Source organism: Vidua macroura, chromosome 4 (genome assembly GCF_024509145.1).
Source record: "Vidua macroura isolate BioBank_ID:100142 chromosome 4, ASM2450914v1, whole genome shotgun sequence".
NCBI classification, from domain to species: Eukaryota; Metazoa; Chordata; class Aves; order Passeriformes; family Viduidae; genus Vidua; species Vidua macroura.
The window spans coordinates 4,613,741-4,757,919 of NC_071574.1; the positions used below are offsets into that span (position 1 = coordinate 4,613,741).

Sequence of the window (144,179 nt, forward strand, 5' to 3'; positions counted from 1 at the left end):
TGAAAGGCAAACTGTAAATTCAGAGAATTCTCATTGGATAGTTGGCCAGTGCTTCACAGAACTAGGATTTGATTTTTAGTGAGACTTTAGAAAGGCTCTGAATTACAATTAAGAAAAAAAGTATTTGTCAACACCCTTAATTTACAGTCTTTTTCTGAATATAAAATTAAAAAAAAAAAAAAAAGGACAGGTAGATTCTGAACATACAGCACCCTGAAAATAGTGATTCCACTATTCTGTCTTCAGTCAAGGCCATTTTACATTTTCAAATTAATTGCAAGAAAAAACATTGTGTTCCAGGACTACAAACAAAAGATATTCTTAAAGATATTCTTAAAGTAAGTTGTCTGAGGTGAATTTTTAATTTGTATGTTCAAACTATGTCCAGCATTCTTTAAGAAGCAAAACAAGATGACTAAAGTGGGGTTTTCTTTGAACTTGATTTCCTTACTCCTGTCTTCTACCACAGAACATCTGACACTCACTTATATACCTTCACTTTTTCACATTACCTAATTGGTTTTGATGAAGCTGTTTCACGTAAATAAAATCACATTCCTAAGTATTTGAAGATTGCATTTTAAAATTGCTGCTTCCAGGTCTGTCCATTGCATTTTCATGGACTGTAAGCAACATTTCTTGAACACTAAGTTACCTTTGCTCTTTCCTCTATCAAATACCCCTCCAAGAAAATCCTTGTGCAGCCCTAGAGAAAATAAAGGACAATGATAACAAAAAGCCAGCCAGGATGGATACAATTCTGTTATAGAAAGAACTTGTAATAGCAGCGTTTGTTCAGCATTTGTTTGTCTCACAAAGCAGTGAGAAGTCAGAAACCTTCCAGCTGAACGATTTCCGCAAAAGAGCTCAAGGTTCAGAGGAGAGGCACACAGAGCAAGGCGTGTGCAGCTGCCAATAACACCTGTGCTGGACTCATTAAAGATTTAACCAGAGAAGTCACATGCGCACTTAAAAATGGCTGACAACTGCCATGCTTAACACACATCTCAAAAACTTTGGGAAAAGGCAGAAAAATGGAGTTGCCCTTGGACGAGGAGGACGGCACGTTCACCAGCATTTCTTTGGCAGACGATTCAGGTAAGAGACTGCAGTATTCTACTGATACAATGCAAATTCCACAGGCTGGATAACAGCACTGTGGGAGCAGGCAAGTTTGTCCTGATTACCAGGTACAAGGTATTTTTAGCAAATTCACTCAAGCGAAATTTTTTTTAGTTGAGTGGTTTGAATAAGCCTTGTGATGAGCTAAGAATAGAGGGTTTGGGGGTTTTGGAGGCTACCACAGTTTTCATATATTAGCACATGGTAATATACACTCATCATCTGAGCACACAGAGCCTTTCACTGTTTAGAGAGACACTGTTACAGAAATATTTACTCTGTAGTTACTACAATCAAATAAAATACAGATTATGATGTATGCATAATAATAAACCTCTGACATACTCCAGTGAAAACTCACAAGAAGTGATGCAAGTTAATTGGTAAGGGAAATAAGGTGATATTTTAAATCCCCACTATTAAGCATTTAATTGTTTTGAAAGAAACTGCAAAAGCAACGACTGCCTACCCCTCCACCCTCCCCCTCTCCACTTACAGAATAAAAATTACTTGGAAGGGGAAGTAGGAGAGTCCTACAGAGTGGAAAAATGAAGTGAGTTAATATGAATTAATAATAAATTATTTAGAAAGGTCTGGCTAGAGTATCAACTTGATTATGTCAGCATGGCTGCCAAAGAGCTGTGCTAATTCACACTACTAGGGATCTGGAGGGTTTCTCTTTGAACAATACAAGCTGCATTTCCTTCCCCCCCTTTTTTTTTTCCTTTTTTTTTATTTTATAAACTATGTTAGTACATGCTGTATTTACCTCCTGTATTAAAAAAAAAAAAAAAAAAAAGAACAAACAAAAAAATTCCACAAAGGTAATCTTATTTTTAGAACATAATTTTCTATTAGCAATTCCATAGTAGTATGATGGGGCTGAGCTGGATGTTTGAATGCACTTTGTTTGTACATCATACAGGGCTACTGACACCAAGATGTGGTTGGCCCAAACTGTTCTCAAGAAGACAATTTGTCAGAGCTTGGTCCAAGCTGTACAATAATGAAGGGTTCTCCTTCATTGAATCTCACTCTTTTCCTGTAGCAGGGAGTAGGAGAGTAGAAAAAAGGTATCTTCTAGGACACAGTTTTGTGACCTGCTGCACAGCTGGTAACATACCAAGAACAGATGGGGGGCAGCATTCAGTGGCATATTCGTCTTGTCTTTGCACAGCATCCAGAAGAAGCTGAGTTAGGGATGACTCCATAATACTGGATGGGTTTCAATCTGCTCTGTCTCTCGGGGGGTGTTTTTACCATATGGTTTTCTTAGTCTTTCATGAGATGTCAAGTCTCTTTCTTCAGAAGGCAAATACCCACCAACCTCCTTTCCTGCTCTAACCTCAACACCCTGCAGCTTGGAAAACATTAATACCCACAAGAAGATAGAGCAAGGTTAAAAACCCTCTTATCCAAGCACCAACTGCCGGTGGGTTTTCTAGTCAATTTTGGTATTTGAAGCTTGATATGCAAAGCTAAGCCCTGACAGATGTCACTGCTATAAAAGAGATCTCCTCAGCAACAGAGCAAAGAGGACTGTACTGCACCTCAGAAACTGAGCACTTCAAACCTGCTGGACTCTTGACTGAAGCAGTACAGCCAGGGTCAGAGAAAGCTCATGTTCACAATACAGAGGCTTCTTTAATAAAAAGATCTGCTACCAGTATTACAGTGTTTCCCCAGTAGTGAAGAAGTGGAGACTGCCAGTCCAAAAGTAGAAGTAAAATCAGAATAACTGAAAATAAGTGACATTTTCAGGCAAGCTTATAGCTTGAAGGCACAGAGGGTAAATATAGTAAGATTCATAGTGAACATGATAACCCTGATCCATTTCTTCTGGCAACACTTGGAGGTTAGAAAGTGTAAGAAAACTCCTAAGCTATAACAGGAGGAGACTATGATATACTTTGTAGGAAACAGTCTTTAACTCTCCCAGCAGAATTTAAGACTAATTACAGTAACTCTGGGGCATTCAAGCTAACAAAGACAGTGAGCCTTATGGCTCTAACAGAAAAGACTGGAGAATAACATCAATTCCAGTAGAGCAGGGAACCTAAAAGTCTATACAGCAAGAGAGAGAAAAAGATTCCTTAGGATGGACAAGACCAAGTTTGAGCAAGGAGTAAGGAAACTAGGCTTGCAATATGTAGACCCTAAGTGGACTTTGTCTGAGAATGACAATGTTTTACACGCAAGTGTTCCTTAATTAATGTCTTGGTTTGAAAAGACATGTGTTTGCTAAGGAAGGCAGGAGCCTCCCTTGAAATGGAAAATGTCAGGTTCTGTGGCAGCATCCATAGTCTGTGGGGCTGTGTCAGGTTTGGGGGGCAGCATCCCTGTTCTCTGGGGTAGGTGTCAGGGTGGTTATCCAAGTCAATCTCCCCTGATCTCTGAATGATAAATAGAACAGGCATATCAGCAACACCAACCACTGTATGATATAATTTGCATTCAGAGAAGGTTTGAACCCTTTGAAAACTGGTGGGGCAGACCCAAAGATTTGTGTGAAGGGTTGGGAGAAGATTTCCCCTGGGGTCATTTCCTCACAGGAGGTACCATTAGGAAAGTAACCCCAAAACCACACAGTTAGTGTATGATAGCCCTGAATCCATGTGCCTGCCATCCAGAGGAAGTTAAAAATCCATTAATTCCTCACCTTATTAACTCATAAAGCAAACTGGATAACAGCCACAGCAGCCTTGGTTAGAGGAACCATATTTAGATAAGGGCCTGCAAATGGGAGAAATTTAGCCACAGTCATGTGCCACCCAAACCAGGGTAACTTAGACCACATGGTGACACCTAGCAAGGCTTCTATATCCAGCACACAAAACAATGAGGTTACTCAAGAACTGTTATTCCTTTTTTCACCCTTTTCTTTCTATGCCCTTGGGCCCCATATCGGGCACTAAAATCTGTCTTGGTTTGAAAAGACAGATGTCTGCTAAGAAAAGCAGGAGCCCCCCTGGAAATGGAAAATGTAAATCCCCTCCCTCCAAATTGTCATAATTTTGAAATTAAGGGGCTCTCAGGCAAAGATATGGGAATAGGAATAACAGTTCCTTACTAGGAAAATTAAAATACAGATGCAAGAAAACCACTGACAGAGTCAGAATACGACCTGACACCCTGTGGGTTGGGGTGGTGATGGCAGTCCAACTGAAGTGGTGGCTGCAGTCCTCCTGCAGTGACAGATGTGGTTCTGTTGGAGCAGGGATCCTGTAGAAGGGTGGAGTTTTCCTCTGAAAGTCCAGTGGTGTTGTAGATGGGCCTGGTCTTCCTCTGGGAATGCAGTGGAGAAGAAAGCTCCTCCTCTGGGAATCCAGTGGGAAAAGGCTGCCTGTGGTGTTCCAAATCTCTGATTATATCCAGTTGGGAATGCTTGGCTCCTCCCCTGGGTGGAGCATCTCCCAGTGGGATGATGTAATTGTATCAGCCATGCAGTGACACTCACTGGCCCAGTAACAGAAGATATTTCCCAGAGGGAGGATTGGTTGTGGAAGAGATAAAGCAAACTGCCCCACCTGGTTCTAACAGGTGGCCCAATGAATAGAAGGTAACTGCCCCACCTCTAACAGATGGCAATAGCATACACATCTTGCATTTGCACCCTAAGACAAAATTAAAATATTAAAAATACATAATTTAAATATTAAAATATTTTAAAGGCTCACAAAGGCGCACTGGTTTTAGTGAACTTAAGCACATTTGTTACTGCATAAGGTTTTTCCCCCATTTCTTAAAACATACTGGAAAGATACTAAACAGGCAAAGTAGAACAACATGCTATATATGTACAATCTGAACTATAATCAGAATACAGCCTTCATATCAAAGTTTCCATGGTACAGTGAAAAGCCATTGTGTCAAAGCAACAGGGGTTACTGAGCCTTCTCAACCAAGCACAAGCCATGAATATTTAATAGCTATTGCTCTTTCAAAAAAGCAGTGTCTTTCTATTTGTTAACTATGCAGGTATTAAAAATAAAACACTTCCATTTAAATTAAGACAAACACAAAATGGTAGCAAGATAGAAACTTTCCTCTGGAAAGTATTTTAATAGCAATATTATCAGCACATGAAATCAAGCAACACATATGAAATTATTTTCAGCTTTAATGAAAGAAATATCTTTCAATTTAGAAACTCAAAGCACTAGATGAAGTTCCCTCAAAAAATGACCAACCCAAACAAAAGCACAGAGGAAATAAAACCAAAAGTAAAAGAAAGCAGTGAAATGTTGTCCAACATCTGCAAAAATTTCCTTGTACTTCCAATCAACGTTGAATAAGCAGATCAAGGCCCTCTTTACTAACTGAAGAGTACCTAGAAATTATCTTGCTCTTTTTTTCAAATAGGCTTTACAGAAAGCCAGCATTAGTGACTACATTTCTCATGTAAACCCATCCTTTTAAAAGCAGATACAAACCCTTAACTTACAGAAAAGACAAAGCAGTTTTTCATCTAATTAAGTTACCAGTAAAGCTTTATGGAACCTTGCTAAATATCCTTCCACAAAACCTGGTGGCAAGCCTATAGCTGATGATTACAAGGAGGATCAAACAGTAAAGAGGATAATGTTATGTAATATATGTTGGTATTCACAGCTCAAAGCTGCAAAGAGCTCAGTTCCTCAGTCTATTTAAAAATGCATTTTTGTGGAGTCAGTAGAAATGAGAACTTTTGCACTCATGCTCAGTCTTGCAAAGGATAGGATGCAGCTATATGTTGGCTATATAACTCTATGTAGCTATATGAAGGCAGGCTTCTTCAGGGATAAAAAGGAATTACGACTTCCTGAGGCTTGCTTTTTGTAGACTTTCTGAAAAGACTGCATTTTTTTCATTCCAACTGTATGCTCACAGGTTACATCATCTGATGTAACCATTCTCACTCAGACCTAAGGCAAAACCAAGACATACACAATAAGTAAGGACACGGATGAGTTAGAACAATATAAGCCAAAGTATTTGCTCGTTTTGTATAAATTGATTTAGTTGGAAAAGGCACAATCTAAGAAGTAATCAAATTCTGCATTTAGCAGAAGACCCCAGTTGTAAATTTGCTCAAGAATATGCACTAGGTTACAACAGCTTTTTGAGGTTACTCTGAAAGAGTAATAAGAATTGCAGAGAATTTGATGTAAAGCAACATACATGAAAAAACACCCAGACTCCTCAGAGCCTGTTATTTCTGCAAAGAAACAAAAGAATGAAGATTTGATGTAAAAGGCCTTGAGAGTTAGCAATGCAAGGAAAAAGACTTAAGCCACTTGTGTTCCTTTCTTTTTCTCTGTGGCAGTAATTAGTCAGAGGAGCAAACAGTATAGTTCAAATAGCAAAGTCATCTCAGCAACAGGTACAATGCCTTCCTCTGTTAGTGAGGAAAAGGATACATTTCTATTGTAGTGTCTGTCATCAGTCAGCTTGTGCAGGCGCCTCTGCTGCCTGGAACGTCGCCAAAAGGGAAGTCAGAGGCTTGCTGGTTTGCACTGTGTGCCATGGGAAAAAAACAGGACGTAAAACAGAGTTTTAGAAATAAAATGTCTGAAAATGTTTGTCATTAGCAGCAATGACTGAGTGAGTGCAGAGCAATAAAATCCTCTCCTCTCAGTTTGTAACTTTACCTGTATATGAATTCAGGTAAACTAGTAATGACGCATTTTATCCTAGGGAGGTTGTTTTATTTCAAGCAAAAATTGCTCTTTCAGTGAAACTGAATAAATTGATTCCTTTTGCCAGTGACATCAGCTACTTTTAGAAACTTTAACTAGAAGTTAGGATACAAGTAAGTATAGTTAGCTGCATTTCCAAACTGAAAGTTGTTCCTATAAATTTAATATAATGGCAATATCATGAATGATTTAACTAAATGCCTTAGAAAATAGTCTGTAGTACTGCCTGGGGTTTTTGTGACCCAAGTGCAGGACCTGTCAGCCCAACACTCCCACCCAGCTTGGTGTCATAATATGCATAGGTGCATGTTAGGCATCCTGGGACACATTCTGTGTTATAAAAGGAATCTGATTGTTGGGGATACTTCCTAAGTCCCTAAAGCTTTACATTTAAAGTGCACGAAAATTTTAATTTGTAACATATTACACAATGCAAGACAGGTGAGGTATAGAATTTTAAAAGGCAGTAGATAAATCATGTGGTACGTTAAGCTTCTGGTTTCTTGGTTGATTTCTCATACAAGAATACTTTGGGCTGTGGACCTTTATTCCGTGATATATTTGATTTGGGCATTTTCGCATTTGTGTTTTGAGTGTGTGCATGTTTTTTGTTTGTTTAAAAGTAGTGGTGTACTGGATATTTAGAATTCTGGAGTTGCCTTCTTTGCACTGGAAAACAAAGGAAGTGTTAGGAATGCAAGTCTTTTTAAGGGAACACAGGATGATCTAGGCATTCTCTCTGTGGTATTTGCACCCAGCAGTATCAATCCAAACCTTTTGGTCCCTGGACCGTTCAATGCTAACCTCATAACACACAGCACTCCGTAGATCAGAAATGTCACCTGCTTTCTGCTGATAACCCCTCTGCAATGCCAACAGTGGAAGCTCAGAACAGCAGCTTTCTCTAGAGGAGAACCAAAAAAACCTCTCATAGAGGTTGACTTCTGAAAAGGTGTTCATCCTGGTGCTCATGCTCAGAGCTCAGAATCAAAAGAAACCACAGCCAGGCAAAGCAGAATGAACCCCAACGGTACAATACTGAAAAGGAAACAGCAGGTAAACCAGCAGCTCTTGAAATAACTACTATCTTAGCTACAACAGCACAGGAGCCAATATGTCTGGTTTCCATTCTGTCCTGTAATTTAACATCAAGGATTTCCCCCTTTTGCTCATTTTGGGACAGTTTTGACAGTAATCTCCAACTGTAAGGCAGCAAGAAAAGTGGAATTTCTGCAGCAGAGAGGTGTGTTTCCTCAAGATCAGCCCACAATAATTTCCCCCCCTCTTACAGTATAAAAACACAGCATGTTCTTCACCAGATAAGCAAGCTCTCCATCCATTTGTACACACCTGGAGAATCTGGCAGTATTTTTTTCCCCTGTTAATGCAAGTGCTGGAGATTGTCTCATTAGAAAGAATTAGGAGAACCTGCTGATTGCCAGGTTTGCCAGTGCAGCAAGCAAGATCAAAACAGTGCAAGCATCTGGCATTTAAAAAAGAGCGATCAAGGAAACTTTCCAACAAGCTCCTAAAGCCCAGCCACCACCTGAGAGGACTGCTTGAAAGAAATAAGGAGGATTGCTGTGTTGAAAATGCCCTTTGTATAGATGTTTGAGTAAACCAGCTAATGGAACTAGAGACAAGCTCATTTTCCAGTACAGATGGATAGCAAGGCTCTAATTGCAGTACATTTTCAGACTTTGAATAGCATTCAGTCTAATCTGAACTTACCTGATTGTAAGGTTAAAAAAAGTAATTGACACAATAATAATAGTGTGGAGGCAGCCAGAGGATGATGTTAGAAATATACATTTTCTGAAGTGTACTTAAAAATACAGTAGAGGGCTCACTTCCCAAATGCCTTTATCTTCCTGAGTGTCTGCACAGCACTGAATTATTTATTTACAATTAGATACATTACAGCAGTTTACAGATACAATATGAATATATTTCACTGCAACATATGGTTCAAACCACACAGTAGTACAAGTTACGCAGCGCAGTCACTTCAGTGAAGCCGCCAAAATTAGCTCAGGTCACGAATGTTGTTCATTCCTTTGCTGTGGCTCGTAGGCTGCGCTATGGCATCAAAGCGAGGACCCTGCGCAGCGCGCTCTGCAAGGGTTATTCCCTCCAGAGCGCCAACAGTGACACAGGAGCGTTGTTTTGGAGCTACCGAGCCATCCGATGAGAGAAACACCGCGAAGTTATTGAGCTTCTTGTGTGATGCGAGCTCAGCGCGGTGAGGCCCAGAGGCACGGGGCTAAAGCACAAGTTTCTTACTCCGGCCGCTGCGGTGAAAAAGGGCAGCGGGGCCAGGCGTACGCGGCACTCAACTGCGGCAGGGAACACCCGCAGGACTCCGGCTGGGAGGCTCCTTTCTCCCAGAGCTCCACGTAAAGCAGCTGGCAGTTAACAGCAGCCACACACACGCTGTTTTCTCGCACCTCCCTCAGGCTCTACCTAACTCTGAAGGGGTTCCACACCAGGGAAGAAATGCCTTTGCTTAATCTCTTCCGAACACTATGCAGAGCGACCGGCCGCTGCTTTGAATGAACGCTGACGGATTGACGAGAAGCACCACCTTACTCGCCGTTCAGCGGCGTGCGGCGGGAGGCGCCCGCGGCAGCCCGTGAGGGGGCACAGCGGCGCCGGGGGCGGGAAGGGGCGATGGCGCTCCCGCCCCGCCCCGCGCGCGGCGCAGGCGCGTTGGCAGCACGGAGCGGGCCGGGCCGGGCCGGGCCGGGCAGAGCCCGCGGGAGGCGGCGGCAGCGGGGCAGGTGCGGGGCAGGAGCGGCGGGAGGGAAGGAAGGAAGGAAGGAAGGGAGGTGCGCGGGGCCGACCCGGGTCGGCAGTGCATGGTGGGGTGTGCGGGCAGGGCCGGGCGCTGCCGTGACCGCACCCGCCCCGTTCCGCAGTTCGAGGCGGGGATGGGAACGGGCGGGGTCCGGGGGATGCGAGGGCCCGAGGCGGACGCCCCCGTCCCGCAGGCCCGTGCACTGGCCAGGGGTGGCGGGGGGACAATGCAGAGCCATTCGGCTTCGGCCTTCAGGAATAGCCATTTCTAGAATAACCCATTTCTAGAAAAACCCATTTCTAGAATAACCCATTCCAGAACGGTCACAGCTGAGAAGGCGGCGATTACATCATCGGAACGGTGATGTTTCATGCTTTGCAGTAATCTAGATCAGTTATTTTTGTAAACAGAGGCATAGTTACTCAACGAACCATAGGTATATACGGCATGAGGCCATATATAAAAATATATAGGAAAAATATGTTAAATTCTCCTAAATATATAGGAAAAATAATTAAAGAATGGTGAAGAAGGTTGCTCTGCCTTAGGCTAAAGCACTGACCCTTCAGAATTAGAAAAATACATCTAAAATTCAAATATAATGGAAGTTCCAATAATTGCTGCCTTCGTTTTTTTTTTTTTTTTTCTTTAAGCAGAGTACCGCTCAAGAAAACTCTCCTCAAAAGTGGAAAGAGCTCCTACCACAATGATGAACGCCGATATGGATGGTATAAATTCTTAATGTTCTCGTTCTTCATTGTTATTCTATTTAGTATAATTTCTAACTGTTAACAGAGGTTGTGTTAAAACTCTCGTGTTTTATTGCAGCTGTTGAGGCTGAGAATCAGGTGGAATTAGAAGAGAAAACACGGCTTATTAATCAAGTTTTGGAACTGCAGCACACACTTGAAGGTTAGCAGCTTGACATATCAGATTTTTTACGAGTACACGGTAATAAGCAAAAGAAGAGAACCTGACTGTTCTGCCCTTAGTCACAGTGTCCAGAAGCATGTCACTTAATGCAGCTGAAGGTACGAAATCAGGGTCTTGGAAATAGTTTTTTTTCCTTCCTGTTTATGCAACGTTACGCTTGCTTGACCTTAGTAATACACAGCAAGTAGAACGGGTGGTACAGCTAGCATGTCTGTGCTTATTAGAAGACACACATCTGAGGCTGCTCATCACTGAACTCTTTGTTTCCAAGAAATTTAGCTTGCAATAGCTTAGTTCAAAATGTCGAGGAAGTAATAAACTTACAGACCAGCAGTAAGTTTAACAAGTTGGTCAAAATACTGTACTACAAAATAATAGAGGAAAAATGGCCTTTAGGTAAAACATGAGTAGGAGAATGCTTTATAACATAATACCCCCTATGGTAATGTTTTCTGGATTAAAGGTGTGACTAGTCTGATGTAGGCCCCTAGAACGTATTCATTATTGTATGCAACAGTATCTAATATTTTTCTTAAAATATCACCTTCACAGATCTCTCAGCACGAGTAGATGCTGTTAAGGAAGAAAACTTGAAACTGAAATCAGAAAACCAAGTTCTTGGACAGTATATAGAAAATCTGATGTCAGCATCTAGTGTTTTCCAAACAACTGACACAAAAAGCAAAAGGAAGTAAGAGTTGATTCACAGATTATGTCATTGTATTGCTGCTGGGGGGTTTTTTGTTCCGTTTTAACTGGCATAGGCTACATAAGCTAAAATACTTTAGTTTGTGGCTTACTGGATTCTCAAACATTATAGACTTTGGTAATAAACTGAATTAAGAGCATTATCATGAACGGGAGACAGAAGATTGTGTATTAAGATTGAGCAATGTGCAAATGTAGTGTAGATAATTACAAAATTTTTGTATTTGTTTTAAAAATGACCATATCTTGTTAAAAAGAAGATTAGATTGTCAGGTTAAACAAAGGTCTCTTGGTACTCTGAGGTCTTAGGGTAGATTTCTTGACTATATTGTGTTACAATATTGTGTTGAAACCCCATTTGATAAAAATATGCCAAGTCACTTTTTTGCACCTGAGATGTGTTTACTGCGTAGGACTCTTCATAGTTCTGCGAAACAGAACAAAAACCTATAAACCAGTTAAGCATTTCTGTGAAGTAGGAACAGCATGACATTGTTTGCAGGGCTTACTTACAGAAAAACACCTCAGATGTTTTTGGGAAGGGGGAAGGTAAGAGGAGCATCAAGGGTAAGCAACTTATCAGGGAAATAGCAAACTGATGCAGTATCAGATGTAAAATGTACACTTGAAACTATTGCTACTCTCCCATTTCCCTGAAGAATGCCCATGCACATCACCACAATGCATGATCTTCCTGAAGTTCTTCAGTTGTGTGATGAAAAGTTAAGTAAGAACCAGAGTGATAAACTTTGCAGAAGGAGGTCAGCAATGCTCCTCACGCTCGTGAGCAGCCTGCAGTGAGGAACTGAGAACAAGTCTTTTCCTTCCCGCCTTTTACTTTCCTCCTGCAGTGCCAAACTTGTCTTTGCTTCAGGCCTCAGAGCAGCTGTTTTCCTGCCTCACAGCATACACTTGTGGTGTGCTTCTTGAGGCACTGCATAGAAACATCTAAGGCAGAAGGATGCAGTGGGACAAAGGTGGATTTTGCCTCTCAAAACTGTGCTGCTCTGAGCAATGCCTGTTGTCAAGGTGCTGTTTTTTCCTGTCTTGGATGTTAGGTTTTGTAGGGGAGCTCAGCCCAGATTATGGGTCTGAGCACTTCCCACGGAGGCAGCATGTCCAGCATAATCAGTATTAAGGGAGAGGAGAAGCTGAAATACAAACAAGTGTGTAAATTTTAGCAGTACTTAATTGCATCTGTTTCATCTTGCCCTACAGCAGCACTGCAGACTTTACTTATGGGTGTTGGCTAGGACTGAGTTGTCACTTCAGCAATGAAGCCATTTTACTTGACCTTTTAAAAAGAAACCACTACTTCAAGGATCTCTCTCAAGCATGGTGTGAATGAGTCAGTGTAACAGAATAATAAATCCCTCTCAAATCCCAGGTTTCTTAGCAGCTAGGTATTGCTGTGTCTCAAGTGTAAGTTGACATTGTGAGGTTCCCCCCTCCCAAAGGTGAGGTTTCCCATTTCTCCCCATTTAAAATGGTTGTACAATGCTCAGTGGAATCAGCAAAGTCAAAAGACTGCAAACAAAGCACTAATAGTACAGTCTTGAGGGGTGTTTACAAATCTGGGTCAAGAAACCCAATGATGAAAAATGGATGATACCATTTGTGTCATGAGGTCCTTGTCAACACCTAAAATGAATTCTAATCTTCTGTAGAATACTTTCTCACATTACTGGAACTCTAATCCAAGAATTGCTAGCAGGTAGAATAGATCACATGGCTAGTCCAGAGTTTGAGCATTAAAGGAAGAAAAATCACCGCAAGCACTTGACTGCTAAAGATTGCATTGCATTACAGCCATCGTAGCTTTAAAGCCATGTCACTGCTGTCTCCATCTGCACTGTAGATCACCTGGTACCACAGCATGCGCTTGATAGACTTCAGCAATTCCCAATATAAGGTAATTTTAAAATCATAGGTTTGTACTGTAGATTGGATAGTGGTATTTTATCCATCAGTATGTATACAGCAGTTATTTCATCTCCATGCCATTTTGCATCCCACTACTGTGGCCTTCATTTAACTTATGAGCATTTTAAAGATGTTGTATTTCTGACTTTACACCAAATAAAAACTTTTCATTTGTCTCAATTAGTTTGGTTCAACATTTGTAAACCCTAAAACTTCTCATAACTATCTGTAGTCAAAAGGTGAAAAAGCAGTAGGGTTACTAATCATCTTAAAGGTTTCAACAGAGCTGAATTGTCTGAAAAAACAGATGTAATTGAGATTAAACCTGAGGTAATGAATCTGGTCTTAACAAAGTGTCAGTTCCTGACTCGCTACTTTCAGCCATCAATTTTAAATTTCTGTGTACTTCTCTGTTCTTGCTAAAGTAAAAGGATTGGTAGATTTCATCCACTGTTGTAAAAAAGCTAAAACTTGCACTTTTCCATGTGGGAGACCGCTAAGTCAAGTTAGAAATGTTTCTTTTCCCTACACTTTTAGTGAGCTTTACATGAGACAGAACCCAGAATTATTACTTCATCAGGCCTTCATGAATGCAGATGCCAACTGAAGAGTAGCTTCAATTGTAACTAAATAAAAGGGCCTCAGTACTACTTGGCCTTCCCTGCATATAGTGTTCAGTCTGGAATCTGGCATCCTCAGTAAGAACTCTTTTACCAAGCCACAACATTGTCAGAGGGGGAGTGCAGGCTGCAGAGGTCTTGTTACTTACAGAGTTCCAAAGGTGACTGACAGTTTTAATAACAAGACGTGCTAAAACTGAAAATTATTATTTTGTTAATTTTAAAGCTCTTTCAAGCAACCATGATAGCAAGATGAAGTATGTTTACTGAAATACCTGTTCAGATAAAAAAACTCACTGTTGCATTGTATCAATGAAGAGGGGCTGCCCTTTTGCCTGGCTTTCTACCTCTAGAGCCTTAAATCCTCAACATCTCTGGTATTTCTGCTCTAATTACCAGCATAAATCTAGATCCGAGTAAGTTGATGTGCAGAAGGATGTATGCTATCTTTAGGTTCTAGGTGATCAAAGCTGATGGGGCATCAATCAATACTTTATGGGAACTTCAGGTTCAAAACCCTAAGAGAAGATGAGCATCCCCCATGGGGTGACCAATCCCTGGAGTAAGTAAATCACATCAAAGAAACTATAGTAACTAGAGCAGCTATCACGTACCAGAGGGAAAAAAAACCTCCAAACCCCCTAGGCAAACAAACAAACAAGACTCCCAGGACACCCAAATCCTCTTAACAATTCCAAAGGACTTCTATCAGACTCACACATAATTCATTTAAAAGGTGAGCTAAAATAATATAATTCATTTAAAAGGTGAGCTCTGACAGCTCACGGTAACTGTTGTCAGCAGGATATTATACTGGTAAAAGATTCTATCTATTGCTGAGGAGTAATCTGGAGTCTTCACTTCTTACCTTTTGCATGGAGGCTCTAAATAAAGAGGTGGGAACTTGCAGTTAACTTTAAAAAAAGGCACAAAAAGCCTCAAATAAAACAAAAACCTCGAGACATTTCCATGTAATTCACACCAAATAGAAGTCAAATATAAGTAACTTGAACACTTCAAAACAAGCACTTGAGGACACTGGCTTCTTCATTAGGGTTAAGCATTCATTTCTTAAGAGACTTCCATGGAATCTGCTGTGAAAATACTTCTTTTTAAAGTGGACAAAGTTTATGACAGGCACAAGAAAATCTGTTAGATTCCTTATGAATTAATGTGTTTCTACTGTAATATAGAATTGAGCATTTACACATTCTACTACTACTATAGGCAGCTGGCAAGCAGCAAGAGGTTTCTGGTGACTGAAATTTTATTGTTTAATATACAGCTGAACTTCAATAAAACAATGTTTCTTTACAATAAGCAGTTTATTTAAACTATGAGAATACCCAAGTTACTCACATCGTAAAAAACTTAATCCATCAAAAATTCTTATCTATATTAATAAATTTCATATTAAGCAAGAATTAATAAATATTTTTAGGTGACAATATATACTTAGCAAGTATTCTAGAAACAGGTTGTACCACTCTGGTTTGGAACATGAGAACTATAAAAGTTTGAAAAAATTATCTGTATATGACCTGCAGATTTGATACCTGCATTCAAGAGTAAAACAAATCACAGCAATTACCACTTGTATTCTATTTTAAAATATATCTTGAAAATAAATTACTGCAACCAATGCCTAAAGTGAACAGGTGACCCATGTAACAAGATCAGCTAAAATAAATAATTTACAATAAAAATTGTTGCTAGCACAAAATCATCATACAAAAACAATTATTGCATTTAGCTCTGCACAGAAAATAATACCTTTTCTCATAGCAATGTGAACTGCTGTAGATGCTACATCTATACTACCATCTTCTTTAAGCTGAAAACTGTAAACAGCTTATTTTGTGCTAGAGCTACAAAAGTATTATAATGCATTTATTTAAAAAAATATTTAGAGTAAGTTTATCTCCAACTAATACTAATTTCTAAGAAACTTCAAATCTTAAGAATCTTCACCTAAAAATCAGCTGGTCAACTTGTAATTTCCCTTTTATTTCGCATTTGAAATACCAGCTAACTCTTCACAGATAGCATTTATCCTTAAAAAAAGGGAACTGAGGAAGTTTGGGATGGTTAAAGAGGCCAGATAATTAAAATAGGAGGTTAAAGAGCAATGAGCCCCTCCTTTTCCCATCAAAGCTCAGGAATTTGCCAGGCCCACGGAAGTGACGCACCCAAAGTTACCGTCACTGTCTCTAGACCTGCAAACACCAGCTGGAAATAACTCAGTCCTTTCGTACTCTTCTTTTGCGCACTGATTTCAGTGGATGATCTCCCATTCCTTCATCAGCTTCTTTCTTCTGGAAAAAAAATAAATTCAGCATTAACATTTTAAGCTTATTTTAATTATTGAAACTGGCACCTATGTTATTCCTCTTCCTGATTTCCCCAGTCATTTTATCACTAAATGCAGCACTTAAGTGATGGGACATTTTTTCCACACTACTAATCTAATGATTAATAAAGTGGATAGAAGACTTTTCATTTCTATATTCAGAAAGAAGAGAATAGTATGTTTAAACTGATGTCAGAAATTTGTTTTTGCCCATGTCTTTGCTGGTTTAAAAGCAGTGGCTTTTAAATTGATTTACCAGCTTCCTTAAACTTCACCTTTTGCTGATTTTATTTCCACTTCTGAAGTAAGATGTATTTAAAACATTTTAACTGTTCCCTTTGGAGAGCTACAAATAGAGCAAACTGTCCCTAAATCAGATGTGGTGTTCCCAGTTTAAAAGCAACGGGCTTACAGAGGCACAGGAAAAGCCTTTCCAATGTGAAATCCGTTCTCATACCATGCATTACTTCCTCACTTCCCTGAATCACCTAATGGCAGGCACCTCCTTTAGAAGGAACAGCTGACAGAATGTGGCCCAGCCTGAGTGAGGACATGGGGTACATTATGTGTTCCAGACAACTCACAACAGGAACACCTACACGCTGAAAATACTCAGAGAAAAGCAAGCTGTGCCCTCACTGTGTAATGTCACAGACACATTGAGAGCTTGCTATTCACAAAGAGTCATGTGAATCTTAGTAGATACTGTATTCCTGGGTAAATGTACAAGGAAAAGAAAACTTCTTACAGGAACAAGAGAAAGTACAGAATAAGGGGTAATTAGCAAAGACTTTCAGTGCTGAAACAACGCAACCTCATGCCAGGTACAGTTTCCTAGAAAAGTTTTACATGAAAAGGAGTTAACATTACATAAAACAACTCCCTTAACCTGGAAAGTGACTCATTTAGGGAGTGACAAGCACAAGATGATCAATGGGTGGATCTAAAGTGTTTCAGACACTACCAGTTTCTAAATGAAGGAATAATGAGTAGCTGACAAACAAGAAGAGCACAAATTCCATTCCACAATGATATTTTATGAAAATAATTTTGTAGAATATCTGGCAGACTGGATTAATCTGCACAAGAAAAGTGAAACTGCAGATGCTGTGTTCAAAAACAGTATTGTCGTTTTGCTTAACACCTTATTTTGGAATAAAAAACCCCAAAATGTAACTGAAAAACTTAAGGTTTTTCTAGATCTCAAGAAAAGGCTATTCAGTTGGAAGCACTTGTTCTATCAGTTGAGAATCACAATGAAAACTGACCAATTTGCTGCAGCATCCAAACTTTCAGGACTTGAAATTCATTTAATAATCTGTTAAAAACTATACTCCTGTAAAAACATTTCATGTTTAGGGAGCTGCCCAATCACTTCTATACTATACCTGTATTTATGCAGAGCATTTGAGGTGTCAAATTCAAAGGAAAGCATATTTCTACCTCATGATTTGTTTTATGGCTCAATAGAAGAAAAGTAACTGAGCTTAGTTAGAAGTATGATGTCAGACAATGGCAAGGAGAAAGTAGGAAAAAATGCAAACTTACCTCATCTTCTGAATCAGATTTATTTGACCTATCACCTTCTTGACTTCCATATGGAACTTCATTTTCTTCTTCATCTGGAACTTCATTTTCTTCTTCATCATCATAAATATCTTCACTACCTTCACCGTCAGCTTCTGCAGAAGAAGTTGATTTTACTTCATAAACAGAACCATATTACAAATACACTACATCCAGACATGGTACTAAGGAAAATAAGCCAATTTCAGTCCTAGAATGAACTGCTTGTTTAGAATAACCCAGAAAAACATCTCTTTGATACAGAGAGTAGAATTCTCATGAATTACAGGAAAGTCATAACTGCCAGATTTAACAACCAATTTTAACAGCTCCAACTTTGCCTCTTTTCATAATAGCCCATACTGTCTTCAGACTTGTTACTGACTTAAAGGACTTGATTTCTTTTACTTTAAAACTAGCTATTCTATTGGACAGCTTTGAGAGCAGAGTCTAAAATAGGACAACTGACAAAATTTTGATGTAGATGGGGAAGTAAGATATTGCAGTTATCAGTTATCCAGCATGGGAGACACTTACATCCTAAGGGTACTTCCCCTTTTCAGCAGGGAATTCTTCTGACATACTGTTTTGTTTGAGAGATAAGCAGCTTTTTATTTCCACCCTTCTTGTGCATTTTTGCAATGCAGAAACTAGTCAGAAAAGCACTGTACTCCCCTTAGGTCACTCAAAGCATGTCCAGCTTGCATTACTACTGCACTACCAGTACTCTTTATGATACTTTCTATCAAGAGTAAACAGATCTTAAATCTGACACAAAGAATATTCATCGGCATTTTGCAACTTAGCAGTCTGCCAGTGGCTTAGTTAAAAACAGCAGTGAAGTAGTGCTCAATTCTCTCCTTGTCAGGTCACACCTACATCTCATATGCACTGCTTAGGTGTGAAAAAAATAGGGAAAAAACCCCAAAATGAATACCAAAATCTGTACCCATGCCGAATTCTTACTGTTGCAGCCAAGTTAAACTGAAACAAAAGTATCCATACAAATTAAGAATGTAGTCACATAGCAGACGGGACTCTCCTGATTGAAAATCTAGAAATACCTAATTTGTTAAAATATTTGAGACTTCTGTCTCAAATTGAGGAAGTCAAATCTTTGTACTGTAAAAGTACCAAGAACTTTGGCTGTAATATAGCTATATATTGAGCCAAACAGAGCTTTATTAATTGCTATGAACTAAGAAGTTAGTTTTGCCTTATGGCAATATACCTGATTCATGCCTACCGTGTCTCTATTTCTGTTATCAAAAGGAGAAATATGACCAAATAATGAAGATCATGATTTAAGAAAGATGTAGACAAAGATCTCTGTCCTAAAAGTAAGCCCTTAATAGAAGAGCTTGGCAGAAATTCACAAAGCCTTTGGTCATATTCTAATAAAGAGACTGGAAATTATAAATGGTGCAAATTCAGCTCCTCCCATAAGTACGAATTTCAATAGAGAGGAAAAAACCCCAAATCAAAAATACTTCAGACATCAGAAGCTGTAGAACCCAGAACTGGAAAACAATATCATTTAAAATTATTATTTTAAATTTAATCATATAGTAATTTAAACATTATTTCATATAAATAAATGTAGAACTTGACAAATAAGATTCAGACTGTGGCCCTGAAATTCCATTTTGTCCCAACATTCTTTTACGTCCTGCAATATCTTTCTACAGGTCAAGGAAAGCAAGGAGACAAAGCAGACAAATAGACAATGCCACAAAAATTAACATAGAACAAAAAAAAACCAGTAAATCCCATGGACAATGCCATTCAAGAAATACTCTGTCAGCAACTCATAGTCGCTGGTGTTAAAGAAATCACCAAACGTTTCTGAAATTTGCTGTTGTGCCACACTTCCTTTTTCTTTCTTTTTTAAATGGCCCCATGATACAATGTGGATTTCAAGTCACTCAGTATTCCACAGCTCAAAACTCCGTTGCCTTCAACTCCAAAAAAACCAAAGGAGGAGGTAATGACTATGAAGGAACCGTAAAAATCATAAGGTGACAAAATGCTAGTAGAAAATCTTTATGACTACAGATAGCATAGAGAGAAATCTCAGAGGAAACTTGCATCTGCACTGATGGAAGCTGGCATCCACCAGCTTGAAGTTCTACCATCAAAAAGGAAGCAGAGGGAAGAAAACAGGAGACCCACTTGCAAGTCCTGGCCCAAATTGCTTCCCTTTCCCAGTACCTGAAACAGGAGCCTCCCTTCCCATCTTCTTTGTATTATCCTTTTTAAGTTCTCTTTTTGTCTCCTCCATTTCTCTTCTCTCTGTAGCAAAAAGAATGAGGAAAGGGAGGCAGAAGACAAATTCTCTAATGCTTTCAGACACAAAGAGGCAAAAGAGCAATAGAAAAAAAAGGGAAGATTTCAACCTGCAAGTATAAAAGGTGGCAGGAAGCTGAGGGAAGCTAAGCAATTCTTAAAGCAAGAAACAATGAAGTAATATGACAGCAAAGTGTAATCCTTCCCTCTGAAGCCTAGAATTTATTTGAAAACCCTGGATTAGTCCTAAAAAAGCAAGCTAGGTTAGTTTCACTCTGTGTTCTGTTTAGTAACTAAAAGCAATGGTCTAAAATAGAACCTACCTTTGCAACACCATGAACAGCTGTTCCAAGTACAATTTAAGAAAGCTGTAGGAGCTGAACAGTGTTCCTCTGCAATTGCCCGGGCCTTATTTCTAACATTGAAACACACATTTTAAGGTATTATTTATTAAGTGATGTGTTGTAATTAAATAAATTTACTGAATATTGGAATTGAGGAATGGCAGCCTTGCAACAGCAGCATATTAGGTACAAACTATGATCTGCATCAAGACTGGGTAGAATAAAAGAGAGTCTGTAATTCAGGAGCAAAGAAGAGGTCGAGTAGAGTAAGATCAAAAGGAAAGTGTAGGAAGATACAACACTGAAATCATGTACCTACAATTTAAGCTAAAGTAAAGAATGTAGCACAACCAGAATTATTAAGTGCCTTGGTAAGGCTCTCCAATAGCAAGGCAAATGGACTAAGTTTGGTGTGGCAAGCACTGTGCCAAATTTGTACTCAATTTTCTCAGTAATGGCATGAGTGAACTTTCAAGTAGTACAGACAGAAGCCATCAACACTCATAGAACATGGTGCAAAGACAGACAAAACCCACCAAGTTTCAGTCAGTAATACAAAGTGATGTCAGTACCAAGACAAAAACCCCAACAAAACATGAATGTCTGCTAAGTCTCTAATTATCCATGCCAGTCCCTTGTCACTTTCTTTGTTCTCACCAAGGAAGAGTGAAATAAGAAGCAGAATCTTACAGAGTTCTGAAGCTAAAAATTTTCTCATCAAAGTCAAGATAGTGCATTGTAAGTTAGGTGCTTTGGTTTTTATTTATGATATAGACACAGGGAAATGCTAATAGCACCTCAAGGCTATAGCTGAGTAGTACCCAGTAATGCTTCATACAGTAACATGGGATGATTTTATCCTTGGAGTACAGCTTAAGCTACTGAGTCATTAATTTCTCCCCTGGGCAGTAGGACACACCTCTGCAGGCATGCAATAGGTTGCTAAAAAGCAACATAAAGGAAGCTGCAGACTTCAGTATTTCAAGTATTTTCAAGTTTTAACAAGAAAAACTCAAATCAGTGACCAACAGAATAGTATAACCCTCCCAGAGAGGTATAAGCAGATTTATGCTAGAGACTTAAAGCTATTCCAGACACATTTTAAAGAATAAATTGAGTTTAACTGCTTCTGAAAAATTAAACTGAAAAATTTAAATGTGTTTAATATATGAAATATTTAGAAGGGACAACATATGTGTCACTGTCCACAAACATAAAAAACAGTGTTGGAAGCATGTTCATTTCTTGAAAGTGAAGAAATGCTGAGTAGAGCCTTACTTTCTGCTTATATTTATCAGAGCTATTAGCCATGAGATGCCATTCACTGGAAGTTATCAAAGATGAAAAAAGGCTCAGAGCAAGGCACATTTCACATAGTGTAAGAAAACAGGTTGTAATTACTGGCAATGCAATCCATGAATTCATGTCTTTAACCAAACTGCAAGCTGACACACTCTTACTCATCTTACCATCTTCATCAGTATCTTCATTTTCTTTTTCCTCTTCTAGTTCATCATCTTCGAGCTCCTCTGTCTCTTCTTTTAGTTCTTCCTTTGTGATTTGCTTAGATACATCATGTTTTTTGAAGTCAATATCTTCATCTGATTTCTACAAAACATTAAAAATCTATTTATATTTCAACTCCAATTAAGAATTAAACAGGCATTGTAAGCTAAGTAATACCAATGGCATATTAAAAGGACACATTGTTGCAGAGATGCTCAAGAGTTTCCAAATAAAGTATTAAGAATAAAACCAAATAGAAATATAGTGAATTTCACTAACCTTTCCTGGCCAGCAGAACAACACACTTAGACCAACAGGGAGAGCTAAAGTCAAGATGTAAAGAACCCAGAGCCATGGGTGTTCTTCTGCAGCAGTCACCAATTGACTAAACATACCAGGCTGTATTTAAAAAAAAAAAAATTAGAAGAATTGCATTTATGTGCCTCTCTTCAATTAAATAAGTTTACAAAGTGTACTGTATACATTTATATTGTCCAAAGCCCTTCTTTACCTTTGCTTTTTAATGACTAAAGCAATATTGCATTTCAATACTAGTAAAGCAACAAATTGCAAGTAAGTGGCAGGTGTTGAGAGTAAGAAGGAACAGGTGTAGAACTCCAAACACACCAGACCAGCCACAGCTCAACTTTGTAAAGCAATACCTGCACACTGCACCAACTCAGCTGAAAGCTCCCAAAGCATCAAGAGCCTGAGGGCAGCAGTTCCTGAGGAAGAATGCTAGCTCCACTTATACTACCACCTCCTCTCCTTCGACAGCCAATTATTCAGGGAGTAAATCGTCCTCCCAGTACAGCTCTGACTTACAGAGCAGAGACACTAAAGCAAGTGCCTGGTGCATCTCTGTAAGAGGTACATCAGGAGCTAAGGAAGCTTGAGAGGCACAAGGGGACTCAAAGGAATTTTTTTGCTGTTGTGTGTACAGGTACAGATACAGGTTCAGACATAAACCCAAACATTTTGGAAAACGGCAAGGTTGTGTGAAGAGACAGCTTTCCTGCTTGCATGGACAAATATGCTGTTGCTACTTGCTCACTCTGTGACAAACAGCAGCTGTAAGGAATTGGCCACATTTGCCACCAACCCATCGTTTCTCCCCCAGAACAGTAGCCTGCTGTTGCCATTTAATCCAAGAGAACAGAGGACTATTAAATAGGAACAGGAGTGCAGGCAGGGCCCATGATCCTGTATGGCAGGGCAGATCCATCCCACAACATAGGAAAGGAGAGAGGAAGGCTGTCAAAGTGCAATACACAAACAAAATGTGGATGCCCACACAGAAACAGAACAGATGCAGCTCTATAAACATACATGCAATATTTTCAGAGCTGCATAACACACACCTAAGCAGAAAAAGGCCTAAAATTATTAAACAGAAACAAACACTAGACTATTCATTCCTCATGGGAGGGAAGCATCAAAAGAATATATATCATGGATATAATCCTAAGGGAAAATAAGGGGTGAGGGGTGGGAGGGGAAGTCTTTGAATGTAAGTAACTCAGCCATCATTTTTTCACTTGCTGTCAGGTACTGAATTTCTAATATCAATGTGAACAGCAGAAGGCTTCACAGGAAGTCAATTTCTCACCAGGTGTTTAAGTAAAATGCAGTACCCTTTTAACCTCAAGAAAATACTCATCTGGGAAAGGTAAAAAGCCAAACTACAAGACAGAAAACCTATCAGAGTTACTCAGCAAAATTACTAATTGCAGACAAATTCTTCCAACACCACAGCTTCCTCACTACTGTCAAGAACATAGTAAAGTTTATACCTCATTAGCACTTGCTACCAATTTCTTCAAGCCCCAGCTGTCTGCTGCCCAGCGATCTGCTACTTCTTTTTCTGAACATATGATGAAGTTATCAAAGTAGATATCAGATGTCATAGACCAGAGTTCTAAACCAATAGCACTGATAGCAGTCATCTTGAATGGGTGAAGATCTTCAAAATAGTCTGGGTTTGGTATTTTCCGGGGGCTCCAGATTCCCTGTTAATGGAAACAAATGTAATCACATTACCTATAGCTCACCAAAAGAACAACTTCTGAAAGAGATTTCAAAATAATAAGAACTTTTATTTAAAAAGACAAGCAGTAGAGTTTAACCTATCTAAAACAGAACTGGAAATAGCCTCTAGGAATTTGGCAGATGGGTCTCAATTTTATTGCTTAGGGCAGACCTCCTAAGTAATTTTTTTCTTTTTTTACTGTAGATGTTACAGTAATAACTGACTCTTACCAGAAGTGTTAGAGAAAATTTTAGAGAAGGAAAATTCAGCCTTATGATACCTGTGCAAATTAGAACCATATTTTTTTTGCAGACCTGCTTAGGATCTTACCCTCCGAGTCATCAGATTCAAGTACTCCCATAACTAATATAAAGTAACTCTCTTTAATATCCAGCTGATTAACTCTTATATTTGGAGGGGAGGAAGGGAATTTAATTTTCTAAAATTGATGCTTCCTCTAAAATAGAACTAGTAAGGCAATCTGCTTACTGAAAGGCTTCATTTGTTAATATCAAAAAAAGACTAATTCAAAATACTCCCATTTAAAACTCTAATGTAATTCAGAACACAATTCTGAAGACCATACTAAATAAATGGTACCAATGAAAATTGTACAAAAGGCAACTTTAAACTGGTAAGTTGTTTTAATACAAGAAGCATTATTGTTTCCCAGTATACTTCAAGGAAAAAAAAAAGGCAAATTAAAAGGAAAAAAATCTCAAATTAGTGAGGGTATTCAGACTCATTCTAAAATATAAATATACTGCAAAAAAGCCTAAGTAAATATACTGCTTTGTCTTGCTTGCTCTGCTGATCTCTGTATCTTTTAGCAATGACCAACAATTTGGCTATTACCTGATAGTTAGGATTATCTATCATAGGTGCTCTCCATTTTCCTTTATACTTTGGGTTATTCTTCATGGGACGCACCCACTCTCCACAACCAGGTGCAGCCTCACATTTTGCATTACGGATCTGAGGGGCTTCCCACTCCCCATCCATTTCTTCATCCCTAGAGAGAAAAAAAAATTACAAACAACTGCTTCAAGATCAACCAGGTGTCAAACACTGGCAGTCTGAAGTTAGAGTCTATGTGTATTGTTGTAACAGCCTCAGAACTCTGACAGAACTTTATCCAACAGTATAAACACTTTTTTTAAGGAGTGTTACACGTTTTTACATGTTCACAACTACCACAGCATGACTGACTTCAGTTACATTCCTGCCTTTGCAGACAGTTTGAAAGACTTCTACCCAGGATGCTTAGAGATCCCTTTGAGACTTACATTATGATTACAACCTGTAGCAAATTCTTTCAAAGGGGACCTTCATACTTTGTTTTTACTTATGTATCTTCAGGAAAAAAAAAAAAGGCAAGGACATGTTCATGTTTTTATAGAAGCAGTCCCTCACACCAACAAATATTTGGCCATACCTTACACATTCCAACTTACTATCTCAAAAGACAAGGAGATTTGGACTGACTTCCACAACTAATAACCTGCCACAGAGAACAGTCTTATCGACAAAACACATTACCAATCTGCACTTACCAGTCCTTTGGTTTTTTTGCATTAGGGTCTGGAACATACTGTGGTTCATCATCAAGCCACCCCTCAGGCTTAACAGCATCAGGATCTTCTATTCTGGCAGGTTCATCTTCATCCCTTCAATTACAGACTTATGTTAGAAAATACAGCAGCCTGACTTTGGACCAATGTTCAAAAACACAACAGAATTAGACTCACTTATCAAGAGCATTATGCATATAATTATCTGTTCATAAATATCTGAACTTTATTTATATTGTTTCATAGTGCTATTTAGTCCAGAAATTGCTGGTATCAAGTGGCAGGTGTCAGTTAGGTCTTCCCATTGAGGTTTCCCTACTCTTCCTCAGTCACAGTAAGAACAGTAGTTCACACAGAAGTAGAAATTCACTGTAAATTCAAACTATATGATAGAAAAAACTTCTTATTCATGTGTAGCAACCTTAGTTACTACTTGCAACTATGCAGGGCACAAAATTAGCAAATAATAATTTTGTCTCCTTATGCCCACCTCAAGTATGTTTTCAAATTTCAGTGCTTTTAGTGAAATGTATTCAAATTGTCATTAGCAAACCCCAAAATAAAACCAGTCATATCTTTCAAGTAAATAACCTGTATATAAAAGACATTGTAAAAATTAAAATGTTCTCCTTACCAGTCATCTGGTTTGACAGCATTTGGATCAGGTATTTTTGGTCTCTCATCCCAATCATCAGGCTTCTTATCAGTAGGATCCTCTATTTCTTTGGAAGGATTTACTGGAGGAATCATATTCTCAAGAAGACTTCCTTTACTGACAACTGTTTGGTCGATTAATATTTCAAATGTATCATCTGGCTTTAGCACTAAATTGAAGAAATAAGGGAGCCATTTAATTTTACAGATATATTTAACCAAAACTATAGAATAAGCATAGACTTAGTCAAATAACAGCAAACAGGACCCTCACTAGCAGAGGAGACAGACTCCTCACTCAGGCACTAGATCTGGACACAAAACATTGCCCTTGAGGGGATGTATGACCAGCATCAGGCCCCCAAAGATGAAAGTTTGAAAGAAGAAAATTCAATTGCTGAAACACATCCAAACACATACTAAGAGATTTTTCAAAAACCCACCAACTTGGCCAAAATGTTGTGGTTTTACTTCAAAAGCACAGGCATTGAAAAAAGAATCTCTGTCCCAAAAGGCATCTCTGGTACTAAATTACAGTCTCACACTTGAAAGCATGGGAACACAAGAACTGTACCAGTAACACAGCAGAAGGATCCAAGCAGCATTTTCTATCATGATCTAACCTCTACCAGCCATTTTCCTCAAATGCTTCACTGTAAATGCTTACATATTTGAAGAGAATTTCCTGGATGTTTGCAAGAGTGAGTAACTGAGAAGCCAAGGTCACAGAACTGAGTAGTGTCAGACTCAGTATCCAGATGTATCTAAATCTATTTCTAATAAGCACTTATAAATGTGCTCACTGTTTAAACAGCAGAGTCAACTGTCCATTTAACATAATGAAGATTAATAAGTAATTACTATTCCACTCTTATGACAGTTTTCTAAAAACAGGTTAAGAAAACCACAGTAACAGCCTTGTAATAGTTCGATAATATCTGATGATGGCCTTCAAGCCTGAAATTTTCAACAGCATTAAAATATCCATAAATGCAAAAATGAAACCCCCATATCACCTTTAGATAAAGCACAAAGAACTAATTTTTAAACTCCTGTTATCAATCACATAAATGAACTGGAATCACATAGCTCTATGGAGTCTGTTTGAACAACTGTAACACAATAAATGCAATCCAAGTTTAAGTACCTTGATTCATAATTTCTAACAAACAGTCCAAATACAGGAATGCATGCATTCTTTTATTATTATGAGATTACCATTATCTAAAAGTGTAAGTTTGATATGGCATACTACAGCAATCTATTTTAGAAACTACTAAATTTTCCCATGGCACAGCACTTGAACATGCCTTCTATTATTATTATTCAGTGGAAGTTCACAAGTGCAGTCAATGTGGCTGGATTTGCAGCATGCCACAGATTAGCCATTCTCTGACTGCTATTCTTCCTCAGAAGTCAGAAAAAGGGGATAAAAATTAACTTTTATTTCTCTGTACAGTTCACTGGTACAAGAAGAGCTGTCACATGAATTAAAACCATTCACTTCAGAGTCTGTGCTGACCTGTTCATGCACACTGCTTCAGATGCAGGTGTTGGTGAGAACTCAACATGTGGAAAAGATTGTGGCATGGTACAGATTTAACTGAATTCCTCTGACACCTTCCCAGAATATTGGGCAGTTGTATATTTTAATATCTTTCCCAGTAAAAACAGTTTTATTATAATAATTACTGATGGCATTTATTAGTGAAGGCTAGTCAGGGCTGATACGTTTTTTCCTGTAACTGAATATTAAGCAGTAGCATCTGAAAGCTACTTTTATGCCCTGCAGGGAAGCCCTGTCATTAACCCTTTTAATCCAAATCATTAAGCAACCACCACTCAGAATTAACAAGCTATTACAAACAAACACAGACTCAATTACAAAGCTTCAGTAGACAAAACCACATTTTTAATCTCTCCTTTCCAATACAAGAATTGGAATTCCATTTTTAAGAATTGAACAATACCAAGAGTATATAGATGTGTCTTCTTGTCCAAATAGAATTTTTTTAGGTCTACATCAGGACGTTCAGCATGTTTTTCATCATATTCTCCAGTTTTAGGATTCTTATGTCTGAAGATAAAGTGTAGTTTGTAATCTTCTCCACATTTATCTGGTCCAAACATAATAGTGTAAGGTGTTCTGTCAAAAAAGTATTCCTGTAGAAGCAAGAAAGCTGAGTATGTGTTATACTGGACATTTGATTATGTCACTTTTGGTACTTCTTTTTCTTGGCATAGAGCATAGTTACTTATTTCTAAAAGGGAAATGAAAAGTGGTAGGGTAAATCATGAAAGGAATTCAACAGTCCTCTGGAGTTGCTGGATTCAACAGTCCTCTGGAGTTCCCTGTTTTCAGGGAATGGACTAACTCTCAGTCCCCTCAAAGAGGATGAATACATTTATATATTTAGACTTTATGTTAAGTAGGAATGCCTGTTACAAATCAAAACACCCAAGTATCTCTCTCCCTCTACACTAAAAGATGGAAGGGAACTAGTTACTGTTCTTCATAACAATTTTATTTTCCAATAAAGATAAACCCCAGAATATTAACATCCAGTATTTTATAACTACCTTTTTCTCTCCACATTAAGTAACAGCAACAAACAACCCTGAAAATATCAGGTATAGTTATTCTCCTTCAGAGTATGTTGCATTACACAGTTATGTCAGTATCTTTTGGTATTTATGCTTTCTGTATTTGGAATACACAGTATCATGCATGTGCTGATCAGTAAAACTGTTTTACAAGTTATGAGTTAAGATCTTCTGGCTTCTATTAATACAGGAAGTCATACTGAACGTACACAAAAGTCCTCTGTCCTGGGTATCAGACACCACCCATGGAGAACCAAGCTGTTCCTCAAATGAACAACTGATAGCAAATATTAAGCAAGAGGACATACCAGATTCAAGTCATTGCTACTGGATAGAAGTTTAATATATGCACCACCACAGTCAATGCCTTTCTGAAAATTCACTTCGTATCTGGGCAAAGAGAAAGTGACAAAAACATTCTGAGTATCAGAAAAATATGAATTAACTGCTAATCTGTGGTTCTAATTATGAATATATTAAGACTGCATATTAGTACCCACTGTCAAAACACTTATATGTAAGCAAAATGTTTTAACTTACTAATACACATCAAGTAAAAAATCTGAAGGATTACTTACTGAACAATCAAAGGTTTGTCATCAAAAACAAATGCTTTTGTTAGCATTGCTGATATTGCATGATACTTTGCCACTGATTTTAACACTAATCCTCTGTCTCCAGGCACTGCATTTTCTTTCAGCTCTTCTACTTCCCATCTTCCTAAAACACACATGCATAAAGTCTTTGAAAAAATGCAGTCTGAAGTAAAGAAATCACAGCCTTATTGAAAGCAGAGAGCAACAAATAAAGACTAGTTGCCAAAGTAGGGCAGAAATGTTGGCATCTGATGTCAAAGATGTTATTTCTTGTTCTCAAATCTACAAAAATCTGTAAGTAAACTTTATTGCTGTAGATTTGTATCTTTAGGTTGTGGTATCCTACAATGGCTAGAGGAACAAAATATTTCTCCAGATTTTAGATTTACTTCTACCATCATCACATAAAAAATATAAGTCACAAAGCATTGTGTAAAGCTAAAGACCTGCATCATTACTTTTTTCTGCTTACATAAAATTAGAATCTCTTGAGTGAAATCTAATCACAGGATAGATGAAGTTCCCTCCTCCTCCCCAAAGTCTTTCCAGGAATTATCAGATTTGGTCCAAAACAAGCCTACAGCTTTGAAAATAGAAGATTTTATATTTATACATTCTCCAAGTTTGGAATAAATACAGTTGAGTACACACTTGCCCAATATCCAAAGAACAAGATTTCTTCTAAAAGGGCAGTTACATTTTCTCAGAGATTAACAGGACAAGATTCACTAGTTTTTTTTCCAGGAAAGAGCACAGCACAAAACACCCTACTTCTACAATCCACTGTAATTTTGAAGAATGCCCGTGTCAATGTAAAAAAGAAGAAAACATCAAGAGTTCCTCAGTGTGTAATTTAGATAAGATTCATAAATTGTGATGTGCAAATGAAACAGTGATTTACTTTTATTCAGCTGAAGTGTGATTAGTAAAAGTTGTTAAGGAAGGGCAGATATGCAAGTCAATAACAAATTCCTAATTTCTTCTAGCCTCATAGACAGGAAGGAGAAGAATTCTATCCTTTTCAAAAGTGCTCCTTCCTGGAAACTAAGGCCAAACAATAATGCAAGGCAAAACAACAAGACTAGAAAAAAGAATTGGAAAGTAGTTCAAAAATGTGTCTTTATCACAGACTTTATTAAATGCTGAATTAAATGTTGACTTCAAGCAAGTATGACTGTTCTGACGTTAAAGACGATTTTTTATCTAATATGAAGCCAGGTAATCAGAGACCTCATTTCTCATAAGCATCTCATCTGTGTGGCTATCTCCTCTGCAACTTCTTAATTTTACTAACTATTTTTGGTAACCACTAAATTTAGAATCATCAGTTCTACTCTGTTCTCCAAGTTATGCTTGCTTACCACTTTTTATTAACATAATTGATTTCATCTGAGGTAAGAACAGTAGCACATACTTCTCTGTTGCAATAGAAACTTTTTCTCTTCTCCCTACTCCCTCTTGAATGAAATAAAACTCAGGTTGCAAAATTATTGCTGCAGATCATGCATCTGCCAGAATTTTAAGCAGCCAATTCTCGACTAGGAAATCACAAGTGCAAACTGCAATGATTAAACCATCAGAACAATGTTTCATTATTGCTTTTCAAATTTCTTTTTGGTTACCCTAAGACTAAACTATACAAGAACCACTGAAGAGCCCTACATTCAAGTACAGGCAATCTGAAAAAGTATTTTAAAAAAATACCATGCAGTTTTAACTTTCTTGTTTCAAAGGCTATACCAAGAGACCAATCCATGAATCAGAAGTAGGACAGATGGAGGAAAATGGAACACAATGCTTTAGAAAACTGTTTAACAACTGAAATTGAAGTGGTAAATCTCTCTCACAGGATTTCAGAGAAGACAGTTCTAAAGAAACAACACTCATAAACAAAGAGTATTAAATATTCAGTTGCCAAAGGGTATTCTGGTACCATTCATGGCAATACATTGTTGGAATGACAAAAAAAAGCTATCTTCACACTAAATAACCCAATGAGCAACATTTCACATCTCAGTTTCAGGATAACAGTCATTATACAAACTAGTATTTTTGACCTATGCCATCTAGACATTCAAAGATAAGTTCTGTGTTATTTCTCAAATAAATAGTAGTTATTTCTCAAAAAGCAATAGAACATCACAAAATACATAGTGGAGGTAACCATTAAAGCTGCTTACCATCATATTTAGCAACGTTATCATCCATGTCTTCTTTCAGAGTTACAGATAACACCCACCTAAAAAAAAAGTGTACTGGTCATTAATCTATCTAAGCAAAGCTGTATTATTTAACAAAGGAAAAAAGCTTTTGCTTCTAGACTGTGAAGCTGTAATACTGATTTTGAGTTAGCATCATGGGAACTGCATGTAGTTCAAACAACATGCAAAGAAAAAATAAAGGACAGTAGTCTAATGAAGCATTTCAAAATATTCCTAAAAATGTAAATGAATAGACAATTAAAAGTCTAAAGTAATTAAATTCCTGAATTATTTAATTCTGAATAAACCTCAGTTTTATATACAAGTTCAATTTGGCAGAATGTAATATGCATTTAATGTAAAAATGCACAGAAAATAGCAAGTTTCAATAGAGGAAGCAATACCTTTCAATAGAAAGAAAAAGAAATCAGCCAAAGGAATCTTAACTTGATCTGACAGTAACAGTACACATGCATAGCAGAGGACAAAAAGGAATGGCAAGTGACAAATGCAAGATTCCAATTTTACTGCACACAGGAGATCCAACAGGGCTGATGGCCTCGATTCTATGAGCAAAGCAAACTTGGCTATCTCATTAAGGTTATCACAAGATATGCACAATCTCCAAACAAAGTGCTCCTCTGGAAAGGAAAAAAAAAAGAAAAGGGCAGTCCACCCTCATCTGGACATACAGCAGTTCTATCTGGAGCCATGCACAGGAATAACTTAAGCCAACAGCACTGATGAACTCTTTATTGTATCAACCACAAGAACACATTCTAATAATTTATTCTGGAAAGAACTGCTTTCATTCATTCTGAACTATCCTCTGCATGGCGTAATTCAGGGATGAATACTTTCTCTTTTCTGCTTGAATTGCAGTCACATTTGTCCACTGTTAACAGAGATGCTGGAAAAGCTTCACAGTATAAATAGCAAACCAGATCCTTGGCCTACCAGGAGAGAGATCAGTGAGGACATAAAACATCTCTACAAGTCATGTGAAAAATTTTCAAGGCTTATTCTCAAAAAAGTTACTGTATTCCTATCTAGCCTATTTATATATACTCTTTTCCACACTTCAGGGAAGAAAGGCAGCATGCTGCTTACTTTCTTGTAAATCTTTCTTCCATACTCCTTAGTCTTATGTAAATTATGCAAAGCTAGACCAAAAAATCCCAAGCACTGTAGCTAAAACTTTGAACCTTAGATTTAGTAGGAAGACAAACTAATCTTTGAACAGCTCTCAAAAAAGCTAGAAGCTTGGATGAACGATATCATTCAAGTACCCCAGCTAAATATTTGCATCTGTTAATCAAGGTTTTCAGTGGTTTATTTGTTTGGTTATTTAACAACCATTATCACCTCTTCTACCTAGTAATTTTTTCTGTCATCATAGGTACTGCTTTTACACTTAACATTTAGAACTGACAAATACCTAAGATCACGTGAAGAGTTTGCTACTGAAATGTAATGGCACTTCATCTCTCAGCTAGTTAAACCCAACTGGCTAAATATTTTTATTATTTTTCTTAATGTCCATAAATCCAGAGTTTATTAAAAGCTTCCTTAAAACACAGAGAAAAGTAATATATCTGACATGTTAAGTGTCCAGTTTAACATTATGAGGTATTTGGATCAAGCATTAATAGTCTTCCCAATTCTCATCCCCATAAAAATAATTTTTATAAACATAGTAGCAGAAAAATGAATACAAAATAAGTCCTGCCACTGAAAGTTAAACTGCTGAAAGTACAAGTTTATCATTTTAAGACATAAGCTTACCCCGACAATCCTTCATCAAAGGTTTCTGTAAAATATACTTCCCCAGTTGGCTTTGGAGTCTGGTACACAACCTAAGAGATACGTACAGATTCACGTCCCAACATAAATTACAATTTTTCATTTGAAATACACCCTCATATCTCCAGAAGTAATCCACCCAGGCAGACCAACAGATTTTGTTCATTAGAAATACCTAGCAGCATAAAACCACTTCTCCCCCACCCACATTTCAATAGTTAGTGTGCATCCCTCCAACAGTGAGCAATTTCACATCTCTGAATTTTAGAAGTTGCTTCTTCTGTCCAAAGCTCATAACTAAAGCTTTGTTACATCTTCTGTGAAATAAAACCCCAAAAATTTTTCTGAACTTGCACCAAATCTGCTTCCTCCCTGTTTCTTTCTTTATATGTTTTCCATTCTTCTGTTTTCCCATCTATTGCCTACATCTATTTTGAAGAATAGCATTTTCTGGCAATTAAGACAGTGTCAAAAGGCAGCTGTGACTGATGAAGTCAAGAAACTGGTCTAAAGTCAAAGTCTCAGTGAGACCAAGGTGCTTTCCATTGACTTCTTTAGAAGCAGCACATTACGACTTGCAACAAAAGGTTCTGTGTCTAGATTGAAGAAAAACCTTTTTCATGACTATCAGCCACAGGCAGGAGATTTTACACTTGGGCATATGAGATTTATTCATTAAGTTTGCCCTGCATGTCACATATAGCAAGGGGAAAACTCACACTGCCATATTTGAGACCCACTCAGTTGTCAAATGCAGAGATTAACTTGCTCTAGTTATAACTATGCATCTTGTATTTAACCAGCTTGAACTAAAGACTTCTGTAATCTTACCTCTAGAGAAGATTTATCTCTGTCAACATCAGCTTCTTGGGACTGCTTGTCAAAATTCTCCACTTCAACATCTGCATCCAGATTTTCTTCGTTTTCCATTCCTGCAGTCACTGAGCTAATTATCAGGACACCCAAGCACAGCCAGTCCCACTGGAAGTGCATCTTGGTTATCTGAAGAATTGAAAGTTTTAGAATTTAAAGATAATTTCAAGGATATTATCAATACTATTTCAATTTTACCCCAGACTTTTTCTAAAAGAGGAAAAACTCCCATTAAAACAATGAGAAATAACTATCAAAAAGGGTTGTCGCTATAATATTATCTTAATTTGCTTTTAATTTTTTTTTTATTAATGGGCCCTGACTCAGACTCTCTTTTCCCTATGGAAGTGCCTGTAGCCTGTTCCTTTACCGTGCCAAATCTAGCAAGAATCTGACTGCAATATGTATGCTTTTTAAGAACTAAGCAAGACTGCTTTTATTTTTCTCATTCATAAACAACCTGAAGAAGTAATTAAATTGAACCAGTCTCTACAATGCAGCAATAAGTACCATTCTTTTCATTAGGAAAAATTAAATTACATATTTAGAATGCATTATTATCCACTGCCAGAATTGCACTTGTATTTGCCCCTACTTCCAATGGCTACGTTTAGATGAGTGCAGTGTATACTGGCTCCAGTCATAAGTGCCAAAAGAAAGTATAAGATGGTTTCAGAAAGAATTTTCTGTTTAAAATTATTATCCAGTAATTTTCAAGTTTAAGTTAGGTAGAGCAAGAGTTTAAGCTTAAATGCAAATAATTTCCTAATTTCAGGGAAACCTGAAAATCTTTAATCTGTGATTGCCAATAGCAGACAATTGCCCCAGCCTCTCAATCTAAACTGCTGTGAAATGATTGTTGCCAAGTATTTCTTGCTCCACATCTGGAAGATGTACAAATCCAATTTCATCTTAAGAGTATCCAGTGGTTTGAGGAAGTGCAGTGTCAAAAATGCCTATGCAAGTTTCCTCAGAGGTCTTGCAAAAAAATGTGGTTTTTTGAAATTATTTTTGTCTGAATTTGGAAACAGAATGAAGACAGATTCTAGACACCTGTGCATAGGTATTTATCACTTGTTTCTTACTAATTCATATTCACAGTAAGCCTAAATAAATGCTGGTATTTATTTTGCTATTGCAAGACATTTCCAAGCCTTGCATTACTTGTAACCACTACTAGTTATATTAAAAGCTCTGGTGCTGAGGTACCTTTTGCACCTGAGAAAGTAGCCACCCTCTCAGTTACATCATCACTCCTTAGAGATTCAATTGTTTACCACTACAACTCTAAACATCCCAGCAATTATAGATACTATCTTATATTGAAAGTGTGATTCTCTTTCTTTCTTCCTGGCTTTATCAAATTTGGTAAGCAATTCAAACATTGTAACTGCACCAATAATTATTTCATCATTCATTTTTTAACACCTGCAGGTTTTATCAAGCAACACATAAAGAGATCAAACAGTATCAGAGCTTTATTTCTTTTAAGAGCTATTATTTTAATAATAACTGCACTGATTATATAAAGAGCCAGGATCTATATAAAATACAGGATTATCATAAAGAAGTGTTTCACACAGCAGTACTATGTCAATACTAGGATATAATCAAAGCCTCTTTTTTTGAGACTGACACCTATTTTCCACAAAACGACATTAATCATATTACTATTCTTATTTTCTCCCCCACTACTATCCACAATTCCTGCCATTCTTTATGGGACTTTACAACCTTGCTTGAAGATAGCGAGTCTGTGGTTCGCTCTTTTTTTCAGGTGATACATTTCAACAGTTATCTGCAAATTTTACTAGTGTTTTGTATTTCACTTTTTTTTTTTAGGCTAAAACTAGAGATACTGTTAATTCATAGATCTCCTTAGCAGTTCTAGCACTTAAAATAATCTTGCCCTGAAGATTTAAAGTAACTGAGTTTATCACAGGTGAACATTTAATCTTAAGGTACATTTTTGAACACCTTTGTCTGAGTAGTATCAGTTTTATCAACCCCATTTTCCTGTTCCTTAACCATTGTTATTAGGACAAGCAGTCAAAGAATTCCATATCAGTACCTTTTGGACTCCTTAGCTCCTAGCTGAAATGTCAAATATGAACCAAATATCACACTTGCATTTTTAGCATATAGCTTGCCTACCTTACCTTCGATAGTTTGTCATGCACGTGGTTTCTGCTTCTCCTAAAGCAGAACAAGAGGTACAACTTTCTCTTCCAGTACATTTCAGGCGTGTTTGTGTATGATTCAAAATGCTTTTCACTTACATAGCTGAAATTTTACTGTAATTAGCCCCATTCACTTTTGTTCCATACGCAGACTGACACAGGCATCCAAGAAGACACACAAGTACTCACCTTTCCAAACAGCTCCATTCCAAAATTTCTGATGCTTTCACTTTGTTCCCACTGAATCTTATCACTACTCCCTGATCCTACCTAGGACTACCCTAATTTCCTTCAGCTTTCAATTATATCTCTTACTTCTTCCTTCAAGAAGAGAAGGTGCATTTTAACTTTTGACCTTTTGATATACTTTTAAAATAATCCCAGAAATGCTGAAATATGTTATCAAGACCAATTACAGTTATCACTGGTTTTAACTAACCCGTGACATCTTTCACTTTTGTGAACTCCGCCACACTACAGTCTTAGAATATAAAATAAATCTTTCAACTAAACCAATGAGTTTCTGGTCTCAAAACAGAACTTCACGCTACACATTTAATTATCTTTAAAACCTACTGAACTTTCCTAAATAACACATGAAGACCTGTGAGAAACTTTTCTTACTCTGTTTTCAAGGTGGCAATGAAAATAAGCCAAAAGGATTCCCACTGTTACAATTTCCTCAGCAGAACAAAGTAAATTAGAAGAGTCTCTGGCTCTCACGAAACACTAAACATATCTACTAGCAGTCTTGTCAATGTATCTAAGTTCAGACCTGTAATTTTAAGCACACATTTTGCATAGCTTGGTCACTTTTTACCATGGGTAACCACAGCACAGCTACACATCAGCAGGAGATTTAAGCCAGCAGTACTATTGCAAAGCATGCTCCAGGGACCAACAACAGTGCTGCAACATCAGCAGAGTATTGCACCTGAAGTAACACGCTGCTTTTTCTGACATAGACTAGTGTTTATAAAAGACAACGGCATAAGCTGTAAACATAGTCTGAGTGGATATTAGGATTTTTTTCCCCACGAGGACAGTACAGGCTGCCTAGTCTCAGTCCTTAGGGGTTTCCAAGACAGTCCAGAAAAAATCTCTAAGCAAGCTGGACCAGCCTCAGGGCTACCAGCCAGTCAGGAGAGACCTCCTGGTGTCCCTTCCCACCTGATTTGATTTGTGCTGCATGGTGCAAATGTGTCAACCTTTGCACCTCTGTACCACGGTGTACTGTATACGTGCCATTAAGTTAGCAGCATCATTATTCCATTCGCTGCAGAACTAAGTAAGAGGTCAGGATCTTTTAGATTACTAACTTTTTCTTGGACACTGAAAACGGTCATGCCTTTTCCATGTAACTCTCAGAGTTCTGGATTCTCTAGCAGAAAGGGAGTAAGACGGCTCTTCTCACTCTGAAGTCCAAAGCTCCTGCATCCAGTATCAACACATTGGCTTTCCATAGGGCCAAATGCCAATTTCATCCAGGGCCACGAAAAGTGGAGGATACTTCACACACCCTTTCTTCCATCTGTAACCATGAGCTGCTTTATTCCCCCCCCCCTTCCCATTCTGCTACATTGGCATCAACCTGACATAAGACAACATCCAGCTGTAACTGCTCCACGAAATGCATGCAAGAATTCTTACTCAACTTTAATTTTTTTCCTTTATTGGGGGTGAAAACTGTACCTCCCTCCCTTCACCTGAAACGTTAAGCACTTTGTGCTGGAATGGATGCCGAACGTGAAGTTCAGCAGTCACTCCAGCCACAGTGCTGCACTCCCGCAGGTGCCTCGAGATTATTTTGCCGCTACAGCGAGCTCGACTAGAACCTTCAAGAAGACCTTATTTCCCAATTAAAAAATATAGACCTTAGGGTCAAACGGCCACCCGGCGCTCTGCCAGCACCCAACACGAACCCGCTTTTTGGGATACCTCGAAGGGAGAACGAAGGCCGCAGGAGCTGCGCCCGCCGCTCACCCGCGCTTCTCCTGCCCGGCCTCGGGTGAAGAAAGGGCCGAGCTCCCGACCCCCGCCCTGCGGCGCCTCCACCCAGCGGCCCCCATCCCTCCCTCGGGACCGGCCGCTGTCGTGAGGCAAGGGCGAGCCGGGGGCGCCACCGCCCACCGGGCACTGAGGAGAGCGGGGCGCAGGAGGGCAGCGCCCGCCATCACCCCCTCCCCTCGCCACACGGCATCCACACGCACCTGGCTGTGGATGGGCTGGGCGGCCGCCGCTTCTCCCGGCCTGGTTACCAAGCACCGCGACGCCGCTCCTCCCGCGGCGGGCGGTTACCGGCGGCGGGAGCCGGAGCCGGAGCCGGAGCCGGGCCCGGCCGCGCAGGCGCACGGCGCCCCCGCCGCTGCCGGGGATGCGGGAGCAGGTGCCGCGGCTCGTGCCGCGCCGCGCCGGCCAATCAGAGCGGAGCGCGCGCGGAGGCGGGAGATGGGCAGCGAGCTGCGCCAATGGGAGGCGCCCGAGCTGAGGCGAGAGCCAATGAGCGGCGCGGTCGCGGCTGGCGGCCCGCCCTGCGCGGGGCGCCTCAGCCAATCGCCCGCCGACTTTTTGGTATGCATTATTTGGGTATATTCGATGTTTTCGCCGGTTTAAATGATTGCTCTGGAATTTCCTCCTTGGTGACACTGCCCTGTAAGAAGTGAATGTAAGGCAGACACTACTCCCAGCAGCGAATCTGTTGCCGTGAAAGCAGTGGCAAAATAAGGTTTTATGTTTTCACTGTAAGTGCTGAGGAACAAAGGTGTGGATTACTGCAGCAATTCTTCCCTGGCATTAAACTCCTAACCTAACGAAAGCTTCAATATTTGTTCCAGTATATGTATGTACATATATCAACACGCAGACGTGTATAGCACCACAGTATATAAACAATCCTGTACATAAAAATCAAAATAAATAAAATAAATAAACCTCTAAGCAATATTATCAAAATATTACTAGAGGTCGTCTTTGGAAAAAAACCACTCTTCCGAACTGTTTTAATGTAAAAAAATTAATTCCGTCTCATTGTAAATGAAAAACCCTGCAGCGTTAGGAATACAACTCTGCATGAACGTAACCCATTCAACACAAATCCACATATTGCAGTTTATTTCCTGCTGTCAGGATGCAATGCCTGTGCAGGGGAATGAGGGTGCAGTCGTGCTTCATGTGCTAAGGAAGCGACTCCAGAATTCTGACCATTAACAGGTAGATGTCCAAGGTAGATGGTCATTTCCCAAAAACTTTTCAAATGAGACTACTGTGGTTTACTCTTTATTTTCAAATGTATGTTGAATTTGAACTTGTGACAAGGATTGAAGTATCAGTACACACTGATTATCTAATAACAGGATCCAAAATTTTATTTAAATAGATTTTCTTTTTACAAAAATATAGTTACACATAATACCCTTATTTCCTGTAATTAATTCAATGCACAATTCACTGAGAAGTTATACAATCTTCAAAAAAAATACCTGTTTAAATTTCAAGTTATTCAAATGATAATTTGTAGACAATTTTCATTAAAAAAAAATATTTAACATAACTTATGCTACATTAAGGCTGAAACACATTGATATTAACTTTGAGATCAATTTTCATAACATTAAGTTGTTCCTGTGAACTACTTTAAATACTTGCAATTAATATTGACAACTTTTCCTTCAGTTCTAATTTCCCTACAAAATTGACTAGTGTTTTTAATGGAGTTGAATGCCATGTCCTTAATATATTTCAAAAATGTCTGTATTTTTATTTCTGGTGAAACTTTTTATACATTTATGCTTTAGTCCCTGAGGCAGGTTGTTAACACCTTATCAATTGTTTATAATAATATGTATTTAATGTTGCCAAACTAAGGTGATATTTTTATATATGACATATTACTCAAGAACATTTTACAGAAATTACTAGCATTCTTTTCATATACCTTGTCATATAAAGGCCTAAGATTTATCTCAACTATTTCCTAATAGAGGGTATTAAAAACTAAATGGGTATGGAATTGATATTTTGACCCAATCATTTGTTTGTTTGTTTGGCTTTTTTCGTTGCCTACAAGTCAGCCTTGTATTCAAGAAATACATAACAAGTGACACATCAAAAATGTATTTTTTTCAGTTTTCAGATGTCTTGATAAGTACCTAGAAAAAAAACAGAATATATATTATTTTCTAAAATCTGCAGGAGTTTTGCCTACAGCGTTAGTTTTTTCCCTTCTTCCAGCTATGGCTAGGGTTTAAGGCTGGAGTAATTCTCTTCAGTGACTTCTGCTGAGAATTTCTATTTATAGACTTACTGACATTTAAACACTTGGGAAAAACTTGGAAGAATTAAAAAAATCACAGGCTCATCTGAAAATGCTGATGTAATATAATTAATATCCAAGATGGTGACTGAAAAGAGCTTTGTTTGTCCGAACCCAAGCCCTAGCAACTACAGTTACAGCACTGCAAAACTGGAGGATCATCCCATACGAGCATTTCCAGCACTTTCAATGAAGTACGTTTAATTTCTCTCCTGAAAAAATAATTAACATAATTCCTCACTTGTGCTTTTCCACACAAAATTCTATTCAAAATGAAATAAGATGAATGATTACCAATAGTATCCAACTGGAAGAAGCAAAATTCATTTAATAATGAATAATAAAAGACAATAATGAATAATAAAAATGCTTTTATTGACATGCTTACCTCACTCAGTATTGCCCAGACTGGAGAATCAGAAGTGACTGATAAACGAATAGCCTCTATTCTTCCTATTGACTGACTGATGCTGCCTTCTGCAGTGCCATTTTCAAAAGCCCCTTAAGAAACCCACAAGACCCATACAAAGATTTATTAGAATGAAATACACTTCCAAGCCAACTTTGTGAAAAAGCTCTAAATTACAAACTAGAAATTAAATCCAGGAATACATTAGGGGAAAAAAAAAATGTTTTGGAAAAGACTTGTGGGTTGAAATAAGGACAAGGAGAGATCAGTCAGTCATGGGCAAGCCAGACTTGATTGGGGAAAAAAAAAAAATTCATATCAGAGTAAGGTATTGAGAAATAAAACCAAATCAAATAAAATAAACCCAAATAAAACCAGAGCTTTTCTGGCACCCTTTTTAAAATATGTTATCCCACCATGCACTACTCCTGTCACTGATGGATGCAGCCTTGGGCAGTTGTAGGTCTGTCCTGGAGCTGGCTGCCACTGGCTCCACTGGACAAAAGGGAAGCTCCTGGCAGCTTTTCACTGTGGTTTCCCCCCAGTCCTCTGGCCCAGCTACCAAACTTTGCCATGCAGAGCCTTTACAGGGGCTGTAATTAGTTCTCCTTCTAATTAGATGTCTTGGCTTTTGCCACTAGTCATATTTAAATCAAAATAGGGGAGTCATTGGCCAAGCACCATACACTACAACATGCAGTTTTCCTTACTAGTTCACCTCAGAATGTTGACTTTATCGAAGAGTTAGTGAAATCCTTAAGAGCAGAAACATTTTGTATGTATGTACATTTTATATGTATATGTATACAATTTCTAATTTTGAAGTGACAATAAATAATTTACCTATTTTTAAATATCCGTCTTTGGTTGCTGGGTAGTTGAATTTACTTCCCTTATCAACCAATTCTTTTCTTAGCGTTTCCTATGAAAAATAAAACAGTAACATTTCAAGAAGTATTTTTTAGGGTATGATATTTTATGCTGAATATCATTCTGAAAATGAAATGTGGTTCCAAATGAGGGACTTACATCAGCTGGCAACACTTCCACAGTAGTGTTAAACAGTTTATCACCAGGGTGCTCCATGTTTCCACTTCTGAACAAGTACCTGATGATAAAGGTGTATTATTTCCAGGTATTTTATATTTAGGAAAGTTCTAGGGAAGTAATTCTTTCCAGTTTTGAAGCAAAGTTTCAGATACATTTTCTTTATATATTTTGGACTATAGAGAACAGAAATAGGCCTTGAAACTATAAAAAAAAACATGATACAGTATTTTTATTTTAAACAGAACAAATACTTAAACCATCTTTCTCTGGGACCACAAAGGCAAGTGTTTCCCCTTTTCAGTGCTTCTGTTCCAAATAAATTAACTTCCCACGTTCAAATGGCTAAGGAAGATCTGCCTGCTGATCTGTTCCTATAATTGTAAGGCTGAAGTTGAATGGGCTTCTGGAAGGTGAGTGGCAGCAAAAATTTCTGTTTCTACTATGCCACATGCTACATGCCAGGAGAATTCCCCTTTTTTATCAATACTGGTCAACTCAGGTGCTTCTAAACAATTTCCTTTATAGCTATTAAGCAAGAGCATTGACCAAACAACAATCCAAGCGAAAACATCTAAGAATAAAAATCCCTGTTTGGTTTTAAATTTCTGGCATTAAGAGCTCTTAGGGTTTTAGATCCAAAAAAGAACTAAGAGAATTTAAACTATCAAACTCTCTCCTCTGATATCAAATCGTCAAGGCTTAAACCCACCAAATATTATAGGATTTACCATACATTTTCACAGGCTAGCAATGTAATGGGGCTGGGACTGATGCCTTAAGTTTTAGCTTTCCTATTTTCCAGGTTCTGTACTGCATTAGTGTATAACTGAATTGCATATAAAGTGTTCTCCTCACAGTTCAGTCAGACAAAACAATCCTTTTCCAGCCCGAGAACCAAGCACACCTTTGCAGTTTCAGGCCCAAAAAGTGCAAACAACAGCAAATTGAGGGGAGCAATCTGGGAGGATGGGACTTCATAGCACGAAGCTGTAATTGGACAATTAACCCCAATATGGAAATGGACCAAAACTTATAAAAGTGTGAAAACTCGTAACATGGTGTCCATCTTGAGTGTTGCCTCAGCCAGCCTCTTGTACTGCCCAAGGTGTATCCTTTGAAGGGCTTTTAATAAATACCTACTTTATTCCTTTAACACTGTCTAGCATCTGTCCAGGGAGCCTCTCAAGGCATCAGGACCAGCCATTAGGCAATACCATATGTAAGTTAGCTTCATCCAATGCAGCTTTCAATAACAGGAGCATGCAAACCCACAGCCTAGCCAAGTTTCATAAAGCATGAACCAGTTAATTAATGCAGAACAGAACACCAGTGTTTATTGCAACAGCTGTCATTCACTACAGCTCACTAGGTGGGGATACAGACTTGACATCGTGCAAACAGCCTGTTGGCAGCCACGTGAATAAAGCTGGCACTGACACCACTGATGAAATTCATCAGTTAAAAACAAATTCCTTTGAGAATTGTCAAGTAAAATATTTACCTGAAGAAATAAAAGGTAAAAAAAAAAAAAAATTAAGAAGCTCTCTAACTACCAATGAAGACATGTATTTCATGAAGGGAGTTCAAGGAGAGCAGATAAATAGCAAATCATGGGGTTTTTTGTCAGTAACAAAGTTTATGCAAACAGTTGAGCACCGATAACTACAAACAAACTCAAGCATTTCCAAACTGGATATATGTAGGCTTCCCTGTTCCATATCATGTAATACTTACTTTTCTACTTCTAGTGGATTTAAAAATGTGAACTTGATGTAGTCACCTGCCACTGGAGCTAAAGCCCAAAAACAATCTTGTCCTTTATAAACTTTTTCCAAGGTGTATTGCTGGTATATTCTTAGGCTTGTGTCCACTTTGGCAGGTGGATTATTATGTGCTTTATGTAGCAGTTTTTTTCCGAAATCTTTATCCTGTTGATATAAAGAAATGTAATTTCACTCATACAATGGGAAAAAAGTGCATTGATATCTGTAATTACTACAGGAAACTATTCCAGAAAATAATCACCTCAGTGTCAAAAACTATACAATCTAATTATAATAGATACAGAATATTAATTTCAGTGTAAAGATGAGAAATTCAAAGGTGTCTGTGCAGGAGCAGTACTCCGCATGCAACTTAGATGCCAGACAAAATTCTCCACCAAATCTGTAGAACAGCATTGGAAATAACAATAGATTTTGTAGAACAAAATTGGATATGAAAATGCCATATAACGCCAAAGATGTGGTCCTTGAAATTAATTTGAGAAATAAGTCAGAACACAAGCATATAATGTAAAAATATGGCATTAATTTCTTATTCTTACTTTCAAATTCTGTATCTTCCCAGCCAATGATGAATAAATTCCCATATGCTGAAAGAGAGATGGCTTAGCACGGATACGTAACTTTGACTTTTCCTTTTCACAGTGTGTCTGGAAAGAAAGTAAGAGGGAGTGAAGGATTATTTAACCAAGGAGAGACAAACTATGTTACATAAGATAATTTCATTATGTAGTTAAAGGTATGGGTCCAGATTTTTTTATCCTTATTTAAATGAGTAATTCTTAAATTAACAGTCACCTTCTGTCACATTGTTTCTAGACCAAAACTCATAAACTCATCCTATTACTTAGATTTGAAGGCTCAACCACCAGTAATTCAGGGATTTCTGCACAGTATGTGATGAATCACTCTCAGGGTGACAAAAATGGACTCAAATCTGAAACTGATTTATTTCTTAGCTTTTTCTGGCAAACTTTATTTCAACTCCTAGCCTGGCTGTATCATTCTGATTAAACTATTTTGACCAAAACTGACCTTCTGAAGATGGATTCTGGTTACATTTCAATCTTCATAATTTTGCCTCTTTCTGTTGTGTTTGGGAGGCTTTAATGTATTATAAGTCATGGATCTTTTATCACATAATTACATAAGCCTTTAAATACTGTTTCAACCACAATTTTCTGGTTTACTACACCTGGGACATGACATATATCAAGGAATTAAATAACTGTAATTGGTACTAATTTTGGAGTTTCTTCATCTTTGAATGATAGCAAACTACTTCTTCAAATGTATTTTTTTCTTTGGATATATAGAGCATTGTAGTTTGATACAATGACACAAACATGCTACAGTAATTAATATGACAATGAAGCATAAGGCAAGGAACAAAGCAAAGAGCCAAAATGAGACTCCCTGCTGCCACAGAATAATTATGAGCATTTGGAAGATCATTTAACTTTTCTGTATGCCAGGTCTCAGACCTTAAAATTTGAGAGGATAATGTGCTTACCTTTTCCATCAAGTGCTTTCAGTTCTATAAAATAAAAATGTTATATTAACTATATCAATGCCTTCTAAAGCCAGAAGTGATTAAGTCTTCACTCATCTGCCTTAAAACCATCAAAACTCATGAGGGATTTATGGTTTCCAGTGGAGTGCTAATTAAAAGTTCAAAATGACCTGGAAAGCTGTTAAAAAAGCTAAGGGTTTTTTTGGGTTTTTTTGGGTTTTTTTGGGGTTTTTTTTTGTCCACAGCAGATATTCACCAAAACAATGTAAAACCACAATACATTGTGTGCAAATTGATTTACTGGCAACTGTTTCTCTGAAAGCCACACTAGACTTCACTAAAGAAGAAATAACATTAAGAAAATGAATTTGTGACCTTTCTACTGACAGGGTTTGCAATTCTTCCCCTGCAATAATGCAGGCTCTACAATGTCTGGTTTTATGCTATAGCAGCACTACCAAAAGAGCTCATCATAACAGATAAAAAGACTTTTTCCCTTTTTCCTACAAGCTCCCTTTAGATACTGGAAGGTGCTGTGTGGTCTCCCCTGAAGCCTTCTCTTCTTCAAGCTGAAGAGCTCTGACTCTTTCAGCCTGTCTCCAGCTCTCTGACCATTTCTGTGGCCTCTCTACCTGCTCCAACAGGTCCATGGGTTTTTTTTTTTTTGTACTGGGGACCCCAGCACAGAATGATGGTTCATAGGAGGCAAGCATGACAAAGTTTCTGAACCATGCAGAGATGTGATAGCTCTGATCATCACCAACTGTCTTTTCTTGGTGAGCAGATGTAGCTGAACCTTGATATGTTAATAGTTAGTCCAGGCTGAAAATTAGGACAAGGTTGAGAGATGGGCCCATGGGAATATCACGAGGTTTAACAAGACCAAGTGCAAGGTGCTGCACCTGAGTTGGAGCAACCTCCAGGAGATCAGCAGATGGAGAGCAGCCCTGCCCAGAAGGACTTGGGGGGTGCTGGTGGAGGTGAGGCTGGACATGACCCAGCAAAGTGCACTCAACTCAGAGAGCCAAATGTGTCCTGGGCCCATCCAAAGCACCGTGAGCAGCAGGGGAGGGAGGGAGGGAGGGGATTCTGTCCCTCTGCTCTGCTCTGGTGAGAGCCCACCTGCAGTGCTGCATCCAGCTCTGGGCTCCCAGCACAGGAAGGGCATGGACCTGTCCTGTTGGATCCAGAGGAGTCCACCAAGGTGATCAGAGGGCCAGAGCACCCCTCCTATGAGGAAAGGCTGAAAGCATTGAGATTGTTCAGCTTGCAGAAAAGAAGGCTTTGGGAATTGAAGCCTTCCAGTACCTGAAGGGATCCTGCAAGGAACACACAGAGAGGCTTTTTACAAGAGCCTGGAGTGACAGGACAGGAAGGAATGAATTCCAGCTAAAAGAGACTAGGTTTGGATTAGCTATTAGGAAGAAGTTCTTTCCTGTGGGGATGGTGAGACTGTCCAGGGATGCCCCACGTCTGGAGATGTTCAAGGCCAGGCTGGATGGGGCTCTGAGCAATCTGATCTAGTGGAAGGTGTCCCTGCCCATGGCAGGGGGTTGGAACAAAATGATCTTTAAGGTATTTTCCAACCCAAACAATTCTATGATTCTTCATAAACACATGCCAAACATCCATCACCACAGGATGGCACATAGAGACCACAAACAAGAACTCTGCTGACCCTCCTGGGTAGCACAGTGTGTGATCACTTTGTGACACTCTTGGTTGGAAAGGAGAAAGTGTGAGCAGCTGTCAGCTTGCCTTCTCTGGTGCCTATAGGAAAGTCCACTGCTTTAACCTGTCAAACAGAGAAGGTACCACAGCTGGGATCCCCAGCCTTCTCCCAGTCTCCTTTTTCTGCATTCTCATGAATAGTCCCAGCAGGTCATGCCACTGGTCATTCCCACCCAAGGGCCATGTGAGACTGATTTGTCTCAGTAGGTTTTTGCTACCCACAGCTACTGAAATTGCAAATGCAGAAGTGAAACTTGGGGACACCACTCTGTTTTGGCTTGGTCAGAGCAGACTTCCACGAGCTGCCTGCCTGCCTTTTGGGAACACAGCTTCATTTTAGGGTAGCAATCAGGTCTCAGAAGATGGATAAGCCATAAATAAAATATTTCATCTATTGGATGGAAGTTGGCGCATGTTAGATCTGGAATAGGTGATGTCAACATAACAGCATCTGGTTTTTAATCTGTTTTCACAGGCAGGCAAGAACTGAAATTAGTTTCTTGAGGCTCACTCTAACTTCTGTGAGCTGGCCTAACCCACAGAGCAGGATTTAAAAGATTGCTCCTATCTATATGAAACAGGTCTGGAGACTCTGCAGTGCATTACTAAGTCTACAACCAGGGACCTTCTGCTATCCCCAGATGTCACTTAAAACTTGAAGTTTGCTTGTTCTGTTCCCCTTAATCTCCTGCTCTGCACAACTCCTGTTTGTTTCTTCTTGCTTCTTTATCAACACCAAAGTAACACGTGCAAATCCTGGAGCAGGAACTGGCTGCACCAGTTAAAACTCCTGAACCCTAAAACCCAAGGAGCAGAAACTCTGGTCAGTCCAAAGTAAGTCCAGTTTGAGAGATTTATATTCCAAAATTCATTTTTGAAAATGAATTTTGTCACTGAGAGTGTTTGAATGTTATTTATCTTCACAAATTCACAGTTATACTTACTGCATCCTTTTCTGGATTGCACACTTTAACCCAGAGCAGGTGGTCTATAAGCCAGTCTATAGGCTTATCCTTATAGAACATGAGAAAAAAATCCACTACGAGTGGTAAGTCTTCTGATTTAAACAATTTTCCTGAAAGCAAGACAAGAAGTTATATTTTTATTGCTATGCAAGAATTGCCAGCTTTATGTTTAAATGCAATTTATTTAAATAAACGTTTAAGTATCACACCAGCCTTGCACACATGAATGTAGTTATGATATTTAATGAAAAACCTCACATAGAATTTGGCTTTAAAGAGCTGCTGATCATCCAGCCCTATGATATGGGATGCATATTCTCCTCCACAAAAAAAAGGAAGTTTTGGGGGTTTTTTAATAGGTCGTTCAAATTCTGTTCTTGAAAAGAGAACTACATATTACAGGGGCACATAGTTCCCTGGGGTGGAATAATTTCCTCCTTATGGGAACTCAATTATAGATTCTATGCTGAAGAGACTCTGTATTAAAAAGACAGTTTTAAAAGGAACAAAAAGTGAACTACTTTCAGTGGGATGTTTCCTGAAGCACCAAGGAAGTTTTGATGTGCAAATCCTTCCCATGCTTTGAGATATGATCCTGACTGAGACTTTTTTGATTTACACAGCTCCAAATCCACTTGATCCTGCTGAGGTCTTAACACTTACCAATAAATCCAAGTTGTGAGAACTCGAGAACCATCCAATCTTGGGACTGTTGAGCAGCAAAGCTTTTTATACTTTCAATAAAATCGGGTTTGGCTATAATATCATCTTCCAGCTGGGGGAGAAAATGCGACAGAAAAAGAGAAGGCAAGCAGTGATTTTATTGTTTGCAGAGGGGGTGGTGACATTGCCACAAGCAGGTGAAAACTGTGCTGTGTTTAACTGCTGTACCACATGTACTGAAGCCGTGCCAAACCACAGTGGATTGGTATTTAGTTTCTACATATATCTCTGGTTTAGTATCAGTCATTAAGTAATTATCTACAGGAGTGATCATAACACATGGGTGCTTCTCCCTTTTTTGATGAAGGAGGACTCCCTGCCTTAAAGAGTTCTCACTTAAAAGAAAAAGATTAAGCAAAAAGACAAGAGGTTAAGGAAGACAACAATAAGAAGTTTGTTCTTAGGTTATATAAGCATTGATAAGCGAGAGGAGCAAACTGTCTAAGAGGAAAGGTGTCTTAAAAACTCCAGCAGCCTGGGCAGATTTTGTCCTTAGAACAAGGTGACTGAGAAGGACTGTGGATGATTACTGAGATGCCTGTAGAAACCAAGTTGTCCCAGGGGATACTGGAAAGGCAAGGGTGTGCTCTGTGAACCACACTGAAGGACAGGGATACACAGAGCTTCCAGCAGAGCCAGCTAAAGGGTACTTGGAAGAGGAGACTGACATCGATCAAGGAAATGGGAAAGGCATTGGCTTCATTTCTGCCTGGCTTTAAGACAAGAACTGGGCATCTGAAAAGCCAGAAGCTATTCCCACGACTAAAGGTGAATCCAGACAAGGAGGTTGGAGGTAATGACATAAAGGAAAAAAATGTATTCCAGAAATAATTAAGGAGCGAGTAATTCATGGTTTGAATTCAATATGGGTGTGAAAACACAGGAAGAGGAGACTAAGACTTCAGGAAAATATTGCTGGGGTGTAGTGTAATCATACAGTAATTTATTCTAACTGCTGTACTTCACTGGCCCTGCTGCATGTCTGGTTGTGCTGGAACTGGCTTCAGAAAGCTAAACAGCTAGAAAATTAATCCTTTGAGGAAAAAAACAAACAACCAACATGATTTCCTGCTGGTTTTGTGTCTTCAACTGATGCAGCAGAGTCATCATCAAGAGCTTGAGAGATCAGGTCCACAGGTTTTAGCTGAATTTCTCCATCACTACAAGTGTAGGGCTGGCTGACAAGAAATGTGTTGGCAACAGTGAGCCCAGGAGTAAGTAAAATGAAGTTAGAAAAATTAGATTAAGAGATTTGTTTTCACCCTGTCAGCTTTTGCTGATGGTAAGATAAAAAATAGAGATAGAAACAAACTGATCAAGATGAATGCTTCTTAACAGATTCTGAGATCTGGGGATTGGTTGAGTTGGCAGTTAGACAGAAGAGAACAAGGAAAAAAAAAACCTCCCAAACATCAGTTCACAAGAAATCTGGCATAAAATTAAATGAGCTTAAAGCATTAGCCAGGAGCAAGCTGTAAAGTGAGAAGAGCAAAGAATCAAAGAACATTTTAGAGAATCCTTAAAGAGAAATTGAGAGGGACCAAAAAAGGATGAAAAGCAGACTGGAATATCTCAAAAACCTAGGGAGGCCACCATATTGAGAAACACCATAGAAAAGTGCGCAAAACCAGTGAAGATTAAAAGCACAAAGTGAAGATTAAAAGCTCAAAGAGGCTGTGATGCAAAGTGACTGTGAATGTGGTTATGAACAGAAAGTAATTTTGAAGTCTGAGAGGTCTTTCCTGAAGCTGACAGTGACTATTAGAGGATGTAGTTTGATATTCTATATAGCACAAGCCATTATTTATTTAACCCTGTAATTTATGTTCAACTAAAGCACCTCTTGGAGAGCCTCCCTCATTGCTTAGAGATTCCAGTATCAGTTTTTTCAGTATGTTATACAACATTTTATTATCCTGAATATTTATTGCTTTGTACCCAAATTCTAATTTGATTTTTTTTTTCTGCCTGCAGCTTACAGCCACTTGTTTTCTCATATGCTCTTATCTACCAAAGGAGGTTGTGCAGCTGCACACAGCAGGATCAGGGAATTTAAGATATGAACTGCCTAGTCCACTTGCCCCATTTGCCATGGAAAGGCCAGCAAAACACATAATCACAGCTAATTTCCCTTCACTCATCAGTGCTTTTGAATGAAAAAATAAACATCCACTACAGCAAGACTACGAAAATTTCCTACATGATAGCTAACAAATGGGTATCCATTCATTTTTTTAATGCAGGTTGTCTGTCTAAGAGAACTAAAAATGGAGTAGTAACAAAAAGGTGGAAGTATACAATGAAAGTTTAGGTATCAGACAGGAAGGTTCTTCCTTTCTGAATTTTCTTAGAGTATTTTTACATTCTGTCTCACTGACAATGAATTGTGAGAACTGTGGAGCTCCTTCTAGGAGCTCCACCAAATAGCAGGCCTAACCTAGAGTCTAGTGAGGGGAAGAGGAAAAAAAAAAAAGTCCATATAAAGAGTCCTAATGAATTCACTGAGATATTGCTCAGGCTTTAAATCCATTAGAGAAGTGCTGCTGGCAATGTATATTACTAGTGTGTGTACACATATATATATATAATATATAAATACACAAAGCTTTCCCAGCCTCCATATGAGGTAATAAAAAAAAAATCAGAGCAGTAGTTCAGGAAACTGCTACGAGTTAGAACTTGATAAGAGATTTTATCTGAAGAAGCTAAGATTTATTTAATGGTTTATTTTTGTTTCATCTCAGTGCTGATAGAAAACACTTAAAAACTGCTGTATCTGTGTTTATTTCAGATTTGAAATATTTGATTCCTTCAGTGAACTAAGTCTACATAGACAGAAATAATAAATGCATGTCCTCACTATTAGGCTGGGATTGGATTGCCTGCTTTTTATGTCATGTTGACCTTATCTCAAGTATCACTCTACTGGTATTTCCCTGTCTGAAATATTTCACTTCATTGTCATCTGGGCTATAACCTGGACCTATCACTACTGTTTTCCCTGGCTGCAGTAAGTAAAAATATACTAAACTCTGACTTTCTTAACCTAATCAAATTAGGGTTTCATGCTTTGGTTACCTTGCTCTTCAACCTCACAAATGCCAGGAAAGTAGAGATGGTTTTAATCAAATAGTACCTGTCTGCAAGATGCATATAAATACAGAAATATGTGGATGCTTGTAAGGAGCATAGGCAAAATACACAGAAAATGACAACAGATTGCTGATTTTGTTGAGGCCTTTGAAACTAAAATTGCCAAAATTAATCATCAGTACAGAAGTATTGCTGCTACTTAATGATAATATGGACATACCTGTAAATAAAATGTTCCCTTAGGTTGAGCATATAGCATTAAAAAGCTATAATCCAAATTCTGTTTAGTTCTCCACCTAAATATAAGCAGCAAATTCCGATAAGATTTTGAGGGGGTTGCAAGACTTATTTCTATAGTAAGAGAACTTCTAATGCTCTGCATTTTTTGTTCCTACAATAAAATTGTAAGGTGGTATATTCTAACCCATTGTTAAGTGCAAAAGCATTCATCTACAATCAATGCAAACATTTGTAAATAATTTCATTTTCCTATAAAAGTTAACATTAAATAAACAAAAAAATTTGATCTCTGTCAATGGAACTTGAAACAAAATGTCTAAAAGTTATTCATGTCAAATGACTTAAAAGATTTTACTCATTATGAAGAGTAGAAATACACATGGATTATTTAAAGATTAAAAAGTAAATGGTTTTACATATGAACAGCACAAAAGCAGGTTGATAACCATAATTTTCAGGTTTAAATATAAACACGTATTTTGTACAGTCTCTCATTTTATCAGAGGATGACAACGATGTTTGATAATCAACACTACGGAGACTACAGAGTAATTTAGCAGTATTTAATTAACGTAAAAGTATAGCTGATCCAAATCTAATCACATCTAAAACTAAATTATAAGTAGGTAAACTTGTTTATGGTCTATGGTATGAAGACATAAGGTTTATTTATAAAGCAAATACACACACACATATGTATGTATATGTATATGTATATATGTGTATTCTAGCTGATTTCCTCCAGCCTAAACTCTTAGCACTGCAACTCTCCTGCTGCATTGTTGCAATGGCTTCTAATAAATTAGTTATTGTTGATGAAGAAAATTACTTTCCTCCAATAAATATTTTTTTTTTTTAGGTTATAATCTCTGTCTTCCTGAATTTGGGCCATGTGAGTGAATGAAATCACCATTAAGAGTGTAGTAACAGTAGATAAAAACTCAGTGATCACCAAAAGTTAGGTCATTTGTTGTCAGTAGTTAGCTAGAGGGCCACACAGGCTTTCCTCTGAGTATTCACAGAGACTCTCCCTCATCAGTTACATTAAAGATTTTTCTATTTTTTCCTTTATGGCAGATCATATAGCCTATTACTTGTTGGCATTATCCATCTGGTTTAAAACCCGTCGGATGCCTAAAGTCAAGACTTAAAGGAGATGCCTTGGCTCTCACCCTGAAGCTGATGTGCAGCATAGCTTTTCTCAAGATCCCCTTGCAAATTTTTTTTTTTTACAAGTAAAAATGAGGACCTTTAGCTCTGAAAGACAAAAACATTATCAGCTCAAACAATGCTGACTTTTCCTGAATTTTCCATTTCACACTCTTAGCAAAAGTTCTTAGGTTTTATATAGCAATCTTACCTTACTCGGTCCTCAGAATCTCCAAATGTTTTCTTCAGGTTGGAAAGATCTGGGTAATAGGAAGCAGGAGGAGAAATAACCTCTAGGACTCCAGACTGGACTTCTCTGGGGAAGCTGGGAAGAGAATCCTAGTGAGACCCCGTTCCTCAAAAAGACTTTTGAGGGCAACCACAGAGAGCAGCTTCCCCAAAGTTAGGTCTGATCCTCCAGAAGTGGAATTCACAACTCTATCAAAGAAATTGACTGCAAATTTGGATCCAAGAAGGGGTCTTTAACAACTATCAGAACAGACAGGTCAGGAACTCATCCAAGTCTCAGAAAACACTGGTGAGAAGCGTGTCTCAGAAATCCTGCCCCTCCTGCATCTGTAGATGCTTACTAACAATCCAGAGATAATTGCCAAAATGCAGCAGTAGTTCACAACCAAACCCACTATCTAGAACAACTCGCAACTGTTCCCCCTTGCATGAGAGCTCCCGGTTTCCTTGCCACTGCTCCAACTCTAATTCTATTTCCTAAGCAAAATTATACTGTCCCACAGCAGGAATTTAAAATTGAGAGTCTGGGTCTAGTCTCCACTCCAAGAATTAAATTTTCCATTTAAAGAGACATTGAAGAAATGTATAACCTACTTTGGGAGCCAAACCTGGAAGTCAAATCTCCCCTTTCCTCCAAAAACCACAAAACAACCAATCAAAAAATCTAAACAAAAAACCACCAGCCAAACAAACAAAAAAAAAAAAAAAAAAACCCAACAAAAACAAACAATCAGGCCTCAGGTACATAAATTGCATCATTTTAAAACCCCAACACAAAACAGGTAGAATAGAGGTTTCAAAACTGAGTTTCTCATTTCCTACGATTCGTAAACAAAAGATAGCATTAAAAATTAAACATATCAGAGGACCAGCATTATGGGAAAAAATATCAATCTTATTGTGTAACCCTGACAAAGCAAATACTCTGCGGTCATTTTCTTCAAAAGCCATAAAGCAGTAATCTCTGAGTGTTTAAATTGCTGTAGGTATTGTACCTTGGCAGTGCCAAGAAGGAATGCCTCTTCCCTTTGTCCTTGTCCCCTTGTACTCCCCAGCTGAGCTAAACCCTCTGAAGGCAGGAAATGATGAACATTACTTAGCTAACAGCCTCAGTATGAGGAATCTTCTGGGGGGAACCCACGCACAAAGCACAGTCTGGGAAACCCTTGAGTGAAGGAGGATGTGCAGAAACCCTCAAATGAGGATGAAAAGGTCAACTCCCCCAGGGATCTTGCTCAGGAAAGATAAGAGCAAGCAGAACTGCAGTGGGAACCAAGCTTCCATTTGATACCTCTAAGGTTAATTTGGCAGGGCAAAGACTACCCATCTCATGTAGCCCATCATGTAGTAGCATTTAACATTATAAATGTAATCCCATTGCTGTCCCAAGCCCATTGCCTTCCTGAAAAATAGTTTAAAAAAGGAAACAAAGAGGCCTGGGAAAACATGGATGTGTTGTGGCACTAGGGGACCTAGCTTAGTGGTGGCAGTGCTGGGCTAATGGTTGAACTCCATGGATCTTACAGGTCTTTTCCAGCCTAAGGAATTCTGTGATTCTATGACAAATGCCAGATTACACTGCAGGGTTGTGTAGTCAGTGGGGACCTCATACATGCAACCTCATAAATTGCATCATTAATTTGATGTGGGGAAAAGACTTAGGCTCGAGTAAATATTTATCAGACATTTAAGCTGAGACCTTGACTGGTTAGTTAAAGCCTATTTATCAAATAAGAAATGAAAAATAAATTGATATACATACTTCTATTCTCAATTTCACAGTGTGCTATGTGAAACCACTTACCTGGTTTTAACACTTTCTGCAACACTCTTAACATACTCTGCATCCACCTGAAAAAAAAAAAAGAAGGGAGGGTTTCATTAAAAGTCACCCATTTTTGTATTAAACATCACTTTGTAGGGAATATATATATGCAAACACTTAAATTTTTTCCTTCCAAACAAATGTGGTACGTTACAGCAGCATTTCTACTGAGGAACAGTATGGGCTTTTCAAGCCAACCAAACTTCCAATGTAGCTCACTTTTGCTTCCAGCTATCTCCAGCTGCCATTTCTGGCACTTTGTTTTTCACTGCTTTTGCAGAAGACCAGGCTATTTTCTGGCCAAAATTCTGTTCAGCTCTGCCAGTAAAGCACAGCCATGTAATTATCAGTAAAAAGAGCTGGTTTGGGTTAATAATCCAAAAATCACAAAAGAGGCCTAAGGCTTATGAGAAAAATCACCTAAGCAAAATATCCTAAAGCCAGCAATACTTAAAATTTTTATTTAATTTCTTCCTAATATAACAAACTTACGGCTCTTTGTTTGAAAATTTTGAGGACATTCATTACTGCTGTTGTATAAAAGTAACAATGTTAGCGTGCCAAACGTATCTGTTAACTACATTAAGAGTGCAAAGTTTTATTCCTAAAGCAACACAAGAACTGTCTTAGGAGTTCAGATTTTTCTTTAAATAAACAAATTGTTTTATATATAATTGTTATCAATTATATATTAAATTTGTGATAAGTAAAAAAAAAAAAAAAAGTGAAATAAAGAACTGTGGTAAGGAAAAAAATACCCAGAACTTAAAACTCACTCTTCGTCAATAAGTTACTCAAGCTTAACCCATGATGTAAACATTCACCTTGATCTTTTAAAACTTTGTGGGGAAAAAGGAAGGTGTGGATTCATGACCAGTGAACCCACCTGCCCTCCTCTCATAATAAAATGTTCTTATCACCTCTCAGATCAGCATGGTTATCTGCTGCAATTTACTGCATGGCTGAAAAAAATGGAAGCTGTGAGAACATGACTTTTGGGTTGGGAGAAAAGGGACAGTAGGTCTTACAAAGGCAGTTTAATCCTAAATTGGCTGATATGGGCTTTTACTACAACCACAGCTTGTGTTCAAAGTGTCACATTAGGACTCTCCACAGTGGGAAACCATTCAAATGTCAACCCTTAAAAACTCACAGAATCCTCTGAAGTCCTGTAATAAGAAGTTTACCTGAATGGCAGCCAGGCAGAGTTCATCACTACCAGGGCTCTTCCTTGTGAAATACCAACTGCAAAGTAAGTTCAGCTCCTAAAAACTGTGCTGAAGAGGAACTACAGCCAATAAAATTGGTCCTCTGTGCTCATCATTGTGACCCAAACAGAAAAGTGGAAGTCATGGCCAAAATTAAAGTGAACTATACTGTTTGACACTTTTACCTGCAAAAGTGATGACTAAATAATAATAAAAAAAAAAAAATAGCAAACTGTAACTGTTGATGAATACATGCATGAATTTAATGCTGTCTATGGAAGGACACAGAAATATGAAGAATAAATATGAAGCCTGAATAATTGCACAGTCATTTTACCTACTAAAAGCTATTACTGGCTAATTCCTTTTTGCAGCTTTTTTTTTTTTTTCTGATGTAATCAAGATATTTTTGAGTGAGGGGAAAAAAAAAGCATTTATCCTTAATATCTTACCTTAAGCACTGTTTACTCTCCCAAACATGTTCAAGGCTCTGAACAGTTTTCTTTTGCATGGGAAATGCCAAAACACATGCAGAAGACTCCAATATGTCAAGATACTTTGCAAGATAGATGTTATCAAACCAGCAGATAAATAATTTGAACATTTGTTAGACTAAGTTTACTTTCTTCAGGTTCTATGGCACTTTTCTGTGGGGGACTTACATTTCATTCTGGAAGCAGAAAACCTTACTTTCAGAGATAAATAATGAGTTCATATGGTTTTGATGGAAAATCTGATCCAAGGACTGTGTTGGTAAATATAATATGACTTTTTACCCTTTGATCACCTACATTACAGGTTTCTTTTCCCACATATGAACACTGAGGCACTAACTGCTCACCATCTCCTCCAGCCCTGAAGAAATCCCTCCCAAAGGCCAAGCTAACAGTATTTTGCACTATTACATTTAGACATAAATCTCCATATTTTCTATCAGCATCCCGCACCTTTCCATGCAAACTTACCTCTGCTATAAAGATGATTATTATGCAGTCCTTCTTTTGCTCTTCAGATAGTTGGTACAGTAGGGAATGCAATGTATCAATCAGGTAATTTTGTTTTTCCCTTTTCACTGTAGGAATACCCATCACCAGGGAGACTGCAAAGAGAAAATGTCTCAAGCCATGTAACTTTAAGGGAAACTGAAATCACATTTTAATTCTGATTTGATGTGACTGTGAAACTTGGCAACAGTTAATATTTCCTTAGCACTGTGACAGCATTTGCTCTACTACCTGGAAGGAGAGATACCTCCAGCTATGTTTAGTTTAGAGACACCTGTGTCTGTGTTATAAACACCAGGTCTACACTTGGGAACTTGGAGATACCACTCCCTCTGGCAAAGACGTAGGTGTTTGCTACTGAGACTCAAAAGTGAGTATTGCACTACCCTAGTGAGCAAGTTCTCATAGGAAGTGAATGCTGTGTATTTCAGAAAGGAATCCAACTCAAAAATCCTTCTGAGCAGTTTAATTGATATGCATCAATGGTTTTCATAGCATCAATAACAATAAAAGAACTAAGATGTTACTGTTATTAAAAATAAAGGAACTGAAATTGTCTCTGGCAAAGACTCCACTAGTAGCAAACCTGTGCTGTATTACATCATCAGTCCATAAGCAGGATGTCTCTTTTTTCATTAGTGTGGGCATTACTTAAATCAGCACCCAAGCATAGCTCGCTAAACCTGTGGAATCTTAGTCCTTGCAGGTGGTTTCTATTCACCAAAATCCAAGAAGGCAGGTGAGGAAGCAACAGTTTGAAATAAACCAGTATTTAAAATAAAATAAAAATAAACCAGTAGGTGCAATTAGTGACTTGCTTCTAACTTTAACTTCCATGCCAGTGTCAGCTCAAAAACCAAAGTGCCAATGTTCCTTCCCGTTAAACCACTGGGGTTCGTTTCATTTCATACATTGAAGGTCAACCTGTACTTACTAAACTGCAGTCTTGCTACTGTGATTTTCCTGTACAAATAAAAGAAGGTTAAACATATTCTTTTATTAGTGACACTGATCTTTGGGCACTCCATTGAGAACTCCAACACTGGATCACATTGCTATAACTACACTTACTAATAAGTAGTCTGTAGAAAATTATCCATTGTCATGAGTATGGCCCAGGGTTTGGGGATGTTTTAGTTAAATCAGAAACACTGCCAATGTTTCTTCATACAAAATCACTCCAGAGAAAAGTAAAAATTTCAACAAAATACAAAACTCAGCAAAGTGGTTGACTAGTTTCTTCTTTGCTTACTATTTTTGCATGTTCCTTTTACCTATCACATGACACTTCGGACAACGCATTTAAAATTTGTATTATAGTTCCCTGTAATTCATTATGATTTCTACAGGTGCCACCTCATTCCTCATGTGGATGAAAAAGCTACACTGAAGTTATATTAATATCCTTTAAATGATCACATCACCTTTCCCTTTGCTTTTCACATTGGCAAACTGAATGCATTGTAAATTCGCCTTGGCTTCCTCATTCATAGTGATTTTGTGGGGAAAAAATGTCAGCTACTGCATCTTAGCCATATGAATATATGATTAAAACAAAAAAATCTTATTTTCCAATTAGGATTATTGCTATTTCAAAAGGTTTTCAGAATACCTTGAGATAAAGACTTGAAATAAGGGTGGGCATTTTAAAAGCACTTTTGCTACTGCCATTAAAATTCATTCAGCTTGGCAACATTAGAAAGTTAAGGGAGAAAATCCATTCCAAACTTTTGAGTATGCTTCATTTCTAGAAATTAATAAAAAATATAAACATATAGCAAATAGAAGCCAAACTTTATTTCCTACCTCCAGTTCTCTGTTGTCCAAAAATAACATTTGGGAAAATTGCATCTTCATACTCTCGAAGGTGAGGGAGATAGTAGTAAATATTTGTAAGAGTCATGGGGTGTTTTCTGGGGAGGTTTAACTCTTTCCACTTTAAATCACCTTAAAGACACAAAAACCACAGAGATCCACATAAAATAAAAAGCAAGCAGAGAAGCCTATTTCTTCACCTGTTTTGCTCAACTGAACACCGGCCGATTACCACACACCAGGTTTTTCAATCAGAACTATTCCTCAGAAATTATTATATGTCATATATATTACATTATATCAAATTGAGAATTTCCCAGTACAACTCCTTCCCACTCAGGTGGTGGTGCAGAGCTCCAAGCTTGGACATCCTGGGATATCATCTGTATTTCCCTATGCCTGCACACGTGCAGGATTGAGTCATCTTAAAACACAGTAAGTAGTTTATTTTAAAGGCAGCAGTAAAAAAACGGTTTGGTATTGTTTTTTTTGTTTTTTTTACATGGTTGGCAAACAATTTTTAAATGAAAAGAAACACAGATTCTGATTAATAACCTTCTTAACTATTTCATAAACTTAAATGCTTTCCCCAAAAAGTAACACAAGGTGGTTTTCACAGCTCAAGCAAAAGTTCTCAGTTTATAAAAAGTCCAATGGTAAAAAGAATGACCACATACAGGCTTTTAAAAATTATTCAAGAAACAAAAGACTACAGTTAAGGGAAAAGTAGGGATTTTATTTTTCTTTACTACTTTAACATAAAGATGAAAGCAAAAGAACATTTATTGACTGGGATGGAAAGTTATTTTTCCCAAGAAATGCATCTAAAATAACTCCCAAAATTTACCACCCTTCAAAGTTAAATACAAGTATCATAAAAACCATAATCAACTTTATTCACTTAGCTTAGCATAATAAAGGCAGAGGCTTATTGAATGGGCAATAATTTAAGCATTTCAACTTCCAAAAGATACTCCCACTGGAAATTTGGTCTAAAAAGAGATTTCCTATCTTACAGAAAATACTAAAAAAAAACCCCAAGCAACCATATAGATCTGCCCAGACATTTGTGTATGAGAGAGAGACCCACAAGTCCTTCCACACTGTTAAACCATTAAATATACTGGAATTTTGCTGCATAGAAACCACCTTCACAACTTTTAAAGGACTTTCCTCCTTTATTTGGAAGTGGTACCTATCAAATACTGGGCAAGGGAGTTTAGTTCCATGGACTACAATAAACCTTTCAATTTTGGTTGTATAATAAAACATGGCTGGAATGGGAAGCAGAAGGGTAAGTAAAAATAAAAGGAAAAATATTCAGCAATTTTAAGAAATATCTGCCTTAAATCCTGTGAACTGACAGATTGAATACTTTCTGAAATTTAGCTGGCTCCAATAAGAACCAAAAGCAGGGGGAAGGGGAAGCTGCACTCTCCTTTACTGCTCTTTTGTGCATTAGGCAGTAACTCTTTGCCCACAATATGTGGGGTTACTGGAGGCTGACAACTATTCTAAAGCTCCTAAGGCCACCACCCTGCCAATGCTCAGCCCTTTGTTTACACACTTCTGAACAGTCAATCAGTATCAGATAAACAGACAAAAACTGCAGGGGAGAACAGGAGAAAAAACAACTCTGACTATACAAAGAAGAAATGCACCTCGTTCTTTCTTCTCCTGTAACAGTCCTCGTTAATTCCCCATTTTAGTCTGATTATCAGCCTCCTGCACTGAATGAAAATAAGGATTGTTAAATGGTAGTTTTCAGTCACACCCAGACGCTTTCTGAAGTTGGGGGATACTGTGAAATGCCTCCAGCACAGAGATGCCTCTTCTAGTTTCCCTCCTCTCCCCAGGGAAGAAGCTCTGCCAGTCTCAACAGGGAGGAAAACAGATCCTGCACAACGACGTAATTTATTTTGGGTTACAAAATCAAACTGCCAATCTATTGCATGTAACTACAATGTGCAGACAGACAGAGATGTACAACAGTCTGTAAGGCAAGGTAACAAAAAAGTTCAATTAAACAATGGAAAGAAGCCAGATTACTAAATTTTACATGTTGGTGTCCTAAAAAAAAAAAAAAAACAAAACCACCACTAACAAAACAAAAACCAGAGAAAACCCCTACACACCTGTGTGATTTTTTGTCATGTTCATTCTTCTTGCAAATATATGTTTAATTTCATCTAGGGCACTGCTCAGTTCGTGTGATCTTTTTTTATTTTCCTTGTCAGCATACAACAGTCTTTGCTGAAGTTCCAGCAAGTGGTGTTGGTACATATCCAAGTCATTTCCTGCAATAAGAACATAATTTATTTTCTAAAAGGTGATTTATGATGGAATGAAGTTAAAGAATAGGAGATGGTCCAGAAGATCACATCAACTAAGTGCATAAACAATAATAAAGTTTATTCAGGAGAAGAAGTAGTCTGGAAGAGTATTAAGAAGGTAGAGTTTAGGGAGCACAGCTGGGTAAAGGTAAGTTGGAGACAAAACCAAGAATACGAAATCCATAATAAGGAAAAGGTCTGTGAAAGACTGTGAGTTGCAGGGGAAGGTGCTACATTCTTCACCAAATAAAAAATTGTGATGACCCTTTTCACAGTGAAAAGTATAATTATGTAGCGGCTTGTTGGTGTTTCAAACACTACTAAGAATAAAACAGAGATATTAAAAGCGTTCAGTCTTCATCTCTGAGTTACAAGGTGTCTGGAGTACACTAAGAACTATTAATAAAGATTGTTAATATAAAGCAATACTTCAATAACATCACCCCTTTGCAACAGAGTAAAGGAAGTAGAAGAGGACTTCTGCCTCATTTTAAAATGTTTTACAATGCTGCCTCTTTTACTGGTTTTGTTGTGGTTTAGTTGGTTGGGTTTGGGTTTTCTTCCAGTTAAATGCCATTACTTAGATGACATATTATCCCATGCTATTTGTGGGCTGTGCTAAGTTTTATCTGTGGCAGCTCTCATTTTCTAGGACCCACCATTGTCTCTCTGGAAAAGTGAATTCCCAGGGATTCTAACCTGTAAAAGACACGGCGAGCAAAATGCAGATGTAGCGCAAACTTGTGAGGATTTGCAGAGGTGTTTCAAACTGGAATTGGTTTGCACTTTGGATAAACAGGGGTTTCTCTGCATTAAACACAAGTCCTTAATTTAATCATCAAATGTGTGATTGGAAGACTGAAGTTTAAAACATCTAGGAAGAAAGTGGTTAGAAAAAAAAAAGTAAACATGTGATGTGTATTATCATTATTTACCTCATTAAAATTTTAAAGGATGTTTAATAAAATCCCATAAAATGAATGCTTCCTAAAGTTTTTGACACTCTTAAAAATGTTTTGACTTGCAAGAAAGGCATTCATATCTATGAGCATGTTATACTATGGAGCTATGAACATAAATTTAGCATTGCTGAAGGGAGGGGAAATCTGGATTATTTCAGCTTCATGCAACAAGACACTTCTATTTGATTGAAGTAGGATTCCCTAAGAAAATTGGAGAATAAATTAAAAAAAAAAAAAAAAAAAAAAAAAAAGGAAGGTCAAAACAGATGAGTCTCTCTTTAAACAATATAAAATTGATAAAATAGATTAAAATAGATATCAAATTAAAAATCTGTCACAAGGCGTCAGGCTTCAGAGCTATGACCCCAAACAAGCTAAATTTTTTGGCATACCTAAGAAGATCCCTTTCATCAGCTACCATGTAGGAATACACTTTCTTGTTTATGCTATTCTTTTGTAGCTGTATTTCCAATGCCATAATCCAATCTTTAGGTTTTTTTTTTTTTTCCTTTAGAATGTATATGAATAAAATGAAAACAAAATGTTTAAGCTGATTTAGGTGGCTGACAGATAATCATCACACCATTTTCATAGCAAGAAAGGGATTCCAGATAGAAAACCAGTACACGTAAACGTGGTGGAGATTTACCTCGACAAATTCAGAACTATAAGCTAAAGATACAATAATGGATGTTTCTCTTTAAATTCCAATTTATAGAAGGAATTAGTAAAGAAACGGCAGACGAATTATAACATCATAGTCCTTCTCTTCATAATTCTCTCAGCGAGTCAGTGTGACTCAAAATGACCAGTGTCACCACTGGGCTGACATTTTGGCAAGCACCAAGTAATGGCAGCTGTATTTGCTTACTTACAGGTGAGCCTACCAAAATGTCACAGGTGTCTCTTGGAAAGAAAATGTCAACACTCAACTATCATTGAATGCACCCAAAGAAGCTGGCATTTGTAATCAGCCTTATCTATTCCTTCAGGCCAGAAGAGGGAAACTACATTTTTAAGTCTTTCAGAATTGAACCCTCTGTTCAGTCAGCAGAACATGATTCTTAGTAATCACTTATCTCATTTGTTTTTGATGGCTCAGGAAGCAAGGGTTTGACACAAGGAACATGATCTTCACTCACCCTTGGTGAAGAATGAATTTATTATAAAAAGATAAAGTTTAAAATAAACATTAAATGTTCTAAATTTCACTAGAGCACATGGGAATAACATTAACTATTACTAAACCTTTGGCAAAAAAGTGTGTTTAGAAAGCATTATGAAGCTAAACACCCTAAATATTTCAACAGCCACTGAGTTTAAATGGACTTGTGTGTGTGAGCGTGTGTGTGTGTGTGTGTGTGTGTAAAATGCACTTTCAGCATCTAATGATCCACAGAGAACTAAAACAGCTGCTTGCAATAGACTTCTTAGAAAGACACAGGGCATTTTTACAAATACAGTGCTTTCTGACAAGGAGGGTCAGGGAGATGGAGCTTTGGGTACAGCATGAAAAACTCTCTATGTCAGGCAACAGCCTGACCTGACTTGGCAGTGCCTTGTCTAACAATGGTTCCATCAGCAGCAAGGAGTGTCAGAATAAAACCAGAAAAGAGCAAGATGAGGACCTATGGCAAAACTACAAAAAGCAAATGAAGGTAAAGAAGGCCCTGCAGAGAGAACCCAACAAATGAGAGCTGAGTAATCAGCAGTTGTCGGAAGTTCAACAAGTGCCAGTGGCAGATTCTGCACGTGGGATGGGGCAGCCCTGGATGTACTGGGGGACAGAGTGGGCAATGAGAGGCTGGAGAGCAGCGCTGTGCAAAGGGCCCTGGGGGTCCTGCTCCATGGAAAGTTGGATGTGAGTCAGCAGTGCCCTGGCAGCCAGGAGGGCAGCTGTGTCCTGGGGGGCATCAGGCACAGCATGGCCAGCTGGGCAAGGGAGGGCATTGTCCTGCTCTGCTCTGCTCTGCACAGGGGCCGCCTCAGCTCCAGCGCTGGGGGCAGTTTGGGGTGCCACGATAGAAAAAAGACACGGAGCCATTAGCGAGTGTGCAAAGGAGGGGTCTGAAGGGAAAGCCTTATGAGGAACAGTTTAGGCCACTTGGTCTGTTCAGCCTGAGAAGACTGAGGAGAGACCTCATTGTGGTCCTTGTGAGAGGAAGTGGAGGAGAAGTGGAGGGGCAGGCATTGATCTCTTCTCTGTGGTGACAGGACCCAAGGAAATGGCATGAAGTTGTGTCAGGGAAGGTTTAGGTTGGATATCAGGAAAAGGTTCTTCACCCAAAGGGTGGCTGGGCACTGGAACAGGCTTCCCACATCACCAAGCCTGACAGAGTTCAAGAAGCTTTTGAACAACACTCTCAGACACATGGTGTGACTATGTACAAGGCCAGGAGTTGGACTCAATTATCCTTGTGTGTCCCTTCCATCTAAGCACATTCTGGGATTCGATGTAAAGGCTTCTTCTCCCCTTGGTGAGCTGAAGATGAATCACTCTGATGGGCTTAGAGTAGTTCACTGAATTTCCTTTCTAAGAAAAGTCAGTGGGGCCACACTAGCTACAAGCCATAGGAGCAAAAAAAGACCCAGCCACCTCCCAGGCACAGTGATGGTACTCAAAAGCTTTTGCAGTGAATTTTCAGCTCTACTTCAGCTTTCCTCTGACTGTTAACTACACATTGGCATATATACCTGTGGATACTGTAATTCTAGGACAGCAACATTTAAAATGGTTTTAAATGCTCTCTTGTGTTATCTCCTAATAGTTACATTTTATGTATATAAAACGTTCTGCACTGCAGATTGAAACTGTTTAGAAACAATACCAATCTCTAAAGCCAATACTCATTCTCAAAACCGACTGATTATTTCTCTTAGCTCCATACACATATGCTTCCTGTATGATCAAAAATGCTTCCAGTCTCATTAACAATTTCTGGCAATATCTAAGAGCTGTGGAACAATTCTTCACTATCTCCTCCTAGCACTCAAACAGAAAAGAAAAAAGGAGGATTTGGCGTGGCAGAAAGGAGGGAAGAAAACACTTCAAAGTCTAGCAGTGAATCTTGTTCCTATTTCTTGATTTAGGTATGATAAGCTAAATTGCTTATCATACCTAAACACTGTTTCTTTTAGAAACTGAAATTTGGCTAATGGCCTCCTTAAAAGAAAACTATATAAGCACACTAACTGCAAAAGATCTTGTCATACTCTGTGCTTGGAACCACTGCTCACTGTGCAGGTTAATGAGGCATATTAAACCACTGAGGCATGCATTGCAGTAATAACTGGCTGTTTATTATCTCTCCATAAGTGATCTGAGATACCTTTCTGAATCTTGTTACATGCTTTGCATGCTCAGGTTTTGTGCTCTCTAAGTAAGGAAGGAAAAAAAAAAAAAAAATCCCCAAACAATGCCTCTGTCTCAGGTCAGAACAGCGAGTTCTCAGGCAAACACTTAAATTCAACAACGTGCATTACCTTTAACTATTTTGTTTAGTCTTACAGCACAGTGTTATTTGTCTCTTCCAAAATGTCTACTTGCCTTTGACAGTGTCCACATCAGGAGCTACAAGGCAGTAGAGGGACTTTGCATTAACCCAGGGACATCAAAGGAAAGCACTGTGCCAGCAACTTGGAAGCAGAGGAGATAGGGTTCCTCTATTCCCATACAGAGCATACTGGGAAGAGAATCACAATACTTTCAATATTAAAACAAACACATGCCTTACAGACTTAAAGGCAGATCAAAGCTGACAACTGGATCTTAGAAACTCACAACATTGTCTAATGAACATGGACTCAGTCTTGAGTTTGGCACAGAATACTTTTTACTGAACAATTTACATACTGTAAGTGAAAATAGATAAGCAAACTTGTTTCAAAGAAAATACAACTTAAGCTCTAACAATATTTTCTTAAATGTTGGCAAACAATCCTCATTTTAGATTCGAGTCTTTTTCTATATTGGAATGCACTGAAAAGTGATCTTAAAACATTCAGTCAGAACATCACCATATAGGAAAGCAATATTATTAAAATAAGTGAAAAATTATAGAAATTGAATGGATATCGTATGGTGTTTGGCCATAATTGGTATACTTTGGTTTTGAGGTAGTACTCATTCACTTCAAGCAATTGCTATTGCTTTGTTCTGGTTGGTATTTTAAATATTTAAATATTTTACTTCTCTTCCTGAGGTAGCAACAACTACTAAATTATTCACACATTTAGTTAAATGCCTAGCCACCAACTAAGGTATTTCTCAACAAAACCCTGCTCCTCAAGACTCAGTGTACAACTCTAGGAAAGCATGAAGGTCATATGATTGCACTTGTCTAAGGTTATGATGAGACACTCTACAGCAAACAAAGAGAGGTCTGAAATGCTCCCTTATGCCTTTCTCTACAAAGCTCAACAATAACTGGCCTCCTTTTGTACCACGAGATTTATGGCTAAGTTCATCTACTCTTTAGGCACAGTCCTGCCTGGAGTAACAGTAAGAAGCAGCAGAATCTTCATTTAGTAAATTACATGGGTTGAAGCCAGTAAAATGACACAGTTTCTAAGTCTTTTTTTTCTAAGTATTTTTCTACTACTTTTCTAAGTCTTGGATATGAATTTTGATATAAAATTTTGGATCAGTAAATACTAAGCTTTAAGTGGACCATTTGAGGCTGTTGTATGTTGGAGGGTTTTTTTAATGCCAAAATGCAGAACTGCACAAAGAAACTGAGTAAGCAATTGATAGACTGAAAAACTCTTTCCTTATCACACTGTGCATTTCAGCCACATCCCAACTGCACGTTGAGGCAAAACCCGAATGTGCAATAGCCTTTGTTTGCTCTCAGTGTCACTGGAAGGAAATGTACATATGAAGGGAAGATGTAGCCTACCAGTCAGCTGGGACAGCTGGGAAAGGTGGTGGTTAAACACAGCCTAGCAGTCCTAGAGAAGACAGGAAGATTGGCTTCTGCATGTTGAGAAATCTGGATAAGCTGCATTGGCTGAAGTGAGAGCAGTGTAATTCAAGACTTCCTTATCAAATCTGTCAATTTGCCACTATTTAATTGAACCTTTGAGCCAGAGTATGCCAGTTGGGACTGGACAGGAAACCTGCAAAGAGCTCCGTCACAAATGACAGAATCTCCTGGGGACCTGCACTGGGCTGCACAGCTGAAACAAAGCATAACACCACAGGCAGAAGATGAGAAGATGGAAACACAAGAAATGTGTAATCATGCTGTCTGGACTAGCATGTACATTACTGTATTTCAACTGGGGAAAAAAATACTTTCATCAGAAATACCTCCTTAACCCTTTGCAATGATGAAACTTCCTCCCGCCCTCCAATTTGTGGAACAAATTCAAAATGCAGTTTTTAAAAAAGTGATTGATGAGCCTTACACACACTTCTGTGAATGTAATCGTACGAGCAGTTTCTCTCTTGTTCATCCCACCTCAAAGGAATAACTAAAGAAATTCAGGTTTCACAGTGTTTGACACAATGTGTATACTAACATGCCTAGGTCCTTGTGACATCATATTTCAGCATCAGTTTCTCCTAACTTCCAGGAAAAGCTTACTTTTAATTTTCTTGGACAAAGAATCTCACAAATTTAGATAAAGAGGGCAGTAAAATGTTACAAACCAATTCAAAGAGACTTAATCTTGTAACCCTTGAGAGCAACATGAAGAAGCACTGCCAAAATAGATTATCTGTTTTACCTCGTTGCTGTGACTTACAAAAATTTTGCTGTTATTCAGTAAAGACACCAAAATTTCTTTTTCTTCAGGCATACTCTTTCCTCTGAAGAAACCTTATGTAAGTTCATAATGAGTTTATAATGTGGTTTTGCCTTCTGTATTTCAGGGGGAACAATTACTGCCTCCTGACATTTACTTTATCGTTTTTATATACCTGTGGATTTTTTTTTATGGACTAGTATTTATGTGGAAGACAATAGCTAAAACTATGAGAAAATCACTACATATTTTGTAAGTTGTATACAATTTCTCAGAACTCCAAACCTACATAGAGGGCGATTTTGTGAGAGCAGAAAATTTTGGTCAGGTGAATTAACAAATGAATTGTGACTCAGTTTCACAAGCAGAAACCTCTGCATCATCCTACCAACAGCCCTCCCTATGCTCAGCTACAGACTGTTTGTGTTAGACAGGTTTGGCTTGGGGCCTGGGGAGGGACCAAAAAGTTCACAGCAAAACCACACAGGACATGGAACAGGAATTGCTGCAGCAGCCCAGCTGACTGCTCACTAACAGCCCTGCGTTCACAAGCACTGCAGTGGATGCTGAAGGAATCACCACACTACTTTAGACACAGCGTTTGCTTTCACTGAAGATCTGAGAATTACTTTTATATCTTTTTTTTTTTTTTTTCCTGGCCCCAAAAATATCAGCATATTTAGTATGAAACCTTTGCTTATATTTATAAAGCAATGGAAAAAGTGACTATAAAAACATCTTTCTAACCATAGTTAAAATATACACAGCATTGTCCACAATAACAGAAGTCTAGTGATTGTGGTAGATTCTGATCTCTTATTTTTAAGTGAATGAGCGAGTAGCATCTTCCTGCTATGCCAGTTTGAGTTATGTGTACTTGATTTTAGTCTCACAACTCCAAGTCAATACTCAGGCTGCACATAATAATCAGAGCCAATTATTTACTGCTGTCATTGACAGTAAACACATTTCAACTCAAATCTCTCAAGCTACCTTTATTATAAGGTGTTTAAAGGTCACTTTAGCTTAAAGGTGACTTAAGGTTCTGATTTTTATTTGTACAGAATTTAGGACAGAGCCAATATCTGATTTAAACTTCTAATATTCAAGGGCTGAAAGGCTCTGAGACTGCAGACAAACTGAAGAATATTTTACATATTTTTATATTATGGAAATACTTAAGACCTGGTGCCCTGCCCTAGTTTTACAACACTTATTTATGATCTCAAAATCACTGCTTTCCAAGAAACAATTAACTAGACAGAAACCTGAGGGAATACTACAGACTACTGCTGCTTAGTGTGATAGACTGCAGTCAAAAAATCAATAAACATTTCAATGGGCAGAGCAGAGAAGTTAACAAAAGTTAGGGGAGATTTAACAAAGGTATGATAGAAAATGAGCCAGAAAACATTTGACAAATGGGAAAGAGGGAGGGAGAGAGGGAAAGAGGGAGGGAGAGAGGGAAAGAGATGGGAGGGAGTTGAAAAGCTGCAACAGTACTCACAGTAACTGGTGGGCTAAGTGGAAAGGGCATTAGAAAAGAAAATACACATCATAGTTTGAGAGGCACCAAAAGTGAAAATTCCTGTGGTGCTCTAGGCATGACAATGGAGAGCAAATTCAGTGCAGAAGGAAAAAAAAACAGAGGTTTAACAACATCTAAAGAGATATGTGCCTGTTTTGAAGCAAAATATTTCTTTAAATATTTATTTAAAACCATTTTCTTAAACAAATACCCTGTGACAACAACCGAACATTAGTGGGTTTGCTCCCAATGCTTCTCTCTCTGTAGAAAAAAGTAACAACCTTTGTTATTGTTACCTATGGCTGGCTGTTCTTAAGGTTTTCTGGATGAGTAGAAGGCTTGTCTTCTAACACCCCTTGGGAGCAAAGACTGTATTTTCAGTAAAATAAATATAATACAAAGTCATTCACCACGTACTGCTACTTTCTCCTTTAGGTACTAATATTAACTATTTTATTTACACATTTGTGAGATTTACTAAGCTTAAGAAAGTCTAAAGACTACATATTCACATATGCAATGATAAAAGTTTGCTAAAAACCAGGTGCAAATAATAGTAATTAGGAAAATTATACCAGCTGAGAGGAATTAGTTACTCAGTTTACTGTGGAGGAGGAGCCAGCTGTGGAAAGAGAAGTTAAGACAACACATATACACCACAACACGTTATCCCTCTTGCCCAAAACAAACAAACAAAACACAAACAAATAAAATCCCAAAGCAAAACAGCCCAGTATGGAATGTCATCAGATAGATGTCAAAAATAAAGCGACATGAAAATGTAATGTCAGTAACGAGGAGTCTCAAAACATGAACCACAAGATAACACAATGGTAACTGCAGACTGGACAAACATTTTCATTCTGACATCTCTTGGATCTCAGTCTCCCAAGATTTTTCCTCATTTTTCCCCCCTCACTCCTAGCAGGAAACATAAAATGTTATATGGTAAACAACCATATAGTTGACCTAAAAGGCAGCAGGATCAGCACTGCCTTGACTCTATTCAGTATGCCATTGTGGGGCCAAGATCTCTACCACCACTTTTATTTGTTACAGGAATAATCAATATAAACAAGTTATCTGCTAGCTGGAGTTGCGTTCATCCCAGAAATTACTAAGTGGTTTATTCTAATTCTTCTGCACCTATAAAACCAAACCTATTATAAAGGTGTATGTAGGAAGCACTCCGAGATCCACTCTCTTTCCCTCAACCCACTGGAAAATACCATCAGTTTTATCTTTCCTACATTGGCTCAGAGAATCTTAGACGTGGCTTTCTGAAGATCTATTTGGCACATGCCACCTACATAAGCTACTAAAAAGATAGTGTATAATTTTAAAGTTTAGAAATAAAATATAAAAATTCAGGGTTTTTTTTCTCTGTGTTCCAGGCCTGGAAATATGCACAGGAAAAAAAAGTGACTGTACATGAGGCACAAATACAATTGCAGGATGGAAAATGCTACTTTATCCTCCCTCAACAATAAAATCAAACCGCTTCAAAAGTGACAGCCACAGCAATCACGTTTAGATTTTTCTTTCCATCCTAATGTAAGATGCTTGTTAGAAAAAGAGTTGAAAAAAATAAAAGAGGGGAAAAAAAGAGGAAAAAAGAAGAAACTTTTATAGTTTCTTAAATTTAGGGTTGTATTTTTAATAGGGCAAGCATGGCCCAAGGATCCAATCCTGCAAGCTGTTTCGCCAGGCTGTGCCTGGCTGCAGTTAAACCACGACCCCGTGGGGAACAGGCGAGACCCGCACTCCCAGAATTATACGCAGCCAAGCCTCGGGGGCAACACAGGTTCCTTATTTCCCCAGCACGTCCGGAGAGCCGAGCAGCTCCGGAGCTGCGGGAGGGAATGGGGCGACCCACCGCGATCCCCGGCGCAACCCCGGCCATGCCGTGCTCGGGCTCGCCGCCGCACGGAGGGACGGAGCCGCACGGAGGGACGGAGCCGCACGGAGGGACGGAGCCGCACGGAGGGACGGCCGGGGCGACCCCACTGCCGCCGGTAGCGTCGGGCGCGGCTCCGGGCGGGCGCAGCGGGGCGGGAGCCAGCGCCGCGCTGCCCCGACGGCCCGGCCGGAGGGGCACAGCAGGTACCACCGCGCCCCCCGCCCTTCGCGCCCCGCACACACGAGGCGGGACGCGGCGCCCCCGCCCGCCCGCTCTCACCTCGGCTCCCCTGCCACACCGCGTACCACAGCAGGGGGAAGGCGGCGCCGAGGCACAGCGCCGGCAGCACCTGCCCGAGCCGCAGCCGCATCTCCCGCGGGCGCTGCCCGCAAGACCCGCACGCCGCCGCCGCCTTCGTCCGGGCAAGGCGGGCCGGGCGTGCTCTCGCCGCGCTGCCCTGCTCGCCCCACCCCACCCCTTGCGCGGAGGGCCCAGCTCTCTCGCGGCACAGCGGCGTTCCCAAGGAGCGGGGTGTCCTCGCTGCATTTTGCGTGTCCCTACCGACGGGCGCCCGCTCCTCCTGCCGCCCGGCTTTCCCCCGGAGACGCCAGCCTCGCGAACGAGTGCCCACGCCAATTCCCGCTGTGAAGAGCCCTCCCCTGCCCTCAGCTTTCCCGACGCTCGGACCCACACCGAAAAACCTCTTGACTGTTCAGGACAAAAACGTCTCAGCACGTCGGCAGGTGCTGTTTAGCCCAAGTCATAACAATGACAGGAATAAGATGAATGTGTCTTTACAAACAGGTGCTGTGCATCTGCTTGTAGGTAGGGCCAGAGACTTGTAGATAAGGAAGTAACGAGAGAAACTACCAGTTTCAGAAAATGTTACTAATTGACAGGGACTACTGCTCAGCCAAGGTCATGCTTAATTCCTGAACTTCGAGAAAAAGAATAAAAACTTGATAGAACGATCTTATGCAAGGGGTGGTGCATGTTAAGGGAGACGTGTAGTGGGCGGATCGGGAAGTCTGTACCTTCCAAGTACCTCAGCCAATGGAGAAAGAAAGAGGGATACGTGGCTGGGAAAATTAGGATAATAAGGGGGCTGTGTCCTCCAAAAATTTGAGAGACCCCATGGAAAATGCCTCATGGCCTCTCCCTTTGTCCATGAATAAAGTTACAGGACTCCTCTCTCTCCTTTTTGGACATAAACCTCTCGTGGCGTGATTATTTTCTGCACAACATGGTAATGGTGAACATTATTTTGCTCATTCAAAACCAATGGGGCATTTGTTTGCATATTGCTTATAAGATTGTATCAGGAAGCCGAGCTGTGTACAATTAATACACACATTTAGCACAGTCACAGAGTCAGGTAAATAAACCAAGCTTTTCAGTTCACTTTTAAAGAGGAAGGAGGGCAAGCAGCTGCAAAATCTAACCTGATCAAATCTAATGGTACACTGGTACCTCTACCCTGATAACAGTATTATACTTCAGTCATTGTTCCTTGCTTCACACGTGCCTTTCCATTTAGACACACACACCCGTTGCCTTTTTAGGTCTTCAGCAACCTATAAGAAAACAAAAAATTAGAATAGATGTTCAGAATACATCTTCTACAACACAGTTTATAAAGGGAACTACCTTATCTACCAAGGTTCCTGGAACCACTTACAGCAACATAGTTCTAATAGAACCACCTATATTTTATAAGCAAAAATGTTCCTCCTCCTTATACTCGATTAGCAGGTATTTAGTGGCTTTTGCTTTGACATGCTCTCTACCTGCTCACAAATCTATCATTCATTCTACAGCTATGATAAAGACAATATGCTTTCCCATTCTGTGCTGCAAACTTGCAAAGGACAGCTTCAGAAATCAGATTGGGCTTGGGTACCTCTGAAAAGCAGTAAGCTTTTTGCTATCTAAACTGTTCTCTACTTCCCTAATGTATTACTAGCATATATAATTCATTACCTTATTTACCCAGAGGACACAGTAATTTAGATAATTTGTTTTCTAAAAATATGCTTGTATTATTAATACAGTATCTCTTCTTTTCTTTTCTCTATTTGCTTACTTAACAATTTACCTCATTTTGTACCAAACCCCCAAATCATTTTGTGTGCAAAATGAGTGGTGTGGTGCAAAGCAATGCCAAATCCTACAACAGTTGTGTCCAGACACAGGTGTGCTGGAGTCCTAATGTCAATGCTGCCTTTATGTGCCACTCTTTATACTAACAACAGTATAACTCTGTCCATTTTGGAAATTTTAGACCTCACAAATTGTATACTGCGGCTCTGGCAAGGTTAGCGTGACCTTCCTGTGTTTGAATTATGATGTGGATGGATTTATATATCTGTTTACTAATTAGTTTGAATTATAAATGTTATTATTCATTAAAAATGCAGGAGACTGGCTAGTAGCCTCCATCAGTACACACATGAACTAAAAGTCTCAGTGTGGCTCCATAAATTACTCTGAAGCTTCAGGTTAAACCTCACTATTCCTGTCCTGTACTCATTTGTTATGAACTTTCCTCTGCCTTCTGTTTCTGTGCCTTTGAAATATTTTACTGAGAAATCTTCTTTAAGCTACACTTGGGATATGCATTTATAATTGGCTAATAAGATGCAATGCATTCACGACACAATCCTCTTCTCCTACTGCCTCCCCATCACCATTTCCCTCTCCTTGTTAATAAACTAAAAGCTCAGAGCAGTAATTTTGACGGAGGGTCAATGTGGATTTTGGCACATTTGCAGTAAAATAGAGATTTCGAACTAAGAGGAGCAAACGAGCATTAAATACCCCCCCCAAGTAACGAATAAAATGTCTTTATTGGTTGGTGTTCTATCTGTAATAGAGCCAAAGCAAACATGCAAACGCGTAAATGATGTGGTCAAGCAGGAGGGCTGCTGAAGATAAGATTAACAGAAATCCAACACACATTTAAGTTTAGCTTATGATCAGGGCGAGTAAAGAAAAAAAAAAAAAAGACAAGACTATCACATGTTTCCAGAAACTAATAACAAACTGACATAGTGTGGGGGGACGTCCATGGAGACTGCCACTGACTGCATTTGATGTTATTTATTAAGGCAGCAGATACACTTACTCAGCCATGCTAGAGTTGTGGTGACCATTTACTTGATGCTCACTTCGTAGACGAGCTCATTAACTTGCAATGAGGTAGTGCATTAAGTGTTCCTCAAAAAAAAAAAAAAAGAATCAAAAATGTCATGACTGAAACTGCACTTGGACCTACTTGCAAACAGGGTCCCTTATCTGCTTCGTGTTTTCACAGTATCTCCCTCCCAGGGCTCTCTTCATATGTTATTTCACATGCTCAAGAACTGTGTATAACTGGAATAAGTTGTGCTGGGGGTTTTGGGGGGTGTTAATTGTTTCAGAGTGGTTTTATCTCCCATCAGCAGACTTTCTGCATTTTTGGCAAACGGATCGTCTTTAAAAAGACTCTACAGAAGAACACGTTGCTGAGTGACCTGTAATGCTTAACACTAAGAAAGTGATTCAGTGGACTGGTTCTCCTTACCTGCAAGAAAGAGTTCCTAAGCTTGTCCTTGTGCTTTGTACGTGAATATCTCTTCTTGTTCAGATGAATGCTCCACATTTTTATACTGTTTTCACACATCCGTGTGTAAGCAAGGGTAGAGAAAAGAAACATTAAAGCAAATATTTGAAATAATACAGGCTTCTGGCTGAGCCAAGCAGTAGATTATTTTCCATGTCCTTCATCTGCAAAGGTAGAGGAACAAAGAATAACTACCAGTAATAATACATAATAGCTGCTGCCATGGAAAGTTTTCTGACTAGAGAGAGATCCAGCTGCTGTTATTTGTCCTGCTGGTCACCCATAAAATGGGATTTAAAAAAGTAAACCGGTTATGATCTCTACTTCAACCAAAGTCTCTGTGAAGGCAAAACTTGAAGGCAAATACTAAACACAAGAGGAAGGTGGATTTTTTTTTTTAAGCTACTGCATGGTATTTTTGACTGTCTTAATATAATTTATTAATTGACTGCACATGATGATACAGAAGCATCTTGCATTATTCAAGTGCTAACATTTGTACAAAATCAAACATGCTTGCTGTCTTGCAATTTACAAAAAGCTGTGAAAAAAACTGTCAAAAAAGCATGCTATAATATTTTTAAATAATTACAGATTTTACTTTAAAATACAGATTTAAAGTGAAGAAAACATCATATGAGCAAAAATAAATGTAAGACTAAAACTTGCATCTTTTAAACTCACATTTCAGAAGTGCTTAGTTTAAACCAAGACCTTAAAATATGTCAAGCTTACCTCAACAAATCTAATTATATCACAGAGAAGTGTTGTGCAATGCACTGTCAACACCAGATATTCTACACATCAGTCCTGGAGACTGGAAGCAAAGAAAACAGAAAAAAACAATAATCCTGTACTCTGTGTATGTATTGTTACAGTAAATCACAATAGAAAGTGGAACAAATTCCAAAACTTGTAGTAAAAGTTACTTTGGTTCTTAACATTCCACACAAAATGTAATTTCTGTTTAAGTATAAATGTAATGAAAAAAATATTCATATTGGTATGAAGCTATTTAACCCCTTAAAAGATCCCATGGAAACCCTTGAAGCAGCAGCACAGTTTAATTTTGGTCTTAAAAAACCAACATAAGTCTCATCAGCTAGAAATTTCCCTGTGTTATTTGTGCAGACCCACACTTTAAGGATGCACCTGCTGGACTTCCTAACATTTCAGTAGCTCATAATTTCAATGAACTACCTCAGTGAAATCCATGCAGCGGGCACAAAGACTGTGAGGAAGGACCTGACCGCCCTTGTGTTTGTTCACATTGTTGCAATTCTTCTGCCTCCCCCAACATCCAACTAATACCCTTCAGCTGCTGGTGTAGCCAGGGCTCCTCTGACAAGATGATTTCAGCCCAGCTATGTTTAAATATCACAGCAGCAGTGCGCTGCCAAGCTGTCAGATGGGAGGTGTAGCACAATCTTTCTTTCCCTGGGTATTTGCTCGGAGTTGTTTCATACACAAACTAGGTGGGAGCTATAGTTTGCACCCAGGTCCTGGAATACAGACAAATTTCTCTCCTCCAGTTTCTGTTACCAGTTCTTAGGCACCGGATCTTTGATTATTTAAATATGTATTTCCTGGGGTTGGCTACCTTGGGAACAACTTATATACAGGTAATGTGATAAAATCATCCTGTCATCAAGAATACTTTTAAATAGAGATAAATACTTTCAAGCTTATTTTCACACAATGCTCCAATGCTTTGGAAGCCAGATTGCTCACCAGGCAGTTGCATTGCCTCTTAACATGAAACGTGCACCCCCTGTCCTCGCAGTTTTTAAGTGTAGGAATAAGATATGCAAACAATTGAAGTTCACACATCAATAGTTTCCCCACATGAAACTGTGCACCCCTATGAGTGTAGGAACCCAGAGAGAAGATGCCAAACAAGTTGGTCCATGCTCTGAAATCCTCTGTGGGACATAGGCCATCAGGCGTGCTGTGTGGCTTTCGATTTAGTGTAAAAGTTACTTCAATTTCCACACACCAAAAAATATATCAGAATGCAGTCGAGCAAGTCTGCCAGCTCCCTTACAACACTCCGAATTTTGCATACAATTCTGTGTTCAACCCATGTTTACTGAAACAATGAATACAATGGAAATAGTGACTGAAACGAAATAGAACACTCAGGCTGAACCTCCATTCAGCAAAGGCAAGGCAAGATCTATGGCAACACACTCCCTAAAATCATCTAACCCAACTGTTGCAAGATGCAAAATAAGTAAAAATTTTCTTAAGAAAGAGTATCCTTTGGTGTATTGATCTTTATCTACTTTCAAGCCTAAGAAGCAAGAGGGGAGATTTAACTCATGAAACAAGAGAGCACCCAACAAGCTCTAGGTGCCGTCTAGGTGTTCTACCAAAAATTATTTGTTGGTACAAATGCCTTGTTTTGGTTTGGGACTGGACAGGCTTCAATGTTCTCAGACCCGGGGGAGGTTGACAAAGCTTGGGAAGAAGGATGTACCACTGTGGACAAAGTGGGTGTCCCATAGTGCACACCAAAAACGCAGAATTTAGGGGCCACAAGGACATGTGGCAGAACTCCCAGGATAAGGAAGAAAGAAACGGAGACAACTCAGTAATTGTGCTGAAATCGGCTGCCAGTGGGTAACAGGAATTCCAGCAGGGGCAGATCCCGACCGGCTCACAGAGCACCGGCACAAAAACCCACCGGCCACAAAGGAGAGAGACTGAGCAGGGGTTCATTAGGGAGGTGAGAGAACCATTGACCAGTAGAAGACAGAAGAACACTGATTAGTATGAGAATCGTGTGACTTGGAGCCAATGAACACCAATCCCTTTGTTTGCTAAAACAGGAAACAGTTCTGATAGTTGGAGCGCTTGATCTGTGGTTTATCTGTGGATTAACCACCCGGGCTTGTGCAACTCTGACACTCGATGTCTCTCACTACACAGCACACCGATACTCTCGAGTGTCTCTCACTATCGGCTCGTTACGCACCGGGCGATCAGTCCGGTTTTTGCGGGCAGCAGCCACAGCGCTGCCCGGCCCGGCGGGGCAGGAGGCGAGCGGGCGAGGGAGCAGCAGCGCCCCAGGCCCAAAAGGGCCCCCGGGGAAGGGAAGCCGCTTCCCCGCCGCCACTTCCGCCGCGTCCCGTGCCCGCGATCGCTTCCAGGTCGGGAGCCGGCTTCCGGCGGGACGCGGGGGGCGGCCGGGCCCCGCTCGCTCCCCGCCGTGCTCTGAGGGGCCGCGGCCGCCCGGCCGTGAGGGGCGCGGGCGGGGGCAGCGCCCGGGGCCGGGCCGGGCCGGGCCGGGCCGGGGGGGGGGCGCCGCCCGCGGAGGAAGATGTGGGCGCAGGTCTGGGCGTTCCTGTACAGCAACTACTTTCGGTTCTGGCTGAAGTGGATCCTGCGGCTGCTGACGGGCAAGTGCGAGCTGCAGCGCCTCCTGGGCGGCGCGGAGGCGGGCGCGCGTCGGACGCTGAGCGTAGGTAATGGAGGGGCCGGGGGCGCCAGGTTGCCTCGGAAGCGCCGCGGTCACAGGGTCATTTATCGTGGGAGAGACGTCCGTCATCATCGATTCCAGCCGTTTGCCCAGCACGGCCAAACCTAGCACTAAAGCGCGTCTCCCAGTGCCGCACATCGTTCAAATCTCTCCGGGAATGGTGGTGACTGAACAGCTGTCCTGGGCAGGCTGTTCAGTGCTTGACAGCCCTTTCGGTGATGACATTTTCCCTGATATCCAACCTGAACCTCCCCTGGCACAACCTGAGGACGTTTCCTCTCCTCCTGTCGCTGGTTACCTGGGAGAAGGGATCCACAGCCTGTCCACAGCCTGCTTTCCAGTGGTTGCAGGCAGCGCTCAAGTGCCCCCTGAGCCTCTTGCTTTGCAGGAGCTGGCAACCAGTTCCTGGCATGCATCCCCAGAATCGTATTTTCACTCTTCCTTTCATCCCAGCTGTCCTGTGAGAATTCTAAATCAATGCCAGAACTAGCTTCCTTGTCTGCTTACTAAGGAAATTCCAGCGTCATCAAAAAGTGAATCGTACCTTCTCCCCCAGAGCCTTCCCATCACTTTGTGTATATGCTTTTACCTTCCTTCACTAAAAAAAAAATTCACATTGAATCGACATAAATGCATTTTTTTGGAGGTGAGGAAGGAAGAGTGATTTACCTTGCAGTTCTGCTCGATGCAGAATTTTGATCTAAAATAGCAATTCAAGAAACTACTGAACATTTTTGTGGTTTTACAGTAAATTGTGGAAGTGACCGTACTTCCTTACTCTTCAGTAATAACCATGAAATAATGTCTGAGAACAGGAAAATACCAATATAATTGATGTATTTATCTCCTGACACCTTTTCAAATTTGTCTTTGTTTTGTACATGTAATTGATGCCTTAAAAAATCCAAATCTACTTTCAGCATTGCACTGAAGAGTTATAAAAAGATCTGTGTAAATTAAGACATTCTCTTACCTGATAAACTGTTCATTTTAGGATTGATTTATTTTTTATTACATGTATAAAAGGGATGTAAAATTTTATAACACTTATATACTCAAGAACACTTACTGACAATTATTTAAAACAGTTCAATTTAACAGTGAAATCTCCTTTTTTTCCACATTGCAGAACATTCATTGGAATCATCAAAAAATAAGGTAAGAGAGACGAGAGATGAAACTGTAATAAAACCTTTTTTCAGAGACAGATCCCAGAAAAATAACACATGCATTTACTTTTTGAGAGGGGCGAACTGAGGAGGAGTAAAGGACGGAGAGAAGAAAAATTGGAATTTTTGTGTTGTGTGCTAGGTCTATTTAAAGTTTCCCCAAAATAATCCCATGTCCCTTCAAATGTTTATTTCATTGAAATCTCAGCTTTGATAGCTACCTGTCTCCTAATTCTGAAGCATTTTCTTGGCTGCACTTGTTTCAGTTGGGATTAGGAAGAACATAATTCAGCAGCTGAAAGCAAAACAAGAACCTAGACCAAGCAACTCTCCAGCTTTGTATTTACTCTTTATGCAACTCCTATGTAAACATTTTTTGTTTACAGCCTGACAAAGTACAAATCATGCTTTCATGTAATTATTGCTGATCTTTTATATGCAGTCTGAGCCAGTGCATTGTAAGCAATTGCCTTAAACTGACCCTTTTCCTCTTATAGTAAATAATACACACAACAGATATACAGAAGCTGAGCAGTAATAATAGATGATGTCTTCATTCCTCATGAAGTCCTTTACTGTCTTAACTGCCTAGGTTTTAAGAAATGCTGTCCATGTTGAAGAAGCTGAAGTGGAGAAGTGTGTCAGAGACGTAATGAAAGCGAAGAGGATTGAACAGAAGGACACAAGGTGGGTTTGGAAACCTCTCTCTGTTCTCACTTGTTTGCATGTTCTTCCAGTTGCTTGACCTGATGCAACATTCGTATTCAACGCAAGTATTCGGAATGAAATCTGAAAATGAGGTGTGGTTATGTTCTCGTCAGTTCTAGAAAATAAATTGCAAAGCTTAATTCATGTGGATTTGGCATTGTTGTGTCTCTGTTTTGCAAGTCCCTTCTGTTACTCCACATTTCCAAGTAGTATGATCATTGCATAGGTTGATTACAAGAACTGTATAATTCCTTAGATATATTTGAGAGAATATAGTGATGCCTGATTAATGTTTGCATTCATCTGCATAAGTAATTAGTGAGTGACAGGAAATAATCAAAATTTCTAAAATTTCTTCTTTTTTTTTTTTTTTTTTGTATGTAAGACTTACAAAAGGTTTGGGGGTAGGTGAAGGCACCTTACAAAAGGTTTGGGGTTCGGTGATATGTGGAGTTTTGCATCATAACAGATTTTAGCTTTTTCTTTTCCCCCATAATTGAAGGTAATAGAGTCTGACTGCAGCACTGGAATCAGCTAGGGATGTTTAATGATGCTAAAGATGTTAAGTATGTAAAGATGTTAAAGTTTGTACTTAACAGTATGCTGTAGTTTGTAAAGATACACATAAAGCACTTCCCTAATTTTGCTGTTTACATTGCTTTAACGTAGGAAAGGTCTTATCTGATAATTCAAGCTATAATTTAGGCCTATTTAAAAACTTCTTTATGGTGTTTTGTTTTTATTTCAGGTTTAAGACAAATTTGCATATATCCTTGCTACAGATATCAGGTTATAAAAAACTGTATTTGAATGTGGAAAACCTAAGGAAGGTGCCGTATGATTCAGAAAATGAAGAACACGAGGAACAATTAATTGAGGTGAAATAATTTTTAAAATACATGTGCTGTTTGTTTGGGTTTTTTCCTCTCCAAGTCTGACACCTTAAAAGAATTTATTGGTAGCATTCTTACCAGCTGGCCTGTTTAAAGCTCTTTTCTACTTACAAACTGCAAACTACAGAAATGAGACATTAAAATAAAACCTCAAAGGAAAAAAAAAGTAAACTAGAGTTACCTGCAATGGAGTTATTTTGTGTGAAATCAGACATAACAACAATATATGTGTAGAAAAATAGATTTGTGATGTGTCACTGAAGAATCACTACTAAAATAATAGTAGTATAATAATATAAGCTTATGCACACATCTAACTTTGTAAACTGCTGATTACTAAATAAAAAAGACACTAATTTTTTTTCTCATTACTGTATCCCAGTCAACACCAAGGAAGATAGTTTGATGCTGGAAGTTAAAATCTATTTTCTTAGCACTTCATAATTATCTCAGCTTGCTATGGAAGCCCCAACACTGACATGTTAAATTGAGGATTTATATTTCAGTTTGTAGCTGTCCTATTACAGAAGTGATGCATAAATTAATTTCTGAGGTGAAACAAGTCTTTGTTTCTTTGGTATTCATACAGCATCTTTGTCTGTGAAGGGAAATTACCACATTCAATGTTAAACATAATAACTTCCATAATTACTGAAGTGAGCCATTGCAGCAGACTCCAGATTGCCACTAACAGAGAGAAGCAGCATGCAGATTGTACCCTGTTCCCTGGGGAATGGTTCCTAGTGTGCAGCAGCAAGTGTTCTGAATTCTGTGACTTGGAATACTTGAGCAGCATAACATGGAAGTATATTTGTGCAGCTCTGGCATTTGCTGATGCCTCACGAGAATCTGAAGGCCAGAATCAGCAAACAGTGGTGTGACATCGGCTTCCAAGGCGAAGATCCTAAAACAGACTTCAGAGGAATGGGGCTGCTGGGCTTAGTGAATCTGGTGTAAGTGAAAAGAAGTATTTCATTCTTTTTGTAACTAATTTTCTCTAGTTAATGCTATGTCTAATAAAAACTCATTAGAAGCAAATAGAAGGTAGCATGTTCAGCATTTCTAGTGGCTGCACATTGTAACCATGTGATGTGGCTGGGTAAGGACAAGAAGTGAGGGAAGAGACAGAAATCTGCCCAAGACACCTTATTTCTTTGTTGCCTTAGGATAGAGTTGGTAGGTTGTACCTAACTTGTCAAAAGCTTTAAAAAGTCCTGAATGTAAAAATTCCTACTGTAATGAAAAATAGACAAGTTTACATATCTTTGCTAAGCTAACTTTTGGACTAGGTTGATCTTCATATTTGATGTCGAGATCACAATGTTTTGGGTTTTTTTTTTCCTAAGTATTAGTTCATGCTGAATATAATTTATTTTGCTACCTTTTCCTTGGTTTTCACTTTGTGCCATTTTCCAGTTACAGGCTAGTTTTCACCTTTAGTTTAAAACTACAGATTTTAATGTTGACATGAACACAGTATTTTTTTTTTTTTTCTGAAGAATTTAAAATAATATTTTACACTGCCAGGTATTTTAGTAAGCATTACACCAATGAAGCTCGTCAGATCCTTTCTCGGTCAAATCACCCAAAGCTGGGGTAAGTAACTCTAGAATTTTTTCTGGCTGCTTATATGCCAAAACTTACGTGAAGTCTGCTAAACATGTGTCCAGAAAATAAAGTGGAAAAAATACACATGGGCTTTTTCCATTAAAGAATGAAAAAAAGGGTCAAAACAGAAAGGTGTGAGAAACCAAACATAGAAAAGCAATTTCTAGCTGGGAACTAAGTGCAGGTTTTTTTTTTTTTTTTTTTTTAGAATAGATTTGTTGGGGCAAAAATGTTGCAAAACGTCATCTTTATTTAATATAGTAAATGCCTTTAACATTGTAGTTAGTTTTATTTATGGTAGACTTAGATTAGATTTAGAAATTCTTACTTGTTTTTCATCTTCTTCCTGATCCTGTGTTGGGATAGGATAGATTAAGGACCTCTTAAGGTCCTTTTTTTCTCTCTAGGTTTCTGCTCTGTAATAAGTATTAACCAACAGGTGGTTTGTTGTTCAACTTTACATTTGTTTTTGAAACCTTTGCATATTTAAGCATTTAGCTAATTTTACAGGGAAATACACTCTCAAACCAGTCAGATATAATAATCTGATACATCTAGCCCCTAGTTAACTTGATGACCTACCAAAAAACAGGGGCCCTTCATGACTTTGATTGTAAATAACATTACCCTGTGCAACTCTGTCATGAACAGGATATAGAAGACTTTTTGCTCAATTACATAAGTATATAATTGGCACAAATTAATTAATTTTTACTTTTTCCTTCTCCACGAACACTTTAACTGTTATTTAAGAATTTCTATTACAATACTTTTTATACCATGCAACAGAAAACCAGATTCCTTCAGCTTGAATAACAGGTTGAAATAGCCATTCCATTTACACTGCAACAATGTTTTTTACATCCAATTTTTAATATTCCAGCAGATCTAAGGATTTCAAATTAATAAGTTGAAGTCAGTGTTGATTAGCTTTGCCATCTCAATATTACAATAACTTTTACGTGGTTGGACGCACCAGGGAACGGTCTGTAGATTGGAATCAGCTCATCAACAAGTATTACAAGGAAAAATTTGGACTATCACAGCTATCCTAAAGCAGAGTGTGCCAGGGAGCCTTTTAAGTCTCTCAGTCCCTGATGTAAACCCTTGATTTGTGTTGCAGGTACTCCTATGCCATAGTTGGGATCAATCTGACAGAGATGGCGTACAGCTTGCTCAAGAACGGTGCTTTAAGGGGTCACCTCTACAACATGGTCTCTGGGTTGCCACAGATGGAGCACTTCCATCAGTTTTACTGTAAGTATCTGCAGCTGCTCTAGTACTCAGGGCAGGCCACAACATAGAGTTTGGGCTCTCTGGAGTGCATTTCCACTCTTCTCTCATTAGCCAGGGCAAGCTGTTTGTCTTCTGCATCGGGTGTTGGAAACGCACCTGCTGCTTAAACATTGTGCCACAGAAATGGACATTTAAGGATAATTTCTGTGGCTTTCTATATTTTAGATACTCCTGTCTGAAAAGTCAGTTTTTGCAGATTTATTTTTTAATTTATTATTACAGCATCCAAAAGCTTGCTGTAGATCAGGATGGGACAGTTCTTGTTGTAAGGGGTTGAAGAGAGTCTAAAGGATCACTCTAGGACTGGCTGTATTTTATTTTCTTCACAGGTTATCTAGTTTATGAGTTTGACAAGTTCTGGTTTGAAGAGGAACCAGAAAGCATTATGCACTTCAACCAGTACAGAGAGAAATTCCATGAAAAAATTAAGGGACTTCTACTGGATTACAGTATGGTACTGACCTTACAAGATGCAAAGAAACCTTAATTCCTCTGCAGCATATGAGGTTCTGTATTAAAAATTAAGTGATGCATTTGGATGGGAATTTTGTGTGTTTCACCAAAAACTGTTTAACAATAGAACTTTTTTTTTACATTAAAAAAGAAGAAAATTAGCAAAATTCAGTTAAGAAAGCTTGGACAATCAACCTCTATTTACAGGTATTTTTATGCTATTCTCCAAAGGGCAGCTTTTTGAAAAGGAAGTGAAACAAAACCCAACCAACAAACCAACACAAAAAAATAACCCACAAATCTCAAGAACCTTTGGATTGCTTACTTTTACATTTTCTTTTATACTTCTTGGTGCAGAAAGATGAAGCAGGTATTTATGCTGCACCATATTTTCTATGAATGGGTTTGACTGTTAATGGTCTTTTAAAAGACAGTTTAAATTCCGCTTTTCAAATTTGAATTTAAATGACAACCTTTTAATGTAACAGTTGAAGTTCAGCTTTTAGTTGAAATTGTTGTGGTTTTAGATTTTTTGTGTTCTTGTTCCTTTGTATGTCATTGATAGTTCAGTCAACAATGTTAAATTTCTTTGTAATTAAGAGGTCCTCAAAGGAGATGTATTATTTGTTTATAATTTTGGAAAAGAGGCTTAATCCATCAGCATATTGTACTTACTTGTATTCTGGTACTTACTAGAAATTACTTCTGGAAAGGAAGTTTATCCATGGATTTGTACCAGCCAGTTCCTATGCTTGGAACAAGTTTAGTTTGCAAACAAACAAAAAGAACCACGAGTCATCAGCATGCGGATAAGATCCTCAGGCTAAAGCTACTCTTTCCAGAAGTATTCCTGTTGTAAAGACTTTTGATTCTTTCTAATCTGACTTCAAATGATGAGGATGATTGACTCAGAATCTGCTGTCAGCCCTTTCTTTTAGCAGCTACGGGGGTATTCTTAGTGGGAGGTACAACAGATTTACTTTAGCCCTTTTATAAATTTAAAAAAAACCACCCTTTATTGCAGCTGCAATGCTTATTTTGTGAAAATAACTTCACATCTGGGTACAAGTCTAAAAAAGATGTATTTTCCATGGAGGGGATGCAACTTTGATGTGTTCCTTAGTCTCGCCATCCTCAGACAATCTAATAGATAGAACTTCATGTCTGTATTGTGACTAATTATTGCTTAGAGCAACTTTAAATGGATTTGGTATGACCATCACTTTGTTTTCTAAGACCTTCTATTAAATAAGTGCCTTCTGCTGTTTTCAATCAGCTTTTTATTTTGATTATTCTAACTAGATCACAGCCTTAGAAACTTGAGTAATTTGAGAAAGATTTTTTTCACCTTATACCTAAACAGGTCACAGTGGCACAAAATGTGTATGTTGATGCAAGCTTTCATATATTTTTTTTAATCATCTCAGGTAAACTTGTTAATTTCTAGTCAATGACTACTCCAGAAGAGATTCCTGAAGAATATAAGCATTGAACACAATGAATGGAAGCATGATGAAAAAAAAAGGAGAAAAAAAAAAAAAAAGAAAAGACAACCCCCTGTTTGTAATGAGTGTTTTTACACTACATAAGTATGAAATATAATATGTAATACTGCATTTCTTGGAGATCATCAAAACCAACCTGGACATAGCCCTAAGCAGCCTCCTTTGAGGGTCCCTGTTTAGGCAGGGGATTGTATTTGGTGATCCCCAGAGGTCCCTTCCCACCCCAGTAATTCTGTGATCCTGTATTGTGTCAGTAGTGACTTGTTGTGTGCTCTTGATCCCTTAAATGCAGGGATCTCTTGCTTGTGGGGAAGCTCCTGGTCAGGGTACACAGTACATGTGTATGGGGTAACACAGTTCTCTTTTCTTTTTATGATACCTTTGGTACAAACAAGAGTCAGACAAGTTGAATGTGTTCAGGGTGTGGAAGGGTTCAGTCTCACCTCTGTTGGGTTGATGCTGTTCTACCAATATTAAAAAAAAAAAAATCCCAAAAACGACAACAACAAAACCAACACTGTGAAGATGCACACAGGGAGAGTATTTATGGTTTGCCCTGGCTTGTTAACTGAGCAGCTGAACTGACAAGATTAGATCCAAACTGACAATGGGACGCCCAGGTCTTTTGCTACTCCCCTGTACGTGGATCCTGGAATACTCACCAGTGAAGAGCTGAGCTCCTGTGGAGAGCATTCTGGGATTCAGGTCCTGTGGTGCAGCTCTGTTTCTCTGAGCTTTGCAGACCCTGGACATGCCAAAAATCCAAGGAAGGAAGTGGAAAGCGACCCAGCTGGTTACTTTCTAGCCCTGTCTCCTGTTGAGTTTGTCTTCATTAGTAACTTTCTCTACTGCTTGTAGATCTCCTTTGCAAGCAACACATGATTGACTTCTTGAATTCCAGAAGTGATCCCAATTATGTTTGGCAGCAGCAGCAAAGGAGATGCTATTTGTTTTCATCTACTCACTGCCAGCTAGTTACAAAATCGTTTGAGCCACCTCTAAAGGCTCCCCTGAGCTATGTCTGCAAGCTTTTTTTTTTTCAACAGTTGCAAAAGCAATCTACACCCTTGGCTTTCCAGCACTGAAACTTTCACTGGGCTCCTTGCTCATTGGGAGACTGACATTTAACTATTGCTGAGGCTTCTAAAGCCCAACCATAGAGTCTCAGGGTTCCTATCACACACCTGAGATGTTTTAGTGTCAAATGTAGTTCAAGCTTTTAATAAGATGCATCTTTGCTAGTTTTTTTTCTTCTTAAATCAGTGGGTGATCTGGGAAGTAAACTGTGGCAGTAAACCCAGGCATCATCAGGTGAGTGAGACATAAGGGAATACATTAGTTTGCATGCAGTAATTAAGGTCAATGTTTGTGTTAGGCTCCAGTGCACCTTCCCTGGAAACAGTTAGAATTTGCATGTGGTTTTGTATGATCAACTAGCCCAGTAATTCTGTCTAGGAGTCACTCACTAGATGTAGACTAATACTGGCTGTCCCTGTTTGCACCCCTGGTAGGTTAACTGTATTATGGTGGTAGCTAGAAAATGTATTGAAATAGGTAAAATTGTTTTTAGAGAAGGCAAGGACAAGGCTTTACTAGTCCAGTGGTATTCTATGCTAACTCTGTTGTAAGGTGACAATCCTAAGGTTATGGAAGACTGGAAATGGAGGTAGGCCACTTTTCTGCAAGTTGATGTCATCTTGAACATCAGAATTTGTTGCTCACAGGTTATCCTAAGAGTCTTAAAAACTCAGTGAATTATTTATTAGTCATCATGTTTTAAATACATATTATCTCATTAGAACTTGCAAGTGCTGTTAGTTTTCTAACTTGCTGCCTCTTTAAAACATTCACTATGTGAACACTTGTATGCAATAGTATTAAAAAAAGTTTAAAACTGGAGACAAGGTGGTTTTCTACATTTGTTGTTGTTCCTGTAGCAAGTGTTTAACAAACTACTTTCACTTTTGTTGTTTAGTGTATGCTTGAAATGTGGTGCCACTCTATGAACAAATTAATCTGGAGATAAGCAGAAGTTTACTGCAAGCAAATGTAAAAATCTAGTCTTTCACTAAGTAAACATATTGTTTCAGAAGTAACTAACTTGATTGCAAAGCCATCTGAAGACAGTGCTACATAGGAAGAAAGAAACAATCTTTTTAAACTGGTTGTGTTTCAGTCATCTGATACAGCCACGGAAAGAATAGGGCATTTTGTCCTAAAGGGCAGTAGTAAAAGGGGCCAATTTAAACATCCCAGGTAAATAGTTTCAGACTTTCAGTCTTTGAAAAACAAAACAAAACAAAACAAAAACACAACAAAAACTAAACACACACACACAGCTCCATTGGTTTTCCAGGTTTTCCGTCCTAGTTTAAATAAAATTTCACAAAAGAAATTACTTAGCCTTTTTTTTTTTAGGAATGATGATGAAAAAATTTGTGTTTAGCAGTCAGTATCCTTGACAATACTGCTAGTGACGTGTGGTGAAGGTGTAGCCTGTGGTTTCTTTCTGTCACTCCTTTTTGTGTTGCTGTAGCACCATGGAGAGCTGTCTTTGGGCTGATGTTTCTTGTGCCAGTCTAGATACCGTCTTTCTCTAGGGAATTCAGAGCAACCCAGCCCAAGAAAACTTGTGGGCAGTTTCTTCTTACGACACTGTGCTTAGATAGCTGCGTACTAATAGGAATTCCTGTTTACCACAATATAAAAGCAATAATGTATACTGTGATGTCTGTGTAATAGAGATGTTTACAATGGTAGCAAATAAAGAATGGGTTAGTCCAAAATATTGTCAACAGTTGTGTCTTTGGCCTGCTAGAAAATTTTCAGTAACAATTTTCAGTTTCATGCACCTGCACTGGGATATGAGTGAAAGCTTTATCCTACTTTTTTCTTTCCCCCATCCTCCTAACTCACCTGCAGCTTGCCAAGAGGTCCTTGGTTCTCGATCCTGTTATGCAGATGGGCTACTGTACTCTGCTGCAAGTGGTAGAGGTTTATTACTGCTTCATTTCAGTCGCTTGTAAAATCTTCACTTGAAAAGAAGCTCAGTCTCAAACTTAAAAAAAAAAAAAAAAAAAAAAAAAAAAGCACAAAATTTTTTTTTAAAAAAGCCCCTACCAAACCCAAACTCCCAAACCCCACAACAATGACTTTATTTGGAGGACCTGGAAGTTAACTCTCAGAGGCAAATCAAAATCTGAGCATTTTTGCTCAGGAGGAACAAAATTTAAAAGCTGGATAACCACTCTGGAGATAGAAACCCTCAAATGTTGCTGGTTTGTTGTGTTTTTTTTTCAGACTCTGTATCTTCTGGCATGTCTTCATACAAGCTATGTTAAATAATTTACTTGGGTTTTTTTAGTTTATTTGTATCTCTCAGACAGCCTTTATTTCTCCTCCTGAATTCTGAAGAACAAATGCTTCTATTAATGTACTGAAGTGCCATTCCATGGGAACTACAAGATCTCACCCGTAGTGATTTTTTATTTCTGCAGAAGCACAGAACAGGCCCTGCCACTACAGGAACATCCCTACAGTCCTCCAAACTCCGAATGTCAAGTTGATCAGTTATGCAAATGTGTTATTTTAGAAAATAGGACAAGCAAGCAGCTATTCAGGAAATTTAAACTAAGATCTCGAGTACCACAGGAAAGAGAAGAACCAAATTGTAATTGTCTTCTGAAGTGACATACTTTTGAGATATCTGCCACCATTTATCAGGAACATCTTGCAGTGCTCTTAAGACTGACTAAGCTGTATTTCACAGCTTGTATTCCCAGCTCTGAGCCACTCCTGCACAGCAATGCTGCTGCTATCAGCACATATTGCAATTTTCTATTATTAACCATTTTCCAGTGTAACGTTCACTGCCACATTTTTTTTTATTATTTGCTGTCAGGCCAATTTCTGGCTCTGCTGTTGAATAAATCAGCATTTTAAATTGTGGCAGTTTTGGCTGGGGTAGATTTCATTTTCTTCCCAGAGGCTGCTATGGGGCTGTGTTTTGGATTTGTACTCTACATAGGGTACAGATAATACAGAGATGTTTTCATTATTGCTGAGCAGGGCTTACACAGAGCCAAGGCCTTTACTGCTTTTTGTGCTGCCACACTGGTGAGGAAGCTGGGAGAGTTTGGGAGAGTGAGAGGAGACACAGCCCGGACAGGTGAGCCCAAGTGACCAAAGGGATATTCCAGACCATGTGACATCATGCTCAGTATATAAAGTGAGGAGAAGAGGGAAAGGGGGGCACATTTGGAGTGATGGTGTTTGCTCTCCAGAACAGCTGCCCGCCCATGGGAAAGCAGGGAATTCATTCCTTCTTTTGCTTTGCTTGTGTGTGTGGCTTCTGCTTTCCCTGTTAAACTGTCTTTATCTCAACTCATGGCTTTTCAGGCTTTTACCCTTCCAATTCACTCCCTCATCCTACTGGTGGGGGAGGGAGAGAGTGGGTGCCTGGGGCTTGGTGGCTGCCTGCAGTTCAACGATAATGTTAAAAGTCACAATTGCAGCTTGAACTATGTAACACTTGACTCAAGGCTATCTTCTAGTTGAAAGAAACAGAAATAGCATAGAAGGAATGTTTTTTCCAGCGACAGGATAAAGCTCAGTAATAGATACAACTGCTTCACTTTCAGTCTCACCGTCACACCCCTGCTCAGCTAAACTGGTGAGCTCTAGTCACAGACCAGTCTTTTCCCTCAGCACCAGGAGCTGACACCAGGATTTGAAGGAACACTGGAACCTCATAGACTAACCAAGCCAACTACCATGGCACACTCTGCCAAAGGCTAAGCTGACCTACCAACTCATACACAATTCCTCAGTATTTTCTCATTTGTTCAAAATGTTTTGCTCTATGCCCAACTAGTCCACGTTTCTTACCAAAATGGGTACAACACATCAACTACTTTTTACTGTTAAAACCTAATTTCTGATAAAAGGAGATAAGCTGATAATAGCTACAGCATTCCTTGTTACTGGATTACCAAGACCTGGAGCAGACCGGGCACTACAGGGATGCCAGAAGTTTGCAGAGCAGCAGCGCTGGGATTCCCCAGGGCACGTGCCACCCAAACTTGTCGAGCTGTTCTCCTTGCCTTTAATACACTGGGACAGCCCTCTCTGACCTACTGCTTCCACATTCAAACAAGCTGTGGATTTGGTGTTTATGCAGCAGCTTTGTTGTGTTGCTGCAAGTATTCTGATGGAATTAAAACTCTTCCTGATGCTTTTTTGTCAGTTACTGTATGGCAGCTACTGCTGGCAAACCCAGTTACCACAGTTCCATTCTGATGCTGCAAAATTAAAGGTTAGTGATGAAGGCCCTCCAGAAGCTTGCAGAGTACCTAGCAGGTGCCAAACCTGGCTGCACAGCCTTCCAAGCAAAAGCACGGTTTTTGCCTGACCCAAGCTGCTCCTGTTCTCCCCCACAGTTCCTTACGTGCCACACCATATATCCCACACCAGCCTCCACCATCTGCATTTATGACACAACACCTGACTTCTACTGTAACAGAAGCTCCAGAATCATTATGTAAGGACTCACAAAGTGCCTTTCTCTTTGCAACAGTTTTGATGTCATTTTTCCAGCAGGTTTAATACATCACATAATGAACTTCTTACCTGTGTTACACAACTCTTATAACACAAATGTTTTGCAAGTCTCAATCCTCAGCTCTAACACCTAGAACTCAGGAGCTGCAAGATGCTACAATGAAGGAGGTAAGTACCATAGAACTTCCAGGTGTTAACAGCTTCTGACTAAGCTAAAAGACAGACTGGAAGAACAAACATAAAGAAATATTCCTCTCAAAGTCTTTTTTTCTTTTGTTTAGTAGTGGAAGTTCTATATAAAATAACCTACAAAAAAGCTCTAAAAATAGCAGCCCTAACTGAACTCTACAATTCACAGAATAAAAGATTGCATTTCTAAGCACAAAAAGCACAAGACATAGGTACTTCTGAAGTCATACTCACTTCCTGTGTAGCACACCTGCACATACAGTAAGCCTTTAAAAATACTTACATTTTCCCAAAAGTTTCACACCATTGTACGCTGGTCAGCTGAATTCTTGTGTAGCTTTCTGTTCACCAGCTCCCACACTGCTACTAAAGAACAGGGCACAGCAGATCTTGTCATCAAATAGGCAACTTCCAGGTGGCCCTGATCAAGTGAGCAGCCTCATCCAAAAAAACCTGGGAAAGATCAGCCCACCTGGCTGCTACCTATAGCAATGCCATTCTTAAAGAGGACCTGGCTCATATCTGGGAGCTTTGCTGAAGTGATCAGGAGGGTAAGGAAGGCTACTAGAGCAAAACAAAAAAAAGTTGCCTTGTAAACTGGCTCACCTTACACCAAAGATCCACATGTGGATGCATCTTCTTGTTCCAGGAGCCCGAACAGCAAAATAATTCTTGTCAACCATTGCGTCCCCTGCCGTGTGGCTGGGGTGGGAACAAAGCTGACAAGCTCTTAAAAAAAAAATGTTTTGGAGCTGTGTCCTCTGTGTCCCTAGGGGTTTGTGTAAGCTTGCTGATAGGGTTAAGTTCACTTTAACATAACAGACACCTTGAAGAGAAATATTTTAGGGAGCTGCAAACTTAAAAAGGTCAGTAGTCTGCTTAAGAATGTTAATTCTTAGTGCTGAAGACTTCCATGACAGCTTATTCCGCTGCCAGACACTGTAATAAAGGACCCCACTCTGGCCCTGGCACCTGAAATTAAAACAAAGTAGCAGCATTCCAAATGGTGATTATGGCTTCAGGTTAATATCATTATTTGATACGTATGTAAACCCACCCACAGTCACAGCAGAAAGGCTACAGTGCTTTTTCATACTGTTACCAGTAGACATACTAACATTTGCCTGTGTAATAAAGCACAACCACCTCATTTTCCCTCTAGCATGACTTTAATAGTTAAAAATCAAATCTGTGCAGAGTGTACTTTATTTGTTCACATTACCTATTTGTGGTTAAAAACCACTTAATCTGACAGTTTAAAAGCATTCTTTTAAAACAAAAGAATTAAACATAGCTTGTGCTAAAAAAATCTGCAAGTTACGTGGATGCAGTATTGTACAGGAGTATAAAAATCAACAGTATTCTACAGAAAATATTCTCAAAACAGCAAATAAAGATTAGGCATGTAGGCATGATCCTGAAACAAACAAATATGAATTAAAAAACAGCTAACAAAATCTAAAAAAAAAAAAAAAAAATCCCAAATACCTGTATAAAAAAAGCAAGGATTCAAAGTGCAGGTGCTCCAGTTTTCATTTTAACATATTATTCAGTAAGTCAATACAGGATACTATTCATTTCATATAAAGTGACAGTGTTCTCAGTAAGATTTAAACATTCAGTTACATTTTGCAGATTTTTTTTTTTTTCATTACTGCTGCTTTACACTGTAGTAAATAAAGACTTATGCAATACAGGCTTTATTTTCTTAATCTAACAAGGATATAATAGGTTGGTGGTAAAGGTTAGTTTTAACAACTAAGCTATATTTGCTGTAGATCCAGCCTTAGAAGCAGATATATATATACTTTTTTTTTTTCCTAAGCTTTTAAAAACAGACTTCAAATTTTGAAAAGAGACTCTACCAATCTGTTCTGGGACCTGCATACACTGTCTTTGGAGAACACCAGCAAAGCTTCCAAGTCCACTGGTTTAGGAATACAGCCCTGGGCAGGGTCATGCTGGAGATCTTCCTTTGGTGACCCCAGCTGGGAAAAGGCTTTCTCTCTGCTGAACCCAGGGAAAGGCAAATGGGCAGAAACCATCACATTTATCCACATTTGCCTGATGTGGCAGCTAGGTTGGGATGGACTTCTCACTTTCACTTGAGCATACCAGTCTCAGGCAGAGGAAGTTAGGAGCCAGGCAGGTGTCACTGAAGTGATCGCTCATATATTCAGAAAAGTAAAATCAAAGCATACGTTCAAAGCCTCTTTGGAAAAAAATCATACGAAATAAAAATTATGCTTCAAGGATGTTGCCTGGAACTTATTTTCACCTGAGGTCCTTTTCAGGTTGACAGTGTCCCTTTAAATTTTAGGTTCTTCCCATTTTGTTGTTTTTTTTTTCCCCCAAGTATCCGATCTCTATATATGTCTATTTTAAAAATGCTCATAAATATTGGCATTAGGTTTACATTTAGAAATTAAGAACTAATCTTTACCATTATACACTGACAGCAATAATAATAATACACACACTTCACTGACAAGCATTTTTTTTTCTGTATTTTGAATAAAATTTGCATGTGTAACATTTCCCACAGAAAGAGTGATTATACTTGAAGATAGTTATGTTTGCACCCCAACATTTTCACATTAGTGAAAACAACTATGTTTTGAAAATACCAGGGCCCCTGCCAGGTACTAATAAATAGAGAATAAAAAGAAAAAAATTAAATAAAAAACCCGATTGCCTTTTATCCCGACATAGTAGAGATTTCATAGTCACTGGCCGAGGTTATCGGTTTGCCCCTCATCCTGATGTTTTTAGCATTAGTAATCCTAGCCATCATGGACACAGGCTTGTCAAAGTACCTGACCAGCGCTGGCTCAGTCAAAAGGGAGGCTAAAAATTGTTCAAAGGTGATGGCCCAGTCCCGGTCAATGCTCGTGCTCCTGCGCAGGGCAGGGGTGTGGTTGCTCCGCACCAGAACCGTGTCATCCCCGATGTCCTCGCAGTGCAGCTTCTCCTCCTCGTGTGAGCCCGCACTCAGCACCGAGTAGGAGGACATGGAACTGTCGTCTTTCGTGTCATCGTCGGAAATGAGCATGGAAGAACAGGCTCCGTTGTCCCTAGGAGAAGAGTCTTCCAGCTTAATGTCTTCCATCTGCATGCCCAGGGCACTGTCGGGGCCAGCGGCCTCCTCCTCGCTGGCCACGAGGCTGCCCCGGAATGCCTTGTGCTGTTCCAGGGGGCACTGATGGTGCTCCTTCTTCTGGAACAGCTCGCTCTGCATGGCTTTGCTGCAGTTGCTGCCGCCGTCCGTGTCGCTGGGGGGCTGCACGCTGAAGAGCTTCCCAACCTCCCCGATCTCCAGGAGCAAGCTTGTCACGGCAGCTGTAGCGTGGTACAGGTCCTGCTCGTTGGGGTCTTCGCTGAACATGTTGTACATCGTCTTGCACAGCTCAATGAACTGCCCCTAAACACAGCGGGAGGGAACATTAACAAGAGCAGGAAAAAGTCATGCTGACATCTTCCAAGTCAGTTTTTGAAGTCTGGGATTGAGGCAGGACACAAGAGTTTATGTGACTAAAGTGGAATTTGAAGTAATCCAGGTGCAGTCTAGGAAGCATTTTCTACGACTGGGCAGTGAGATATGTTGCATCTCTCAAAGGTATTTAGAATAAATTATTGGAAGTTTTGTCCAACATACCGCAAATACATTTCTCTGCAGCCACAGGAGGGCAACAGAGGGTGAGCAGTGAGACACTTTGCATTCATTCTGGTGGATTTTCTTGTAGGAACGATGCTAAGTAAAACTAAGGCTTTGCTAAAACTGATGAGAAGGAATGAAAAATGAAGACCTGCAGCACTCCTTAGCTGACAGGAGTAACTTAGTTGGATACAAGTCTTTTGAAAGCCAAAACTGATAAATTAGATGGGAAGATTTGCTCAGGGCTACCTTAAGTAAGAATCATTGTTCTACAGGGAATAAACCTTCCCTACATGCTCTGGAGGAAACAGCTATCCCAATGGGTCTCCTCCTCCTCAGCAGCTGTGGATCTGAGAGGATTGGGACTAGCAGTACAAATTACAAAACATAAAATACTACTTTCAGGTTATGCTTATTAGACATTAAGAGCTGGCTGGTGATACTCAGTGTCACATCCTTTGTCTAGAGATCAAAATAGCATGTTTTACCATTCCTGTATGTGTGTATCTCATTTATGGGATGTTTTGGGAGCTGAATGCCAGTTAAAGTATTTTGTAAACAATAAACTTCCACAATCAGCTGACTGCTACTCTGGCAAAAAAGTATCTGCTCAAAATAAAACCTTTGTTCAGTGTTAATACATTGAATATTTATAGATATGTGAAGGAAGTTCAAATTTAACGAAAAATATGTGGCAGCAGAAGTACCTGATTCAGCTTGGGTAAGTCCTTTGTGTTTTTTCCTTTGGATTTATTCTCTTGGCTCCACATTCTCAGGTAATTTCGATTCTCTTGTGAGCTCTTCCTGCCTATTGCCAACAAATTACCCAGAGATGGAGGAAAAAGTCCATGAAGAAACCTTAAATTATCACCCTTATTCCCCATTTTCAAAAGGAGCATCTTTACATGAAGTGAAAGATGTAACTCACATGGAGACACCAAGCATACCTTTGTCTGTTTTCAGACTCACTGTAACAAACCCATCATCTACTCCATGTTTGTTCCTGCTGTCTAGGCCAACAACTAGGAAGTGGAGGGGCAAGGGGAGAGAGAGATCAGTGTGGGTTTAGATACAAACATTGTTTTCACATGTACAGTGCAAAACAACAAAATGTTTACAAATATTTACAAACTCTGCAAAAAAGCAGAGTAAAAATTACAGGAATAAATTATGATTTTTGCTTACTCTTAAACCTGCCCATAAATTCCATTTAATTTAGAGTATCACTACTTAGGCTGGGACAACCTTAGATTTTGTCCACATAGTAACAATGATTAACCCATGCTAACACAACACACCTCCTAGCATGATACATGTTTGGTGATTATACCAGTGCATCTTCTTTTGCCTCTCAGGACTTGAAATTGCCATTTCTAGACTATTAACTCTTACCTGTATTTTCAAAAAACTTTCCTCCCACTTATAGCCAGAAGGATGGGTTATATTTTTCTTGAATCAAAAGGAAACTTCACATCAAGTATCACAAGAAAGAGAAAGCCAATTAAAGCAGCAGTGAAGAGATGCTGGCTCTTGTTAGGGCATGTAAGATTTCAAACTGCTGAACTACATTTCGATGTATCTCAGTGTTTTAGAATATTTTAAGTTCTGATCCAAATATGTCTTGAAAGCCAATCTATTTGTTCTCATTCTCCACAAAATTACTTCTACTACGACACACTTATGGCATTATTCTGGAAGTACTTCTGCAATGAACAATTCAGGGGGACTCTGAGTGTACACATGCCTGCACCTCTCACGATATCAACACATAGACCAATGCTTCATACTTCTTTTTGCATAGAATTCTTTGCTAATAAAGTTTAATCCAATTAAAAAGTAGCTCATGTTGGTTGAAATGCATTGCCTCATCTTCTCATGCCTGAGACAAAAGATGCCTACCATGTGTACAGTCTGGTGTGATGTCCTCAAAAAAGTACTGAGTAGCTTCAAAAGCGGAGTCTGGCTCTTCTTGCTCAGGGGACGGATCTAAGCAACACAGTAAGATTCTTTCATTAAAAATTTCACCCTTTAATTAAAAACTGAAAGATAGTTCCATTGATACATTTAGAATGTCAATTTCTAGAAGTAAAAGTATGAGAGGGTGATGGGCTAGGAATCATCTCTTTTTAACTCACAGGAGATGAACAACTGGACCTGAATTGTTTCCTTCCCAACATCCAATACTGACTCACAACAGCTGTTTGCTGCCTTAGGCTGGCTTACCCATCTTCCCATGCCTACTTCCATTACTTTCTTCTGTGCAGCTCAGTGTGTCCTAAGCAGGGCTTGCTCTCTTTCCCACCTGGAAACAATCTGTCACCATTTGGTATGAGCTTGCCAGTCCCCAAATATGAGAAGCTGCATTCTTAAAAGCAGGTATTTTTTTGGTAATAGTTCAATTTCTTTTTTAATGTTAAGTATTTTAAGAAAGTATTTTAAGTATTTTTTTTTCCCATTTAAATTACTGAATCACTCAGGCCTACCTCCAAGCAAAACCAGCTGGGAGCAATCAGCAATGTTCAAAGCATACAAAGGTGAATGTCCTCTCAAAGCTTCTAGATATGTTTACCACAGCATGTAAATGTACACAAGAATTAAACTACCCAAGCAGTAGCAATGTTCTCAAAGTGCAGGTTCAGTAAGGACAGCAGTAGGTTCTTTATGGCATGTGCGTGACAAGCCAGAGAGGACAAAGTTCCAGTACAGAATTTTCAGAACTGTTCTGAGGTGTTTTCATCCCCTCTCCACCCTGAACTGCTTCTCTCACTTAGCTGAGTCCAGGTTTTACAGCTCCCTGGAACACACATCTATGAAACAATCTGGAGCTTCCCTCTGCAAACAGTTGTGTCAGCTCAGAGGGGAAACCAAGAAGAAAGCCTAGGGACAGAAATGAGGAGCCAGGACATGCAGGAACATTTCAAACTATCTTAATTTTCAAAGTCTTAAATAGAGTGCATTATGGTAACACATGTTGAAGAACACTGGAGGATATCACCAACCCCAGCTTAATATCTCTTAAGGCAAGAGATATTTATATGTTTGTGGAGGGAGCAATTAAAGGCTGTGAGGGTGCTTTCAGACTTTCCAAATCTGTCTGGTTAGAGTAGAAGCTTCCTTATTTTACTGCTGCATAAACAGCTCCAATAATTCCCACAAATTAATTTTTAATTGGGAAAGCCAGTCATAAACAACTCTGCTCCAAATTCCTGTTCTCAGGGAAACAAGAGCTATTTTAACATCACTTACCAGGCAAAACATGCATTTTATACAGTAGCTTCAGCTTCTCTGTGAGATCTCCATGGCATGCTGCACCTAAACAACATTACATGCAGTACATTATTAGTCAGCATTCCGTGCCATTTCTGTGCCAAACAATATTTTGGTTTAGAAGCTGCTACATTCACTATGGGAAATACTGTATAAAGCTCAAGATCATAAGGCAGTCACTCGACTTTTAAGAACATACAGTAAAAACAGTAAGAGAACACAGACAAATCTACCCTGAATTTTGTACTTCAATCTTGGGTCCTTTATTAAATGCCTCTATCATAAATCTCTATCTATGGTTATGGCATTTTCACTCAGAAAGGTCTCCAGCTGAAACTTAACAAGACCTTTTTTGTGTGGACTTCAATCTTTCTGATCTGAGGATCTAATAACAACATCACATGTCTCAGAGCAGCAAGATATTTACCAAAAAAAAAAAAAAAAAAAAAAGAAAGAAATTCAAATAAACAGCATTTATCATAGCTTAGCCATGGGCTAAACTAATGTTCAGGCAATACTTTCTAGTGATTTCTCCACATCAACCCCTATTTGTTTCTGGACTACACTAGAATTAGCTGTATGAAATCCAGGTCTATTGAAGCCCCCTCCTTCCAATTAATTGAATGGATAGTAGTTAATTTTAAAGTAACAAAATAACTGATAATCAGACCTTTTCATAAATCTCACTTGTTGTGGCATGCCATCCATAAATAAATGAATTAATTTTTATTAATTAGATGGTGCAGAGATTTATTTTACCTTATAGGTGACCGTGTCAACTTACCTCTGCTATGCAAACTACAGAGTGTGGTGTGGCAAGTACTAACAATCACAGTCTCTTGTAAAGCTTAACGCTCCAATAAATATAGATGGTAGACCAAAAAGTTGAGCACAGCTACATTAGCCATTTTGCTTTCAACATGGTCCTTTTAAAGCACAAAATCTTGTTATTTTCCTATCTGGTGTATCACACCATGCAGATAATGTGTTCTCTTCTGGTAAAGGCAACATGACATAAGCAAAGGACAGAATGGGCTGCACTTCTGCATCCTCCACCAAAAGGGAACTGCAAAATAGGATTCAGGGCACAGGGTGACATGTGTAGGCTTGTTGCTCTCCCTGTTCCCAGATTTAAAAGGAACTGAAAAAGCTCCATAGCTACAATAAACCTGTATGTGCTTCCTGATGCAAACTTTTCCTTCCTCCTAACGTGTCCCTTTTCCTTTTTGCTCAAAATTAGGAAGAGCATTGCATCAGCAAGTCAAGAGAGGTGATTCTGCCCCTGAAAGGCTTGGAGAATGCTCCTGCATTCTGTGGTTGAAAAAAAACCTGTTTGCAAAACAAAACCAAAAAACAACAACCACAAATAGACTCAAATACTCCTTGCAAGACACAGCTTTCATGGTGCTGACTTTGACAGGAGGCTGTGACAAGTACTGCAGTCAGCAGCAGCCACTGCAGAAGTGGGAGGGCTGTGTGCTCTGGCAAGGGAGTATTGCAAAAACCTGATGGGAGGCAGGAGGCCACTTGGAATCCATGTGGAGATCTCTGTAGCTTACTTGGATGTGCCGTCAACAACTGTCATGCTATAATCCAGTGTGTTACAGGAGTGCAGGAGAGCTCTGTCAAGAGTGAATAACCCAAAGAGCTCCTAACCAAGGCTGAAAATCTCTTCTGAGCAGCACAACTGGGCAAACCACTCCTATATTTGAACTATATTATTGTAACAGGGCACAGAGTAAACATAAAGAATACACCAGGTTATTCCATCTTTGCTCAGATGAGGCCCTAGAGGCACCTGAAGTAGGAGGTTCTTGTGGTAGAGACAATGAAAAAGAAATGGAATTATTAAAAGTCCTGGGGCATGGTGAAATATGCTCAAACCATTGTTCTTTTGTTGACTGTGCTGTCCTTGCTACCACTCACGTGCTTGTCAACCAAAAAGGGTGTCAGCAGGGTTGTTTTACTTTCTAGGGGAAGAAAAAAAAGAAGGTTTCCAAATTACACCACAGTGGGCTTAGTTTCTGAAAAACACAGCATTTCAGAATGAGCATTTTTGATTGCTTTGCCCGTTGAAGATTTTAGTTCAGTTGTGTTGGCTTATAGCCACATTTGTGCATTTTACATTCATTTCTGTTTGCAGTGCTCAGTACTGGCCCTTGTTCTTATTACTCATTATTGGTTCCAAAACATGCTGTCTCAATCAATAGCTGGTTGACTGTTACTAACAGCATCCTGTAAACTGGGAGAGAAGTTAATTCCTCAAAAGGCCACTGAGTGGCACCTGGAACAGTACCTCAAATACAAATCACTGCATCACAGGAAGCACTGGGATTTTTTGGGTGGTATGAAGGGGAGGCATGCAGCCAGTTTTACTGTCACAGCTATTTTGCACTTAAAAAACAACAGGTGCTACTCTCAAAACTTCTGTACAGAGGTTTCAATGCAAGGCTGCATTTGGAGCCCTAATGCTTAAACATACTGTTAACAAAGAGTTGTTGAAAGCCAGACTGGGCAACCTTTTCACTCTCAAAAGGAATCAAAACATAGAGCTGGAGGAAATTCCACATTGCCATGAAATGGCACATGGTAGATGGTGAGATGTTGGTCACTTACAGCAAACAACTCCAGCTATATTTTAAAAAGGAGTGGCCATTTCCTGCCTTGCAATTTGCTTCCTCATGTTAATCCTGGGGCTTGCAACGTTGACTTTCATGTCCTGAAATCTTGCTTCTTCAAGTCTAAAAACATTCAGCCTCCCTCTCTGACCTGCACCTTCACTTTCTCCTTTTCAGGGACTTCCAAACTGCTCTCTGCAGTTTTGGTTACTGATTTCAGAAGCAACAGAGGTAGTACCTCACACTCTAACTATGCCAAGGAGAAATACACCATTGAGCACCCGTATTGCAGTTAATTTTTGTGTTGAGAGTTAGCAGTCGGTGAAATCCTCAGATCCTAACGGATCTGTTCATGTGTTGTCCTTTTCCCAGTGAAGTACACCACTGGCTAATGTACACTCACCTACTAAGACCAGTCTAAACCCCAGAGGGAACCACTGTCACAGGCAAGATAAAACGAGCTGAACAGAAACAATCTGCTTTGTCACATCAGTTTGAAAGTGCCGTGGATCCTCCTTACTTAGTCCAGAGACGAATTCACGGAAGTTGATGAGCAGATCTCCATTTTCATCCAGAAGCCTGAACAAGCGGGCAGCCAGTGTATCTGAGTGAGTTCCACAGGCCCAGGGGAAGAGGAGGGCGAACATGCCCTTGAACTGCTCGAAGTCAATGCGGTACTGCTCCAGGTAAGGCAGGCTGGGGTCGTGCCGCTCCGTGGCGTTGCTGTTTCCTCCCCAGTAGCAGCTCGTCAGGTGCTCTGCCTAAACAGAAGGTAAACACCACGAGATTGTCAGCACCTCTATAAACAATTCACCACTCTCCATGACAAAAAAATTCCAAACAACCCTTCCACATGCATTCTTAAAACAATGCACTTCAATTTATCCAGCCCTTCCGCTCCTGGAAGGGCTTTCTCCTCTAACCAGCATAAAAAAAGCATCACTCTACTAAAAAAAAAAAGAAAGATAAAGCAAAACTTTTTCTGCCTTCCAGGCAGATGAAACATGAAATCCAGAGCTGTGACTTCACAGGCTTGTTGTGTTTAGTCACCCTCTGCACTCCCATCATGCAGCCAAGTCAGAAGGTTCATGAAATCTTTTTTTAGTCTTTAATAATATGAAAATAGCTGTTTATTTGAAATATTTTTTGTAGATTCTCAAGAATACTGAATAATGTACTGTTCTTTCAGTTTTACTGAAGTCAGCGGAGGTTCTGGAGCTGATTTTGGCAGAATCTAATTCAAAACAATTCAGAAGCTTAGAGAAAAAGATCCCAGCACTGCACAGTGATCACCCAGGGAGGAATGTCTGGCTTGGTCTCCCAGATTTCATGGAAGACTGAAAGAAGGCACTGCAGGATTTGGACAACTTGGACTTGTTGTTACAGATGGGAAATTAACAGGATATAATTCTTCATCATATTAAAAAAAAATCTCTTGTTGTAATAAAACAGAAGAAGAAAGTAATTTGTTCTAAGACATTGTGCATGAAGGTGAAGCTAACACATTTAAATGCTCACCTTTAAATTTGTGGATCTAATGGCACTGCTGTACAACCAACTGACGAAGACACATCACTTTGTGGCATTAAATTCCCGTTTAATGCATTAAAGCATTAACAATGGCAAAAATCAGCTACTGCTATACAAAAGTATTAACCGTCTGAGATAATAGAATTGTGATGAATACCAAAACTTGGGTCAGGTAGAGAGACACATATGTTTAGTTTCTAATGACTAATCAAAAGCCTCTATCCAATTTTTCATTTTATTTTTTTTACCAGTATATACTTTTTTTTCCATGGACAAATCAATTAGTAAACTAAACCTTTCCCGATGTTTTAAAAGCTGCTCGAGTTTAGGGTTTTTTTGTATATCAATAACACAGCAGCTAATTCAAGTTTGTATCAAGATACCCAACAATAACTGTCAGATTTGACCTGGTGCTTAGAAAAGACAGAGTCCCACATCAAAAATGAACATTTACACTTCCTGGAGGCACATGATCTTATCTTCACTTCACTTTACCTTGAAAAGCGCATAGAGTTCCTCCAGTTCATCGATAGTAAAAGAAGTCTCTGTCACAATAGTTCGTACCTTTTGAAACACAACATTAACAGTTACAGTTTTGAAATCCATGTGCCACTGAAAAGCTAAGCTTCAGAAAATGACTGAAGCTGTTATTTGTAAAGAACATTATTTCAGTACTGACCACATTGCGCTTTGTAGTATCTTCGAGGGTTTGGATGACTTTCAGTCTTTGTTTGAATCTCATTTGTTCAATTAAATCTGCCCGGATACTTCCAAATTTCTTGAAAGAGAAAAAGTAGTACATGATTGTCTCTGTATTCATATTCAGAATATTCAGCTTGCCTTTAATGTATTAGAAAAATTAATTTAATTACATGATGTACCACAAAAGAAACTGCTGTTAACGCATTTTTCAAACACATTACAAAATTACAAAGACTTTAGGAGTATATCACTAGACTTTATTTTTCCCAAGAACTTATTTTAATTTGAAAGGTCTTTATTCAATTTCAAACTCTCTCATTTCCAACTGTAATCTCAGTATGTAGAAACTTCTTGTTTGGCAAATCTCTGTGAATAGATTGTTTCGTAAGTCCTCCTGTGGAGTTCTATTTCAGCTTGTCCTGGAATGTCTCATAATCACAACAGAAAGAGAATATTAAACTGGATCTCTAATGGCTGAGACAGTACAGCAGTCCTTACATTCTGAGGATCTGAAACAAAGTAGCAAGAATGCAATTTCCACTAGGAAAATATTCTCTTTAATACCCAAGTCTTATTTTCAGAAGTTTTTTCTATAATGCAAGTAACAGTGTCAAGGAGCCGCTGCAAATACTACAAAAGCATCACAGGGGGAAAACCTATTAGGAATAATATTCCATGTTTTCATATGCAGAAGAATGCCTAATCCCTAAGATTCATTTTTGTAGAAATATTATAAACAGAAGTTTCTTGCCATCCAAAATGCACACACATAGGAATGCACAGATGACCAGCAGGAACAATGCCAGACATCAACTACACCACATGTGAAGCATAAAGGGGTAGCAGGACACACTTTCATGCAAGATGGATTTATATTTCCAGTGCAAGTGTATCTACATAAGCAAGTCATAATATGCTGGCACATTCTTGTAAAATGAAATTAATGCTAAAGCTGCATTTATCTATAAAGGTATTCACCTTCATCATGTACCAAGGGAGAAAAAAGATGCTTCATTTGTGAGCACGTTGCAAATAAAGAAGTCTTTTGACAAAAATGGAATGTAGATAAACATTCATGAATATCAGGCATCACAGAGGTCACAAAACCTTGAAAAGACAAATCTTTTGTGGCTCTGAGGCCACACCTATTCCAGTAGTCAGTGTTTATTCACTGGTCTAGGGGCCAAATAAGAAGGTCTGTTCACATCCATGAAATTAAAACTCACGTAGTCTACAAAAAAGGAAGGTTGCAGTTGATTGCCTTCTGGGAATGGTCCTTTGTCCATGCTAAGTTTCAAATTGTACAAGGAGTTGTTGGAAGGATGTCACCTGTTCAAGGTCAAAATTGTATCAAACCTTTCCACAGCACAGACCTTTCAGTGTCAGCTCTTTAGTTAAAATGGCCAAGATCCAGACACCACTGTACACACAGGTGAAATGCTGGAAAGCATTTCCTCACTCCCCATGCTACTTGTTTTGCCTAATTTACTGAAGTGCAGTTGGTTATCTGCCTAGAAGGACGCACAAGGTTCTGTGCTTCCAAAGCCCCAAAAAGACAAACTAGCTCGGCATGGAGTCAGGTTATTCATTTTAGAGCAGTAAAGCCAATGCAAGCAATCTTCATGGTGAGGAAAATGGGAAAATGCAAGGGAAACACAACTTCACATAAATGCTTTCCTGGCCATTCTGACACCTACCAAGCATCCACCTACCCTGATACAACTTTCCCTTCATCACAGAATTCACTAAAGACTGCCTTCTTCCTTATTAAATGTGGTATGTTAAAGCAAGGGGAATTTAGGGGCACAGAAGTGCCTTTGAGAAAGCTGTACTATTGCTAACTATAAATAGACTCCATATCAATGGAAGGGAATAATGGGAATTAAAGAGAAAAAATCTTTACAGTTTTTCCTTAATTTTTATAAAGTATGCCAGTGTAACCAGAGATATTTTAACTGATTTTTTTTTTTTTTTAATTTAAGGACAATTAAACCAGTCTGCAGATTTTAGTTGGTTTTGCAGGCTTTGTCCTGCATTTTAATAGATATTAGTTATTACCATCTCCTTTCACTTGATTTTTTTTTTAGCTTTGGTGATAGCAGAGAATATAGTGGCCCATGGTCACAATCAGCACTTTTCAGAAAATGAAAGGCAAAAGAAAAAAAGTTTCACTGATAATAGAAAGGTCTTCTGAAATCATACAAATTTCACTATTATTTCAGTTTGGAAAAGCACAAAAAAGTTTAAGTGAGGATTAACTCCTTCCAAATTAAAAGTTCAGCTTTTGTTTGTAAATCACTTTTTGGTTGTGGGCTGCTCTTCTTTGAGGCCTCAGACTTCTCTATGAAAACAGCTCCAATTAAAAGAAGAAGAAAGTGTAACTCCTCTTCCTTGCTCCATTTCAGGCTTCTCAGAAGAGTCTGCATTTCTTTTATGTTCCTTCTGTTTCAAGCAAAGCCAAATTAGAGTATCAAATTCCTCTGTGAAGCAGAAGTTGAGTTAGTTGGCAAGTTCCTGTTAAGAAATCTTATCCTACCTCATAGGAAGACCTGATAAGCCTGAAGATATCCACCTCAGGATAAGGCTCTACATCATCACTGAGCAGGGAGTGAAGATGAGGAATGGGAGGAAGAGTGCTGTCCTTATTAGTTACGCTGTCCAAATATCTGGTGGGGGAGAAAAAATAAAGAAATGAGAAACCCAAGATAAATTTGTATGCCCTCCCTTCTGAGGGTTAACAGCACACAGGTTACATATTGATTATTACATGTAAAAGTGATCAAGCCATTCTCTAGGAAGAGTTAAGGTTATGTTATGAAAAAATTCCGAAGTTCCAGAAGCATCTGGAAAACTAAACACTGCTACCGAGCTCAAGAAAATCAGAGGTCACACTCAGCAGCATTAGTTCCAACGAAATGACTCAAGCCACTCCATCTATTACCATCCTGTTTCACTGAAATCTATTTGTTCAAGATCCTACCTAATTCTTCTTAGTCCGACTCAGTTTATTCCCAAAACGACTTTCCTTGACATCAAGGATTTTTCTTAATAACAATTAAAAGGTAGCAGGCTGAAGTAACAAAACTCATGTAATCCACTAAAATAATGAATCAAGTTAGATTTCTATCACTAGGTTTGGGAAGTTTACTTGAATGTCTTGAAAGATGAATTTGTATCTTGTTGGCCACTTAGCATTATTTTAAAATAATAAAAGGAGCACCTTATGTGGATGAAAGAAGACTACTACAAGCATGTAAAAGATTTACATATATGGTACTGGTTTAAATTTAGTATTTCAACATAGTCTACAAATCAGAAAAGGAAGCAAAAAAGAAGTAACAAACAAACACGAAGATACTTAATTTTCTGTAATAAATACCTTCCCAAGACTGTCATGGCTTCTCCATCATCTTTACAGTTAAGCAACTTGTCTACATTAGCTTCGAGGACAGCGAGTGCTAACTGAAATATCACCTTTATTCCTTCACAGAAGAAACAATCCACAACTACCACTGCACTTTCAAATGGCATTACACTGAGGAAAAGAGTGAGGAACCAGGACAGGGAGATGGTGGAGATTACACCCAAGTCCTGCATGCAGTCATAAAGCTGTGGAATGTAGTCACGAGCCAACTCTTCAAAGACACCCTGATCCACCAATGCTCCTGTTGAAGACAAATAAGGTTGAATTAATTCTGGAGCAACTGATATACTGCCATTTAGGGGAGGAAAAAAAAATCTATATATTCTATGTAGATAAATAAAAAACCTAAGAATATTTTGCATGGTGCTTATGTGCATTTTCTCAGTTTCAAATGAGTAACAGACTCCATTACACTACTGAGCTATACATACATATTGAACTGTAATAAGCTTTTTTCTGTTTTAATTATACACTCCATAATAAATAAAAAAGGAGTAATTTGGTCTAGCACCAGCAGAAGTTAAATAGTGCCTTGATATTACCATTACTAATTGGAGTAAGACCTCAGCATCACCTGTTGAATGAGGCCAGGGTAACTGTGAGGGTTTAGATTTACTTCAAGAGAACCCATATTATACATTCCCATGCCATAACATCAGTGTTTTCACCAGGCCAGGAAGACTAATTTCTAAGGCTGAGTATCTCAAGTATTTGTGAGATATAGTAAAAATAGATTCCATGATAAATTGAAGTCACTCTCTTCGACATACACAAGGAAGCTCATCTGCCAAAACCAGCTTTCTGATACTTGTGCCCTTTCATATCAGAGGCACAGGCACAAAGACACAAAAGACTTTTACTGCAAACTGCTAAAGCTCCTGTTTCCATCTTACCTTAATCAGCTAACTGGGTCATTTAAAACTCAAATTTTAGCCTCCCATCTTTTCTGAAAAATCTGCTTTGCTTAATCCCACTTTAGAATGCCATCTGATCCTAAGTAGGTGATAAACTATTAACCGTAACATTACCCCTTTAGGAAATTGCCTTTATTCTCCTGAGCAAGCTGTCTCCTCACTAGCATGCACAGATGCATCTACCCATATATTTGTTTCAGCACAAATAACACCAGTTAATTTGGTTAGTTTTTGTGCTGTCATTTCAAAAATGTCCCCACAGCATACCAACGACTCTTGTGTTGTAGTAGTCAGGCAGCATACGCTCACACAGAGCCACCAGCAGCCAGAAAGCTTCCTCCTCTTTTGCATAAAGGAGGAGCACTGAAGTGACAATATTCATAGCCTAAAAGAAAGGGAAATATAATTATTCAATATCTAGCACTGTGCCCGGGCAGAAAAGTGGTTAGGAAATTAGCTACATCTCTCCCTGCAGATCTCAAACTGTTCAAGTACTTCCCTGTAAAAACAGCAGTGTTTCCCCAGTGCTCAAAGAAAGGCTTGAGAAAGCCTCAAATCACAGAAAATTGTAAAGCTTTTCTTTTGTTGTTGTCATTTCACTGGGGCTTTTTAGTGGGTTTTTTTTTGGGTCAGTTTGTTTTGTGTTACAGATTTTTTTTAAGAAATCAAGATTTTTCTTCCTAATCCAAGGGCTGACTCAGGTCTCCAAGCATCTGTTACACTGCTACTGATATTTTGCCATGGGTGCTCTTGGGGAATCTGGGTCTGGTGCAGCCAAAACACCTCCCACAGCACTAGTGATGTGCCTGAATTCTCACTGTAGCTGAACCCAATCTCAAGGTTATTAATTACTGTGACAGCTTTAGGGACCAGAACTGAAATGTCTTTCTGCTGCTCCTCTGTAAATAATCTTTACAAACGTTGTAGCTATTACTTAGTACCACATGTGTTATTAAATAATTTATGATGGTATCTGTTAGAACTGCTTGCACTTACTCAAGTTGCATTTGGAAGTCTAAACAGTCAGATATTAATCAAGCTTCTTACTACTAATGAATTTCCGTTTCTTGTTTGCAAAAGTTATGTAAGAAGGCAAAAATAAGGCCCAGGTGATAAACCACAATTATATAGTAAGAAAGAATGATTTAGGACCAGAAACTAAAGTGACTTGAATTATGGGCATAAGAACCTCAAAACCATGCACTGGGGTCAGCATTAACTCCACAGATATATGGTTGGGACTCACAGTGATATCTCCTAGGATGCTTTATTTTTTGCAAAGTGTTTGGGGTTTTTTTGCTTGGTTTTTTGGTTGTTTTCTGGTTTTTGTTTCTTTTCATTGTTTTGAATGATGGCACGCCATCATTGAAAGACGAAAGGAGGTTCTGGAGGGTTATAACTAATACATTGAATAATAATTAATTATAAGATGGACAGATAAAAATAGATGAAAATTGAAGGCTGAACACAAAGCGTTTTGGTTTTGAGGGGTTTGGTTTTGAGGGGATTTTTTGTTAATATGAAAATAACCTTTCTTCAGGGTCCTTTGTCATTTTCTGTAGACAGCTCTGTTATCATCTGTCCAGTTTCTAGATGTATGAGTGGAAATTATGCTTACAGGAGTAAATATCTCTCAATGTGTGCTGCTAATACTGCTGTTAGAGCAGGTCCTTGTGTGACATCTCTCTGGCCTCAGCATTCCTGCCTCTCTGCAGCACTGAGGTGTGAGCTCACAGCACCATCCACACCTCAGTGTGCTTCACACCACCGAAACCTCACGTGCATGACTGAAGAAACAGGACTGCAAGGAAAGAACTGGAATTCCAGAAGCTGAAGGAGTGCAGGGTATTTCAATTACCTGACAATATCCTATGTTTGGATTTCTGAAAGCATAAGCTGTCAAGACTCTCCTTAAAGCAGCAATACCCATCTCATTCTGGAATGCAGGGTGTTCTGGAAGGGAGCGGTGCAGATCCCTCTCTATCTCTTCTGTAGCAAGATTGTATTTTCCCATTGATTTCTCCACTAGGTCCTCATAATAGCCAGGATGAGTGGTCATTTCATTAATGGCTCCTAGGAGTAGGAGAACAGTATTAAAACCAGGAGAAAATGAAAGGTTTAGCAGGTACAGTATTCCAACATGATCATCTGCTCCCCTTCCATTCCGAGTGTCACCAAGAACTTTGAAAGCAAATATGAAAATATTATTTCTTTAAAGGTGATTAAAAAATTAAAAAGGATGTGCTTTGGTGATTATTACCCCTTCCTGTCTTCTCTACAGGCATTTTTATAATGAGGTTAAAATTCCTCTCAGCCAGAACAAAACAGAAGGCATGAAGAACAAACCAACTGGGCAGTCACATGGTATCATGAGCTCCCTCTGCAGCTGGCTGTGGGTTTGGTTATCCTAAATAACTCAAAACTTGTCTTTGAGAAAGCTACTCGCCCTGAGAACAGAGTAGATTAATATTTGGTTGCAGAAAGTATGATATGTCAGCCAAAAGCAAGACACAAAAACTCAAAGAGTTCTATTCCTACTTCTGAAAATGATTCTGTCATCCTGGGCTGGGCACTTACATGCTCACAGAGTTGCTATGAGATTTCACTACTGACTTTACAAAATCAGTCCAAACTAGCTGTTAATAGGACACAAAACAGAGCCCTACATTCCTGTGTATATCTTCTGAAAACATTTTAGTGCCCAGCAGCAAAGAGATAACGTACATGACTATGTATTACTAGGGAAGAAATAGAAAACAAACTTGAAAGCATCATTAGGTCATCAGATAAAAGGCCCTCGTGCTGATATCATAAGTGGTGTGGGTAGCTATCTTGAGGAGGGTAGAGCTAAAGAAGGCATATGGTGATAGGTTATGAAGAATGCTTGAGGTAGGATTGTTTTCCATATAACTAGTAACAAAATTCTTCAACTTAAAAAAAAACAACCCAACTTTAAGTGGACACATATCCAGAGAATCCTTTATGGCACAGAATCCCAGATAAATATTTTCTCACCATTTTTTCACATAGCGGAAGCACCTAATAAAATGTTAGAGTAGCTTTTTTTTTTATATCAACCAAAAAAAAAAATTGTGGTTCCATGCAGCATGCCTAAACTTTGGAATTCCTTGCAACAATTGCTGTGAAGGCCAAAAGCTCAACTGGATTCACAAATCATTAAATAAATGGGAATTAGGCTTGCTGGTGGTTGCTGAACATCTAGAAGGTCCCTAAACTACTGACTTCTCGTTACCAAATGCGTGTTCTGCTTTTTATGTATTCTTCCTTAATTATGTGAGCTTGTTTGAGAAAGGGTATTTGCCAGTCTGAACAGAAATCTTGTCTAAACTTGTCTGGGGCCCGCTAACAATCACAGCCTTACTTCAAATATTTTCAGACACTTATTATGTGCACCTTTAATCATCTTTGAAATCCTTTCTTCCCTCATGCTTTTGCTTATATCCCACAGACACATTCAAACGAAAACCTACCTGAAAAGAGCAGCCAAAGTTCCCCTCTCATGCTTTCTGGAATGCCCTTTAGCACAAGGTCTCTTGTTTTCTCAGTACGATACATACAGACCCCTTGGCCATATTCAGCAAAGTGAATCTTCCAGGCCTGTTCCTTCAGGAACTCCTTGGCCTAAAAGCAAAGAAAGGCAGGCATAAAGATGCATTTTCTCTTTCTAACACTCTGACCCACTAAAATCTTGAGTGCTAAAAAGCCTGCAATAGCCTAACCTCCCAAGTGAGTAAGAAATAACTTGGCTATGGTCCAGTTACCTTCTTAATGGGCTGCCTCTTCCCATTTCCTAGTTTCTATGCCAGTAGACCTTGCTGTTAAGAGAAGCAGTTAGACTTAAGAGCAGGAATACAACCTCTCCTTGAATTACATCAACCTGTGCTTTTATGTAGTGAAGTTATTTGTATTGGTAAAACAACAACATGTTCAAGCCTTTACTTCTGTGAAAAATACTGCCTCTTCTTAAATGTCTGGCAAATGAAACTCTTCTGGGTCAGCAACACGGGTTTTAAGGCAAACATAATTTAACAGCCTGTTTAGTCAGGTGGAGCACTCAGAGGTGTATTTTACCAGCTTAGGGTTGAACTCCTCAGGTGACCTGCGCCGATACATTGTCATTAAAGCTTGAGTTGCTGTTGGAATACCGTTATCATTGAGGTTGAATTGTCGCTCTCCCTCCGACTCGGAGCTCAGGCTTTTGTGAGGGCTGGCAGAAATCAAACTACTTGACCTTGTGAACACCTGTAGAAAGCAGTCACAAGCAATACAGGCATGAAGATGAGCCAGTGTCTGGACTTTTTACTTCACTTTACTTCAAAATTTATACATGCTAACGATTAACAAAAACATAAGCCAGCAGAAATTAGACCAGTAGAGAATAATGAAATATTTATCTTCCAGTTTCTCAACAGCTCTCCTGAAATACAACCAAACTCTAGAACTAGAATTGCTAGGGTAATGTTAACCCTAAGTAGCCCTGGGCAATTGAGCCAGCTCCCTTGATCTGTCAACATCGTAGGACTGCTAGATTGTGATTTGGAATAATAGTACTTTGAAGTATTTCCTGACTTCTCAAACAGCTTTGAAACTGCATCACAGTAAAATCTCATGGAGCAGTTCACATCAAATGCCTGAAATTGCAAGTCAGTCACGATGTGTAGATGTGTAGTCATATTACAAAATTGTAGTAATGCTTACAATTAATTTGTGTTTATACTTCAGTAGGTAGAATACTTAGATCCATTTACAGCAAAAGTTCCAGCACTATACACGCCTACATGCTCTGGTATACAACAACACAGTAATTATACCTTGCCATCAACAAAGCAAGTAGAAAAGTTCTTTTAAGACACACATGGCCAAGAGGGTAGGGCTCCTCAGGACAGTACTAAGGTATGGCTTAGGACAGACTGAGAAAGTGAGATCTACCTACATAATACCAAAATGATATACCACAAAAGCCTCTTCTGCTTTGAGATCTGAATTACTAAACTTTGCTGGGTTTAACAGAACTGGTAAGGTTGTTATATGAAGCATCCTAATTTCATACATAAAAGCTGGAATTCAGCAGAAGGCTTGACTTTCAAAGTGCCTAAGAAGTGTATCTAATCATAACTTTTAAGAGCCATTTACTTTGCACACATATATAAGGAGGTGGCTCAGAATAGGGTCATTTGATGTTCAGGACAAGGCTGGCTTTTTCCTGTAAGGACAAATGTTCCAAAGTTCATTACCAGTGCACATGCAAACCTGCTCAGCTCAGTCATTGTTTTCAGAAGAATCAAAAGATGGGATTTAGCAGCTAAAGTCTTGAATAAAAGGAGTTTCGTGCCAACTGATAATTTCTTCAAATTATTAAAATTCCAGAATTACATTTGAGTTGGACAAGTAAATAGATATTAAAAGTACTATTCAATTAACCAGATAATCAACTATGACACTTTCCAGCAAGATACATGGTAATTTCAGAATGTGACAGCAAGACTTACGAGTAGCTCTTCCTCAGCAATGACGATTTCTCTTAGGTTTAACATGAAAAAGATAGATATCCTAACTGACAAATCTGAACACTTCAGCTCAAAGGCATTAACACAAAAGAGGTCACATTCCTGTGCCTAAAGGTTTAGCTTCACAAAATCTTAAAGGTGTTTCCTCTCCCCACACCAGTTAAAATCCTCTTCTAGAAAATTATTCATGCTCCTTAACATACCTCATCATCTGAGCTGATATAGCTTCCAGAAATATTTTTATCCAAGTATATTTTTGAAGTGGTTTGCTGCAGAAAGTCTGAGATCCTCTGTACAAGGAAGTCTCTGTCTTTCAAGTTGGCAAAGAGGAACGTCATTCTGTTTTTCGTGCTGATTGACAGCGGGCTGGGCAGCACACTGGAGCTGTCTGCCTTTTCCACTATTGTCACCTAGGAAGAGACAGTTGCTACAGCTTAAAATCTTTAGTTAATCAAGCTGCTTGGTCTAAGAAATCATCTTAATGCAAAAACCCACGTTCCTTCCACCCTTTTATCAAATCCCTGTGGACATCCATTTGCCAGAAAACATGGTTTGCATACAAGGGCTTACAAGCCTGAAAGATAAAGGTCGTAATCCCTCAAACAACTGGTTTCAATACATTTTCCATCAAAACTCCCCTGCACTACTTAGCTGATTTTCCTCAGACCATATTTTAAAAGAATCAGTAAAACAAAATTTCATCTGTGGGATACAAATCTATCAGGCTTTTTTCTAGGACTTCCAAATCCCTCTCCTGCTTCCCAACACCATCAGCACAGGTCACAGAAACCTTGACCTACCTTTTACTGCCAATACACATGAATAAACCATTTTTGAGATGATGCTCCTGTACAACTGTACAATAGTTGCACACTGTGAAAACAGTTGCATAGTGTTATTTTAACTGCATTTTCACAGTACACAGGAACTTGCAACAAAGGGAAATTAACCCCATGTCTTCCCTTACAAAGGAAAATATCTAACCTTGTGAGGTGGAGGCTTCTGTATGGCCTTCAGTTGTTAGGGAAAGAGTCACTAATCTAACTGAACTCCAACCTGTAAACAGTACCCCTACCACAATCTACTGAGTACAGGGAACGAGTTCCCTGAGGTTTTGGTAAAACACATTAACACCAAGAAATCTCAGGGATAAGACATGCATTCACTGTTGAATTATGTAACAGCTGTGTGTCATAAACGTATCAATCCTCCAAGTTTGTGCAGTTCATACATTGAACAAAACACAAATCACAATTATAAATACTTTTAACCACTGCTTTTATTACTTTAGATTATTTCTTAGGTAATGAAAACTGACTTACTGCCTCCAGAATAGAAAGTGGGACATTTAATTTTGCTAGGACTTTGACTTTTGCTCCTTTAACCCTTTTAAAAACAGAAATCAATGGTAAGACATGAATGCTACAATATTAATAACTCTCTAGCTAAATGGATAGGGTAACCATTTTTCATGCATTCTCTTTGAAGACTTAAAGACTGCAGTGCACCGCTCAGGGGCTAAACCACTTCTCTGTTCTTTCCATTTCCTTTTATTTTTCTGTTAACTACAAATCTACTTGTTACTTGTTAACTTAAAGGACTTCACTAATAGCATATTAAAGTTAGCTAAAAAGTGTTCCCTATGCTTCCTGTTTCACTTAAAAGCTCTTAGAGAGCAATCAGCACACAAGACAGACAGACAAGTTCTAAAGGCACAGGACAGACATTATTAAAGCAAGCTCAATTACAGCTCTGCTATAATGAGACCTGATACCCACTTATTTCCTATTCAACAGATATACACATATCTGAAGTGCTTTGTCTTGGAGAGGGCACCTGCTGAAGATGCAGTGAGCAGTGCAGTCAGCCACTGAAAAACATCTTTCCCCACCATAATTTCTGAATCAATGCTTTGCTATTGTCTTATCTGTCAAAACACCTCCAGGATCTTACAGAACACTGGAATTAACTTAGGGCTTAGTCCAAAGCTTTAATTAAATAGAAAGCTTTCCTTTAATTACTAAAGGTACTGCTCAGATGTTCTGAGGACTGGCACTACACCCTGGTTTACTGTTCTCCTTGTTGGTGCTGAGACATGAAGCTGTTCAAACAGAAGCACTTATTCCTTCAGCTACTTCTGTCTCTTAAAGCTTTAGAGCTGCTCTGAATCCCATGCTGCTGTGACTGTGGCTATCAAAAGCAGTTGCTGAATCTGCTTCCAGGAAAAGAGGTCCTGTTAAATGAAGACTGCTCCTCCACCACTTCACCTGCAGGATTGCCATTCCCTTTGATTTTCAGTCAAACGGTGCAACCATAATTGAATACCTCATCCCAAATAACCAAAGTTGTTGCAACAAGCTGCTGAAAAGCTGTACTTCAACGTTTCTGAACAAGTATCTGTTTTACTCTTAATGATTTGCAAGGGAAAACAGTGCCTTGAAATATTCCATGGTTCTTCAGTCAAGCCAAACTGTCCTTGGTTACATCAGCTTTGCTACTACTTCCAAAACTTACTACAGTTTTCCATTAACCCACAAATCAACTCAACCATAAAAAATTCCCCAACATAATTATTTTTATTGCACCAAACCAACTCTTCTTATGGATGATCTGCTTTAAGTAACTAGCTTTAAAAAGGGAAACACACCAATTTGAAAAATACTGACAAAATATTTTCCACATACAAGAAAAAAAAAATTGCAAGTCTGTGGGAAGAGGCAATTCAAAACTTGAGGATTAGGAATCTTTTTACATCTGACAGAGGCAAATCTTATCTGACAGATTCTTTACCAGAATTTCCACTCATCAATCTAGGAAGTTTCACCCTTCACTCCTCCCTATGAGGCACAAAAAATGTAAAATTGGGCTGTAAATCGGAATACAAATTATGAGAGAGGAAGAACTCAAAGGGTTATGAAAACTGATCGAAAAAACTCCGTGTGAGCTTTAGTAGCAGGAGCTGTGAACTAAGATACACAGTCATTAAATATTACTTAGAACACATCAGTATGGCATGCTCACAAGAGATTAAAAGGATGAAAAGAGGCTTTTCTCCAAAAAGAATCAAAAATAACTAATAGTAAAAAAAGCCCACCAAAACTAAAAAAATCAAGGCTAGGCTGAAATATAAGATATTGCTTTATTACTTGCCCTATAAATTTAAAAATACAAATATTTACCTCTCGAAGAGGGATAATAAGGCTGCACAAGTTCTCTTCTTTACTAGTAAAGCAAATGTAGTTTGTTGAAACAAACATCTGACCCAAAATATGCATTTTATTGAAAGGAGTCCAAAGAGTACAGTCTGTGTGTCCATCTAATTTCTCATCCTTGGGAAGTCGGAACAATGCACGGTATCTCTCGCTCTTTGCTCTGGCATCGAGATCCCTAAAAAAAACCCCACAGGAAGATTTTCTTGGTTTAGGGAAAATAAAATACATTTTAAGATGTATTTTATGCAAATCATTGCAAGTTACCTGCACCTGCATATAACTCAGCCATGCAAGGAGTGTACAGCAAAAAGTTGGAAATAATTTGCATATAGTGGAGACATAGTCTTCACTTTTGGAGGGTTCTAAAACTACATGCAAAGAAAAGGCTGCCATGAATGACTCAGACATTCATCCTTACTTCTCAGAGAGGAAAGACTGAGTGAGCTTTTCATATTCAGCCATACTTTCTGAGAATATATACAGTGAATCCACTTTTTGTTAACAGTAATAAAAAAAATGCTTCTTTGAGGCTTTTTTATTAACATTATGGAATCCTCAATGTTAGAGTTTGATAACAATTTCAAGACTTAGTCTTGATAATGCATTCAGTGCAAGGCACTCAACAGTAAGGACAAACAAAAGTGATATAATGAATGTCACATGTCTCTAAATAATGAGAAATATAAACAAGCACTGGCTATAATTATGTATGGTACACAAACATGAACGACATACAGAGAAAAAATGAAAAAGAAACTAACAAGCTGAAGTGTGATATAAAAGAAGAAGAAATACTTTCCAGATGACATTTCATCCCTTAGAATTCTATATCAATTTTTGTATCACTTTTACCTAAACTATATTCCAGATAGAATTAATAATCTAGATTCTAATTTCTCAATTCCAGTGATAAGACCAAGTATGAATGCTAGGCACAGCTCTTAATAACACATTAATCACTTCATCACCTTCCCATACAGACATAAAATGGCCTTACAACAGATACCAAAATGTGGCCAGTGTCAGGAGATACACTAAAGAGCTTCTGAACAAATGAGCATGTGGCTCAAGAAAGTTTATTTTTGCAACATGCTCCTATTCAAGTGTTTTTCATTTCCTATTTCAACAAGATACCAAGTAATTATATTGAACTAATTATTCACATTTTGACACTGTTGGAATCAATCATTCCTTTTGGAGTAACAGTAAATGGCTGCAACATTAGAAGACTTTTGGACAAAATCCTGCAAGTAAAAGGACTGAGGAGGAACAAAAGAATAAGAGCCGATGCCACCTACCGTTTTAGAGCAGATACTTTTTTGGGGGATTTCTTTTTCAGTTTGGGTAATGACCTGTCTTGTTCAAATCCTTCATTGTCCAAAAGCTGTCGCATAGCTATATTGGCAAGCTGTTCCATTAGTTTAAATGTCTCACTGATATTAAGGAATACTGAGAAGAAATGTTCACTTGACCTTGTGCTCACTTTGATCATATCAGGGAAGAGCAGTGTAGCATTTTTCTCAAGCTGAGTGATATCAACCCAACGGATAACTAACTTTGCTGAACAGGAGCAAACAAAAAAAAAACAAGATTCAGTATAAAAATGAGCATATTCAGGAGCTTTTAGCTTCCTCTTCCTATAAAATGCATTCAACTGACTTGTTCTAGCATCCTAAAAAGTAGGGAGCACAGCATAAATAGATCAAGTTTGTACAAACAAACCACTATAACCTGACAAACAGGAGATTAAAGAGCTTAAATATCATTTACTTTATTTACAGAACACCACAAGCATTACAAAGCTAGGTAAGCTAACATGACTTATCGTTGTCACTGCACTTACTCAGACTCTGATGTCCTCTTTTCCTATGGAAGCAAAGAAATCCAGTCTAAGCACGTCAGACAGGCTTGTGTTATTTTTATACAGTAAAAGGTTTCAAATAGTACAGCCACGACAGAACCTTAGCTTTTCTCCCAACACCAATACAGGTGGTGTCCTTAAAGCAGGGGCTAAATCCCAGGACTGATCCATTGCCCATAACCAGATACTGCTGATTTGTTCACCTCCACCATGCTTTGAATTAACTCCCTGTAGAGCAGACTGATTGCATCCACACTATGTATGCAGTTCTTTATTCTGGGTCTCCTCTGAAACCTTTCTGATGTTCTGGTGTTGAACAAGTGTAGATGTGCCATTTAAGGTTGCAAAGTCTGCCAGACTAGTAATTTACAGAGGATTGTGTACGAGAAGAAGAAAAAGCCAGAACTGCTGTGATCTTGTCCCTATTTCCTTTTGGGCATAGCTTCTGAGGTGAACCATGTCCCTAGACAATGCAAAGTACTGTTTTACAGAGAACTACTTTGAGAAAGACCACACATACAAGGGAAACACAGTTAAGCAGTGTGACAAATCAGGGAATTGTTCCCTGCTTCTCTTTGCCTCAGTAGTGTCTTTGTACCCTCAGTGATCAGTACGTGAAAAGTAACAACCTACAGGAGATTTCCTAACCATTTTTAGATGCACAAATTACCATTCCACTGAAAACATACCTTCCCTGCCCATGAGAAAAGAGTAAAAGCAAAGGTGATTAATGCTGAGATACACCCAGCCCTGACGGGGAACCTTCCCCTTCCAGTAACTGCAGGAGTAGTAGTTCACTAATTTCTCTTCCTCTGGCATCCCAAACAGCTTGTGAAATTTCACTATGGCTTCCTTGAATTTTTCTGTGTCGTCATCCTCTTTGATGCCATTGATCTTGTTGTACTCAGCAATGATGCCCTGGTAGGGAATAAAAAAAGGACACATCCTGTTAGTGGCCATGGGCTATCAGATATCCCAATTCCCACTGCCATCCAGGCCACAGGGCACAACAGTTACTGCAATGCCAAGGAAGTCGTTCAGTGGACTCTTCTTCTTCTGCTCACTCTTTGGCTTATGTAGCTATTTACTTTATTCAAGGCTTTCTTTCTGATGACCTTACTCCCTACTGTGCCTAAGTCAAAAGCAACCAAACACCAACCACTTGCCAGTGCCTTGTTCTAAATTAACCAGCCTAACTCAAATACTTTTAACAGCCCTGTGAAGCACCTACAATCTGCAGTATTTTCCTCTTCCTTCCTGGGGAGACAGACATAGGATTTCACATGAAATTTTTTCCTGAAGGGAAGGAAAAAAGGAACTGTTGTTCCTTAGGGAAAATTTTATATTACTTCTAGGACCCCTCTTATTGGACCTTGAGCATAGAAGAGCAAAAGTGGGGCGGGGGGAGCAGAGGAGCAGAAAGAAGAAAAAAAAAAAATCTTCACTTAGCTTTACTAATAGGATGGAAAAAAAATCCCACCTTCAGGTGCAGATAACCCTCAGGAAATTTGAAGAGGCAACAGATGAAAAGATGTTTTTTGATATTTTTAAAGACTATGGTTCCTTCTGTTCTATACTGAAGCTCTGTTTTATTTGCTTATTTTCCCAATCTCCTTTACAATTATCTCTATTGTCTTTTACATAAAAATTATATTTTTTTCCCTTTTTTGTGACTTTTTGCCTTCAACTTGCTCCATATTTACATGAAGAGCAGAGTATAAGACAGAAAACCATCGTTCACATTTAGTATTCATCCAACTCTAAGAAGTAACAATTTCCTTAAGGATTCTATTCCAAAACACAGATGTCTTCACATATGAGATATTTCCATGATCATCTGTAGCACCCATACCTGATTCACTGGGGAAACACAAGCAACTGTGGGATTTGTAAGAGAGCTGACTTACTATATGAAATGTTAAGTGAAATGAGACAAAGCCAATACTTTGAACACACACCAGTAAATACATCCATTTTTCTTACAATCTTTGAACAAAGTATGTATTTTTAGATAATTCTTAGTACAAAAAAAATACTTTTTGCCAGTATAGTCATTATCTAACCTATAAAGAGAAAAAGAAATTCTGAGCAAACCAACACTCCCACTTCCCACTAAGCAAACAAATCAATGAACCAGCAACTCTTAACACCTATATGAAGTGTAAATGCCAATACTACAGGATTTAACTACACAGAAGAGGGGGAGGAGACATTATGAGTGCATTAAAAAAAATTAAAATTAAGTCTTGCAATGGAAAAAACAGTTGCACAGACAACTCTCAAAGTTTAAGACAGTGCAATTAATTTTAGAACTTACAATGCCTTAAGACCTGCCTATATATTTATATGGGTTTTTAAAAAAATCACACTGCTCTAAGCTACGTGCACTATTCCCAATTTCACTGATTTTTACACATGTGTTGCTACTCAGCATCTGGTAGTCCTTCAAAAAGGCAGAGCAGCCTGGGGACTACCAGCTCCAATTTGTTTCAAATTCACATCACTTTTCTTTCCCCAGTCATATTTATCGTTAACAACATTTGTAGTAATTAATACAGTACCTGTATTTTTCCTCTGACAAATGTATTTATGTCATTCTCATTTTCGAAGATTGAAAGAGTTTGCAACAAATTCTGTTCCAGCCATTCCCAGTGTTCAGTGATTTCCTTCCTCGAGCAACCTATATAAAAAACAAACAAAAGTCACAAAATAAATAATTCACCAGTGTCAATGTCCCTTTAATCACAAACAAAAAACTAAGAAAACTTTCCAGTAAGTGGAGATGCAATATTTCTCTAGATGCTGTCCTTCTGAAAATTCCAAAATTTTCTCCCATTTGAATTTAATTTAACAGCTCCAACGAAGAAAACAGAATGCAACATTCAGTGCAACTTCCAGGGGAATGTCACAATTCTGGCTGTAGTACAGATACATAAATCATGCTGCAGAACAGCCTACATATGTAATCCGTATTTCAGAACCACAAATGATCACCACTGCTGCTTCTCCTTAAAACTACTGGCTGCAACCAGACCTTTCTAGAACTCTGAACACAATTTTATCTCTTCCTGGCTTTAGCACTGCTGCAAAAAGCAACGATGAAATGCATGAGCTATGTATATAAAACGAAACTGTCATCAGAAAAATTGCTTAGCTTGTAAGAGCAGTGACGAGCAGTGCAGACACACTATCATGATGAACTATTTCTTAAAGCTGTCTCTTGCTGGTTTGTGATTCATCAATTATTTTTCATCACTTGTTCTGAAACTGCTTTGGTTGATTAGTCTCAACTCGTAACAATACATCTCTTTTTTTCCCCCACTCCTTTTTGTCTCCATTAACTCACTATTTACTCTCCCAATCTCCCCTACAGCAGATCACACAATCAGCCCAAAACCTAATTCCCAGTTCCCAACAATTCATCATGACAGGCTAGGTCCTTCTCTTTGCTTTGTTCAGGGCTAAAATATATATCTGCTGCAATGTTTTAAACTACAGGTTATTTTATTGCTGTGACTGGAAAGTTTTTACCTATTTAGCATATTAAAAGTATTCATCATTTTACCAACATTGGCCTTTTAGGTAAATTAAGCAGTAACTCAGACTCTCAGGGAAGAGGAAGAAACCAAATTTAACAGTTAAAACACTGCACTTCAAAATACAGAGCCCTCAAGACTGGCAGGAAATAAAAATGAAAATAGCTACAACATAGCAACTTGCATGAAAATGCATATAATTACCATTACCACAAAAAACCTACAGCAGTTCTATACCTGAAAAACACACAAAGCCACTGTAAGAAGAACTGATTTCATAGGTGGAGAAGGATCTAAAAAAGTTGTTCATTTTCCAACAGAATTTAGATATAGCAACATTTTCACCTTAACTGAGCATAGCACACCGGGGGGGAAATTGGAACGGGACACAGAAGTGCTACTACAATATGAAAGGCTGATTGTGTGCAACATTTTGCATTCCTAGACCATCAATTGTCCTTGAAAAGTAAGTAACAATTCTCCTGTATAATTCAGCAGACAGAACTCTAAGCTGTGACACCTTTAACTCAATTCTGCACTGGAGAAAGGGCTGTTAAACAAGACACCTCTCCAGAGCTATAAGGCTTCAGATTCACCAGCCAGAATTCTCACACAGCCTAGATCAGTAGAGTGAATATCCAAGAAAATTCAATCCAAATATGTCTAAACAACTTAGAGCAGACAAACCCCCATGGATTACTTTCATCCTCAGAATACTCTTGCACCGAGCAAGACCAAATGTCATAAATGTATCATGAAACAATCACGTCTCTTTTAGTCACTCTGTACAGCTACTTACTGAAGATGGAGATTATTTCTTTATTGAAGGCAGAGAAAAAGACAAAGTTCTCTAAAAACAGATTACAAGTACCAGGTAACAGGCAGTCTACCCTTAGAGAACAGGGAGGGACAGTGCAGGACAAATTAGAGTTGCTTAGCTAAATGCAGCCAAAGCCCTTAGCAACCTGTATAATTTTAACAGCCCTTGATCAGTTCAGAAGGAATTGCTTTAGTTGCAAATTCATAAAATAACCACAGTGCAGAGCCTTAGGGAACACTGGGCTGCTCAGCTTCAAGGTTTTGCTCTCTGTAATTATTTGCTCTCTGTAAAACTTTACCTCCCTGTAAGATCCACACTATTCCACTCAAGTGGCAAGACTACGCTAATGCAGTCTTTTAATTTAACCAAAACAACTAAGCCATCAACCAGGTACTGGGAGACTAAACATTTAAGAAACACTCCACAAAATAGAATCACAGATATATATATACACATTAACTACATTACCAGTTTCAATTAGGGCTAAGATTCATAATTGAAGAGCCTGTTTATTAATACTAGCTTAAATGAAGACAGAGTACTGTACTTCTACATAATCCGCAATATCTTTTTCAGAAGAAAAGCAAAATTCTCACTGTTCAGCAGCACCATAAATTTCTACATGTATGGTATATTTATTTATTCTGAGGCTATAACTCCTAACTCTTCCTTCCATTTTATGCCCCTGCTTATCTTGAGGACATACTGTAGGTATAAAATTACAGTCATTATCTAAAGGTGTCATGTAAAGAAATCTAAAGAAAAGTCATATGGCCTATTTCCAAAGTCTTAAAAATAATTTCTGAATATATGCACAGTATAAGGGTCTTTGAAGAAACACTATTTTGTTGGGAGCTTTGTGATATGCTATTTTCTTTGAAAGAGTGTCTGCAAAAACCAGAGCCTGGTTTGAACTAAAATTATTAGATCTCTAGCAAACCTTCATCTGTTCTTCCTTCTCTTCCCTTCTCAAGGGGGTTATTTGTCTGGAGGAAAAGTCATCCAAATAACCTAAATGTCAAATTTCATTGGGAGAATGGGCACTAATGAAGTGGCAACAGTTAGTCGAGAAGAAGCCTACAGCATCATTAACCAATATTTTTGAATGTCAGGCAGCAGTGGGAGTGCTGGAGGTTACCAGGCCATTAAAGAGATGATAGGCATGTATGCACTTCTCATTTGTTCTCTCTTCTCAATTCTCTTCCAAATTAACAAAGTTTCGGCTGTTGCCAAAACCTGTGTTACCAGTGAAACTTTTGACCTGGAGGAGCTGCACTGAAGTTTGCATTTGCTAAAACTGAAAAGCAATACTATCAAACCAATGATCTGACCTGACATGCTTGGCCAATCAAAGCTAAATGACCTGGATCTTCTGCTGGTTCATTTAACTCCAGACACTATTTTCAGAGACAGCAGACAAAATCAGAGACTAACTCCACTCTGTTTTATGTTACTTGCAAGAGGTACCTGACCACAGAAATAAGCATTTAGTACAGGATCTGATACATGCAAAAATCCTATTTAATGTACAAAAATATCAACTCAATTGTTTTCACTACTATAACGACAAAAGGAGCAGCTAGATCTGTCCGAGTTGGAGCACTGAAGACCAAAACTCTTAAAAGTTGTTGCATCTATGTAAGAACATCCACTTCTGTAGTTAACTTTAACCTAGCTACCATCTTGGTGAATTCTAAGTACATCATATATAGAAAGACCACACACTGTCTGAAATAAACATCCAGGAGGTAGGGCATCCCTGAGATCTAGATGGTATTTATCCTGGAGGAGACAGGAAATGCATCACTGCTTGCTATTCAGTATTTATGTGAGTGCTGGGGCTGCACTTTCTTCCTGGTTACCATTGCAAGGGAAGCCAGGTGCCCTGCCTGGGTAACTGGGGTGCTGTAATCCAGGTACCCCTCCCACCATTCCCTCTAGAGACACCCCATCACCCAGGAATGCTGAACTTTAGAAGTGCTGTAGGAGTGAGCCCTGGGCATGGAGAAGAGCATGCAAGAAGGAGGAATGGGTACTGCTGGTCTGGGAAAACCTCTGGGAGAAGAAAAGTGGGAAATAATAGATGTTTCATCCCTACTCCACGGCCATTTCTGGTTTCATTCAGTCACTGTACATAACACCCCCCCCCCCCCATGCTGGCATTCAAAGTCTGACTAGCAGAAATTACGGTGCCACTGAATTTTACCACTACAGCAGGTTTTCATCCTGACCCATTTATTTGTCCTGACATGACTATGCTCAGCAGGAAGGATGCTCTCTTATTATGTTATGTGACACAGTATGCAGGAGAATAAAAATCCACCTCAGTGCATTTGTCCTTACCACAGGCAATGGTCCAGTAGACCAAGGAGTCTGGTGCTTGGTAGAGGATTCGATATGGTGCCACTCTGGCACTGGAGTCCAACACAACATCAAGAGTACCCACAAGGAGACCTGTAGAAGAGGAAATTCTAATGAACACACAGTGCTGGAAAATTCAAGATCCCACAGGAGAATGCTCTGCAGCTCCTCCCCATTCCATTTCACCCTCCACAGCAAAATGCAGATCTACATATTCATCCTCAGGCTTGTTGTCTCAGGCTGTAAAGAGGAAGAGTGATTTAACAGGGAAACATCTTCAGAGCTTAAACAAGACTTCAGCTCTTTAATGTACATCAATGCTAGCATAAAGACAGGCAAATTGAAGCAAAGCAGAAGGTAGTTGTGTTATACAATCATGTTTAAAAGTTATTTAGTTATTTTCTGTGTTTCATATACTGCTGGAACCCTGAGCAGTAAAAAACCTACCAACTACAAACCCTCCTCCAACACCAACAAGAAACCCCAGACAATACATCCTATAAGGGTTCAACACTTGAATGCCAGCTAGGTAAAACTAAAGACTTCCAGAGAAAATAATTGTGCTACTTAACAGTCTGATTATTTAGGGTAGGAAGGATCAAAATGCCTTAAGAGTCAAGCTGCTTTGCAAATTAAAGGATACTGAGGAAAGACAAAGCTATACTGTTTTCCAGAAGTAGCTTGGAAAATTCTTTGCTACTGAGAGAGCCACCAACAGTCGCATACCAAAAGCTACCAATAATTCCTAATTATATTTCCACAAATTCTAGATCCTCTTTTTATAATAAACTACACATAAAACAAAACTCTACCCTCCCAAACTCTCTGCAAGAAGCACCTATTTATTTTTAAACTATGTAAAAGTTTTCCCATTTTTCATCTCCACAAAGAATTTTCATCTCCCCTGCAGCAATGTCAGATTTAAATTTTCATGTTGAAGTTCTCAGAAAATTGTTTGGGGAAAAAATTTTGAAATGTATTAAACAACAAATGGATGAACTTTCAGAGATTTTTTTTTTGGTGAAAATATTTATTGGGGTAGAAATTAGAGGTCTTTTTCAAACAGCTGAAATAAACTGCATGCACCAAAAAACATTTTAAAACTCTCCTGTTAGAAGTTCTCTTCTCCTTTCAAGTCTCATGTGTTCATCTTTTACTGTCATAGTTTTATTAGTTCCTCATTTTTCTCTGCCATAACTGGTATACACAATACTGTTTCCCTTGCTGTTCCTTAAGATGTGTGCTGTGCATCATAAAGATATAAAAGCAGTACCCTTTTTCCATCTCAGTAGATCCTTTTTCCATCTCAGTAGATCCCTCAAATGTGAACTGAAACTGATACTAAGAAATACTCCACCTACCAGTGATTCTGTATTTCCCCCATTCTATCTCTTTTATTTGTACTTTGTTTTATACAGATCTTCTCAGGTTGGATCAACTGTAATCTCTTTCTGCTCAATGAATTAACATGCACCACTTCTTAATCCAAGAATTATGCAAGACATGAAAAACAAGTCTGGGCACGACATCAGGCCATTAGTAAGGTGTGCTATAAAGCTATTTGACAATTATAGGATACAAACACAAAATATGAGTGTAAAATATCCCAATGTACAGTGGTCTCACTAGCTTTAGTTGCCCCTCATCTCTCACACGTTTTGATTACTGGTTATATGCTGACAAGCTTCCTCTGAATAATTCTCCACCAGCCCTTCTAGATACACCCTGGCTCCTTTCAAACTCAGGAGAAAGAAGTAGGTTAAAATGTACCTTTAATTATTTTTTTTTTCTCTCCATCTGAACTTCACAAATGCACTATGGCCCTGGCCCAGAAAGCTCACGTCACTTCAACCAAGGGCAAAATCCTCAAACACGTAAAGCAGGGACCAAGCCAGACACTACACTTTGTTTATCATCTGGGTTTGCTGCAAATACAGCAGGAATCTTTTCTTTTTGCTTTTCAGCTTCACATGACTACTGACAGTAATAAATATGCAATAGGCATGATGTAATATCTAAATAAAGTTGTATGCTGGCCAAATGCAATCTTCTCTGAGATAAGAAACACTGTTCATTCCCTGTATTCTTTAAAAACATGCTTGCTTCTTTCTTCCTATTGTATTTCCACATTCATTGGCATGTGAATGGTCCAGCAAAACAATTCTGCCCCTAATTCTTGGAGCTCTGTAAAAACTGGGATATGAAGGTAAGATCAGGAAGTCAGAACAAACCTACTGACTTGTACAGCAACATCAGGTTCAAGGGAACTTCCCATCCTACTTTCTTCTCCCCTGGATATGACAGACAGGGGAGGAACATCGCCCTGTGCCACCAAACGCTGTAAGACAGAGCAATGTATTTAAGAAAAATGAAGAGCACTATGAAAAAAAAAAAAAAAAACAACAAAAGAGAGGAGCCAGCAGTGACTGAAACAACAGATGGGAGGTAGGAAAGGAAAAGAAAACAAAAAATACTTTCCAATGGTGCAGTAAGTAGGAGTTGGTCGGGGCTTTTCAGTAAACAAATTGAAAAAATTTCCATGTAGTGAGGTCAAAGGAAGAAGTCTGACAGAATTCCAGAACATTGCAGGAAAATTCAAATCCGAGCTTACCAAGATAACTGCAACTGACAGTTTATCAGTAACATTTTACTTGTATCATGCAATAGCTGTTTTGACAGATGATATGTGTGATATTAAAAAAAAGCATGTGTTTTTATCACATAAAAACCTGTGCAATTGTGCATCTGGGCCTGCTTGCTCTCCTTCATGAACTGTTCCTTTCATGTTGTTAGGTCAGGGTTGGTTGTTTTTGGTTTGGCTATTTGTTGTTTGGTTGGGTTTTTTCACAATGCAGACATGTGATGCAACCAGAATGAAATCACAGCAGCTCATACTGATAATCTGTTTGAGGATTTTCTACATGAAGTAGAAATGAAAATTAAAAAAAAATATTAAGAGAATTTTAATAATGTTCATTAGTTCATGAATTCTTAATGTAGCAAGTACCTTTTCAGACATGATTAAGTAACTGAGTTTCTATAGAAACAAAACAGGCAAGCAAGAATCACATTCCTTATATTACACTGGCCCTTGGGAAAGAGCCAGTGATTTACCCAGGCATCAAATCACAGGACTATACTGACTGCAATTTTTTTCCCATTATTTCATCAGGTTTCTGACTGCATAATGAAGTAAGGGGAGAAATTTCCAGTGTACGAATACTAAATCGGCAAGCCCTTGTTGAAGCAAGAGGTTTTCATGAGATGAGGTTTATTTAAAGCACATGGTGTAACTTGTAGGATTAGCATCTGGCTAATTGAAGGCCCCAATCCTGAAGGCACTCGAGCATGAGTAACCATTTATGTACAAACAGTCCCATCACACACACGTGCCAAATTTCTAGAGCAACCGTACCTATACATGGGCAGGAGGGGAAAAGGGAGGCCTAATGCCTTCACTTTGCTTGATACAACTTTTTAATAAAGTCAGGTTCCTCTTTTGCAAACTTGAATTCTAAAGCGAAGGTTCAGAAGATTGATCAGTATTCTCTTTCTTTTCTGCAAAACATAGGGGAAAAATAATGATATGTAATAACTGGAACCAGGGAATACAAAGCCACAATTGGCTGAGGGCCTGGGCAATTGCTCTTGCATCATGTTACTGGAAGGACATACAATGCACTAGAGGGAATTACTGGAAAAGGGGCTCAGTTACCTGATGCACTTTGTGCTGAAGGAAGAAATCACACTACATTTTACTTATCTGGCCACATTCAGTGGCGGCGCATATTTAGTCATAAGCTGGAGGGGGAGCCTATAACCCATGCAGAAAATAGAGATGAGTAGTTTTTATTCATTAATTAATGTATGGAGTGCTCTACTTGTATCTTTACAACAGCAACCAATTTTTAGCCTATTTTTTTTGCTAGAAGGGACCACTTGAAGCCTGACTGTCTCCCTAACACAGACCCCCTTCACAAATTACTCCTATCTCACCAAAGGGTATTTCTCAGAAAGAGAGGTTATCTTCATTTGTAAACTAAGCCAATAGCTTCAACCACTTGAGATTCTTCCAAGCACCACTGCAGTCCTTGCTCTTTAGAGACCAGTATTCCAGATGACTTACAGTCCAGACTGATTACAAACTACCCACAAACAGAAATGAAATCAAGTGAGGACCTGTAGAATCAACCTGGTACATTTTAAGCATGCACAACTCAGAGTACATAGACTTGAACACCTGTCACAAGTCACAGTATCTGTGACTATTTGGATATCCATGGCACAGATCTTTACTGCAGGAATATTTCTCTCTCTTTCGTTTCTTTCTTTGTTTTATCTTTCATAATAACTTGCAAGTGTCTTTGTAAAACATCAGTTACTGGTGTTTTTAAGGGAAAAGCAAGTTTATGCACTGTACACATGAACTGACTCTTTATTAGCAAAGGATTTTCTTATGACAAACACTAACCCTTTTCCACAGAAAGCCATGTTTTCATTTAAAAGCACAAAGACTGAGCAGTCTTTATCACCCTTCTACAGTCCTCCTCACAGCAGTATTATATCTGAGAGCTTTTGTGTTTTACCTGTTCAAAGTAAATTGGATTACATATTGAAGAATGAGGATCTGGATTATATATTACCTCTAGTGCACCTTATTGAAACACTGAAGCCAATGAATTATAATAAATAATGACACCTCAAAGCTTAAGAACTACCAGCAGCCATGGTTTTGTTGCAACAGCAAGCACCAAAAAGCTTGGGATGGTAACAGACAGTGATGCTTCCTAGTCATTTCTAACCTCAGAGTAGAGGTGCTTTCAGCACACACCAGGGACCTGTGACACATCCATCCTTCAGTGACACAGGCTGAACTTGTGTCACACCTTGCCTCGAGCTGAAGGATGTCACCCTGCCCTGTCTCATCCTCCTGCCAGGTTGGCATGAATCCATACCTCAAAATACCTTTTGTTTGTAGATTTTTATCTAAAAATGTCTAAACAAAGAGCACACGTGTTTTTAGCATAAAGAGTAAATACAAAGCAATACCCTGCAAAAGAGCTGAGATATAATACAGGTCAGGCTGTGACTCTTGGAGTCAAGCTCACGAGCTATCACTCAAACAGTCTCATGGATGCCAGCAGCCTATTTGTGTAGGAGCCCAACGCCACAACCAGGAAAACTTGGAACGTCACATGTGTCACAAGCAGGAACTTTTCAAAACAGGCACTGTGACATTCCAACACTGAATCAAAAACATACTGCTTAAAAGGTCCTCAGTATTTAAAGCACGCTGATGACTCCTCTTTCCACTAAAGCAAGATGGACACATAATGAGCTCTGGTCATAAACCTGAAACACCCACGGCACCTATTCAGATTGTAGATGTCAGCTGATCTTTAAGAAAGCTTCAATCAATAGGGTTGATTTAAATCATATTTACACCCTGAGCATTCCGTTTTATATTGATTTAATGGACAATGAATAAACTCTTCCTAAAGTTCAAGCGTTGCTTCCTGAGCTATAAAAACAAGAATTCCTAACAACACATAACTAAAGCTTACAGCACTAGGTATTGCTTTTCATAGTAAGGATAATGAATCCTAACTCTTCCATTCTTTCTCAAGGCAATTCATGTGATTAGCTCTCTCATTTGTTATTACAGGATGAGATCATCCCATTACTTGTCTGTCAAAACTCAACCTAGAGCAACAACCTGAACTCCACGGGTAATACTGTGGACAAATCCTTTTAAAAGGGAGGGTCAATGCTACTTGATTTAACTTCACAGGAAAGCCTATATAAATTGAAAATATTATACACCACACAAAAATAATTGAGTCTTAAACTTCCAATACTGGCAATAATACCCACAAAAGTAAGAATATAAGCTCTTCATTGTGAACACTGCCCTTAAAACTTCATGAAGGGCTACACTTTTTAAATAGGTGTTCATTAACATAAATGAAGGTTAAATCACCTCTAACTTATTTTCTAACTGTCTTCCCATGTGGCTTATATGGGCATCTAATGTGGTATCAAGAAAACCAAAATCTTCCTCTGGACTTACAACAATTAATATTCTTTAACTAAATAATAAATTAATAATTATATCTATTTCTCAAATATATACATTTCTTAAATAATTAAGAATGGGATGTATAGGATTGGTTAAGTTTTCCCCAATGTCCGCCTTTGCTGCTCTCTCTTCCTACCAACACAGTTCTATAAACCATAGATTTGTCCAGCCACCCTTTTATTTGCACAGGAGTTTTCAAACATGGTCAGTGAAACTGATCCTGAGGAAGAATTGTCACTCTACTGACATTTAGTAAGAAAAGCAGCAAAACCAGTAGTTACTTTCTCTGTCCTCAAGCAGAGAAAGAAACAAAAAAGAAACAAACAAGGAAACAGAAAAAAACCTCCAAACATCACCACTGCTAACCTAAGAAAAATTACTGTAAACTGAATCTAGTTTGAGGACTAAAGGGGGCCAGTAAATTCAGCTTGAACTCAGAAGGAGCAGTCCTGAAGCATGTTGAAATACAAACTAAATCTGAAAAGAAGCAATAGCTTCAGAAAAAGAGAATTTTAAACTTTCACAGTTCTGATTGAATACCTGCAAATGGATCAGATTGCAATAAGCTATCAGAGGAAGCACTTTACCAGGGAAATTAACAATGCTGAACAGAAGATAATTCTGGCTGATAAAATACTGGAAAAAACAGAGGGGAAGAACAAGACAGATTATGAGGAAAGCACAGTAAAATCCAAAACATTAAAAATGTACTAGCTGAAACCAAGATTCCTGTTGCGGTAGAAATTCAAACACCCCTATCTGGAAACTTCAGGAAAAAAGTAATCACAAATCCAGCATAGAAAATACTACTTTTCCTTTAGAAAGAAAACAAATGGAAAGATTTGGAAGAAGTCCTCTAGAACTCAAGATCACCTAAGCACCAGATTTAAAGTAAAAATGCAAATGTAATTTCTGAATATCAACATTGATCAGATAACAAGTATGATTTGTAGTCAATGAGATGAAGAAAAGTACGATTTCAGTCAAATGCTCATAGCTCTTTATACACATTGTATTATCATACTTTAGTAAAATCAGTGGCAGAGACAACTCCTGTCTCTGGAAAAGCCATATGAAGTGTGATACTGTGAAGGATAAAAACAAGGAGATTCTGCCTCAACGAAATATTTACAAGAAGAAATACTGTATGAGAACACACGTTCAAATTAAGTTCCAAAGACATTTGAGTATATGCTAGCATACTTTGTGGAACCTTTTTTAGTTCTGAAGGAATCTAATTGAAACTATCAAGGGCCCAAACCTCTGAGAAATATGATACATTCTTACAAGGATGCATAAAAAAACTGGACAGTGGAGTGATGGAAATATGGAAACTGATGGGAAGAAGTGCTACTTCTTCTACACCTTTCAGTGTGGGACCATAGAACAATAACAAAACCCTGTAACCAATACAAACTCTGGTGTAACACAGAAAATTAGTAAGTGGCCTGGACTGATTGCTTACCATCTTGTGATCCTGTGCAACACTTCCAACTGGGTTTCCTACAAACAGAGATCTCAGGAGAAAGAGCAGGCCCACCCTGGAATTCCACGTGTCAAACAGTAACATTATTTCAAGGGCAAAAATGGCAAAAGACAGCTCAGCTCAGCAGCCTGGAATAGGCCACACTGCTCACAGTGTAGGAGATAAAATATCATTCAAGGAAAGTCTTTGGCCAAGAAATATTAGAGAAGCAAAGCTAGACCAAGCAACATCTCAGGCACAAGAGATGTTGTCTCTAGAGCCAACAGAAGAGCTGGAGACGCAGAGAAGCATTAGGCAGGAAGTGAGGAACTGGGAAAAGCATCTGGGAATTCAACAGAAAGGCTGTGAGTCAGTCTGGGGAATCAAACACCAATTCAGCCCTAGACATCTGCATGTTCCTTGAAGTGGAAATGCACTGGAGTGGAGAAGTAAACACACGCACAGCAGATCCTAAGGAGCAGCTCAGAGCATCAGAGTAGATCTGGTGTACTGACAAATGCAAGCAGAGCAGAAGAGATCAGCTTCCACTCTGTGTGCCAAAACAGTCATGGAAAGCTGATGGATAGGCTGCCCATCCCTATCCATTATGCTAATTGCATCCATTTTGAAAAACACTGTATTTCAAGTATCAGAAAGCACATGCTTTGTACTCGAGTCTGACAGTCAAAATCCCAACTACTTGAGTCAACAAAGGCAGGAGGCGTCAAGTTTGTTAAAACATGACCATACTTTGTTCAGGCAGATGATCAACTGGCCAAAAGCTTTTCTAAATCTTAAGCATAAACAGGTTTTCCAGTAATCTCTTCCTCAACTCTCTGAATTGAGAGGCTGCGAGCAAGACAGAATCTTAGCTCCAAATGCGAAATACTAATTGTGCTGTCCAGCAAGGCTGCAGAAAAGCTTTTCAATTTAGAACACTGTCACAGTATTAAAAATTATATTAGATCTGACATCACATCAGCCCGTCAAGCTCAGAACCTCTCCATTTTGCCCTTCCAATGTGAAAATTAAATGACAACTCCTTTTGCAAAAATATCTGGGGAGAAATAGTATTTCATCAGATCCTTTTATCACCAGAAGTCAGCATATTTCCATCTGCTCTCTTCTGCTTAAACATTTGAATCATTCTTGGCAACATGACATGGACCTACAACTCCTACTGCATCTCTCACACAGGCACTGTCCCAGCTGTAAGCACATATACCCTATTTGCAAAATAATTCACTTCTAAAAACAGTTCTTGCCAAGAACAACTTATTTCCCTTGGGATTCAGAGATCTCACAATAACATTTTCAACAAAGTCGCTTAGAACTTCATCTCTGCTTCACACACACAAATGTACACAGGCAAAAGGAGCACAGTAGCCAGCAGCTAAGTGTACGACAGCCTCAGTCTCTCTCCCTGTAAGCTCCAAGTGAATACATGGCTCTGCCATCCATTACCAGGTACAATAATTCCTTACCATAATGTCTTGAGGTAGAAGAGTTTGTCAACTTATCACAGCAGAAAGCAGTTAAGAGGCATTTTTAAACCTATTTGTTGCATCTGAATGCAAGATACACTTGATAACATGACCTTTTAGTTGTTTATAAAGTTTATGACATGTTCAAGATCTTTACATCCATAGAAGTAATACTCTCATACAAGGCACAGTGCCCAAATGATGGTAGAGATCTGGGTTCATGTTCTGTCCAAATGCCTCTGCTACAGCTGATGCAGGCTGTTGTGGAAATAATTATACCACATTCCTCTGGAGAAGGAATTATTTAATACAGACCAAACTACCAGGCTGCCCAGGGAAGCAAGAAGAATATGAGGAAGGAAAATACTTTTTTCCCTGTTGGTGAACAAAAGGAAAATGAAACACCCAACCAAGGGTCACACAGAAGCAAAATATGGGCATGGCGTTATGTGCAAGGCATGAAACAATTTAATTACAGAGAAAGCTCATCAACCATCAAGTACTTTTAAAGCAGAAAAGTACATTTTTTGGTCTTGTCCTGGAGATTAATGCAGTGATGCAAGATAATGTGAGTTTCCAGAACAGCTATGAAAATCCAATTTAAAATCCAATTTAAAATCTTTTCTATTTTCTCCTTCTTAAAAAGGAAAAAAAAAATCCAAACAACCCTTCAATTAAGCCATGGTTATGAAGAAAAGCCCCACTGATGTGACTAGTAATGACATTGACACAATAACTTAAATGAGTCCAGACCCTAACTCAGTATAAAAATGGATCCACACTGCTTATTAGAAAAGCAGTATCTCTGAAGTAAACCATTGATCTAATACACCTTGTTAGCAGAGATTACATCTATGGACTTGCTAATCAGCAGTGCCCTAATGCATTAAAAGATCATCATCATTCTCCTAACTTGTTACAATATGATATAGTGGAGAAAATGCCTCCAAACAAGTATTTAAATAAGAGTTTCTCTGTTCAACTGCTTCATAAACCAAGGCCAAGAGGAGAAAACCAGCATAGAAAGGGCTGATTTTTCATCCCTTCCCCCAAAGTGACTGATACTCCTTTTCCTGCAAAGCACTGAGGCACTCGGAGTGGATCCAGGAGAACAGATAGCTTGAGTACTATTCTTCTGCTCCAACATAAAGCCAACAAGAAGTACTTGCACTCACCCCCAAGGCTATATAAAATACTTGGCTTTACACTGAGACATGCCAAAAGAAGTTTGCCATGTTCACAGATGGAGAGAAAGGACATTACACTTAACCCTGATCAGTTTGGTGATGAGAGTTTCATGGCAAACCCAGAGTTGAGGGCAATGCCAGAGAATCAATGCTTCTCATTGTCTAGCCACTGCTCAAGTTACATGATGAAGCCATCTAATGCCATCATACCCACAGTCTCACCAATTTCAATGCCAATTTTTCATTCTACAATTCAAGACAAATGACTTCAAGAGTCAATAATGAGGGAGTATAAGTCAGCAAAAGTTAGATCACAAAAAAAAAAAAAAAAAGGCAGCTGTGTTTACATCCTCTCTTGCAAATATGAATTGAGATCATCCCTAGTTAAAAATCTTGTACACAATATTTCTAGTCAGCTTCAAGGACACATACGTTAGTTTCCCACAGAGCAACCATGCCAAAATTTATACCAGATTCATGGGTGGCTAACTTCTTACATTATATTATGAGCTAATTTCACTATTATGTCACTACAGAAAGGGTAATTAAGGAGAAAAAGAACCCAACCCACCACACCAAAAGTTCATTTTTCCCCTGTTTACTTTTGACCAGGTAACCTCCACCTTTGTCACAAGATCAGTATCATCTAGGGAGCTTCCAAAGGGTCATCCTAAATGCTATAACTACTACAAATTATGTATCCTGTTTACCATGTCAGCAGATTTAGTCTTTAACTCAGGATCAGCTAGATCTCTCAATACCTTGCTTTTAACCAGTCTTTCCTACCAAGAACAATCCACTGGCTTTCTCCACCTTCCTTGTCCCTCAACTGGCAGACCACAGGTGTTAAAAGAGCCAGCAGAAAATTTCAGCATTTCCATGAAAAAAAATAAATAAACCTAATAAACAACAACAACAACAAAAAAACCCTAAGTTCCATTTATTATTGTGCCTGTTACATTGGGAGTGGCTTGGAGACTCCATCCATCCCTCCCTCTCCCACCTTCTGTTGACCACTGTGTGACAAGCCCCTGCCATTTCAGCACATGGTCTGTTAAGTTCCCATATGTTCCTTTAAATACTGCCAACTCTAATAAATTAGTCAGTTACAGGGGTTTGATTAGTTTTGGCAACATACTGAAAAAAGCTACAGCTTTTTACCAGCCCTTTTCTGTACAAACAAACAAAACCCCTGGAAATGGACTTGTTGCTACTACCTCAATGCCACAGCAGCTGCAATTCCAGGCAAAGCACATGGCACTAGTAAGAGCTACATTGACCACAGATTTCAAAATATGTGGAGAATTTCACATTCTAAATACTCATCTGTAGACTATACAGACTTCATTCACGTACTAAAATAACGGATACAGTGCACAAATATTTAAATTCTAAATATTCTAAAAGGCAGGGGGCTAATTCAGAAACAAATATCTATTTTTCTATTCTGAACCGCCAGCAAATGCTGCAGGCCTCCACACACACAAAAAAAAAAAACCAAAACAAAACAAAAAAAAAAAAACCAAAACCAAAAAAAAACCCCCCACATTTATGAATCCTACTTCCATACAAGGACAAAGTCTTCCAAAAGTGTCTTCTCCATCTGTAAAGTGGCATCACCAATCAGACTATTACACATACAGCTGCAAGAAGACTTAGGAATGCATGCACCGTGCAAACAGGTTGATGACCAGAACCCCAAACTCCCAACCTGCTTTCCCAATAACTGGGAAATGACTGGAAAATTGGTGGCTATCTCAAACCATCTGTAATTCGAAGATAACAAAGGCAGAAAGGTAAAAGAATGTCTTTTCAGACCTTGAGAGGCCAGGGGGTAATCCATGAAAGGAGAGCCTGAGCAAAACTTTTCAGTAAGAAGAGCAGGGGTGAACTTTTGAGGCAAAACATGTTTTTTATGGATTTATCAATCCTGTCCACACTTCAAAAGACTGTAAAATAAATTTAGAAATCTACAGCCAATGTGGAGTGGCGGCTGGTCATTTCCCACACAAGAATAAGGTAGTTTATCAACACAACACTGACTGAAGATCTCAGCAGTCTAACATGAAAACACACTTCACAGCAGTGCCTTAGTTTAGATTATGAACTGTTTACAAGTCCATAGAGCATTGAAGGTCTGAAGAAACACTTAATCTCACAGTAAACACGTACAGGGCCTTGAACCAAACACAGATGCAGTCCATATGTTTATTTTGCTCAGCCTGAAGTACTAATTATCACGGGAGTGCATAAAGAAGAAAGCACAGCTTTCAGGAGAAGTAGCTTGATTATTCTGTACCAATTCAAGAAATACCAGTGGAAACACCATTGGCTTCTGTATCTCCACTCTCATATAAATACATATACGTTGCCTAAGAAGAGGTGGAAGACCTCGATGAACGTCTATGCACAGTATTATTAAGACCTAGATGAGTATGACCCAAACCTCTACAAAAGCGTCTCCAGCCGCCAGCGGTCGGAAACAAAGCAATCGGGCAACACACTTCACAAGGACACCTGGAAAACACGGACGAGCCGAAGCAAACCGTAAATTTCTGAATTACAACACTGCCTTATTTTACGGAACGCGTTGCCAAAGGTCCGGCAAAGAAAATTCTCCCGGAACCGGGGGCAAGTCACACCCTGATGCGCGGAGCCATCGCTCACCGGCGGGCTCCCCACACCAGGCGTGAATCCGCGTGGGAATCTCGGCGCATTCCCCGCGCTCGGGCGGGCGGGCGGCAGCATCGGCGAGCGCCGCTGCGGCCGCGCCCCGGCCCCGGAGGGACCCCCGCGCCCCGGGAGCCGCCGAGGGCCCCGCCCCGGCCCCGGCCCCGGCCCGGGCGCCGCCCTTACCCGCCAGTCCCCCGCCGCCGCCATCGCCGCCGTGCCCCTTCCTCCTCTGCAGGATGAAGTAAGGGTTGGCCCGCTCCGTCACCCACAGCGCGTTCGCCAGCAGCACCTCCTCGGGGTTCACCCACATGCTCCCGGCGCGGACAAAAGCAGGGCCCGGCGGGCTGAGGGCTGGCTCACGCACGCACCGCCCGCATCGGGCGCCACCGTGCCCGGCCGCCGCGGCGGACGGCGCAGCCCCGCGGGCACCGGCGGGCACCGGGCGGAGGCAGCAGCCGCATGGCCCCCGCCGCCTAGCCGCGCTCCAGCGGGCGCGGAGGGGCGGCCGCTGCGGCCCGGGGCGGCGGCAGCTCCCGCCGCAGCGGTGACATCAACGCCGGCCCGGCCCCTCCGCGCTGCCTCTCGCACAATCGCGCCGCCGATCGCTCCTCCCGCCCCGCGGGGAGCGCGCTGCGCGCCCCCCCCCTCCCACCCCCGCCGCACCTGGGCGCGGGCGGGGCCGCGCCCGGCATCGCTCCGCAGGGATGCTGCGCGCAAGAGCCGCGCACCGAGAGCCGCCCTGCCCGGCAGGACTCGGGGTGCCGGGAGACCACCAGGGGAAGCCGAGCCGGCGAGGCGGGCTCGCCCCCGCGGTCCTGGCTGCATCCAAAGCACCGTGGGCAGCCGGTGAGGAAGGGGGTGCTGGCCCTCTGCTCCGGCGAGACGCCGCCTGAAGTGCTGCGTTCAGCTCTGGGGTCCCCAGCCTCCTCTGCAGGCAGTCTGAGAGAGTTCTGGTTGCTCGTCCTGAAGACGAGAAGGCTCGTGGAGACTTTATAGCACCTTTCAGTGGCTGAGCGGGCTGCAAGAGAGCTGGAGAGGGACTTTTTGATAGGACAAGGAGTGATGGCTTCAAACTGCAAGAGGGTAGGTGTAGATTAGATACCAGGAAAAAATTCTTCAGTAGGAGGGTGGAGAGGCAATGGACATTTGGCACAGGTTGCCCAGAGAAGCTGTGGATACCTCATCCCTTAAAGCGTTCAAGGCCAGGTTGGAATGGTGCTGGTCTAGTGGGAGGTGCTCCTGCCCATGGCACGGGGTTGAAATGAGATGATCTTTAAGGTGCTGTCCGACCCAAACCATTCTAAGATTCCCCTTTTAACTGCCTGCCTCGAAACATTTGGCCTTCTCATCGTGCGGCTCAGAGAATTTTGTGAAATTGGGTGTCAAAAGGAAGAGCAGGCTCTGGTCTCAACCAGAAGGAAGCCATCCACCAGAGGAGGTGACACTGCCCTCTTGCCACAGCCCCTTTTTCTGTGCCTGTTCTCTGCCATGCCCCACACTATCTATGTCTGAAGCTCACCTCTGCTGCCGAAGACCGCCTTGTGCCTGCTGCTAAAGTTCTTTTTTTGAGGACCTGAAGAGCCCTAGAATAAATCATACTCAAAGGGAACACTAGTGTGTATAGATAACACATTTTCTACCCTTGTAGCTCTGAATGCTATTTGGTTTCCAAGTTGTCAGGAAAGGACTGGACACACTGACCTCCCTTTAGGTGTAGATTGTTCCTTTCCGATCAGATTTGCGTCTTTGTTTTATTAAAGATGTTGATACGGCTGAATTAAACCCCAAAGACAACATAAAGCTGTGTTTTGGGCACAAACTGCTCATGCAGGCTGTACTTTATAGCAGAGTCCAGCCTTTCATCAACTGGTGCTGGCATGGAGCTGGTACCCAGTGTCCATCAGGACAGAAAGACAGAAGAAGACAGAAACACGGTCCTGGGAGAAATGACTCTTCATCTGAGGTAGCAGTCATGTGGTTGTTACTGGCTAGGGAAAGAGTTCAGGAGGGGGAGGTGACTGTCCCTGATGTACACTTAGAAATGGCCAGTTCTGCTCTCAGTTCCACTGCACCATGGAGAATGTTCATCTTCATCATCAAAGAGTCGGTTTGACACCCAGATGTTAAGGCCAAGTTAATTTTATATACAGTCTGTCATTACAAATAAAATGTCTTCAGCAAAATTCAGACATATGATACCAACCCTACTATTTCTATTGACCAAAGCTTTCACCCTGCCAAAATAGAAGCAAGCTCTGTTTGACAGGACCTACTTCCACAAGACTGTGCAAGAACAATTAAATTCTCATCCTGGAAGTATTTGTTAACACTGTGGCAGATTAATTATTCTGTTATTGTAACAAAGTTCAGTGATAGACTAACCAGTCCATAGGTAGTTAAGTCTAATTAGCTAATTAATAGAGCTGCTTGCTTTTAAATGTGCAAACTGCATCACTATACAGATAAATGTACGAATTCCAACATCTGCTATATTCCAGTGGAATGAAAATAGAAAAAAGTTTAAGAATGGAAAATCCAAAGAAGTTATTAAATTTCTCTATATCTGTGATAACAAAGCTGACAATGATAAAGCTGAGAAGAAAAACTGCTTTTTGAATGTGCCTTAGGAGACTACAGACAGCTGAGCCGATGTTACTAACGTAAATGGAAAGCCAACAAACATTTGATGGTAGCTAATATTTTAATGTAACAGTGCCCTAAAAAAGGCACAATTACCATGTTTCAGTGCGATGCTAGAGGAAAAAAAAAAAAAAAAAAAAGGAGGTATCCATCCTGGTTACAGCAGAATTGGCCCTTTTTTTTGAAATTCAGTGATCCACCTCCATCTTGCACCTTCCTTTTGGCACCTTCTGGAACCACCAGCAACCAGGCAGACGAGAAGTCACCAAACCAGTTCAGCCAACAGCTTCCTTGGCAGTTTCTTTAGCATGACATGAGTGAAAATGTTTGAAGACAAATAACTGGCAAGGAATGAAGTTTCTTTCAAAGATTTTGATGGTTTCATTACATGCTTATGTAATTAACTGTTTTAACCAGTTGGAGATGACAGATTTCTTGAGGAACAATGTTATGCTGGACAACAGAGAAATACTGGACTTAATTTGGCTTTAACAGTATTAATATTCAGTAGTTATGTACCTCAGAATCCCTTCATTAATTACTTATGCAAAGTACCTGAATTTAAGTGCTTTGATATGTGTCATAAGACTTAATTAACATTGCCCATTCATAAAGTGGTTGGGTTTGTTTGTCCTTAAATTCAGAATAAATTTTGTTTTCCCTCTGATGATGTTCCTTGCTTTTCTATACACTGGTTTTGTTATCTGTGTTATCCTAAAATAGAGTGCACATTTGATGTGAAATAATTTAGAGAAGCAACACTCCATGAAAAATGAGGAATAAACCTACCTGCTAAAACAAACAAAAGCCAAGATACTGGTCTGTCCATTTAAACATTTGTGTGTTAAAGGATTTACAGAGTTCAGTCAATTTGCAGTTATTTATTGGGACAAATGGGGTATAGTTGAATAATCATTACTTTAAGTATTTCACAAGTTATTCTGCTGGTTTTTTTGGGGTTTTTTTTTTGTTTTTTTTTTTTTTTTTCACCCAGTTTATTTTAAGTGTCTGAAGCGTTCTCTACTTGCTTACAAAGTATTAGAAACACATACTGCAACTCCAGTGCAATCAGTGCAGCTAGATTCCTATTTGATGTTTCTTTCTGTGACTAAATACTTTAAAAATTATTATGTGGCAGCTGGTATCTGAATTGACACTTAAAAACTTCTGTTACATGTTCATGAAGGAACTAGATGGTTGCTGAAATGCTGATAAAATGTGCTTGGTTTGACATGTAAATGATGGGTAACAAAGTTCACCACTTACTTGCCTGCTTGTTGAAAATAATATGACAGCACCAAGATTAGTTAAGATACTGAAATACGAAGAGCTGAATTCTTTTGAAAGTACTGCCTCATTTGCAGTGGAATACACTAAAATCCCCCACAAACAATGTCATTGTACTTGGTCTAATTTAGAAGAGGATTGCCATTGCAGTAGTTCCACACAGTCTTGCAAAAACCCAAGCAGATGAATTGGCTTCTGCTTATTTTCTGAACAAGCCATGTGAAAGAACACTGACCTGGTTCCTCCTCCTCCTCCTCCTCCTCCTCCTCCTCCTTCTTCATTGACCTCAGTGCCCAGAGTGTTGTTTCACTCACTCTTCTCTCTAGCTGCAATTGTGCAGCTGATGATTTTCCCCCGTCTTAAACCTCTTATTCCAGAGGTGCTGCCACCATTTGCTGATGGGCTTTACTTTGGCCAGCAGCAGACCCATGTTAGAGCTGGCTAGCATTGCCTCCATCAAACACAGGGAAAGCTTCTGGCAGCTTCTCACTGCAACCACCCTGCTATAGAAACCTAATACATGAGCTCTCTGAAACCTAAAAGAAGAAAGAGTGCAAGTTTTTATTGTTATTATTATTGGCTTTGTAGATTAAAAAAAAAAAAACAAACTTATATATTTCAGCATTCACCAAAAAGGTGTGGACAGAGGAGGCTTTGAAATGCAGGTCTGTAACTTTGGGGTGAGGTGGTACCCAGTGTGATGTCTACTGGACCCTTAGTAAAGCTGCAGTTTCTTCGGAAGCTTGCAAGGGAATATTTAGGTGGAGGGAGAGAAAAAATCCTTGATTATCAGAGGAAAGGAAAAGGTATGAATCAATTTTGTGAAGCAGCATGGAAGGCCTACTCTGTTTATGCTCAAAACAAACAGAAAAAAACCTCAACTGCGCCCTCCCCACCACTGGCTTGAAGTTCAGGCCTGTCCCATCTCCATGCAATGTCTGGGATTAACCTTCCTCCTTCCAATAAGGTAGCTGAGGGAAAATGAGTCAGAAAATGCCTGGTCACAGGTATATTGCTTCAAGTGAGTACTGGCTGGCTCCTGAGCTACGGTAGAGTTGCAGAGGTCACTACAGGGGGACATTGCCATGACCTGGTGGATATTAAGGAGGGTGATATTAGTCACAATTCACCCCCCAGCCTTTTTGTTAAATCTGATCATTCTCACCTCTGGAATCCAAGCCGCAAAATTTGGTATTTCTTCATTAGAATCCTCTTTACTTTCTTCCAACCCCCTGTTCTCTCTGTAAGCAGAAGAGAGTGGTAGTTTATTTTGGTATTACAGTAGTGTGTCTACTCAAAAGAATGTAGAAACCAACACCGTGGATGCAATTTCTGCACAGCTCCTGGCTGAGCACCAGCACATATCATTGTGCAAGTTTCAGAAAATTACAGAAGTTGGCTGCTTGAACATAAAAATGCAAAATTGGTGGTAAACTTCAGAGTACAACAACAGCTTCCTATCCCCTTGAAGGAAATTTCTGCTGTGGGCTTTGGGCAATTACTTCATATTTGCTTGTGATTGTGTTGTGGCCCCTATGGAAGGAGCTGCTCTGTGCTACCTGTCCCGAAGGAACTGTCTGGGAAGAATT

At 39.2% G+C, this 144,179-nt stretch overlaps 5 protein-coding genes across 9 annotated transcripts; 2 read left to right on the forward strand and 3 right to left on the reverse strand.

The window, feature by feature from the left end:
* Window positions 1-908: 908 nt before the first annotated feature.
* SCOC (short coiled-coil protein) lies at window positions 909-13,341 on the forward strand. Of its 4 annotated transcripts, none has more exons than XM_053976402.1 (4): window positions 909-1,098; window positions 10,251-10,325; window positions 10,426-10,509; window positions 11,083-13,341. In XM_053976402.1, the coding sequence occupies exons 1-4, from the start codon at window positions 1,035-1,037 to the stop codon at window positions 11,223-11,225; spliced, it is 366 nt and encodes a 121-aa protein (XP_053832377.1). In that variant the 5' UTR covers window positions 909-1,034; the 3' UTR covers window positions 11,226-13,341. The 4 variants fall into 4 exon arrangements, with proteins under 4 accessions (XP_053832377.1, XP_053832378.1, XP_053832379.1 ...); XM_053976403.1 differs by having other exon boundaries at window positions 910-1,098; window positions 10,254-10,325; XM_053976404.1 differs by lacking the exon at window positions 909-1,098 and adding an exon at window positions 9,506-9,580 and having other exon boundaries at window positions 10,254-10,325.
* A 1,689-nt stretch (window positions 13,342-15,030) lies between these two features.
* CLGN (calmegin) lies at window positions 15,031-38,645 on the reverse strand. 2 transcript variants are annotated; one of them, XM_053976321.1, is made up of 16 exons: window positions 38,555-38,645; window positions 34,123-34,293; window positions 33,274-33,344; window positions 31,468-31,526; window positions 29,270-29,411; window positions 29,000-29,081; window positions 28,058-28,250; window positions 26,068-26,257; window positions 25,416-25,529; window positions 24,718-24,874; window positions 23,627-23,842; window positions 22,113-22,232; window positions 21,797-21,935; window positions 19,909-19,989; window positions 17,680-17,813; window positions 15,031-16,096 (listed from the first exon to the last, which is right to left on the reverse strand). In XM_053976321.1, exons 2-16 carry the CDS (start codon window positions 34,282-34,284, stop codon window positions 16,022-16,024), a joined length of 1,935 nt encoding a protein of 644 aa, XP_053832296.1. In that variant the 5' UTR covers window positions 34,285-34,293; window positions 38,555-38,645; the 3' UTR covers window positions 15,031-16,021. The 2 variants fall into 2 exon arrangements, with proteins under 2 accessions (XP_053832296.1, XP_053832297.1); XM_053976322.1 differs by lacking the exon at window positions 19,909-19,989.
* Window positions 38,646-39,831: 1,186 nt separating this feature from the next.
* MGAT4D (MGAT4 family member D) lies at window positions 39,832-73,346 on the reverse strand. Its single transcript, XM_053975687.1, has 15 exons — window positions 73,328-73,346; window positions 61,550-61,711; window positions 59,406-59,546; window positions 57,561-57,694; window positions 55,367-55,413; window positions 53,525-53,638; window positions 52,145-52,220; window positions 48,772-48,883; window positions 48,088-48,218; window positions 44,442-44,549; window positions 43,850-44,043; window positions 42,095-42,173; window positions 41,909-41,987; window positions 41,045-41,157; window positions 39,832-40,492 (listed from the first exon to the last, which is right to left on the reverse strand). Exons 2-15 carry the CDS (start codon window positions 61,695-61,697, stop codon window positions 40,466-40,468), a joined length of 1,503 nt encoding a protein of 500 aa, XP_053831662.1. The 5' UTR covers window positions 61,698-61,711; window positions 73,328-73,346; the 3' UTR covers window positions 39,832-40,465.
* A 5,441-nt stretch (window positions 73,347-78,787) lies between these two features.
* On the forward strand, window positions 78,788-86,366 carry ELMOD2 (ELMO domain containing 2). Its single transcript, XM_053976179.1, has 8 exons — window positions 78,788-78,953; window positions 80,097-80,125; window positions 80,729-80,823; window positions 81,593-81,722; window positions 82,557-82,690; window positions 83,265-83,333; window positions 84,469-84,602; window positions 84,971-86,366. Exons 1-8 carry the CDS (start codon window positions 78,809-78,811, stop codon window positions 85,126-85,128), a joined length of 894 nt encoding a protein of 297 aa, XP_053832154.1. The 5' UTR covers window positions 78,788-78,808; the 3' UTR covers window positions 85,129-86,366.
* Window positions 86,367-93,497: 7,131 nt separating this feature from the next.
* On the reverse strand, window positions 93,498-139,042 carry TBC1D9 (TBC1 domain family member 9). Its single transcript, XM_053976237.1, has 21 exons — window positions 138,847-139,042; window positions 125,758-125,868; window positions 121,620-121,738; window positions 119,748-119,976; window positions 118,496-118,757; window positions 117,165-117,372; window positions 114,189-114,395; window positions 112,550-112,720; window positions 111,949-112,099; window positions 110,316-110,530; window positions 108,725-108,842; window positions 107,499-107,784; window positions 106,656-106,785; window positions 104,097-104,195; window positions 103,913-103,981; window positions 102,408-102,648; window positions 99,249-99,314; window positions 97,902-97,988; window positions 96,950-97,024; window positions 96,710-96,810; window positions 93,498-95,768 (listed from the first exon to the last, which is right to left on the reverse strand). Exons 1-21 carry the CDS (start codon window positions 138,971-138,973, stop codon window positions 95,046-95,048), a joined length of 3,795 nt encoding a protein of 1,264 aa, XP_053832212.1. The 5' UTR covers window positions 138,974-139,042; the 3' UTR covers window positions 93,498-95,045.
* Window positions 139,043-144,179: the final 5,137 nt, after the last annotated feature.

Excerpts from the sequence above, each read along its gene's own strand:
- MGAT4D (XM_053975687.1), bottom strand. The coding sequence starts at position 61,697 with ATGTACCAACACCACTTGCTGGAACTTCAGCAAAGACTGTTGTATGCT. Across the intron at positions 44,044-44,441 it reads GGAAGATACAGAATTTGAAA|GATAAAGATTTCGGAAAAAA; the intron begins GTAAGAATAAGA and ends TTATATCAACAG. Across the intron at positions 41,158-41,908 it reads AGACGGATATTTAAAAATAG|GGGCTTTTGAAAATGGCACT; the intron begins GTAAATTATTTA and ends GGGTTTCTTAAG.
- CLGN (XM_053976321.1), bottom strand. The coding sequence starts at position 34,284 with ATGCACTTCCAGTGGGACTGGCTGTGCTTGGGTGTCCTGATAATTAGC. Across the intron at positions 23,843-24,717 it reads TAGATAATCCTAACTATCAG|GGAATCTGGAGCCCCCGGAA; the intron begins GTAATAGCCAAA and ends TTCCATTAACAG. Across the intron at positions 16,097-17,679 it reads AATCTGATTCAGAAGATGAG|AAGAAAGAAGCTGATGAAGG; the intron begins GTAAGTTTGCAT and ends TTTTTTTTCCAG.
- SCOC (XM_053976402.1), top strand. The coding sequence starts at position 1,035 with ATGGAGTTGCCCTTGGACGAGGAGGACGGCACGTTCACCAGCATTTCT. Across the intron at positions 1,099-10,250 it reads TTCTTTGGCAGACGATTCAG|CAGAGTACCGCTCAAGAAAA; the intron begins GTAAGAGACTGC and ends TTTTTCTTTAAG. Across the intron at positions 10,326-10,425 it reads GATGAACGCCGATATGGATG|CTGTTGAGGCTGAGAATCAG; the intron begins GTATAAATTCTT and ends GTTTTATTGCAG.
- ELMOD2 (XM_053976179.1), top strand. The coding sequence starts at position 78,809 with ATGTGGGCGCAGGTCTGGGCGTTCCTGTACAGCAACTACTTTCGGTTC. Across the intron at positions 82,691-83,264 it reads CTGGGCTTAGTGAATCTGGT|GTATTTTAGTAAGCATTACA; the intron begins GTAAGTGAAAAG and ends TTACACTGCCAG. Across the intron at positions 84,603-84,970 it reads GCACTTCCATCAGTTTTACT|GTTATCTAGTTTATGAGTTT; the intron begins GTAAGTATCTGC and ends TTTTCTTCACAG.
- TBC1D9 (XM_053976237.1), bottom strand. The coding sequence starts at position 138,973 with ATGTGGGTGAACCCCGAGGAGGTGCTGCTGGCGAACGCGCTGTGGGTG. Across the intron at positions 121,739-125,757 it reads CTACTGGACCATTGCCTGTG|GTTGCTCGAGGAAGGAAATC; the intron begins GTAAGGACAAAT and ends TTTTTTATATAG. Across the intron at positions 103,982-104,096 it reads ATACTACAAAGCGCAATGTG|GTACGAACTATTGTGACAGA; the intron begins GTCAGTACTGAA and ends GTGTTTCAAAAG.